The 129,830-nt window shown below is 40.2% G+C and overlaps 4 protein-coding genes across 8 annotated transcripts; 2 read left to right on the top strand and 2 right to left on the bottom strand.

Annotated features, from left to right (window-relative positions):
• Positions 1 to 3,695: 3,695 nt before the first annotated feature.
• jakmip3 (Janus kinase and microtubule interacting protein 3) lies at positions 3,696 to 35,069 on the top strand. Of its 4 annotated transcripts, none has more exons than XM_038274051.1 (24): positions 3,696 to 3,999; positions 5,608 to 5,811; positions 6,343 to 6,585; positions 9,980 to 10,219; positions 11,372 to 11,566; positions 17,177 to 17,290; positions 17,532 to 17,687; positions 17,991 to 18,128; positions 18,245 to 18,280; positions 18,461 to 18,532; positions 20,013 to 20,117; positions 20,951 to 21,079; positions 21,168 to 21,251; positions 21,766 to 21,828; positions 24,905 to 25,003; positions 25,276 to 25,374; positions 25,555 to 25,608; positions 28,816 to 28,881; positions 29,231 to 29,299; positions 31,124 to 31,201; positions 31,967 to 32,200; positions 33,526 to 33,591; positions 33,678 to 33,737; positions 34,537 to 35,069. In XM_038274051.1, exons 2-23 carry the CDS (start codon positions 5,677 to 5,679, stop codon positions 33,726 to 33,728), a joined length of 2,526 nt encoding a protein of 841 aa, XP_038129979.1. In that variant the 5' UTR covers positions 3,696 to 3,999; positions 5,608 to 5,676; the 3' UTR covers positions 33,729 to 33,737; positions 34,537 to 35,069. The 4 variants fall into 4 exon arrangements, with proteins under 4 accessions (XP_038129979.1, XP_038129978.1, XP_038129981.1 ...); XM_038274050.1 differs by having other exon boundaries at positions 25,555 to 25,614; XM_038274053.1 differs by lacking the exon at positions 11,372 to 11,566.
• A 5,098-nt stretch (positions 35,070 to 40,167) lies between these two features.
• On the top strand, positions 40,168 to 61,200 carry dpysl4 (dihydropyrimidinase like 4). Of its 2 annotated transcripts, none has more exons than XM_038274119.1 (15): positions 40,168 to 40,455; positions 44,458 to 44,546; positions 44,632 to 44,816; positions 44,893 to 45,057; positions 46,825 to 46,886; positions 46,964 to 47,044; positions 47,141 to 47,209; positions 49,996 to 50,116; positions 50,528 to 50,684; positions 50,756 to 50,897; positions 54,923 to 55,007; positions 56,377 to 56,462; positions 56,535 to 56,714; positions 59,096 to 59,261; positions 59,366 to 61,200. In XM_038274119.1, the coding sequence occupies exons 1-15, from the start codon at positions 40,183 to 40,185 to the stop codon at positions 59,455 to 59,457; spliced, it is 1,953 nt and encodes a 650-aa protein (XP_038130047.1). In that variant the 5' UTR covers positions 40,168 to 40,182; the 3' UTR covers positions 59,458 to 61,200. The 2 variants fall into 2 exon arrangements, with proteins under 2 accessions (XP_038130047.1, XP_038130048.1); XM_038274120.1 differs by lacking the exon at positions 40,168 to 40,455 and adding an exon at positions 43,390 to 43,521.
• A 7,913-nt stretch (positions 61,201 to 69,113) lies between these two features.
• On the bottom strand, positions 69,114 to 76,856 carry LOC119775984 (protein phosphatase 1 regulatory subunit 3C-B-like). The gene is made up of 3 exons (XM_038274172.1): positions 76,650 to 76,856; positions 72,191 to 72,563; positions 69,114 to 71,448 (listed from the first exon to the last, which is right to left on the bottom strand). The coding sequence occupies exons 2-3, from the start codon at positions 72,552 to 72,554 to the stop codon at positions 70,862 to 70,864; spliced, it is 951 nt and encodes a 316-aa protein (XP_038130100.1). The 5' UTR covers positions 72,555 to 72,563; positions 76,650 to 76,856; the 3' UTR covers positions 69,114 to 70,861.
• A 2,740-nt stretch (positions 76,857 to 79,596) lies between these two features.
• LOC119775986 (rho GTPase-activating protein SYDE1) lies at positions 79,597 to 105,378 on the bottom strand. Its single transcript, XM_038274174.1, has 14 exons — positions 104,979 to 105,378; positions 95,076 to 95,347; positions 92,380 to 92,845; positions 91,976 to 92,311; positions 89,573 to 89,768; positions 87,672 to 87,835; positions 85,872 to 85,985; positions 85,679 to 85,767; positions 85,446 to 85,583; positions 85,237 to 85,363; positions 83,104 to 83,270; positions 81,000 to 81,267; positions 80,646 to 80,921; positions 79,597 to 80,557 (listed from the first exon to the last, which is right to left on the bottom strand). The coding sequence occupies exons 1-14, from the start codon at positions 105,061 to 105,063 to the stop codon at positions 80,370 to 80,372; spliced, it is 2,886 nt and encodes a 961-aa protein (XP_038130102.1). The 5' UTR covers positions 105,064 to 105,378; the 3' UTR covers positions 79,597 to 80,369.
• Positions 105,379 to 129,830: the final 24,452 nt, after the last annotated feature.

The raw sequence follows: 129,830 nt of genomic DNA, 5'->3' as shown, positions 1-129,830 counted from the left end.
ACAATATGAAACCAGGACATCATTAGAGCTGAAATAACATCCCAGCTAAGGTTTTCTTTGGATAGGCCATCATTCCAACTCTCACTCCTGAAACTTCTGACATTTTCCAAAAAAGATGGAAAACATAGCATGACTGTTAACTATCATAGGGGGCTATGAACAGAAGATTTAGGTATATTGAATTAGTAAAATGAAATCTGTTGGTTTGTTCTACAGTGTCTGTATCAGGTATATATTGGTGCTGCAATGCTGCTGCATTGATTTCAGTTATAGCTTAAAGATCATTGTAATGTATTTCCAATCCCTGTCATGACCTGAATATGCCCATATATCTATTAGGAAGAATATAACCTCATTCGCAATGTGAAAAACATTAAATCTTCAACAGAATTTGAAGATGTACAGAAAAAAAGCCTTCCATTGCTCTTGGAACCACCACTAATACCCAAAATAATTATAATTGCCATTAGAGTTTAGAGACTGCCTGTAAGGCATGTTTGCACATCATTGATATGTTACACATATATTAAGCGAAAAGGCTTTCTGTTCAGAGAAGCATTTTCAACTACAGATGCTTCCCTTATAGCAGCATGAGTGCAGCCAAAGCACTGATAACATTTGGAAATTGGCTTCTCCTTGCAAATGAGATCCACTCTTTAGAGGCTTTTTTAAATATATCTGAGCAGCACCCCATGATGCCATTTCACATGAAACATGGCACAGATTAGGGCTGACTGTGACATACCCTGACCCCTCAGTTTGCTGCCTCTGGTTGCAAAATATGCAACACATAGAGAACTTAAACTGGCAAAAGCAAAACCTGCCTACTCATACTTTCCCTCTCCAATGCTGAAACCATCTCCTAAATTATTCCCTGAGTATCTATTAGCCTAAAATAGCTATTAGCCCGTGTCATCATCATCATATACCAGCAGGGTAAAGAAAAAGCTCCCTCCACATTCTTCCATTGGTGATGTCCTCTTGCCATCATTTCACAATCATGCCCACCTTTACTCAGCTACACATGGAGATGCATGATTGTCTCCACCTTGGAAGAAACCACACTTAACTTGTCAGGAATTTATTTGCTGATCCAAGATTTTCCTTCAATAAGAATAAAAGGGATAGGATAATTAAATCCCTTTTATCCTCCCCAGCGCAAAGACTCATGGGTATTTTCAGCTACATTTGTCAAACACAGAAACATTACAGTTTCCATCCGATTAAGGTGGTTTCCATCATTTACTGAGGTGTTTTATGTTATTCTATGTGGTTAAATGTGAATCTGTTTCATTGTTCAGGGTTTTAACAATGGCAGCTACATTCATAAAAAACAAAACAAAAAAAACACTGTTTTTGATGCTCCTTTACGTAAAACAACTGAAATGAATATTTCATCGTGTTTAGGTTATTTTAGGATTTTAAAGTGTGATACATTTGTGAGAAAAGGTTTGCCTATCTGCTAATCTTCACGCTACATTTATTTTCATACATCTCAAGTTGTGCATGAAACATCAGTCGAGTGCCTGCTGAATTTTCTCATTTTGATGAACACAAAGGAGCAACTCTCTGCTGTAATCATCTTCTGAAGATGATAAGCCAAAGCCCCACTAATTTACACAGCTGAATGAGGTTTGTGTTGTGAACGCATTCTGGAGTCTGGTATGTTTATATAAGTACAACTGTTGTTATTAACTATTTTATTTTATTCACTAAACCCTCTTGATGTGATGTTAGATTCTGTCAGCTGTCTGTGTGCTGAGATTATTCTGTTATTCTGTTTTCAATGGATTTTTTCATGCCGATGTGATGTGTCATTGTGCCGTCTGTGCTATATGCTGTTATTGCTCTTGTGTCTGTTTTTTAATTGTAACCTGATGTTGTTCTGTATTAAACTGAGATCCAGAAACTGCCTGAGTTAATCTGCTGATCTCTACCTGTCTTCTTGATCCCTAACAGACTTATTTTAAACTGGTTAAAATGCACACACCTGATGTTCAGTTGGAAATTGTTGCTTTGATCTTTGGTTGTTTTGACTTTTATAAAATCTGGGATATGATGTTATAGATCAGTTGTGCTCTTAGTATGATATATGTGTTTAAAATGGAAATAGATATTAGGTGAGTCCACATCTTTTAGCTCCAGGTGGTTGGAACCTACCAGCGTAGAAACCTCAGACCAGTGACAGTGGGGAAATTTGAAAACTTCAGGAGTTTCACAAATGGGTCTGTGGAAGTGTGGTCTTTACGTAGAAAGAGAAGAGAAGGAAAGCTATGATGTCTTTCAGCAATATACACTGAAAGGATTTCATGACCACAGCCATGAGGGCAAGCCAGGTTTCTGTGAAATAAAAAAATTAGCCTATCTGCTCATTTCTAGATTTGAAAATAAGGGGAATTTTATGACAGCCGCTGCGAGCCGTCGGTCTAGCCCAGTCAAGCTACAGTATCTGTTATATTTTAAGACAGGTGCACAAGAAATCTAAGATAACCACTTATCAACTAATTCCAAACTACAATTAGGTGATCAGTTTTAGGAGGCAGATTCATGTTTTTTTTTATTTTATTGTAACTATAATAAAATAATATTACTGGAGACTGCTAATACTGGGGGACAGTAGGAAAGAGGGTTAAAATACAGTAGTTTCCTGGCAAAATTTTGGGATATTTGACAGCTATGAATCCGACTTATTAATAAAAATAAAGTAATTATCTACCAAAGCATTTGGAAAGTGATTCTACATTTAGGGCTCCTTCATTGCTTTAATTTTCTGTTCAGTTGAGGTAATTTTTTATTTTATTTTGTCCTTTATGGTTTATGCTCCTTTCAGAGTAGTGTTTAATCTGATTTTAGATATAAAAACACTGCATATGAATATTCGTTTATAACTACTCAGTTTATCTTCATCTACATTAAAGCGAGTCTGAAAATGAATTTATTTGAATAACAAAAAAAACGAAGAATATTTAAGCAGGAAACAACTTTTTCACAACACTATATGACATTTTTAACCTTTCCTAGGGTAAAAGCAAACCTTACTAATATATAAAAAACAATTTCAGCTTTTTTTTAAATAAATAAGCTCTAATTCTTCAACCCATACATGTGTCCATGTCTGTTTCTGGCCTTATGAATCTTTAAGACAGGCTGTAACTGTGCCCCGAGGCCTGAAAGGCAGTCAGCAAACTGTTTCGCTCTAATGGAAGTAAAGCTGGCATTGCAGTAGTAGAGTTGGTGGAACCAATAAGTTTTTTTCAAACAGATTTATTAATCTCTGTCTGCTCTAAATCTGCAATATTTTAGCAGAAAGGTTATGTTTTTCATTCAGCTCATGACAACCAACAGCTCTATCAGTTCTGTGGTTTTTACCTGAACCTAAAATCTGGTCCACCAGATTCTTCAGTCTCATTGATGATCTGCATGGAATCTAAACCTTAATTATTCATTAAATATTGCAGCTCACTGACAGCTCTCATCCCAGTCGCTCATTCATTTGCTGCCTGTTATGTAAGTCTAATGTCAGCATCCTTTCTTTGTTGCCATAGAAACTGCCCTCTTAGTATCAACAGCCAACAGGACCTCAAAAATAAGATTAATGATAGTTGATTAATGTTAATAGTCCTGGTCTGTTGGTTGTGATGACAAGTTTTGTCCAGCAGGAGGAGACAAAGGTCAGAATGCTGAGATGAATCCCACTGAGGGGTGCTGGGAGGAGAGGAATAGGAGGAAGAGGAAGAGATGATGTAAGCAAAAGCTGCAGAGATGCTAACAGAGGAGTGACAGATGAACCCAGTGTGACGGAGTCCATCCCATCAGCCACAGACCCAGCATCTACATGCTAGCAGGGAGGCAACTGGAAAGAGGCTGATGCAGCACACACCCTCTGACACACACACACACAGACTGAAAGCTGCAGTGGAGCTAGCTGCTGATAGCATGCTGCACAGGAGGCTGATCAGCAAAAACAACGATGTGGCATCCGATGCATCTTGCTGGACGGTAAGTTCTGCATCTTTCTGCTGCTGATGCTGACAGCTGATCCTGTTCCCATAGAAACAATCAGCCAGTCAGCCTGTTACTGCATCACCTGCCCTTCATCACACAGATGGATCAGGAAGTCTCTGCAGTGTACCAATGAAATGTTGCACAGCTTAGCATAGAAACCCTACAGAGATATAGTTGCAATATGATGAACACCACAAACAGTACTACAGCAAACCTAAATGGATACAGCTGATGTATAAGGGATTGATCTGAGAATATAATCAAACCTATACAGTGATATTAAATAAGTAGATCAGAAACACGGGTATCAGAAAGATTATTGACTCTACACAAGCGTAACATCTATACCTTTACTACAGTCAATCTGATATTGTCGCTGACTTTATACACAAATATGCTACCACAAATATATACAACACATGCTGATCAGATTTTTTTCCACTTTCTACATAAATACTACTGACAGTTCTTGACAGACAGCTAAGATCTCACTAATATTCCTAAACTAAGCTGCTCCACATGATAAACAGAATAATTATTCGCATCCAGCTGATTTTAGAAACAAACATTTTGCTTTATTGGAAAAAATAGTCTATTAGAAAAGATACTCAAAGAGAATAAAATGAAATGCTGGTTATAATACTGATGTTTCTGAAAGTCACTTGTGCTTCATGAAATAATTATTTTATCCACAAGCAAAGATGGCTTAACCATTAGTGCCAAAGCAATAAGGCCAGGATTTTCTTCTAGTTGCTCACCAGATTTTCAAACAGCTCAGCTCTACCCTCTTTACGGAATTCTAAAGATTTTGAAGTTTTTTTCTTGGTGACTTTGCTAGGCCTCTAGAGGACCTTAAATCCACTTTTTTGTGTTGTGTTTTGGGTTATTGCCCTGATAAAACAGCCATCCATAACATATCTTCAGTGTTCTGAGTCAGGGTTTGTGTCCAGGACTTTAAGGCAAACAGCTATGTGCATAGTTATATCCATGTGTGGAAATCTTCCTGCAGCCTGATTTAAGAAACTGCTTTAAATCTTGTTTCCAACTCCACATCTGACAGTAAAGGTGTCTAATGGTTGATATACCTCCTTACCTTGGAGCTAAATTTGATGATCAAGAACTTTTTCTCATCTGTGCAAATTTGTTAAGGTTTCTCTGAGCTGTCCAACTGCTAATATCAAATGCAGGCCTGTAGGTGTAGATGTAATAATGTTTCCCATGGTGACTGTGGTTCCTGCTCTAATTAGATAATTGAAAAGCTAATTGCATGCAATGCTGACCTGATCCCTCGGCTTTAAAGATTCACTATTAGTACACAGGGTGAGATTTTGGATGAGCTGAAGAATAAGATTAGAGAAGATAAGATAAGAGATTCACTACTTTGCTTTTTAAAACATTGCATCAGCAATCATATTTTCCCTCGGTTCTTGACAGTGATCTTTTCCAGGTCTACAACTTTGTCCCTGACCTCCTTTAACAACTCTTGGGTCTTCCTGGAGGTTGTGCAGATGTTCATGAATTGTGTCACAGGTGTCTGAGCAACACAGACACACAATTTACACAACCTCTGAAGCTAAAGTCCCTGGGTTTGTTTGTGCACAGGTGCAGATGTAGTCAGAGTTCAGTTTGATAATTAGCTGGAGGAGGGTGCTGAGCCAGAAGGTGTTCGTTATGTCAAAACGGGGAATAGGAGGGCGAGGAAAAGGAGACCGACAAGACGCTATGGCAACACTTCAAGCAGCCAATGAGGAACTGAGAGCCAAACTGACAGAGATTCAGATCGAACTCCAACAGGAAAAGAACAAGGTAAGATCTACAGATACAAGTGTTCAACAGCGACTCCAGTGCTTTCCTTATATACCACAGCTCCATCAAAGTGATTCTCAAACCATTTGCAGTATTTCTATTGGTACTGTTGTGCTTTCAGAGGCACTAAAACAACAGCTGTACCTGCTATAGTTCCACTATGTCGCTTTAGTAGCTTTATTGATGTCCCTGCACTTAATGGGTCCTGTAGGATTTCAGCCTTTACTTTACTAACTTTAGCAGTACAGCACTTACTAAAGTAACATCATAGGTGTTTATTTCCTTTCAGTGATAATTTTAGGACTACTGGTAGATTTATTATAGTAACTTAATTACGCCATTCAATTTACTTTAACTTTACAACAGATACTGTAAAATGCTCTGTAGTTTCACTGAAGTTGTTTTATTCCCCAATTAGTACTTCTGCAGTTTTTGTATGAGTACCTGCAGTGGTGCTACTACAATGCCTACAGTAACCTTGGTAGTAGGCTACTATATGTGTGATAGTATTGTTATATCCGGTGCCACCAGGTGAGTCGTTTGGAGAGGGAGAAGAGTCAGGAGCTGAAGGCAGAACATAACCGTGCTACAGTCACCCTGACGGAGCTAAGGACCAAACTACATGAAGAGAAGCAGAAAGAGCTGGCGGTTACCAGGGAGACATTGCTACGGCAACATGAGATGGAGCTAATGAGGGTCATCAAAATCAAAGATGGAGAAATACAGCGTCTGAATGGACTGGTCCAAAATCTCAGGGATGGATCCACGGATAAGGTGATCGCTAAATGATAATCAATAAATTGTGTCCATCCATCCAACCATTCATCCATCCATCCATCAAACCATCCAGCAATTCATCCATCCATCATCCATTCTTCCATCCATCCATTCATCCATCCATTCATCAATCCATCCAGCAATCCATCTTCCATCCATCCATCCATCCATCCATCCATCCATCAATCCATCCAGCAATTCATCCAACCACCCATCAAACCATCCATCCATTCATCAATCCATCCAGAAATGTATCCATCCATCCATCCATCCATCCATCCATCCATCCATCCATCCATCCAGCAATTCATCCATTCATCCATCCAACCACCCATCAAACCATCCATCCATCCATCCATCCATTCAGCTATCCATTCATCAATCCATCCAGAAATGTATCCATCCATCCATCCATCCATCCATCCATCCATCCATCCATCCATCCATCCATCCATCCAACCACCCATCAAACTATCCAGCCATTAGTCCATTCATCCATCCATCCATCCATCCATCCATCCATCCACTCATCCATCAGTGGCAGCTGGTGGAGTTTTCTCGAGGGGGGCTGTAAATTAAAAAAAAACCTATACATAAAACAATCAAGCGTATACTAAGAGTATCACACCAGTATATTTATATGAATGCCAACAACAAAAATATTATAAAAATGCTTTATAGAAACAAATCATAATTTCATGTAAAGGTTTACTTTTTGTACATAAATCTTGGACTTCTAAAGGCTTTGTGAAGGCAAATCTTTGTTTTGCATGGTTTAATAATGGAGAAGCTATTAGTCAGCTTTATATATTTTTTATACCGGTATATATAAAAACTATTTTATGAGAATGTGTTTATTTAACAGCAACTATGCAAAACATCCAGAACAAGTATACTATAATATATTTTTTTCCATGTGAATCCCAGATTGTTAATTCTTCTTTGCCTTTTCTAAAAAGTGCTTTAAATCAGTCCTAGCTGTCTTCATCCATGCTGGGTCAGATACTGACCACTGAAAAAGGAGGCAGACAGTCAAGGCAGCAGAATAAAGCATTAGCCTCACTGCATGGAGTTAGCCAAGCCTTGCAGTTAAACCAGGACCTTGAAAAAAACAAGTGTACTGTCTTCATCTGTCTTTTGGACCTTCTGATCAGATCAAAACACTTTCACCTCCAGCTTCTTTTGTTTGCCCCCCCTCCGTGACTCGGCATGTCAACAGCCCGTACTACAACTGTGACGAGAGTTCCTGTCACCTCAGGGCATAGCTTTGGTGCTATGTACATTCGCATCAGATGAGCTGATGTGCATGTATAACTTTTAATGAGAGTTAATGATATGTTTGATATATAAATATTTTTGCACCCTAGCCCGGAAGTACGTCAGCAGTCTGACGAAAGAACAGCTTTATTCATCATTAAAGATAAAATATTTATCTTGCACATCTAAAAAGATATAGCAATATATTTTGAAATATTTAATTTTATAATTTTATTTTTATTAGGGTTTTTTTTATGTTGTTTATGTTCATTCGGTGGGTAGGACAGTGCCCTAGCGCCCTCTTTTGGCCAGCCGCCACTCTTTCCATCCATCCTTCCTTCCATCCATCCATTCCTCTTTCTTGCCTTTCTTATTCTCCAGCAGAACTAGTCTCCAGCTTTAAAAATCCATTCTTCTCAATTAGAACCCATCTGACCAAGCTCTTTATAAGTTCATAAGTCACATAGCTTTTAAGCGAAGTTTGAAACTATATGCTTTCGGTGGTTTTGGAATTGTAGTGGGTTATTTAATAACATTAGATCAAACCTTGTTATTCTATATTATGAATCAGACCGGGCAGTTGGCTGTTGATTAAATATCAGAAGAGTGTCTTTACCATTCTGTTTTGATCGGTGACCGTCAACTTGAAATACAGTTTTTAAGTTTGGCTGACAGCCTTGAAACCAAATGTATTGGTAAATCAAATCTGGTCGATATTGCTGTTTATCTCTCTTTTTCTCAAGAGTCTTTGGGCCGGATCTATCAAAGGTTTGCGTGTATAAAAACGTGAGCTATTTCACTGCGCACGCTAAAAAATGTACAAACTGATCTATCAACAGCGTGCTTAAAGGATTTGGTCTTTAAAACGTGCTAAATAGCGCCTCTTATCCATTTAGTGCTTTTTCTGCAATGAATATGCAATAAGGGGCGTTTACACGCAAAAGTGCGTCTTGTGGGAGGAGAACATGTAAATAAATTTATTTAGCACTCGCAAAGTGATTTATTAAATCTGAAAGCAATTTTGCTAACGGTATCTGACTCTATATTTAACACGTTTCAAAAGAAGGTGCAAATGGTCTGTATGCGTAATTGCGCACACATGGCAGCGGTTATTGTCGCAAGAAGGAGACATCGAAATGAAGCAAGGAGACGCAGAGAACGCATTTTCACTCCGTGTAAATATTTTTGCAATGAAGGAGGAAACGATCATCAAAACATATCGTTTATCCAGCATTGCCATTTTGAAGCTGTTGGGGGAACTCCGAATGGATTTGGAGCCAGCCATTGCACTTTTTTGCATCTGGGTCATTCCAGCGTACGGTTGCAGCGAGAGCTGGGATCTCCCAATCTCGTTTTTTCAGAAGTGCTGTCCGAAGTGCTGTCCGACGGGGTCGGGGTTCTCCCCCTGCGCCTGTGGAGCAACGTGCCAAATGCTGCAGGGATGCGTGCGCGCAGTAATCTCATCCACAGTCACTTCTTGTGAGCCATTTGGTATGTGCATTTTTCTACAGGCCAATACAAAACACCTGTTTTTTTTTTTTTTTTTTTTTTTTCCTGCAGTGAAGTAGAAATTCAGCCACATACCACCTTAGGGAATAAAGGTTGCCAAAGTTTTTTTCTTTATAAATAATAATATAATATAATATATATATATATATATATATATATATATATATATATATATATATATATATATATATATATATATATATTTTTTTTTTTTTTTATTATTATTATTTTATTTTATTTATTTATTTTTTTGGTTGGGGGTCACTGTAAGATTACAATTTCTTAATGCACTACTTTGTACAAACTACAAGCTACTTTGCCGCAAACCACAAAACGCGCAAAACCATCATTTAAATAGGGCGTCTCCAACAGTTTTGCACCTGCCACCAGTTACGCAATCGCTCTTGTTAAATCACCCGCAAACCATGGTTCAGCCCCTCGCGCAAAATTCCAGTTTGCGAGCGCAAATTACTGCACGCAAAATTGGATCTTGATAAATCCGGCCCTTTGTGTTGATACAGGATCTGTTTTTTCTTTAAAAAAAAAATATTAATCAGATAATTTTGTCATGTCCTCCAACCCTACAGTCTGATGTCTGTTGAACTAAATGGTAATCTCTATGTAGGTGAGAAGCACCTTGATAGGGGAGATGGAGGAGGCGAAGAGGAGCTGGGAGATGGAGCGCTGTCGCCTTCAGCAGGAGGTTCAGGAGCTGCGAGGAGCGAAGAAGCATGCAGATGAAACCCTGGCATTGGCTCAGCAGGCCTGCCAGGCCCGTGCAGCAGAGCTTCGATCGGCTCATCACCAGCACCAAGAGGAGCTTCATAGAACTAAAAGAGACTGTGAGAGGGAGATCCGACGACTGGTAGGAGGCAAAAACACAACTTTTTAAACTGACATTGTTAGCTGATTTGAAACTCTAAGAAATACCACAGCCTGTGATATATATATCTGGCATCCCTTAATTTTCTGAGAAACACATTCCCTGCCACCATCCTTTGATTAGGACTTCATTTAAACCGTATTTATCAGCTGGTGTTTCTCCAGGTAATCATCCAACAGTGTTTTGGTTGATAATCTGTACAGCATCCCTTTTGAAAGGCAATCCCATATAAATTTTCTGATCAACTTGATCCCAGTTATGCTCATTTTGTTTTCTATTTTGGAGTGCACAGTTGTTGGATTAACCCAGCATATGACTGGGGGACAGCAGCATACAGACCGTGGAGCTGATTGGTCCAGTGATTCACTGTGACACACTGAGTTGAATGAGCAGAGTCGCACACAGACTGGTACTGCACAGCAACAAAGAGCAACTGTCCCGTTCCACCAACATCACTTTAACTATTCACCAGTATGCGAAAGGAAACCAAAGTCTTTGTGACCTCTGCAGAAGCTCTGATTTTATCTAAGGAGGAGAGGAGATGAACATGATATGAGGAGCCTATTATGGTTCTTTAGGTCATCCGAGTCTTAAGTTCTTCAATTGGATATTTAAGATGTCTTCTGAAGCTGTGGGCTGGGTCCGCTTGGCAATTTCTAATCTTAGTGTACACTTGTGTTCAAGATGACCTTGACTTTAGGTCAAGGTTTTGAAAATAATTTAAAAACACAAAACGGTAATTTCTAGATTTGTGATGTGTTGGAGGTCTCAAAAAGGCCTGTTTTCTAGCTGGACACAGAATTTAAATCATGAAACAGCCCGGTGCAAATTCTTCAAGCTAAAGTCATGTTCTGTACCATTTCAGTTATTTAACAGCATCCAGCAGCCCAGCATGCACTCATCACTGACCAGCGGTAATGTTTCCTCAAGGAATTCTAACTTTATCCAGTAGAATGTAACACCATGACCCCTTCCACCATTTAGTTTCCCTTCTCATTATTTCTGTCTTTATAACCTACCACCTGTAAGTCTTCCCTAACGTATCTCTCTTTTACCTGTGATGATGTGGACGTACGCTACTAACCGACCCTCCCTCCCCACCTGTCTCCCTGTCTGTCTCTCACCCGTGTGCAGATGGATGAGATAAAGCTGAAGGACAGAGCAGTCAGTGTTTTGGATAAAGCTTTGGGGCTGCAGGCTGGACATGCCCACCGGCTCCAGTTGCAGACTCAGGCTGCTGAACAACAAATCGCTGCCCTGAGAGATGCTCAGAGGGTGGGGCTAAACCATCCTGCTTCTAACTCCACCTCTAACAATGCCCCTTTCCTTGTAAGCCCTGCCTCTTCCTGCTTCTTTAAAATGCATGAAAAAAAAAAAAAACGCTCAACAACCCACAGGTATTGATGGGGTACTATTTTTTTTCCTATAATCTTGAAGCCATTAGCAAGTTTGCAGTTGCCATTTTTCTTGTCAATTTAGAACCAGAGTACCATTTTTCTACCTAAATTTAAAAGCGTATGCTCTCTAAACATTTTGAAAAGGCTGTCATAGTGCTCTTCTGTTTTAAACTTTATTAAAATGAAAGTTAAACGAATAGTCATAAAGAGCATCTTAACAAGTTCCATCTCGTTCCATATTGTTGAGAAAATTTTGAGGAAAAATGTCTCAATGTAAAGGTCATTTTCTCCACAACATATATTTCCTGTGCTATTTTCAGTCCAGTCCAATGTCAGTCAAAGAAAAATGTATAAGGAAACTTGAGAGTGCTCAGATCATTAGTACCTTGCTACAATATGTTAATATAAATAGCCTGTACTTGTATAATACTTTTGCATGTCAGAAGACTCCAAAGTGCTTTGCATATTAAGTCATTCACACATTCATGCACTGATAGTGGAAATCTACATTGTAACCACCGCTTTCCTGGGGCACACTGGCAGAGGCAAGGCTGCCGTACCTAAGTGTCACCAGACCTGGCCACCACAGAATTAAGTTATGGTAAAGTGTCTTGTCCAAGCAGTGTTGCCAACTAAGTGACTTTTCAGACCCCTGCAGCGACTCTTTTTCAACAAAGCGACTAGCGACAAATCTAGCGACTTTTCTGGTGTCTACCGTGGGGAGCCTCACCCATCACAACCCTGTTCTCCCGCTTCCACAGGAGTCCCTCTCAGCGCTGCAGTCAGAGGCACAGCATGTTTACCCTCAGCGTAAAGACTGCAAATGAGCCGCGCACATGCACTGGGATTGACGGCGCGGGTTGATCATGCTAGACTCAGCTCCCTCAGTTGCTGAACCTGCCATAGAGAACCTTGACCAACATGACGATGACCCACTCTTTCTGTGAGCAGGCAAGCACAGCCTGTGTGTGTGGAGGGAAATCTTATTAGTTTAAAAAAATAACAATAATTACCATTATTTGCTCACATTGTCATTGATTCTTTGTAGGCTTTTTTTTGTTCCATTTAGATTGTTAATGTTAATGTAATGTAAAAAATTGTATGGTTCAAAATGTTCATGTTTTACCATGCTTTCTAAGCTCCTTAGTGGACCACAAGGGAAAAAAGAAAAAGTTAAAAAAAAGTTGCAAAAAAATAAAACAATTATGCAAATTAGGCAATGACGTCATTCAGCGACTTCTAGCGACTTATAGCACCGCCAATAGCTACTTTCCTTACAGAGGAGTTGGCAACACTGTGTCCAAGGCCAAGACAACCATAACAGACAGGGCTGAGGTTCCAACTGGTGCTGCTCACAGTTGTATGGGAAAAGCCCCACGTAGTGTCCACATTACCTAAAATGTGGATTTTTGTTACGGTTTTCATTTCTTGGATGTATTAAATCTGGCTTTTACTGTTATAGAAGCTAGTTCTAGTAGCAGCAAAGTAGAAGTCCTTTTATTGAACCTATTTGTAGCCATTCTTCCTTACTGCCAATCAATTAAGGGTCTTTATGTACAGGCACAGTGTAATCTCCACATCAGTCTATCCTGTATAAAGACAACTCCTTTCCATAAAGTATCTTGTGAGCGTATTGGACCTTTAGCCATTCTGCTTCTTTCCTTTAAATAACATTTATTTCACCATCCAAACTATGGTAGAACAGTTAATAGAACCAGCCTTTCTACCTTTCCATCTGGTCTTTTGAACATGCATGTCTAGCTTTCTCTTCTGCATCATGTTAGTCAAGCTTGTAGCTTTTCCTACCATAGTCCCTAATCTCACTTCAAGACTCTTGTCTACCAACTTCTGTCCTTGCTTGTAACCACATCTTCACCCTCTTCTTCCTTTTGCTAGCCAACATGATACAATCTGGGTCATTAATTTAATGTTGCAAAAGATAACCCCTCCTAACACAATCCACCACATTTATTTGGAACCGTTGTAAGTAGGACAGAGTACATTGGACCACAACCAATCACGTAAAGTATACATTCAAAGCTCTTTTGGTTGGGGATACTTTTCAGAGGTTCAGTGGACAATAAAAAAAACATAACTCTCACGCTATGTCAACCTGCTCTAGATCATAATCAGTCTTTGATTGTTGCATGCATACTATGGGATGGGGCTTTCATTTTCAAAATAGATGTATAAAATGTAGCTCCTGCAACACTGTTCTTCTCAGTGTCTCAGACAGCAGCACTGTTGTGCTCCTGTGAGAACATTTGCTTTTAAAAAGGTTTTCAGACTTTGCTCTGCTCAGCTAGGGCCAACTATCCAATACATACCTTTAGGACTTGTAAAACAGCATCAGGAGTTTGTTAAAAATGTTCTTATAGCAACATTTTTCTTCTTCTTGAAATAATTGCTGTCCTCAGTTGCAGTAGAGTTAATACGGTGCTTTCAATACAGCCCTTTCAGTACTGTACTTTTTCAGTCTAATGTTATTTCTTCACCATAAGAAATATTAATGTGAAGCAAATGCAATGGCATGCTACTCTGCATTCATTTTTTGTTCCGAATAACAGCTCTAAAGGCCTACATCCGGCCTGTGATGCATAAGCGTATGGTTTTAGAGAATCTAGGAATTTTGAAAGGTTTTTATTATTTCACTTAGTCATTATCAGCTACAGACACAGTCCCTTGATATAGCATAAAGCAAAAATTATTTTTTCTGTCACACAAATAGATTTGGGGCCTCCATAGTGTTACTCTGATCCTGTCGGGGGATAGATATTTTCCTTTGCCGTCTATCAGATGCTCAAATATTAAAGCTACCTTCTACCAAATTTATATCAGGATTTGTTTTTCTCTTTACTGAAAACTGTTATGTTGCCACAGTTATCTCACTGCATTACTGCATTCTGTTTTGAGCAAATCATTTTTGTCTTTCATCGTGGTGTGGTTGATTTTATTTTATTTTTTAATGGAAGTTGTTGAATTTATACACTTATACAACTACTGAACTGTTGAACATGATTTAACCTCTGTGTGTATTGATGATCGGCAGCCTCTTATTCTGTAAGAATTCTGGTCTTTAAATCTTCTGTCCAAGATGATGAATCAGTCCTGTAGCTTCATTCCGATTCAGAGTGAATCTGTAATTCTTACACAAACATATTGATTTGCCGTATTCTACCATTGACGCCACTCGAGCAGCTCATTCACAATATCATGCTTGATTCATTTTCATTTGCCACCCCTCTCCAACCTAGAATTAACTCTAGCTGTCATTGCAAAGGTTAGGAAGCAAAAAATGTATACGTTTTGATATGATGACAACAGTCGGCTGCATGGTGGTGTTGTTTGTAGCACTGCTTCCTTGCAACAAGAAGGACCTGGTTTTAAATCATGTGTTCTCTCTGTACATACGTGGATTTGTTGTGGGTGCTCTGGTTTCCTCCCAGTCTAAAAGCACCAGCTAAGCTAAAAAGCATCTCTAAAATGGTAGTCTAAATAGATATGTGTATGCATGTGTTTGTGTTTCTGTGTTGCCACGTGACTGACTGTTGACCTGTCCAGGCCGGATGGACAATTGGTAGAAGATTAATTGTTGGATGACTTCAGTCTTCTGAAATTACTTCCATGAATTGTTAAGGTCATAGGGAAATCACATTTAAGTGTCAAATAATTCTGGTTTAAACATGTATATAAATGTAATCTTTATCAGATGATGTTGTCCCAAAATTTAGAAAATTTCTATTTTAAAAGAAATTGTGTCTTAAAATCTGTGCTTTTTTCTTTCCATTATGTTATGCAGGCAGGTTAATTACACGTCAGCCTATATACCTATATTCGGCCAATCATATATCAAAGGTCATCTGTCAATCAAATTTTTTTGGTTATAGCATCTTGATTCACATGTTGCAGCTAATATACACAATGGTTGAAATAAGAAATAAGAATAATTTCCTTTCCCATTGAGTTACATCCCAGTGTTCACGGGAATGGACGTCTGTGTCTCCGGCAGGCGTAGAGCTAACAGAACTGGCAGCATTGCGAGGCAAGGCCTCAAACATGTACGGCTGTAAGCCTTCTAAACTAAACCAAGCTTCTGCCGCCCTGGCGTCCTCTTCCACAACATCTTCATCCCCACTTTCCTCCTCTAAATTAAAAATGTATAACAGAGAACACTCATCTACAACCTCTGACTCAAAACTCTCCTCCTCTTGCATGTTTCCTCTGTCCTTAGCGTTCCTTGACAGTGTCGTTTCTAAGTCACCAATATAGTGCTACTTGGTCCCATTGGGAACCTACTAGCACTAAGTTGCTAACTGATTAGCAGCAATGCTTTTGACAAACCAGCGACAACAAAACTTGCTTGCGAACCTTCCGCCACAACAATGCCACCCCCTTGATAAAGGCCCAATCACATTCACTTTATTCACTCCTGTAAAGTCGGTCACCACTCGGGAGAATTCGGAAATGCGACAGTTGGAACAGCCGATTCCCTATGACTTTAAATTGTGCTATGAATCAATTCCCCGAAATGAAAACCTTCCATACATCACTATTATTATACAACTATATGTAACAGAATATGAACTGAACCTATTCGTCTTGTTACTCTACTGCGTAGGTCTTCAACAGGGGGTCCGTGATCCCTAGGGGGTCCACGGAGGTACTGCATGGGGGTCGCGAAAGTTTTGGTTGATAACACTCTTTTTTTAATATTCCCCCCTGCAATTTTTCCACTAATTGAAAAGTCTTTAAATACAAATAAACATCAATTAAACACACTGTATTAAACAGATAAATGGAGGCAGAAGATGTCTTTCAGTCATCAATGCACACATTCAGTGTCACACAGGAGCTGTTTTAAGCTGGGCACCATTTCATTCACACCACCCATTAACCAAGAATCAGAATCAGAAATACTTCAATAATCCCAGGGAGAAATTACTTCCGTTACATGACTCCATCTGTAATAGAGTGACTATAGGACCAATTTTATATAACACAATTTCATACAATATATATAATTAGGGGGTCCCTGCTCCATCTCGCCATCAGTTTGGGGGTCCTTGGCGTGGAAAACATTGAAGACCCCTGCTCTACTGTAGTAAATTAAAACCTTGGCACCAAATTAGTGCTGTTAAGCCCGACCTAACTTAAACTTGTGGGAGTGTGCGGCACTATCAAAGATCAAATACAATTGGAACTATGCACTGTTTAATCCTTTGGATGAAAAAAAACATATGACGGAAAAAATAATACTTACTCCAAAAGGAAATCACTTATTTGTTTAGGCTACTAAAGATCATTTTAGGGAACTTGCACCAAAAGGCATAGCACAATACAATATATCAAAGTTAAAGGTCATATCATCAGATGATCAACCATGAAAACCCCCCTGAACAATTGTTTTCTTAATGGAAAAGACCTTCAATTAGACCTTTAAATATATTAGTTATTTTAATTGCCTTAATGGTTCATCTTACTGTTGTATTTGTTCAAAACAGGCTTCTTGAAGAATATATTGATTCTTCTTTATTGTGTGCAGTCTCAAGATGACCGAGATACTCGTAGGTTTCAGCTGAAGATTGCAGAGCTAAGTGCAGTCGTCAGGAAGCTGGAAGATCGAAACTCTCTGCTGTCTGAAGAACGAAATGAATTGGTAAAGAAACATTACTCTCCAAAGCTTGGTCACTTAAACAGAGTTCTTACCTGACCTTCTGGTCACCTTATGGATGTTAAGGACCCCGATTACCAAAACCATAGTAGACACATGGCTTAAGTTTGCAGCTGTGGTCCAATTTGTTCTGGTCGCATTTTTTTCTCTTGATAACTTTTGGCACTTTTATCGGTTCTCACAATTTCTTTTTTGCATTTATTTAGTACATTTCTGTCATTTTCAGCTGAAACATCTGAGAGAAACAGAGAGTCAGTTTCTTCCTCTTCTTGATAAAAACAAACGTCTGAGCAGGAAAAACGAAGATCTCGCTCTTGCGCTACGTCGCATGGATAACAAACTTCGCTTTGTGACCCAGGAGAACATGGAGATGGCAACTATGGTAACTATGATAGCCAAGCATAAGCACTCATTTTTCCATTTGAACCAGTTAAATAATATCAAAGTAAAAGAAAATGACTCAGTTGCAGAACAAGCATCATTGTTAAATTACTGCATCCCACCAGCAGACGGCAGTGTCCATGTGGATCCACATACAGTAGACAAACATAAACCAATGATTGTCCACAGAGCTCACACTTAACCCTTTAATATATACAATAAACAAACAAATGATTCTTACTTTTGTTTCAGTCAGCCGATAAACAAAGGAACAAATGAAATGGGTGTTTTTGTTTCTCTGCAGAGGAGACCCAGTTCATTAAATGACTTGGACCGAAGCCACTCTACAAGTTACCATGGTTACAACCAGGATGAGAGGGAGATGGAGTTTCTACGCCTACAGGTGGTGGAGCAGCAACATATCATTGATGACCTCTCAAAGGTACAACACATACTATATTACCTCTGGAACTTCTTTGGTACTTTCCTACTGCAGAACGAGCTTTTAAACATCCTCCGCTATCACACCCGTTTTGAATCTCAAATTTGTATTTTCAGGCTCTAGAGACGGCAGGTTATGTAAAGAATGTTATCGTAAGTATTCCACACAACTGTGTCAGTACTATACTACTTGTGAAATGCTTTGTATGTAATCCATGTAAATTCAGAGGCACCAGGACATATTTGTCTACAGTATCTAGTCATCTGATAGGCGTGAGAGCCAGAATGGTGAAGGTCAATCAGCTGAGCAAAGAATTTTGGTTTCTTTCTTAGGAGCGAGACCTTTTACTGAGGTATAGACGGCAGGAACCGGTGAGGAGGAGGAGAGCCTTCAGAGCCTGCAGGGTGAGAATCCTGCAACAACGCCTGTGTTGGGGCTTTGAGAAACAAAATCACTCACCACACTGAGCTTTTTCTGGTACTACCAGAACCACTCAATAGACGACCCATTCAATAAACCATCACCATTAGTAAACCTACAAACACATAGAGTACTTATACTGCAGGGAGTATAAATAACACGGATTACTGCTGTTTATAACTGAACCCAACAATTGATCTGATGGTAATATTTACTGTTAATTGTTATTGTAGGTAGAACCTCAAAGAACATAGAAAAAAGGATTATATTTCAAACCAGCTGGAAGCTTTAGTTTGTTGGTTCTGAACAAAGCTTATAGTAGGCTCTGGTTTCACCTTTAGGCTGGTGCCTAAGCATGGATGTCATTTTGTATTTTCTTTTTTGTATTTTCTTACCCTTATCTTTTATTGTTTTGTTTTTGTTCAGTTGCTCCTATTGCTGTGTTTTCAATTCACTTTTATGAATTTTGAATTGATTTGGTCAATATTTGTAGTTTTTATTTATGCTACATAAAAGCATGACATCAGCATGGGAAATGATAAGAAAAATAAAATAAAATGATGTGCAAAGTATGGTGTTTTACAACAAAGGCTGAATACGTAAAAGGGCAAATTCAAATTAGGTAATCCAGTAGGTAATGTATATATGTTAGCCCAGGTCAGGATTTTCAGTGTCTACCAATTCTTAATAGTTGTAGACAAAAATTTAACTCAAGTAAGACTAAAAAAGTATATTGTTAAATAGGTGACTCAGGTAATAAGTAACTTATAAGATTTGATTTCATATTTAAAATCATGATGTTATCATGGACAAAAAAATAAAAAGGTCTGTGAAAATTCAAGTCAGGTTTTTTCCCCTCCTTCCCTATACCTTCACAATAAAAGCTTTAATTCAGTCTTCACAATAAAAGTTTACATTCAGCCTTCATAATAAAAGCTTACATTCTGGTGGGAAAGGAATTAACTAATTAATTCCACCACAGTATCTTAAAGACAAATATAAGAAGAGTTCCATATATATTTGCTGAAATGCAAATTCAGGCATGAAAAACACTATTCCATAGTAAATGTTTTCATCATGAACCTCATGAAACAATTATCTACAGAAGCCAATGTACATAACTTAGAGTAGAACAACTGCCGTGACAATGTTTACTGTTTATTTAACATTACAGCTCAGCTCAGAAGATACAAAGTAATGTAAAGTGTCTTATTTTAGCAGAAATTGTAACTGTCTTTCTGGGTCTAGGGCATTTTTTTTTTAAACAAATTTTTCAGTAAGTAACATCTCTCTAGGTTTATAAATTAGTCAGAAACCACCTTTTAAGTTCTGTAATAGTAACAATACTTCAAAAAGTGTGTGCAGTAAAACTCTTCCTAAAAATACCTTTTTTCCCAATAAGTTACTGAAGTACATATAACTAGTTACATGAGGTGTCGGCCTCATGTGTGTTTGTGTCTGTAGGTCATAGAGACATTTTATGGTTATGATGAAGAGACTTCAATGGATTCTGATGGATCGTCTTTGTCCTTCCACACCGACAGAACCCCGGATACAGAGCCTGATGAGGTAAATACACAAAACTTAAACACATATCAGATCAGATCTGAGTCAAACTTCTTAATGACCTCAGGAACATCAGCCTGATTAATTCAGTTCCTGATGGTAACTCTCCATATGAGAGATTCAGACCAAGAGCTTGAGGACTTTAAAAAAGAGATAAGCAGCGGCGGTTCAAGAAAAAATGTACCAGGGGGCCAGGAGGGGGCCAGTGTGTTTTCATAAGGGCAACAGAAAGGCATGAAATGCAAAACAGGCAAGGGATTCAAATATATTAAGATAGCTGCATGAAGTAAAATTTCTATTTAATTAGGTTTAATTAAATTCCCTTGTCTTATTAGGTCAATATACATTCATAATTTAGGAGTTTTACATATGTCTGACTTAATTTAAGTTAAAACAACTGTTTTCTATTAAATCTGAATTAGAAATCAAGAAAAACGGATAAATTCAGCTGTAAAAATTAGAGTAGTTTTTTCTTATTTGTTTTGAAAAAAAACATTAAGCAGATGAAACCTGGGGTCATACCTCAGTGGCACTGAAGCTATCACCTTATTGTTTTTAAATAATTATTAAAATAGAATTTGTAAAACAAAACAAAAAAAGAAATAGATCCAAAGGATCTATCAGTAACCATGTCTGTTCCATCATTACAACTTCGTTGAGTATTATGTCTTCAGTAAAGGGGCCATAACAGGGGCCAAGATATGATCTTACTGGTGTACTGGCCCCTGTTTGCCCCTGTCTAGAACCACCCATGGAGATAAGGACACTGATACCTTATTATACACAGTGAACAAACATTAAACTGATTTTTTCCTGCTTAACGATGCTGGTTTCAGGCTTGTGTCCGGGAGGAGGCAGAGCTTCGTTACCGTCAGCTTACTCAGGAGTATCAGGCTCTGCAGAGAGCGTATGCTTTGCTTGCTGAGACGTGTGGAGGAAACTATGACGCTGAAAAGGAGATCAAGGTGGGGTGACCTTTGAGCAAGGCAGCAGTGTAGTGCTCAACTGACTCTAATCACACACAGGGTGATGGTTTTATTCTTTGTGTTTCAGACCAGAGAGCAGCTGCTGAATGAAATCAGTCTATATCAGAGCAGAGTGGCAGATCTGGAATCAGCGCTGAAACATCAAGGATTGGTAATTGCAGTAAATCAGATAGAAATGAAGGTCATGATAGACGCACAGATTAGTCAGAGAGTCGGGGGGTTCAGCCGTTAGTATCGGGATAGGGGCCGGAGGTCCTTACATTCATTTCTCATCTAAAATGTGTTTTATACTATTTTAAAATTGGACCCCTCAGAAAGTCTTTATATTTTTTAAATGAATAATAAAACACTGGTTTTAAACCATAAAAACAATGATATAATGATAAGTAGGTCCATCCTTAAACTCTAAACCTTTACTCTCCTTTAAAAATAGGAAGAAATGATGTTGGTTGTTTTTACAGGAAGTGTTCATGTCATGTTTAGATCATTATAGTAGGTGAAATAAATCAAATTTTGAAATATTCTACTTTTATTAATGTAGAAAATGTTATTTATATTATCAGCAGATCCTGGGATTAGACTAATGGAACCTGCTGGAAAGAGTCTGTTGATCTATGCTGTGCTTTTCTTCAATCTATCTCTCCATGTATGTTTGCTGCTCTCAGGACGTGAAGTGGGTGGAGGAGAAGCAGGCGCTGTACCAGAGGAACCAGGAGCTGGTGGAGAAGGTGAAGCACTGCTTTGCCTTCTAAGAGATGATGTGCTAACAAACTTTGCCATAAAAGTTGGTTCAGATTGTCTACTGAACCAAGACGGTGTTTAATAGAGGAGAGTTAACAACTGTAGTATGAAAGTAAGCATTTTGTTGTGCTGAGTCATGAATGATGCCAATTATCTGGGCTTGAAGAGCAGGACAAAGGCTTTGTTATTTCTGTAAGCAGATTATTATATTTTTTAATAGTTATTTTTCAAGGAGAGCTTGGTTTGGCTTGGAAGTTAAGAAAAAATCACAGAGATGGACTATAGCTATATAATATAACACAAGGATGGAGCAAGGAGGAAGTTTTGGGACTAACTAATGACCAATGAATCCAGGTTATTTATATACCACCATTTCACAAACCTTGTCATTATCAGGGGACTTTAGAAAATATAGTTTAATATCTTTGCAGAGCATGCAGTTGGATTGGTAAAAAATGTTTTCTATCAAAAGCAAACCAGGTGATTGCAACGAGTCTTTGGCTTTGCAAGATTATCTCCTCCTGGGTGGCATGTAGAAATTAATTTGCATTGTATTGTTGGCTCTACAGCAATCTCTCACACCGAGCATGCATGCAGCAATGATGGAGAGGAAAATCTTCCTTTTAACAGGAAGAAGCCTCCAACAGAAAGAGGCTCAATGTGAGCAGCCTTCAGCCTAATCCACCTGGTTCAATGAAATGGAAGAAGATAAACAAGGGAAACATAGAAGCACTGATCCATAAATACTTTCTATGTTAGAAGTGATAACAGTAAGCTAGCTCCATAGGTGGTCTGTCTAGAAAAAGTTGAGCAGACAAGGGAAGAAAGAGAGTACATACACTGAAAAAAGTGTAACATGTAACTGTTCATTCAAACTAATGCCTTTCACTCTAAACTAGATAAAATTATTGATTTGATTGTGTAACTCATTCTTTTTGGATTTTGTGACATCAAGTTTGATTTAACCTTAATTAAATACATGTAGAAAGGACCCAAAACAAAGTTTTTGATTTCTCTTAATATTCATATATTTATCCATGGCCTGCAAGTTATTTTTTTTTGTTTGAGTCAAATGTGAAGTGGTGCAGTGGCTAGCTCTGCTGCTTTGCAGCAAGAAGGTTGTGGGTTTGAATTCCGGCCCAGAATCTTTCTGCATTGAGTTTGCATGTTCTCCCTGTGCATGTGTTGGTTGTGTAAATTATCCTTAGGTGTGAATGGTTGTATTGTGCTGTGATGGACTGGCAAATGTTCAGGATGAATAGAGTTTGTAAGATGGGAAATGGAAATTACTTTTGAAGTAAATTCAAATTATATGTGAAAAATCTAATTTTGTTATATTTAAATTTCTATACAAACATTAATTATTGTTAATTTAGTTAAAAGTAAGTATATTAGATTGGTCCAGTGTCAATATATTAGTGTGGTTCATCAACTGAAATGTTCAGAAAATCATTGGAACAGAGCAAAGATTTTAAGTTGTGTCAAGTGCAGTATTATTGTTTACATCAGCATAATATAATCAGGTCATAACAAGCAATTAAATTCAGATTTTGTAAAGTCAAATATTTTAGATGTGATATCATGACATCATTTTTTTTAGTTTTAGCAAGGTTATACTTTTTCCAGTGTAAAGTTAAGTCACATTTAAAGCTGAGCCCATAACTATACACTGGATAAACGATCTAGAAATCAGTAAAAATTTGTATTTACCCTTAATTTGAGTAGGTAAATGTAATAGTTTGCCAATGGAATGAGGATTTTTAATCTGAAAATAAGATAATTAGATAAAATGCACTGGAAATAAGACAATGCAATTGTATTTTCTTATTTTAAATGTAAATTGTCTTGTTCTATTAGAAAAAATGTCTGTTTAACATCCTTAATTCAAAAACAAATGCAGTTATTTTAAGAAAACATAGATTAATCTATCATATACTGTATAGAAGGGGGACAGAACTAAGCATTGAAAAACAGGCTAAACTCCAATATCTCAAATCAAAGGTGTGAGTAACCGCAGCAAAGCTGGTATTTTGACGCAGGGTTGTGTCACAGCCCCACAGGAAGAGAACAAAGTCAGCTACTATGACAAGAAACAACAGACAGAACACAAAGTTAGGGTCGAACTAACAGGGACTACATTATAGGAGAAAAGAGAAAGAATGAAGCAGAATGACGGAACCTGATAGGGTTATAGTTAAGAAGGTTTCTTAACTAAAGATTTCCTCATAGCTGCCTTAAAACACTGTAGTTCATATTCCTGTAATAGAGATAAATAAATCGTATATAAAATGGAGGTGGAAATCAGAGGGAATGCTTTCAGTATTTAACACTAAATCAGATTGGAATGGAGAAGGCTAAGCTAAAAATTTAAATCAACAACCTTGTGTGCGATAAAAGGTTACATGCAAAAATATAAATTTATATCAATTATTTCCTAAAAATTTGAGTGTGGGAATTTAAAGGTTAGATGTATAAAAGAAGTGTCACTAGTAAATGGCTTTAGACGTATCAATAAATCAGACTGAAAGATTGTTTCTACTCCTCACCCAGGATTTCTGGGTATGTAAAAATTAGACCATCTGGGGGGAGTTGCCTCTTAATATAACCATCTTGCTGCATCCAGCTTTCTTTAAGAAAACATAAATCTATTTGATTATCACATCTTAAGTCATCACTAACATGCTCTTTGAAGACAGAGATCTTATGTATAATGAACCACATTTAAAAGTTTTTATTTCTCAGCTATATTCATGTTAATTTTAGTTAGATTATCATTATTTATCCTTTGGAATTTTTTTCTAATTTATTAATAAAAAAATATATATTTTTTTGTCATCACTGGTTAGATTAGAGTGGGGGACAGATAAAATTACAACAAAATTTAGATTTAGATAATTAAAAACATTTCCCTTGTGTCTTCGTAGCTTAAGGTATATTGACTGTGTTGGACTGATATTTTACTATTTCAAATCAATTTTGTGGAGGTAAGAGGTTGTGGGACATGTGGACTGAAGCCAGAACAACAATTTAAATGTTTTGTGCTGATTTGATGGTACCTCTCAGGTAAAACAGATGGAATTTGAAGAACTGCGTCTGAGAAACGACATTCAGGATATCAGAGACCAAAATGAGCTGCTGGAGTTCAGGATGTTGGAGCTGGAGGTAAAAATTTCAACTTCCTTCATTATCAACATATACATTTATTATTGTGTGTCTGAAGGTGTGTGGGTACATGAATTCCTGTTTGGCCATGTGAGTGAAAACCATTTTTATGATATTGCAATCAAAGTGAGGTCCAGTTGTTGCAAAGTGTGAACATTTTTCTTGTCCTCACAAACTATTTAGCAATGGGTTTGGTTTGTGGCTAAGGTGGGGGTAGGGGGTGTCCGATTAGTAAAAATCTTTCAATCATTGTCTCCTTTTCCATGAAACAGGAGAGGGAGCGCCGCTCACCTGGTTTAAACTTCAAACATCTAATCTTCCCAGAAGGTCTCAGCCCCCTTCAGATCTATTGTGAGGCCGAGGGGGTGACGGTGAGTAACCGCACATCCAAAACCCGGACTCAGCAAACATCCCAAATAGACTATCTACCGGAACCTTCCTGTTTTCTATGAAATCTACATCTATCCTCTTATGTGCATGAATCTGGTCCTGTTCCTGGACAGTCCTGTCAGCTCATGAACTTACCTGTGGAATAACTTCTGTTCCAACAGGACATTGTCATCAGTGAGTTGTTAAAGAAGTTGGACATTCTGGGGGATAACGCCGTAAGTGTATGTTGAATTTATCTTGTACATGTATGTGTATCCATTCCCCCCTGTGTGTGCTAAGGAATATGTGCCCAACCTTGAAACTTTCCTTTTGAAATGTTTTACACGTTTAATCCATCCATCAATTTTCTTCCGCTTATCCTGGGGCCGGGTGGCGGAGGCAGCAGTCGAAGCAAGGATGCTCAGACTTCCTGATTCGAACACCCTTCCTCCAGCTGTTCTGGGGGGACCCCGAGCTGACACCAGGCCAGCTCAGAGACATAGTCCCTCTAGCGTGTCCTGGGCCTTTCACGAGGCCTCCTCCCAATGGGACATGCCTGAAAAACCTCATGAGGGAGGCAACCAGGAGGCATCCGAAACAGACGCCAGAGCCACCTCAGCTGGCTCCTTTCGACTTGGAGAAGCAACAACTCTGAGCTCCTCCCGGGTAACTGAGCTCCTCACCCGATGTCGAAGCGTGCACCCCGCCGCCCTGAGAAGGAAACTCATTGCGGCCCCTTGTATCAGTGACCTTGTCCTTTTGATCATTACCCAGATCCCGTGACCATAGGTGAGGGTGGGAACGTAGCTTGATCGGTAAATTGAGAGCTTTACCCCATTACTCAGCTCCCTCTTCGCCCCGACAGTCCTATACAGCGATCGCATTACTTCCGATGCTGCACCGATCCATCTGTTAATCTCCCACTCCATCCATCCTTCACTCATGAACAAGACACCCTGAGATACTTGAACTCCTCCACCTGAAACAAGGACTCTCCACCGACCTAAAGAGGGGAGTCCACCTTTCACCCGTGGAGAACCATGGCCTCAGATTTGAAGGTGCTGATCCTCATCCAAACCGCTTCACACTCGGCTGCAAACCACCCCAGTGCACATCGGAGGACCTGGTTTGATGAGGCCAACAGGACAACATCATCTGCAAACAGCAGAGATGATATCCTTAGGTTTCCAAACCGGACACCCTCCCGTCCCTGACTGCGCCTAGAAATTCTGTCCATAAATGTAATGAACAGAACCGGTGAAAAAGGGCAGCCCTGGCGAAAACCAACATGCACAGGGAACAGGTCTGACTTACTGCTGGCAATGCGAACCCAGCTCCTGCTGCAGTCATTCAGAGAGCGGACAGTCCTTAACAGAGGGCCCTGGCACCCCCCACAGGGCACCACGAGGGACACAGTCGAAAGCCTTCTCCAGATCCACAAAGCACATGTGGCCTGGTTGGGTGAACTCCCACGAACCCTGGAGAACCCGATTAAGGGTAAAGAGCTGGTCTGGGTTGCCGCAACCGGGAGAAAAACACGTTTAATGCTTAAAATAAAATTGTATTTTTACTTAATTATCACCAGGCCTGATATTAATCTCCTCAGCTTCATAAATCTTCAATCAGCTCCCATTATGTGACTTTGCCTAGCTTTGGATAGTATTCCAATCTCTGGATATATATCCTTAAATCAGACCCATATGTGTTTATACTTGAAACTAGGGCTGAAACAATTCATCAGATTAATCGTGATTAATTGATTATTGAAATAATTGTCAACTGATTTAGTTATTGATTAATCTTTATATTGGAGTGTAGAGACTGTAAAACATGCCTTTAAGTGACAGAGCAACCCACTTAGAGCAGTAGTTATATCAAAATTGTAAAGAAATATATAAGCATTTTGCATTTAAGATCAAAAAACATTTTCTTCTGTCAATATACTCTATTCAGAACTCCTCAAGTGGAAAAGCTTCACCTTGTTTAATTTCTGAAAAATCATCTTTAAGGAACATTTAGCAATCCAATTATTAATCGATTGATTGAAAAAATTATCGACAGATTAATCTATTTGCATAATCGTAAGTTGCAGCCCTGCATGAAATAAATTATCTACACCAATTCCATAAATTCTGACTGCATGTGGAACAGTTTGTGTTTTTAATATGAGTAAAGCAGAAAAGGGAGAACCAGTTTTTGAAAACAATAACACAAAATTTAATCCTACAAAGTTTTTCTCAGTCCGTAGCCCAGGCTACTAACAATAAGAAAATTGTTAAAAAGTTGGTATTTGGTTAATTTCAGAAACAAAGGTTATAGGCCGAAGTTTGAATTATCATTATGTGTATTATTCTTATATTTAATTTCTTAAAATGATTTATCCTTGTATGATAACTAACCTAATAGTAGGCTGGACTTCACCCTAAATATTTCAGGATCATAGCGACTCTCATGGTGAAATTATAAGCAATAAAGACTGGTTCAAGGTGCCAGAATTTGGGTCCTTGTTGCTCACTAAAAGATGAAATGATTGTAAAATTTAAATAAACATTCAAGCCTGCCTAAACCTAATTCTGTAGGCTTAGACAGTTCACACTTGTTAATCTTTTTCTTTATTCTTTTCATAGACCCGTTTTTCTACACTGCCTTCTTAAGACCAACATGTTATTACTGACCTTCACAAAGACAACAAACTCACACTGGTACTAGTTGTCTTGCTAATTCGGGGCTGGTTTGGGGGCGGCAGCAGTCTCAGCAAAGACTCCCAGACTTCGATCTTTCCAGACACCTCATCCGGCTTCTCTGGAGGAATTCCAGGGCCAGCTGACAGACCTACTCCCTCCAGTGTGTCCTGGGCCTTCCTCTGGGCCTCCATTTTGGTGGGACATGCCTGGAACACCTCCATGCCTGGAAAACCTCATCCATCCATTTTTATCTGGGATTATAATTCAGCTAAACCAAAGAATGATCAGGAGGTCTCACTGCGTTCAGGAACCACTACCCTTAAGGGCTGTAGAAGATACTTTGAAGAACAAGGGTTCTGTTTAAAAGTACTTGTTGGAAGGACTGATGTCCATCCTTGACATAAACTGATCCGACTGAGGCTGAAGGGCATTTCAGACGAGTCCACCACCTTCTTCTAGTTAAGCTCCTAGTCCATGGGTGGGCAATTCCAGTTCCTGAGGGCCGGTATCCTGCAACTTTTAGATATGCCTTTCATTCGACACACCTGTATCAAGTTATTAGATGATTGAGAGGACTCTACATGAACTAACTGCATGCTGAGGAGATAACTCAGCCATTTGATTCAGGCGTGTTGGACCAAGGATGGATATAAAAGTTGCAGGATACCGGCCCTCAGGATATGGAATTGCCCACCCCTGTCCTAGTCTTAAGTGAAACATGGTGATCTTGCCTGCTTTTGACATGTTTTCTCCCTGCAGAATCTGACCAATGAGGAGCAGGTGGTGGTGATCCATGCCAGGACGGTGCTCACTCTGGCTGAAAAGGTATGAACCAACTGATTCAATAGGCTCTAAATTCATTCAGTTGTTTGGTCTTCTCAAATCAGACAATAGATTCACATTCAGCCTCACAACTATACCTTATAATGGACATAAAATGAAAACATTAAATGGATTATTGAGTCTTAAAAATTGTTTTTTTTTTCTGCCTAAGATACCAATGCTACCTGTTAGTTGAAATTCATCTATAGGTTTCATCTTGAAACAGGAATGGGAAGAAGCTTGCTTGAATGTTGCAGATCTTATCTTGTCCTGCAGATGGAGCCAGCGGTAACTCCACAGTCCTGCAGTGCAAATCAATCTCACAAACACATCTCACTTTCTAATCTTCCAGTGGTTGGAGTCCATTGAAGTGTCAAAGTCGGCTCTGCAGCAGAAGATGCTGGACATCGAGAATGAGAAGGTAAAAAGAAACTCAAAAACACTAAGAACCTGTCACCAGACCTTTCTATTGCCACCATCATATGTTCACATGTTTGGATTTCTGTATGTGTGGGACAGAACAGCTCTGTAATCACATTGGACAAGTAGGCTCCATCTCAAGCACTTTCGTGGACTTAAAGGAACCTTTGAGTGAACAGATTCACGTTTTTTAAAGGCTCTACTGATGTGGATGAGACAACTGAGGCGATATCATCTGATATATTTAAATTTAATAATAAGAATAAACAAAATGAGGATGCTCTGCACAGGAAACATACAGTTTGGAGGACAAAGAGAATGCCAGATATAAAATTAAGAAGGCAAAATATTAAAGAGAAGTTTCACAGTAATGATCTGAGGGCTGCATGGGATGGGATGAAGATTTAGCCTACCTGGGACAGGGAGAACGTTCAGGCATTTAACAATGGTGGTTTTGTCTTAAATTTGAAACCTGGAAATCCACTGAGAACTAAATTATTTATTTAATCTACTCAGCAGAAAAGCCAGTGTTTCCTTTATGCAATGCCAGGAACAGGCCAGGCAATCTCGGCTAAATGTTTAGAATGAGTAAGCTTCTTGATCAGCGGGTCAAATTTACCCTAATGGAGAAGGTACAAAGCAAATTGATTGAATGCAATTTACATGTAGGTTAAGAAAACAGGTAGAAGGTGCTACTGTCACTGTTCCTGCTTACAGGAAAATATGTGCTAGGCTTTTTATTTGTAGACTTCTCCTCATACTTTTAACACAATCCAGTCACATGATGTCAGATGGTGCCCTCTCCAAGAAAGGTTTTCTCTCCATTCTTTATACAAACAACTGCTACAAACAAATCTGTTCTAGGATGGAGGGGTCCATGATGGTGCATCAGACATAATGAACTAGATGACTAGATAGTGAAGTCCTTTAACAATTACATTCTGACATTGGATGTTCCTCCTCTAACCTCCATATTATCATTAAACATTTGCAGTTTGAACCAATATGGAGCTCCAATTACCCTTGGTGACATAGGCTAACCAAGATTTTAGTTTGTGCAATGCCTAACAATGAGAATCTGATCGTTATAGCTGACAGGTTTTCAATCAATGCAGCCGTTGAAATAAGCAGCTCCTCTGCCTGACATCCATCATGGTTGTTATGTTATTGCTTATAGCATACATGTGTAATTCATGGTTATGATTGTCGTGATTGGTGATTGTTTTCTGATGCCCTCCACTGACGTATTGTCTCTGCTAGGCTGTGATACAGTGACTGTGATGTCACCCCTGATGTGCTGCAGATAACAGCTTTAATCTGAACTTCTTATGACAGTTAAAACTTTAATATTGTAGAAGCAGTTGGATTTATTTAACTGTAGCTTATGTGAAACAAGTCTTCATGACATAAAGCTTTACATCTATCGAACTGTGATCTGATCATTAGAGCCAGAATAAAAGGATAGATACATGGTTTAATGTAAATGGGGGTGCTTGGACACCAGTTTTCTAATAATTTCTTACTAATGTTTGTAGTAAAAACCTAACAAAGGTATAAATAAACAAGTTTTGTCACGTTAGATCTGACCACAACATCAGTAACAAGGACCCTTTATTTACGTTGATCAAAAACAGAATCATTTATGACATGTTTCTTCATCAGGTTTTACAGAAACGTTTGTAGCATGAAAATTTAAGTTCTTTCCTCACTTACTTGAACTTTAAGGCCATTAATAAATAAATCATTGCAGCCGACATTGTGAATTGAAACCAACACAGATTCTCCAGAACTCAGCTCCAACTTAGTTTATCTGACTTCTCCGCAGGATCTCTTCAGAAAACAAAAAGGTTACCTGGATGAAGAGCTAGACTTCAGAAAGCAGTCGATGGATCAAGCCCACAAGGTCAGTCTGAACACATTTTGTGATGCTCTTAGATACAACACAAAGACATTTACCCTGAAAAACAATCTACTTTATGATCTTCTGATCGAGAATCTTTATCCTGACTTTGAAATTAAATTTACAAATGTAACTACGGTTCTATGAATCCCAGATGACCACCAGAGGCTGGTGCTGAAATCAACCAATGTTCTTTTTGCGAATGCACAGTTCGAGTGATTATACCAACAAAGCCATACCTGTGACACTCTGGATGACCACACAGAAGCTATATATGCTGGCGCATACAGCATACATAGCATATATAACAAAAAGACATAGTTTAGTGTACACACATAGTAGAGCGTTTATTATCGTACGTAGGATCTGCAATTCAGCAACAAAGGCGTATAAGGTTGGAATCTCTGTAGAGGGAAAACTCAGGTTTGTAAATCTAACGAAGGGCGATTAAGAGCGTGTGAGTCCCTAAACTGGTTGTAGAGTTCAGTCTGTGCCCAGAAGAAGAAGTAGAGGGCAGAACTGGTAATGTACTAATCTATTTATTGCTCTTAACATTACCAGAATGTATCTACTGATTCACGAAAATCTTCTAACGATACATTTGAATGTATATAATTAAAACAGTTTTAATTTTGACAATAAATCTAATCTAAACCAATTTTCTTTTAAATATATTTCAGTACATCCTATTTGTGTGTTGATGTATGTGTGTGAACCTCTGCGACCCAAGCTATCTGAAAGAATTTTCATGGTCTTTGTATGATTCAGAGGATCTTGGAGCTTGAGGCCATGTTGTTCGAGGCTCTGCAGCAGGAGGATGCTTCCAGGACTCCGGGACTAATGAAAGGAGGGAGTCGGTTGTCTGACATTTTGACAGAAGACGAGAAAGACGAGTTGAGGAAAGCCATGGATCAGTGGAAACGATGTGTGATGTGTGAGCTAAGAGAAAGAGATGCGCAGATCCTCAGAGAAAGGATGGAACTACTTCAGCTCACACAACAGGTGAACATCTAGCTTAATAACAGTTATATTTGAAAATGTCACAGTCTGGTTAATAATCCTTAACAAATCCAGTTTAATCCAGTTGGAATGATCTATCTATGCGAAGAAGTAAAAAGCTGCCTCTGGAAACCAAAAGATTTAATGAAATCTCCATTTTACTGTAAAACATCCTTTAGACAAAGCTGGGTAACATCTGAAAACCAACTTTAAGTAAATTCCCAACATTAACATGGACAACTGTGTGCAGTTTTTTTACCCAAACCTTTTGGGCATAAAAACTGCTGAGAAGCTTTAATTTTCTAGCATCCATGATATAATATACAGATGTCAGCATTTAGTCCTTAAGGACCACTGTCCTGCACATTTTAGACAAAAAGCAATGAAGCAAAAATGATGAAAAGTGGTCCCCATGTCCTCCAGCAGTCTAAGCCTATAGCAACTTAACTATAGAGATAGTTCAGGATAATCTGAGCACTCTAACTATAAGCTTTATCAAAAAAGAAAATGTTTTAAGCCTTGTCCTAAAAGTAGACAGTGTGTTTGCCTCATGGAAAAAAAATGGTAGTTGGTTCAATAGGAGAGCAGCCTAATAATAGATCTGCCTCCTATTCTACTTTTAAAAATTCTAGGAACCACTAGTAAACCTGCAGATTGAGAACAAAGTGCTCAGTTAGGAACATAAAGAGCAATCAGGTCCCTGATATAAGATTGAGCTTGGCCATTTAAGGCTTTACATGTTAGAAGGAGGATCTAAAATTATGATAAAATTTTTAAACTTTGGAGAGAAGATAGAATAAGAGAAATATGTTCCCTTTTTTCTTTTTTTCATCAGAACTCTGGCTGCAGGATTTTGGATCAGCTGAACGCGTTTAATTCCAGTAGACCCACCTTGAAGTAACAAATGCATGGACTAGTTTCTCAGCATTCATTACCCCTGAATAAGATATCTCTAATTTTTTTTGCAATATTGTGCAGATGAAAGAATGATGCTCTGTTTAGCTTGAAGCCAAAAAGTTAGCTATATATTCCTAATTTCAAAACAGGGTAGGACACAGTAGATGAATAAAATATGCAGCCAAGCAGTGGTGGGTAGCCAACTTTATACTCAAGAGCTAAAAGTAGGCTGCAAAAAAACTACTCCTAAAAATATATTCTTTTTATCAAAAATTTCTCATGCAACTAGTCACTACCAAACTCTGAAACTCAGCACCTGTGTGTTCTGTGAGGATGTTTATAAACGGCTTTGGAACGAAGCTACAACACAGGGAACATGAAAAGAATGATGATGAAGGAGATGATGACAATAATATGTTTGTATTAAACAGAGGAACAAGGAGCTGGAGGAATGTATAGAAGCACAGAAACGACAGATCAAAGAACTCGAGGAGAAGGTAAAAAGCATTTATGTGTAATATAACCCCATACAGGACCAACTCCTTCCCACTATCAGCTCTACTGATTCTTTCCTTTTTTCCAGTTTCTGTTTCTATTTCTATTCTTCTCTTTGGCCTTCATCCTCTGGTCTTGAATGCAGCAGGTGAGTCGCATATTAGGCATGTGCAGTTTAAGGTAATCTGGAGATGTTCCAGGAGTTAATGTGATTGCAGGGATTATAGGGAACATCTAATCTGGTATCCAGAGTTTACCCAAACTGGGGCTGACTAATTTTTATTTCTCAGATTTCACCCCCAATTGTGTGTTAGAGGAAAGTCTCAGCACATAAATCTGATAGCTGGTGGGGGGAACCATTTTACCCTTGTTGAATCCAGACAGCCAGGATTCCATTCTTTGAGTTGAATCTGGACCCAGCAGGTTAGGTTGAACAGATCACTGACCCAACTGTACCAGCTATTAATGACAACTAATTAAAAAAAAGGACTGAGGCATAAAGTCAACTTGGAGACAACCTTTCAATAAAGGATATACCTAACTTAAAATCACTGTGATCAAAGACAACTGATCAATATTTTGATCAATATTTTTATAAAAAAATATAAATAAATAAATTATATAAAAATATAAATAATTCAATATGAAGATATTGATAAGTTTCTGAATGCAATATTTTCCTCTCAAAATAAACCTGTTTATTTCAGTTTCTAGAAATAAATACTAACATTAAAAATCCCATAAACAGAACCCTCAATAAAGATTTCAACAGGAATAGAACAAAGGACAAAGCCATCATCCTAATCATATTTCATTGTAGGATAAATTCAAGAAAATTGAGAAAGTCGTTTAGCTTTTGGTATCAATGGTTAGTTGTTTTGTCTTGCTGTATTACCTTTTCATAGCAAATATTTTGACCTTTTTGGGTTTTTTGTCTCTTTGTCCAGTCCACCAGAGACCACCAGGTGAACACTCAGCAGCGTGGGGTCGGTCTGAAATGGAACCACAGCAGCACCGCAGGATTTTGCAGGCCTGAAACCAGCGGCAACAAAGCACAACTCTACTCTTCCTGCCGTCAGCTGACCGCTGCTTTGTTACGGTCAGTTTCGGTACTGCCTCAGAGATGAAGAGTGGTTTCTGAGGTGATAAAGGAAACCTGAGCTTAGACCGGTGATACTTGGAATGACAGGAAGATGGCCAGGGTTTAGCTTAAACTGTTCCGTTTAAGAGATTTGAAAAGCAAAGCTGTGATGATGTGAGTCCTGATTGGTCCAGTGACACCCGTGGACTACAGAGAACCTTGTATTACTAAGGGAGAATTGAAACCAATAGGGGTTTGTCTAAGTTCACTAAACTGCCGTTAGGTGTGAGCGTGTGTGCACGCATCGTTGCGTCTCCCTGTGTTGCCCTTTTATTAACTGGTGACCCCTCTGGGGTGTATCCTGTCTTTTACCCAAAGACTGCTGAAGCCAGGCAACACCCCCCAGCGCGTCCACCCCCACCCCCCACCCCAACTCCTTAACCCTGATTGACAAGTGGTAGAGAGGATGGAGTGGTTCGTCTCAGAACTACACACTGACATCGGAATCGTCTTCACCACATTCACAGAGGTCTGCTGAAGAAAGAAAATTCAAATAGAAGGAATCTTTAAGTCTATTTGGAACCTGATTCCTTGACTTGTCCCAGCTTTGTCCATTAGGGGAGAAGACAAGACACCTATATCCCCTCAGTACACTATATGCAGACATAAGAGAGAGTTTGTGATGTCATATCTGATCCCTTGAATCTTTGCAGAAATGCGTGCATGTACGTGACATGCATGTGTATCCCAACATGGATAGAAATGTGGCCATATGGAAGCAAAAACTCATTGCCAGAGAAGAAAGTTACAGTTCAGCTTCTTCGCCAGGTGCTGGAGGTGGATCCAACCTCCTCTGTGATTACAAGCAGAACTTTAAATGGGAACTTTTAAAATCCAAACAGTGTTTACCTCGTGGGAAAAAAGCGTATTTTGGTTTCACTCCCAAAATTGATGGTGGATGATACCTTTACAGTTAGACGGATTTATTAAGAAATAAAGTTTTTATTCTGCTACTGGAGATAATCACGCAAATCTGAGACATAGACATTTAAATACAGAAATCACTGAATATTTTGTACTTTTAAGTCACTTTTTTTATTTTTTCTAATTAAAGTCATCCTTCAGATCAGCTTTAGTTTGAAGCTTGTTGTCATCATCAGTTTAAGAGCAGAAAGAGCACAACCTCTGTGTAGATCATTATCATCTTCAGCCCCAGCGTCAGGATCCTGATTCCAGACTTTTATTACCCCAGATTCTATTTTTCTACCCTTTCCTGTGAGTCTGTAAAAGTCTGAAGTCATCACTGAGAATAAAATGTTGGACATGAAATCTTAAGTGTTTGTGTTCTGTTATTGAAAGTGAAAAACAGACAGAAAGAGTTCAGATTTCATTCATCTATAACTGTAAAATATCTACATGAAGGTTGGTGTGTACTTATTGTTTGGCCAACAATTTAAACAGAACCTCGGAGCAGAGTTGGTCAGGCCCGGTTCTGGCCCATCCTAATAAATCCATACAACAATTTATTTAACTAAAACAAGATATCATAGACTCAATGTGTATTACCAACACCTTACTAGTAATACACATTTGATCTTTTGGGAGCAGTGATTCTTAAAAGTAATGGCAGTATGGATGAAAGGATATAGCTCAGCTTCATGTGTGATGTAGAAGATATTGTCCATCAGTGATTTATTTTTTTCTTAGTCCTTAGTCCTTATCTCTCTTACCAATTTCACTCTGTCCAGGGTGCATCTTAGAATAGAGCTGGTTCTCCAAATAATTTGCTGCTCCAATATACCACACCACAGAAGATGGCTGATCACATCACAAACTAAAACATTTATAGAAGTATCCCTTCTGTAAAGCAGGTATTTGTCTCTTCAACAGGTGAGTCTGCTATTACTGTGCCTGTTAATTTACTCCAGTCCAGTTTATAGTTCCAGTGAACACGCATATACTTAAAAAGAGTCCATTCTTCTTTAAATCAGTCCCTTGGATTTTCACCACTGTAAATGAGGTGGGTGTGTACTGCCGAAATCCACGATCGGATGCTTTGTTTTTCTCCAGTTGATAAGATGGGTCTGCAGGCACCAGTCTAAAGTGTGGTGGTAAATTTGCAGGGGGATTTACTCAACATTTTCCACATCATCGTGCCTCCAAAAACACAACCATCGCTAGCCCCACATGCAACTGTCCTGTAGCTCCAATGCCAGTCTACATGATGTGCTTCAAATGGATCATCTTGTTAGTGTAACAAATTTAGAAAAGAGGACCCAGTATTCAAGGTGAGACGGACAGTGGGATTATTCAAAAATGCTGATGAAGGTTCTCAGTCATCCAGGAGTCCGCAGTACACCTACCTGTACACCTTGTGGACAAAGGACATTCTTTTGAGGACCAGAATGTTCACATTCTGGATAAAGAAAATAGGTGGTTTGAGAGGGGCGTGAAGGAAGCCATCTATGTGAAGAGAGAAAAAACAACTTTAAACAGAGGTGGTGGACTCAGATTCCAGCTGCCATAAACATACAATTCAATCATAGACATGATCCCTTCCAGATATCAACAAACCCCCCACCCCATCACAGAGGAACGAGGGACCTACCCGCTCCAGCCGGTGAACAATACCTCCTTAACGACTGACTCTTAAGGTATTACAGGAGACAATCCCCGCCTTAACGGCAATCCCCCCCCTTTAACGACCGACCCTCAGAATCATAGACAGGTTTCAGATATTACAGGCTAACGACGGAACCAAACAACCCATTCATTGGTTACCATTTGCATGTTTCCAAGCCATACAACGCTTTGTCTATATAAGACTCAAACTCACTGCGGATCCAGACATTTGAATTGAGAAAGCTTCCTGGAGAGGTGGCGAAACGTCTTCAAATCTTGGAAACCAAGTCCAGTGGATATTTTTTGAATTTTTACGGAATGATTATTCAAAAAGCATTTATATAAAACCAGCTAATTGGAGAAGCAGTTGCTACGGCGTCTATCGTAGGAAAATCTGGTTTAACAGATCATATCGTGCCCAGAGAACGAGGTAGGATCCAGCCTGTGGGCTGCCAACAAAATGTAGCGGGTGGCGCACAGAGTGTCCCAGATGCGGAGAACATGCAGAAGTCCGGAGCCTCAGAGGTCCAGGTGTCCAGCACCCTTATGATACAGGAGGTCTTCCACAACTGTTGCACTGATCTTAGCATCAGGATGATGTTGAACATAAATCCCAAGATGTCACACAGCTGATCTGCACAGCTCCTTAGGACCCTGGCGCCAATGCCTTTTGGACCCAAAGCAAACCTCTACTTTCAGCCTTTGTTGCTATTCGTAACCTGAAGTGTTATGATAAACAGGGCATGGTCCATGGTCTCTTTAAACAGTAGGCATGAGGGATTACTGAGAGACAAGAGGTATGCAGTTCTGGGATGAGAAGCAGGCAGTTGTAAAAGACTATGCTGCCTGCATCATAGGATGCCCTATATTAACAGGCTGAAAGAGATCCAGGTTTTGATCCTGGAGGGAGGAAGGACTGAATTTTAGACCTCTTTGTAATTGGCATACAACAAGACCAGTATTTTATTGTCTGCAATGTTCATGCAATGCTGGTAACATTGGGGATTACGTCACAGGAGTGTTTGCTGATTTGGGGAAATACTTTGTTTTCAAAAGGTTGTTTATATTCCCATTGAAGACAATAAAGTCTCATACTAACAACAATTTAATTCCTTCACAGCGCCTCTGAGATTCTTGCACGTTGAGATCTGCACTATCACAGCCATTGTTGGCTCTGAGTAGAAGAAAGCTACGCATGTTAGTCTGGTGTTGCAGCAGGTAACCAAATCTTGGTTAGCATGTTTCCTGCTTGGCTGCACCCTGGTAAGGACTGCTAATTTGTCCACTTGGTTAGGATTGAATCTCGAATTTCCCATTATGACGGAATGATGGGTCTGTACCTTTTCCATGAGTTGTGACAGCTTCTCTTGATTTGTATCATGAACCTTCTTCTCATTATCTAAGAGGGTATTGCATGGTCACACTTGCTGTCTCCAAACACAAATGTCGAATATAAAGATAAAATAAACAGAGTTGTCCACAACAAGGTTCTCTCCATGAAGGGAGAAGCAAGGTGGGAAAAAAAAAACAACTTAAAACATGGAATCCATTGATACAGTAAGCCAGCAGTGTGTTGGGCTCTGAGAAAAAAACAACAACTAATCACTTAAAATTCAAGGTTCTGTAGGGAGATGCTGCTCCAAACAATTTCAGTTCAAACTATTTTTTGTGGGGCTTCTCCAAAATCAAGCCACAGTACTCACGATACAATAAACACCACTTTCATTAGTGGTTTCAGTGATTATACCAGGGGTAACTTAACAATTGTTTATTAAAGGACACAAAGATTAATCATGTTCTGCTTGTGCAGAGATAGTGGGTCCTGTCTTCTAGATAGATAACTTCTAAAGACCCGCCCAGAGAACTAACTGCAGAAGGATCCTAAAATCATCACAACCATTAACAGCCAAAGTGAGCAGGCTACAGTGATCCGGGAAGGTCGTTTTAAACGTGCAGCAGTTAGAACTTGCTCATTGTGTGTGATTTAATGAGTGCTGACAGAAGAAGAGCTCCAGTTCAGGCTATAGAAACATCTCCGCATCAGAAGGAATAAGCACTGACCCTCTTTCTGGCTCTGTTTTTCTGCCTCTGTGAGGTCAGTAGCTGTTTTCTGTGTTTCTGAGGTCTGGCAGCTTCACGAGAGCCTGCCACTATGTATTATGAGCACTGTGTTTTACAGTGTCTCACATCAGTAAGTCAACAACTGGTTTCCTTGACACGCAAGTGTGTTTTTCTGTGCAGTAAATTAGGGTGTGGCTAAGTATTTGTTATCTGTGGGGACAGTAAGGTGGATTTGCTACTTAGTGGGGACTTAAAGGTTCTTATGGGGACCAGTCAAATGGTCCCTTTAAGAAAAAAATCTCTACTTGGGTTGGTGGATAGGTTTAGGATTAAAATGTGAATAGAGTTTAGGTTACAAATGAATGAGAAATTAATGGAAGTCAGTGGAAAGTCACTATGGAGATAGCAGGACACAATGTGTGTGTCTGGGTGAGTGTGTGTTTTTAATCTTCCTGCTTACTGAAGCCGAAACAGTAGAGGTCACATGATCTCAGTCAACCTTTTTCTACCAATAAATAATCATCATTTATAATCTTCTTTTTTCAGAAAAGTTCTGGAGTCAAGGTGGTTGTTTAGAAAAAGAAAAACACAATTAGAAACTCAGAACTTCAGCTGGTTCTTCAAACAGAACCAGAAATGTGTTTTCTCCCAGGCTTTAATTAGTGTTTCCCTCTCCTTATATTCCATTGTTCTTTTCTTCTCTGGATTCCTTTTGGGTCAAGGCTCCCTCTCTTCTTCCCCCTCTCAGTTTATGCCAGTGTCATAAGCCTTAGCTCCTCATCCTCCTCTACTCCTCCTGCTCTCTTCTGAGTAACTCACTTATTCCAGCATGTCTGAGAAGAGGTTTTGTCAGGAAGATGACTGCTCTTCAATCCTTTCTCGGCTCGGTTCCGACTCTCCGCGTCCTCGAATGAAGTTCGGAGGGATGTTCTGTAGCGTGGAAGGAGCTTTTGAGAACAAAACTCTGAACTTTGAGTCGTTCAGTCCTCAAATGCAGCGACGTGGAGGTGCTCGGACCCAAACGGAAGGCCAACGAGGAGCTGCAGCAGGAGGAGGGCAGACTGTAGTCTTTCAATCTGGACACACCTACGGCAAGAAAGAGGTTCATATTTCTTGTTTTTACCTGTTTTTATTTATAGAAAATAGAAAAAATACACTCCACCAACAGATCCCCACATAGACAGTACTAGGAGTTTATTGCCAAATCCAGCTGATTTATAAAGATTTATAATTTAGACTATTGGATCTTTGGAACCTAGTTAATGATTTGTCCTACTTTAGCTCTGTGTGCAGAAAGCTTTTAGTCATGCTGCATTATGAAAAATTATTTACCCTCTGAGAGATCTTTGTTGGTTTTACTTTTCTTTCACATATATAATTGTCTCCCATTATTCAACAAGTTTAATATCAAATATGACAGGGTTGTCAAAAATGCCTACTGAAGGTCATCCTAGAGTATCCTAAATCCGGACTTTGACTAGACCACTTAAGAGGTTGGTAAAACCGCTGTTTTGCTTTGGACCATTGGCCTGCTGTAGATGAACTCCAACCAAAGAGGAAATGTAAGTTAAAACAGCCTAAACAATGTGTTATTTTAGAATATTCTCCCCTTTATCAGATTATCAAGCCCTTCAGTAGAACTGGATAAATGTCCCATCATAAGGAGTAGATGTTTCTATCGTCGTCTTAGTTGTGAACATCATAAAAACCTTGAGTTTCAGGGCAGATTGGTCACCTTAAAAATCACAACGGTAGAGATTAAAAAAGTCAAAGGATGAAATCCCATCAGGCAGCTGGAATGTGATTTCCTATTTTATGTCTTAACATCAGCCCACTCAGGAGCTCATCAAGTTCCCAACATCTGTTACCATGGAAACAGGAGGCATTTGGGAAGTGAAGTCAGCAAGCTGAAATAGGTAGTTCCCAAAAGGACGGAAATGGAAATGACCCAGAAATTCTCCATGTTGTTAGGATAGCAGCAGATAGCATTACATAGAATCAACTTTACAAGCTGCATTAGCGAGGTTTTTATTCATTATTAATTTATTTTTTACTTGAGCCATGGCTTTGTCAAGCACTGGAGTGCATTACAAAGACACAACAGACTATGCCTGTTTAAAAAGATAAGAAGTGAAGGCAGCTAATATTAGAATAGATTCATTCCAAGTGGACAAAATCAAAGTTCAGGATAAGTAAACAGGGTTGCTTTTCTCTTAAAATGACTACTGGTTGTTTATATCAGTGTTATATGCACGTGTGGTCTTTATTTGTCATCTCAAAATTAAAATGATTATAAATATACCATGTTTTGAAGATGATTCTGTTAAATGCACGTATTTAAAAGAGATTTGTACATTTAGAAATAATAATTAGGCTCTTTTGATCTATTTTCCATATTTTACATTGATGTTTCTTTACATTTTTTAAGCTGAATCACCTTTTTTGAACATTTAAAAATGTCCTCACTGCTAATAAAGTGATTAAAGCAAGTCTGTGCTGTATTAGATGACTTGTATTTCCTCTGTAATTTGGCCAGCCACACTCTCCAGTGCTTGATGCTTAGTTGAAAATTTTACTCAAATTCACTCTTCTGATTTTTGATTCCATGTAAAGCTTTTTCTGAAATTAAACCAGAGACCAGCAGAAGGGTATAGAAAGTCACTTATCCAAATTTACAACACTCTTTTCATCATGGAAACTGTAAAGCAAAGCATTACAATTATCCAGTACCACACAACTATCTTGCTGACTACCTTCTGCTCATCCCTCACAGTCTGGTTAAAACTACAACTAAAAATGACAAAGTCAAGAATGAAGATCTAATCTTTGCCAAGCTGTCCTTCATTAAGAATTTATACCATTCCACAGCCTGGAAACATTTTTATAAACCCATCTCACCAAGGTAACAACCCGTTCCACTGTCTCTCTTGAGCACCAACAGGTTCAGGAACAGATTCTAGCTCAAAAGCTATCACCCTAATAAACAGCTGACTCTGATTCAAAGTGTTAGGATCAACCCCTGTGTAATAACCCAATAATTCTAACTTTATTCAGCTTCTCTTTACTGGGTACCACTTATTTATTTAATATTTAATAAGTTAATTATACATCATTTGCTCTCTACTTATCGCAATACTGTTCTATTGATTTAGTCTGCCCATTTTGGTCAGAATATACACTTTTGACAAAATGGGCAGGCTAAAACAATAGAGCAGTAGAACATGAGAAAAGTCAATAAAAAGTGGTATTGTAACTAGTAAATAGGACCTGACAGCAGAGTAGAGCAGCGTGCACAGATAAAAAAGAAAGCGCACATATAGCGTGTCCACATCACTGTCAAAGCATCTTAGCACCTGTTCTCTCCGTGCATGTTTGGATTCTCTTCCTCCCACTTTCCAAAAACATGACATTTTGGGTTAACTAGCAACTCCTAATTGGCCTCAGTTGTAAATATATATATATATATATATATATATATATATATATATATATATATATATATATATATATATATATATATATATATATATATATATATATATATATATATATATATATATATATATACCTTTCCCCCTTTTTCCTCCAAGTTTTGGGTCCTGGCAGCTTAAGGGTTCTGCACAGTATTTTTGCTGTTCCTAGAACGGCACTTTTCTGGACCGAGATGTATTTTCAGGAAATTGTTGTAACCACTCCTCCAGTTTGGGGGTCACCATCCTGAGGGCCCCAGTGACCACGGGCACCACTGATGCCTTGACCTTCCAGCTCTTCCCTGAGCCCCTGGTATTTCTCTAGTTTCCCATGTTCCTTTCTCCTGATGTTGCAGTCACTAGGTATTGCTATGTCAACCACAACGTCTTTTCTATGGAAGCAAATCGTTACCATATTTCAAATAAATGCTTTTTAAATATATATATATATATATATATATATATATATATATATATATATATATATATATATATATATATTTTTTTTTTTTTTTTTTTTTTTCAACAGTACAAAAATATGATGCCTTTACTTTGAAGTACCTCAGCGGAAGCGTGTTCCGTCATAAGCGGCTAGAACAACAATAGCTGTGTGTTTGCGTGAGTGCAGCAATTGATCAGCTGATCAGGACCGATCCAGATCCCTCAGGATGTCCTTTCAGGCCAAGAAGAGACCCGCGGTAGGTTCTAATAGAACCGACCTGAGCACCGGTCTTAGCGGGAGCTCCGGCCGGCCGGGCCGGTGATGCTGAAGCTCCGCCTGTCTGGCAGGGAGCTGCAGGGAGGAGACAGCCAGGCTGCAAAGCAGGAGAACCGCACCGAGTCAAACCTAACCGAACCGTTTAATGAGGGCGTCTACAGCTGCTGAGCCCATTAGCTCACTCTGTCTCTGCTTTGCTCAGTTCGGTTCTGAAAGCATTGTGAGAGGTCTCTGCTGTCTGCAGCGCGCTGCGTTCAGGGGGAGTGGGATGTTGTACCATCCTGCACTGAAAGCTGCTTTTTCTTACAACTGTCTGGTTGCAGAAATGTCATGTTTGTCTTTATTTTTTTAGCTTCTTATAACCTGCCTGGAAAGGTAAAATCAGCATCTGACATGTTAAAGAACTAAAACAAAGCCTCTTTGTGATTCCCTGCATGATAGAAAGGGGAGCACATTCCAGGTGGGTTTTCCCATAGACACCATGGAAATCAGGTTCTCATCTGATGAGGCATCTGAGCTTGGAAATAAAGTCACATGAAGCTTAGTGGCCAAGATGCTGCAGAGTCCCCAGGTTCTCTTGATCTGAGGAGAACTCCAGATTACATTGTTTGGTCCTGGATTGAATCCTGGACATCTGACCCAGTCTTTGGATACAATATTAAAGAAATATGACCAGTAACCAGTTCCTTGCGTCACCCCAATATGCTGGAAACTATGAGCTTGTTTTAGAGGAAAGCAGAACTCCAGACCTAAACCTGTCTTCAGGATTCGTTGTTGTCCTTTTTTAGTTGAATGGGGTCAACTGTTGCACTGTTCATGAGTTGTCCTGTTACTGACAACTTAAAGTAGGTCCAAATTTGGTGGAACCACCTCCTATTCTTAATTTACCCATCAGCCTTTCTCTCTTTGTTTCCAGGGCGACCGTCTCATCATCAAAGGAGGAAAGATTGTCAATGATGACCAGTCTTTCTATGCCGATGTCTACATCGAGGATGGTACCATCAGGTAAGTATTCACTCCCTCCATCAGCCGACCACTAGGTGTAATCGTGATCACCTCTAAAATGATGTAATTTCCTGTTTGCTGACAGACAGATTGGCGAGAACCTGATTGTCCCACCTGGTGTGAAGACACTGGATGCATACGGTCAGCTGGTAATCCCTGGAGGAATCGACGCAAACACTAACCTGCATACTCCGCAGAAAGGCCTGAACCCATGTGATGACGTCTACCAGGGAACCAGAGCTGCCCTGGCTGGAGGAACCACCACCATCAGTCAGAGAACACCAACAATCTATGAATACTACTAATTATTTTGAATTGTTGGCCTCATTAATGTCTTTGTCTGCAGTCGACCATGTGCTGGTGGAACCGGGCGCTGGCTTAATGTCAGCATTTGATCAGTGGAAGGAGGTGGCAGAGCAGAGGGCGTGCTGCGACTTCTCCTTCCACCTGGACGTTGCACGATGGCATGAAGGCCTGTATGAGGAGCTGGAGACACTTGTCAAGGATAAAGGTGATTATCAAAGATTAAATAGGTAGTATAGAATATAGAATCAATCCATCCATTTTCAACACTCTTATCCCTACTGGGGTCGCAAGAGATGTCAGTGGGTGGGGACAATATAGAATAGAATAGAAAAATTCTATCCATGACAGTGGCTAAAACAGATATTAAGAAGATATTAGACATAGCAGAAAGAAATGTATTAATAAAAAGGGAATAAAATAATAAGCTTTAAAGCTGAAGAGAAAACATATCAGCAAGGGAAAAATGCTGCAATTAATAACATGTTACAAAACATATTTAGGTAGAAATGCAATGTTCATTTGAATAGAAGAAAGATAGCAGCCTATTTAGAGAATGATGTGAAGAAAATGAGCAATTTGCATCACCACAAACAAACACTTTCAGAAAAGCTTCAAAGTCTACTAATTGATTTTGGCATCTAAGAGACATTGTTAATGATTGTTGATCAGATCAAAAAACAATGGCACCAGCAGCTGTTTGTAGACACCTATTGAGTTGATTGGAGTTGCAGAATATTGTCACTCAAGTCAAACATACTAAATTGATCGTGAAGAGGAGGTAAATAATCAATCATCACCCTTGTAGCATAAAATCGATGACTAGGAACGAGACTGATAAAACAAGACAAACTGGTTTTCCTAAAATGCTATTGGATGGAAGAGGGGCGGTTAACAAGTCACTCTAGATGGCTGTTTATAATTTTTTGTGGAACACTCTTGTGGAACACTCTTGGGGGCTATGTGGGGAGTGTTGGCCTCGTTGGTTAGAGCAGTGTGCTTGTGCCCTAAGAAGCAACAGGTTCGATCCCCACAGACCGCCACTCCGGGTCACTGAGCAAAACCCTTAACCACACACTGCTCTCCGGGCGCCGCACAATGGCAGCCCACTGCTCCCCAATAGGATGGGTTAGATGCAGAGGTACATTTCTCCAATGTGAGATCAATAAAGTTCGATTATTATTTATTATTATGAGTACTAATTTTATTAAATAAATGTGTTTAGGCACATGTGACTGTGTATATTGTCATATGTACATAAACATATTTATTTGCTCACTTAAACATTTGGAGTGGTATTGAATCAGAAGATAAACTGGAATCTGGAAGATTGTTAATTCTTGTTGACTATAGGAAGAAAGAGAATGATTAAATGTGTTTTACTTCGTACCCAATTACAGCCATAACCACTAAATATACATCAAACAATTACATTAATCTATTAAATTAAGTCATAAATTCTAATATCTGAATGGTAAATGTGTATTGACCATAGTACTGATTGTAGTACTGGTTATAATAACTGTAGCACATGCTTGTGTACTTCCAGTAGTATTGTTTCAATGCAGTGCTGACTTTAGTATTGACTATAGTACTAATTGTATTATTGATTACATTGAATAGTGCAGTACATACTGTTATACTTCCAGTATCAGTAGTAAGAAAAGTAGTTAAAAAAAAAGTTGTTCTTCTTTTACTGACTGTATTACTGTCTGTAGTGTTGATTGTAGCTTTGATTATATTGAGTGTAGTACTCATTATAGTACTTACTTTAGTACTGAATTTTGTTCAGACTGTAGTAGTGTTTCATTTTAATATTGAATGTAGTACTGACTATAGTACTGATTATATTCTTGACTATTAGGCTGCAGAATTTAGTTATAATGAATGTAGTATTGATTATAGTACTGATTGAAATTCTGACTGTAGTAGTGGTTATGATGAGAGTTATACTGAATGTAGTACTATATTTCAGGTGTGAACTCGTTCCTTTTCTTCATGGCCTACAAAGACCGGTACCAGAGCTCCGACTCTCAGGTGAAACTCATCCTGTATTTATCTGTTTATTGGTTTTGTCGGCTTGCTGTTTGTTAAAACCTGTCTTTGGATTCCAGCTTTATGAGGCGTTCGGGGTCCTCCGGGATCTCGGAGCTATTGCTCAGGTCCATGCTGAGAATGGTGACATCATCGATGAGGTATAACACCCAGAGCTCTCAGTGTGATCATTTGAATAGTAACATAAAATCAAAGAGTACTTCTGTCAAACCATTTGAACTTGGTGTGTGTTTCAGGAGCAGAAAAAACTTCTCAGTGTGGGTGTTACTGGACCTGAAGGCCATGTTTTATCCCACCCTGATGAGGTACATGTATCTAAACCCTATCCTGAGGTCTCACTTTGTGTTTCCTATTTTATCTTGTAATGTAATCCTTTTTAAACTTTCTTTTTACCTGCTTTGGGTGTATTTCTGTTGATTGTAGACATGCACCGGGCAGGATTTTGGGAGCTGTGCTGCCAATCACTGTTCACAAAAATCAATATCTATCGATCACCGATCACAGCATCAAATCCAAAAGTTCTTAAACTGCTTTCTAATGTACATTTACATTTTATTGTCAGGTATCAATATTATAGGAGATGAGAATGTATCATTAATTGGCAACTGTTTTAGTGCAGAAGGCAGTGGAGACATGCTTTTTTAAGGAAAATTGAAGATAGAGAAAATATAATGTTGACAAACGATAATGCGGGAATGCTTTTAAAAGGTTTGTAGGTGGCTTTTAAGAAAGCTGTTGTATTTAAGCACTAGACCAACCGTCTAATCATCGTACCTCCTGCATAGACACAGATCAGCAGTCGCCTTCTCTGTCTGCAGGCTCCTCTGATCCCCTGCTGTCATTCTTCTACCTCCAGCTAGCCGTATCCTCTTGCTGCTCATTCTCCCTAGCTGGCTTCTCCAAAGTACTGCTGTTCTACTCCTGCTCAGCAGTAACCTCTGCCCCATGCTCAGTGTGCCATTTCTGTGGCTGACTTATTAAAACTGCTGCTGTGCTCCTTCGATCCTCTCTGCTCTCCTCTTGAGCCACCTTGTCCCCCTATTGTGGTGAACTCTCTGTCCCACGGGTTCCTCTGGTCTACCGCTCTGGTTCCTTGGCTCCAGAGGGGGGCACAGCTGGCCGCTGGTTACATTGCTCTCTTAGTCTCTGTTAACACACCGATTCCCTACCACTACTCTTCCGTCTGTTGTCCGGGTGATTTGTCCCCCTCTTTTTGGCACTTTGACTATGACAAACATAAGCCAAACGCAGGAGAAAGATGCGTGTCTGCTCAGAAAAAAAAAAACAAAAAAAAAAAACAACAACAACACAACAAGCAGTGCTTAAAATTGGTCTTCTTAATACCGTATTGTTTGGACTATATGTCGCTCCTGAGTTTAAGTCGCATCAGCTAAAAAAATGCATTATGAACAGTGGTGTCAAAGGTACACACATTTGTTACTTAAGTAGAAGTATACTGCAGTTTAAAACACACTCTGGTAAAAGTTGAAGTATCAACTTGACCTTTTTACTCAAGTAAAAGTGAAAAAGTATGTGCTCCAAAAACTATTTAAAGTATAGAAGTATAAAGTAACCTTTAAAAAAACAGCCAGATGCTACTATATGAAGTGAAAGCTCAATTTTTCGACTATTTCGAAAAATTCTTTGAGATAGGGCCAAGGATGAGGGAGGTCTTGTTGGTCTCCGTCTCCCAATACGCTCTCGCCTGTGTCCGTCCTTTCAGACATTTCAACATCTTTTTCTGAATCCGACATTGTAGCATGGCATAGACAATTCATGTTTGCAGTTTGAAGAACACCTGCTTGCTTCTGATGATTTCCTTTAGCTGACCAATGAGTGTTTGCGTTATATGACTCATCCAATTACACTAGTTTTCACTAGATGTGGATGGCACCAATGATCTATATTGAATGGCGCACATGACGTGAAATAAATATTTATAAACATTAAACTGAAGCCAAGAGTAATGAGTGATGTTTGTTTTAAAAATGTAAGAAATAGAAAGTACAGATACTTTGTGAAAATGTAATCAGTAGAAATCAGAAGTAGGAAGAAAAATAAGTAATGGAGTAAAGTATAGATACCAAAAAAGTGTACTTAAGTACAGTAATGAAGTATTTGTACTTACCTGACACCTCTGGTTATGAATACGAAAAAAACAAATATATGTCGCATCGGACTAAAAGTCTCATCCCATTTTATAAGGTTATTCTATCCATGGAATCCATGTTCTGATAACTGGCCACTGTTCAAAGACCACATTGTTTTATTTCATGAACAAGCATCTGAGAACCAGTGATCTCAGGGTTCGAGGTTCCAATTGTACATCTCTTCCTCTAGACATGGCCATCTAGCCTTTAGCACTCGGTTATCTTTTTTTGTTTTTTCATAACCTTCAACTTTTCCTCTACTTTTCTCCAGTCCCTAACCGGTTTTTAACTGCATCCAAACTGTCGTTCAGCTGCCCTATTGCCATATTCGACTGCATATTTAATTATATTCAGCTTGAATGCAGCAGTATTCATTTGTTTCATTTGGGTGGCATATTTCTATTCCGTCTTCTTTGTTTTAATGCTAATTTGTTTTGTTAGTGTAAGTTGTAACGTTTTTTTCTTTCAGTGGTATTAATAGAACATATGTTGCTGCGTGCAAAGCTACATAGCGCCCTCTCGTGGTGAATTTTTTTTTATATATGTTGCACCAGAGTATAAGTCGCATGGCCAGCTAAACCATGAAAAAAAGTGCGACTTATAGTCCGAAAAACACGATAACCGGCCTGTTGCAGATCATGACGGATCACGTGACAATCGTCCTATTTCCGAACATTGCCAATAGACCGGTGCAAGTCTAGTTTAGTATGATGTTGGGGAAAGAAAACTGATGTCAAGTTCTTTCTTGTGCCTCACAGATGTAGCCATTAAAGTTGATTATGATTATTTTGGACTGATGTAATAACAATAACCTGATGGCTCTCATAAATGTTTCTGTAAGCCTGCTTATAGCTCAGGATGATTCTTCTGTGAAGAATAATCTACATGATGAGTGGTTCATGAACAGGTAACCTCACCTGGTAACTTGTGTCTGACTGCAGGTGGAGACTGAGGCGGTCTACCGGGCTATCACCATCGCCAAACAGGCCAACTGCCCGCTGTATGTTACCAAGGTCATGAGCAAGTCCGCTGCTGATGTCATCGCTAAAGCCAGGAAGAAAGGTGACCATTCAAGCATAAGTTAACCAACTTCCTGCAGGTTATTTTTAGATCGACTCATCAGTGTGGAGTTACAGCCAAAGCTCAGGTGTGAAGGAAAAGGACCTTTGATGTGTTTAGACTTGTAAAAGGTTATCATTCAACGTCACATATGACATAAGTTTCTGTAGGTCCTGACCGTGCTGTGGTTTGGTGGGCGTAGAAGAACCATATCATGATCTCACTGTCCAGTTGGTCTAGTTGGTGCTGCATCTTTTGTTAAGTCACTGATGCCCCTTTAAGAGTTGGCTTCATCAACATTCAGTCAGTTTCTGACCATCAGCAGGATTCAAGTCCCAAGTTCCCCAAACCAAAACTGCTCTACCTCAGAAAGGAAATCCAGCAGCTGTCACCTGTTCCTCCCTCTGTCCTCAGGTGTGGTTGTGTACGGGGAACCAATTACAGCCTGCCTGGCCACTGATGGCTCACACTACTGGTCCAAAGACTGGGCCACTGCGGCTGCCTTTGTCATGAGCCCTCCGCTGAACCCAGACCCTTCCACGCCGCAGTACCTGACCTCCCTGTTAGCATGGTGAGTGTTCCTCTCTCTCCTCCACCTGCCATAAGTAAAAAGTAAACCTTAAAGGTGTTTTTTTTTTTCAGCGGCGATCTCCAGGTGACTTCCAGCGCACAGGCAAGCTTTTCCACAGCTCAGAAGGCTGTGGGTAAAGACGACTTCACGCTGATCCCAGAGGGAACCAACGGCATCGAGGAAAGGCTGTCAGTGGTCTGGGACAGAGCTGTGGTAAGATTCCCCCACCTACTGCTACTCTGAAACAGCAAAATCCAGTGATATTGCTGTTTCGTTTGCTCCTCAGCTGTGTTACCTCAATCTGGTTTGGTTATCCAGGTGGCTCGGTTGTTAAAAGATAAAGTTTGATGCTGATTTACTAGTTATTCTGATTTTTTTTTTATAAAATTGTAAGATTTATTTTTTTAACTGAAGCAATTAGGGCTGAAACAATTAATCGTGATAATTCGATTATTGAAATAATCATCAACTAATTTCATAATCGATTAATCGTTAACTGAAGTATAGAGACTCTAAAATATGCCTTTAGCTGACAGGGCGACCCATTTGGAGCAGTAATTATACTGAAATTTTAAAAATCTATATAGGAATTTAGCATTTATGGGAAAAAAATGCTTTTTTATATGATAATATGCTATATCCAGAACTCCTCAACTCCATTCATAAAAAATCTTCTTTAAGACATCTTTTCCTATCTGAGTATTAATCAGAAAAAAATAATCGACCAATTAATCAATTTGCAAAATAATCTTTACTTGCAGCCCTAGAAGCAACACTATGTAATGTAACCTCTAGGCATACTACTGTACGCCTGTAACTTCCAGGTTCAACCCAGCAAGGTCACATAGTTAAACAGTCTCCCTCCTTGTTTTGGAATCTGATAGCAGATCACTTTGGACCAGCAGATTAAGAACTCGTGGAGTTATTTGTTGAGAAAAGGCCATATTCATTACTCAAGATTAAATCCCACATCAAAGAACCAGAAATATGTCTGATCAGGTAAACCAAAAACATCTGTTTTGTTGCTTAACAGCAGCTTATAGCTTAGTTAGCTTTTGTGTTTAAAGGTAGCTTATACCGCACTAAAGAGGCACTGTGGGTTGCATGACTTATTCATTGACAGATCCGACCCTGTCAACTTACAGATGTGTGTTTTTTTTTTTTATGTCACCCAATTGTCCTGAGCAGTGCACAAAACACACAGGGTTATAGCTTTAAATTCTTGGCACACAAAAAAAAATCTATGCAGCGCCTAAAATAAAATCCAACATAAACTGTAAATCAATTAGATGAATGGCTTTCTTTCTGTATCATTTAAAATCCGTGTATCATTCATTTTTCAACTTAAAACCAACAATGAAAATGCAAGAAACAATTGTTTTGTCGCCCCCCAATTTTTATTAAAAATATAGAGACATTTAGCGCAGTTTTTTTTTCTTGCCATATTTAATTAAATATATTTAAAAAAAACAAATGAATAAGGAATAAATTGATCATATTTTTGTTTCGTTTTGGGATCTTATAGCATCCTGGCTTCATGGCTGCTGTCACAAATGACCTCGGCCTGTTGGACGCTGGATGAGCCGTTATTGAATAAACAAAATTTTCCGCAATCCATTTTAAAAAATCACAATCTAATCCATTTTATAATAAAAAGTAACACATTTAAAAGTTGTATTTGGATGAATATGTTTAATAAAACGTCAGTGTCCGTAAAGTTCAGCAAATGTTCTTATTCAGCACAGTGCTACAGGTGCATAAATGGATATAACTAATTATTTATCACTCTCTCTGCTATCCAACATGCACACAGCTTTAGTGGCACCTGTTTACCACACAGAGCGATGCTCCATGTGACTTTTTCCTTTTCGCTAAATTCAAGTACACTTTGAAGAAAAACTTAAACAGGTCAATCAGCACATTCTCAAATAAGGCAGCTGCAGCACTTAGATATGAGGAGCTAAAAGAGATCTCACATGTTGTGGATATTTATACTACATTTCAAGCATCCAGTGCTGACTGTGAAAGAAGAATTAGTTTAATTAATCATTTACAGACAGCATCCGGAAAGCTATTGAAGATGCATATTTTGACCATTAGAGAAGTGAGAAGGAAAGACCTGAAAAAAAGATCAAATTTAAGTCAGATTTGTGTATATTCGAGTGACATTTATTAAGACTTTTATTTATAGATATTAATCATGACATGCTTTTATATTATTTATGTTAGTAGAAAGGCTAAAACACTGGAATTGGTACTCAGGAAGCTTGTAATTATGCTCAGACACATTGAAAATTAAAGGGAATTTTGATTGTACCCCACATGGAGCATACAATACCCACTAAGAGATGTATATCTACCTGGAAAATCCTTTAATATATCTAAGATTAAGCTAATACTTGGGTCAAAGGTTACACAGTGTTGCTTTAATATGCAACCAAAAAAACAAACCAAAAACACCCAGAAGTGTATATGTTCGACCCCTCCTGGTAGTCCCTTGAAACAACAGATGCATTCAACTCAAAGGCTGTTGCTAGCTCCTAAGGAATGACTGGATGCATCTGCTGCTTGAACAAACAGCTCAAATGTAACCTAAAACTATATGCCTCAAGCTTGAATAGCTCAGGCTGCAAAATCAGGGATTGCTTTAGTGGTTATAGTCATGCTGGACAGACAACGCATAATGTATGGCGGGGTATTCTGATAACCTGGGTCACAGACTATTTTTTTACCTGAACTGTTTCTGCCTAGATTAAAAAAATAATGCAAAGCTGTGAAATCAAAGCATGGATAGAAACACTAATTGAGCTCCCTGGAGGAGGGTGGGACACACTTTCCATAAATGATGTTGCTTATTTTCCAGTACTTGTTATTCTCTCACTGGCTGCATTGTCCCCAGCAGATATCCTATGGCTGAATCCCAAACCATCCTCTAAGCACTAACCCTTAACTATCAAGTGTCACTCCCAATGAAGTGTCACTCGCAGCTGTGGAAGGCTCCTCGATTGAAGGTGGGGGGTTATAAATGAGAATGGGATGGCTTCTTCCCTCCAACAGAGAAGGAAAGCAACTGTTTCTATGGCAACACAGTGATGCCCCATATGTGTGGCTGTAGCTCTGTGGCACGGGTGAACATAACGGTAAACATTTGCCTCTTTCTGCTGATGAAGATTCTTAGTCATCCAGGTCATAGTCATTCCGTAAAATATCCACTGGACTTGGTTTCCAAGATTTGAAGACCTACCCGCTCCAGCCGGTGAACAATACCTCCTTAACGACCGACCCTTAACAATCATAGACAGGTTTCAGGTATTACAGGAGACAATACCCCCTTAACGGCAATCCCCACCATTTAATGACCGACCTTCAGGATCATAGACAGGTTTCAGATATTACAGGCTAACAATGGAACCAAACGACCCACTCATTGGCTAACATTTGCAATTATTTCCAAGCAATACAAGGCCTTGTCTATATAAGACTCAAACTCACTGCGGATCCAGACATTTGAATTGAGAAAGCTTCCTGGAGAGGTGGCGAAACGTCTTCAAATCTTGGAAACCAAGTCCAGTGGATATTTTTTTGAACTTTTACATAATTTGCCCCTTTCTTAAAACAAATGTATACGGTCAAATATAACTATTTCAAAGAGGACCTTCCATTTTGGAATTGATAATGTTTTTTTTTTAATAAACTATCATGTGATTTTCTATCAGTTTGACAAAGATGCAGCAAACCACCGGAATTTACTTCTGGTGGAACATCTTTCCTCCGCCACCAGGCCGCTGTTATACCTGCTGCCAAGTTCCAACAAGTCTGCAACTGATGCAGACTTGCTATTTGAGGGCTGGAAAGGCCACTGGCCCTACCCACTACGTGGTTTGGGATGGCACTTAATCCTCGTTCCCTTCCGAGGAAACAGAGGGTTAGCACTCAGGGTTAGTGCTTAGTGTTTGGAGTTTCTTAACTCGGAATAAAAAAAAAATCTATTTCATATTTAAAAAATAAACAACTGGTTATCTTTACTTTAGACATCATTTTATTTTACTGCTGCAAGTAGCGGTAATGCAGGATAACTAAATTAATTTTCTATGTATTGGTAAAACGAGCCAAAGGTGACAAAACTGGTTGACACCAAAGTCATGATTTGGATCATTATGGGCTGGACCAAATCAGGAGCATAACCCGTTTCTTCCAGGTTTTCTGATTTCCATCTTGTGTTTAAATTTTGTCTGCAGTCTACAGGGAAGATGGACGAGAATGAGTTTGTTGCTGTCACAAGCACCAACGCTGCTAAACTCTTCAACATGTATCCACGCAAAGGTATTTCCTTCAGTTTATATTACTACATTTGACAGTGAAAGTTTTCCAATTTCCTATGAGCTTGGCTAAAGCCCCTGGTCTAGGGTCAGTTTATAAACCCATATGACCCTGTTTGTGGCAGAAAATCTCTGAAAGCCAGGAATCTCTGGCAGAACAAGTGGTAATATTTTAAACATTTTCTGTGTCACGATCGAAGCCCCGGTAGCTGATCTAATTATTCACCTGCTTCCTCTGCTAAATATACTGTTCAACCCAGCTATCTGGGCCAGATCGTTATTCGTCTATTCTTTGTTTATTCGTACTATGTTTTTGTGTCAGTTATTTATGTTTATCACATGAGAGTTAGGTTCCTTGTTCATGTCCTGAGTCTTGGAGGCCAGTGGATTGAGATGGTTTGGTGTTTGTCACCTGTCTCCTGGTCGTGTCTTCCCCGCTGAGCCCTCAGGGTTTTGGCTGGGAACACGGGGAAGGTCCGTTTTAATTCCAGTAAGCCTGGCTCCAAGGTGGAGACCAGTTTAAAGTTTGGCATTCACTTAGTACCAAGTCTTGTCTATGTTCCTCTCTACCAATGAGGCTGCCTGTCTTCCTCTGCACATGTCTGTCTGAGCACGATGCTGGACTCAAGAACTCCGATTCTGCCTGAACGCTCTAAGGGTTCTTGGAACCTTGGATCTGTCTGTTCCTGTTCGGCACAGAACCCCTGGTTGGGCTACGTACGGCTGGATCTCGGAACTGTTTCTCTGACCTGGATTGGTCTCCAGCCTGCTCACTGGGGTTGCTGCATCGTGGAAACTTTTGAGGGCTCTGAGCCGCATCTTGTTTGGCAGTCCATCAGCTGGAAATTGCCTTCCTCAGAGAGGATGGACTAAACTGTTAAACCAGAGTGCCAGTGATGGGTTGCACTCCACCCCACCTGCAGCCGCTGGAGTCCGCTTATCCTCAGCAGCCCATGTTTCTGTTCTGTTTTATTATTTTTCTGTTGTTCAACGTTTTTAAATGTCCCATTGTCAGACTCGCCTTGAATACTGGGTCCATCTGTCCCGTTTTATGATATTATGGTAATTATCCAACTGCTTCTGACAATACAAACTATTTTGAACTAAAAGCAGAAGTACAACCTGTTTAGTATTAAATATTGATTATATCTGTATCCTTACATTGCTGCATTGCATTTAGCTTGGGGAAAAAAAGCCAACAATATTATAGATACAAGCAAATACTAAAATCCAGGTTTGGCTGTAAGATTGATGCCAAACAGTAATAGTTACTTCTACTGCAGCTGTGGTGTTTCTGGATGTTTTACAAGAGGATATTGTTCAGATTTGAATAACCAGTATTATAATAACTGTGTGTTTCTGCATGTTTTCAGGACGTATTGCTGTTGGATCCGATGCTGACATTGTCATATGGAACCCAAAGGAGACCAGGACCGTTTCTGCAAAGGCTCACAACCTGGTAACTACTTGTTCAGTTGGTCAATAATTCATTGGTAACTGATCAATAATTACAACACATCTCTGTGTCCAGACACTTGAGGTAAACATCCTGGAGGGTTTGGAATTCCGAGGCGTTCCAACGGTGGTGATCAGTGGTGGTCGAATTGTTATGGAGGATGGGCAGCTCAGCGTGACTGAAGGTTCTGGACGATTTATTCCAAGAAAGGCTTATCCTGACACCGTCTACAAGAGGATCAGAGCCCGCAGCAAGGTAGCCACCAGGTTAACTAGTGATTATAACTAGTGTCTGCAGGTTAACCAGGTTAACTTTAACCATGGTAACCAAATCCAACCACCGAAATGAGGACTATTTTTATGCTTGTAACAGTGCAGGTTTCCCATGGATCCTTAAGAAGTTAAAAGTCATAGGATTCTTCAATGTAAAACTAAGGCCTTAATTAGTAAAATGTCTTAAATCAGTCTTTCATAAGTCTTAAAAATGTTACCACATCATAGATAAGATTTTTTTTTTTTTTATCCATATGAAATTTTTTTTTTTTTTTACATTTACCAAACGACTTCTTGTAACAATTATTAGTTCCGTCCCGATAGCGGACGGAACAAACCCTTTTGGTGATATGCCACTAACCTTTTATCTGGACAGCATGGGCAAGTGTAAAATTAATGGAAAATGCCTATAAAGCCAAGAGATTTCTACATGGCTAAAACCAGTACCAGGGAATGTATATGAGGCATGGTGTATTTTTTCAAACAAGTCATTCAAGTTCAGCAAAATGGAAATCAAAGCAGTGGAGTCACACATGCGAGGCCTGAAACTCAAAGCGTTAAAATCAAGATACCAAGAAGCAGCAGGTATTTCTCAGTTCTGTTCCACCCTTGTCTCTGCATGCCTCCACTGCCATTTCCGATATCAACAACAGCACCGGTAGCACCAAATCTCCGCAAGTAGGAATCAAAACAAAGTTGCTGAATTCAGTTCAGCAGTTGTTAAAATATATCTGTTATTTGTGTGTTTTTAACTTTCTTCCTATATGGAAAGTTTTTCAAAATTTGGGTAATTTTTATTAAAAAAGTGGTCTTCACTTTTTTATTTCAAGTGGCATTAAAAAGTCTTAAAAAGTCTTACTTGAACTTGCCTCATGCAGTAGGAACCCTGCTGTGCAAACCACAGTTGGTTAAACAGTTAACCAGTAATAAGTTGCAAGTTAAGTTAAGCAGGCAATCCGATTTAAATCATTAAACCCATGAACCTTGTATAACCTGCAAAAAAACAAATTTAAAGATTAAATATCTATTTAAATGAAGACATTGGCAGCATCAGAATGACAAGTCGATTTGTTCAGATGGACAGTTGGATCGGTCATGTTGTGGTTATTGTGATTTAGAAAGAACTAAAGTAGAAATGTGAACAGAACAATCTCTGCTGTAGAAAATACAGTTACTGCCGAGTTACAGTTACTGCTACATGTTTATTTTGTTGTCCCCTGTAATGATCCACTTTATCTCCCTTAGCCTTCTGGCAATGGTTTCTCCTGCTGTGGCGAAAATAGCATCCTCCTGTTCAGGTGTGAGAAGGGCCCTCTGTCACCCTTGTGCACACGTATAATAATGCAAAATAGAATATTCTGTAAGATTATAAAGTAAACTGAGTATATCTCGTAAACCAGCCTTTTCAACTGGAGTACTGTGATTGAAAACATGGTCTACAACAGACATCCCCAAAGTCGGGCCTTGAGGGCCGCTGTCCTGCAGGTTTTAGAGGTTTCCCTGCTTTAGCACAGCTGATTATGATGATTGCAGTTGAGCAAAAGCCCGTTAATCAGCGTTCAATTAAAATCAGCTGTGCTGGAGCAAGGAAACTTCTTAAACATGCAAGACAGCAGGCCTCGAGGACCGACTTTGGGGATGCCTTTCTACAAGTATGGCTGCCATCTAATTTCTTCTCCCTCTTCCTCTGTTTTGTTTTCAAACTCCTCCAGCCCAGCCTTGCTCCTCTACCTCTTTCGGCTGCTTTGTTGCGTTTCTGCTTTTTATTTACCTGCCTCTCGTATGTGATATACCTTTGAGTTATTTTAGACAGCTGGTTAATCATCGGCTGATCAGATTCTAAGATTTACCATGGAAGTAATTTATGAATCCAAATGGTTAGAAATGTAATTGATACATTTGGAAAACTTCTTCAATCATATTAAATGTAAATACTGATGGGAAGATTGAGCAAGTAGAGGAAGTCGGATTTTAAAAATGAGGCTGACTGAAAGAGAAAAACTGTGATCACTATAGGGTGAGGATTACGGCTGAAACAATTATTTGTGGGATTAAGTGTGATTACTCAATTATTGAAATAATCATCAACTAATATAGTAATCAATGAATCGTTAACTAGATTAGAGACTTTAAAACATGCCTTTAGCTGACAGGGTGACCCACTTAGAGCAGTGATTATACCAAGATTGTAAGAAAATATATAAACATTTTGCATTTAAGACAAAAAAAGAAATAATTTTCGCCTTTCTATATATTCCACCCAAAACTCCTCAAGTGGTAATGTTTTAGTTTCACCTGGGTTAACTCCCAGCTCTGTTCGTAAGTTAACTCACAGATCAGTAAATGGATCCTCTTGTGTTGCAGATGGCAGAGGCTCGCGGCGTTCCCCGTGGCAACTATGACGGGCCAGTCCATGACGTCAGCAGTATGATCAAATCAGTTCCACCAACTCCAACCACTAGGGGGCCTACAGGTGCAAAAATACCAACTGGCCCCCGGAATCTTCACCAGTCGGGATTCACTCTGGCAGGTACGTCTGTAGTTTGGAGCTTGTTCTTGGCGAGGTGTGTTGCATTGTGGGTAAACACTGCCACGTGATGATAAAATTAATCTGATTAACCCTTCATCTTTCAGGGGCTCAGGTTGACGATCACATACCACGTCGCTCTGCTCAGAGGATTGTGGCGCCGCCTGGTGGACGTTCCAACATTACATCATTATCTTAACCATTTGTATGTTTTTCCAAGTTTGGAGGAACACCTGTTTAGGTGATACAGCTTCATTTAGTGAACCTTGGAGGTGTTTCCACCCTGGAACCGTCTGGCCCGTGTAAGCCTGATCTGTAGCTCTGTAGTTTGATTCTTCATCTGAAACACTCATACCGCATCTCCTTAATCCATATCAAACTCTTATTGCAACATAACCAACCTGAGAACTCTTGTATTGAATGTAGCAGTCTGTCTTTATACCCTACAGTAGTTCCTAGTCTTTTAACAACCCCCTTTAGCCCAGTTTGGCTCCACCATCATGACTTACGAAGCATCCTTAAACCAAACTTGGAGTGTTGCCTAGATTAGGGATAATCTTGTTTCTAAAGCCTGACAAACATTTAATCCATAGCCCCCTTCCAACACCATTCCCACAGGAAGGGTATACTAAAACCTTTCTGCTCCTCATGTGAACAGCAGCTCATGGTTTCTGTCAGTGCAGCCAGAAGAATCTCTCATAGCAGAATGACTTGTATCACTAAAAACCATAGTCATTTATTATATCTACATGTTTCCAGCTGTTTGTGCCATAAAACCACTTCACAAACTGGTTCTGCTAATCAGAGGAAGCTGTTGGTTTTCCACTTCTCTAACTGCTGGTGGTGCTAACTAACACAGCATAGCCATTGAATAATAACCCTGTTGAAACCAGGAACTCCGTAATAAACCACTTGAGGGCTTTTAATTTGAAAGGTCTTGTCTCTGAGGGACGGCGTTCACAGCCTTATCCTGCATTTAGAGATTCATTGACATCATGTGACTCTGTAGCCTGTGATGTCACATTTTTAATGTGGTGTTTTATACGATTTTGTCATAATTTTGTATTTTACTGTTTTTGTATCTCGGCTGTACTTGGTTCATTGTTCCCTTTTATGGGTTATATTTATGTTCACAGGTAGTCCAGTTGTTGACCTCATTTTGAATAAGATTTGTTTCTGGTACCAATAACAGAATCTGATCACGTCTTCCAAAGTAAACTAATTGGAGCGATAAGACAGTGGCTCACCTTAGGTTCTGGTAGGCCCGGCTTTATCATAACCTGATCCGTCTCTGGGGTCTTATGATCCAGTCAGTTTGGTCAGAACTGGTCAAATTTTATTCAGACTGAGGTCGTCAACAGAGTTCTCTAAAGCAGGGCAACCATTGGCTGGTCATTAAGGTGGGCGGAGCCACCTGGTCTATTAGGTGGGGCCAGCATTAGCTCCACCTTGCTTGTTAAATATAGTACCTTCCTGATCCAACTGGACCAGAGACTTTACAGTGGCTTTGTCCACCTTGTACTTTCTTGCCGATAAGTGTTAGCTTCGCTGCTCTCATGTTGGGAGTCCGGCTGTCGCTAGGGAAACATGTCAGGGTGTTGGCATGTTTACAGAAAGATCCTTAAACTGAAAATTCAAGTTTTAATAAACAGGCTTTTCTATAGGACAGTAAGTCCACAGTTCACCTGATCAGCAGGTGCCAGGTTTAAATTAATCTAATCCAGGTTAATCTGAACTCGGACTAACCTGGACAAGATTAGCAGACTGCTGGGTGGCTTCTGGTCGTCTTTCCGACAGTGATCACCAACGCTACTGGCTGTCCATGAGGAGGGTTACCATAGCAACCACATCTGTGATGTAATTGGTCTTGTGAAGGTTGTAATTTGTACTTGTAATGACAGTTGCATGATTAAAATGTGAAATAAAAACCACTGGATATGCCCATTATTAACATCTTCTTTAGATAAACTGCAGAGTGGCTTCAGACAGACCTGCTATTATATATGGGGAAATAAGACAATAGGAACCCTATCAAGGCAGGAAGTATGCTGAGGCAACATAGCCTCACTGCCAAAAAGTCAAATATCGAAGCCTGTTCAAGTCCTCTGCGCGGGCTCACCGACAGGAGGGGAAAACCAGTTGTCACAGGCCCAGGGTAGAAGGGGGGGCCTGAATGAGCCCCATATATCTTCCACAAATATTTTTTTTTAAATATGTTTGCAAGGAAATTGGAGCTTTATTTTTTAAGTTTCATGAAATATTTCCCTGTCATTACTTTCTTTCCATTATGCACAGCAGTATTGGTAAGTACCCCCACCAGACATTTCTTCAAACTGGTTATGCTGCTGACGTAGTTTCTCTGAAGGTTGGCTGCTCTGAAGGGGGGAGGGGGGTTTAGAAGAATGCAGAACCTGAACCTTCCCCTGCATACAGGGCAGCTTTAGAACTTTAGACCGACCTCACCTGCAAAAGTCTGAGAAGGCGGTCATAGCCTAAGCGCTCTGATGGAGCAAATATCCCAGCAGTTTCTGTCAAAGGTTTGTTCCCTATCTTTACTAGATTAAGTTATAATTAAGACCAGACCAACTTGAGAAGTTTTGAATTTGACATTTGACTTACGTGGCGTGTCCACGGCTGCAACAATGTAGTGGTTGAAGTGAATGAATAGAAAATCCTACAATTCAGCCTTTACTGCTTCAGAAAGATTTTAGACTAGAACATTTTGCGGTCCGATTCAAACATATCACACAAGTAGAAATCACACAAGAAAAAATTTATAAATGAGGTCAAATGTGACCAGAGCAGGTATGGAAAGTCGAATGTGCTGTATATTTCATAAAATAAAAATTGGAAAGATCTCTATTTTTAAATGTAAACATTTAAATGTCACTTGAGATGCATGCATTAAGTAAATACATTTATTTACCCTTAATAAATAAATACATAAACATTTTCCACTTATTTAATTAACTATGAAATATGTTTCTCTTGCTACCAGAAAAGGATACTTCTAACATGTAACCTTTAGGCAGCACCTCATTCGAAGGTCAGTCAGTACTATACAAAGGATGAATTTATGGGCCCCCACTCATCGATTCTTTAGATTCTGTCCAAGGTCCAGCCACGGCTGTCAGCTGGCACATCAGATACTAACGTGACAGGGTACCCCTCTCATCATTTATTGATGCGCAGGGTGTATGACCTACTACTAACCCATTCCTTACCCTAACCCCTAAACCTAAAGAAACTAAAGTATATATGTTACCATACACTCCTAAAGCTACATACGCTACACTATGTAGGCTAAAATTAAACATTTTGTTGCGGATAACGTGCATGTCACAACACACAATATCAGCAACCTGTCATTTACCCTGTGCACCAATATATGACGAGAGGGGTAACCCCATTGTGTGAGTATATTACATGGATGGGGCATGACTAAGCATCAGTATTTGACCAGTTTGGAGTTAAAATTTGTTGGTGGAGGAAGGCGTGACGCAGAACGTAATACACTCTGGTAAACTGCCATTGACTCCGGCCAGATCTTACTGGACCAATCCCAGTTCAGGAGGCAGTACTTTACAATGTGTCACTGTCAGCACCAGAATTACCCATAATGCATCAAGATAAGGAGATTTTGTTGCTAGGCTTTGGAAAATTAAGAATGTACTTGAGAACACATCTTGTATCCTCAGATTTTTTAAACAAAACCAGCAGAAATCGTTCACTGGAGAGTGACATGACTTGACATGTTTCATAGGCTACAAAATCACAATAACAGAGTGCATTGCTTGGAGTTTTGGCATCACATCTGTAGTTACTTGATTGGTTCTGACCTGATGACACTGACCCTCTTAGTCCCACCTTTAAAAATTGAGCTCTACTAGCTCTGTACCAGACTGATACACCATGTATATGTCATATCAGTCTGTCTGGCTAGTGATGGGCACAAACCAAGCTTGCTTTCATCACTTTGGCAGCTGATGGAGGTGCTTCCAGAGTTTTATCATAGTCCATCAACTTAAGGTGGTTTTCTAAACACTCAATATCTCTTTACGTATTGCCGAATCCTTCATGGGAGTATTTCTAGTGTTCTGCAGAATGCTAGAAATTTTCAAATCCATTGGTCGTAACACGTAAACAAAAACTAATATGAAAGATCTTTTCAGTCTGTACAGAGGTTGGTCGAACGGAACCCATGAGGCGCAAAGGACAACTTTATATTCTATAACCACTTTTATTTCATTTTTATCATTTATCACAACAGTACTCTCATTTCCGAAGATAAAAAAGTTACCTTCTTTCTCCTTCAAAGCTGAGCTAAATTATGCAAACCTGAAGTTCTCCATGCCCATAGGAGTTGATTTCCTATGCGATTTTAACCATCTTCAGGAGGTTAAAAGAAATAGTAGAGGGTCATTATTTAGCTTCTCGCCACATTTTATAGTAAGGCCATTGCATAACAGTGTTCACTGATGTTCCCTCTATGTATTGGTAAACTAGCCCCAATAGGTGACATTGTCTAGAAATGACAGAGTTAAGCAGACGAGCTGTGAGTCAATGTTCATGTAAAAACAGGAAATAAAGCACAAGTAGTTGTTAGTTGAACTTATTAAACATAGAGAATTTGAGTAGAATAAAAAATATTCAAAAATGGTCCAATGACTTCTAGCAGCCTAAGCCTAAATAGCAGACAGGGTGTCTGCCTCCCATTTACCTTTCAGAAAAATCTAAGAACAACTATTAAACCTGCAGATTCATAGTGAAGCGCTCTGCTATGTACATAAGGAACAATTAGATCTCTGATATAAGATGAGGCTTGGTTACTAAGGGCTTTATATGTGAGGAGTGTTCAATTCTATTATAGATTTAACAGGAAGCAAATGAAGGGAAGCTGAAATATCTTTTTCAATTTTCATATACAAAGAATAATCTGTTAAAATTCTCAGCTATCATAAACATTTGAAAAAAGACAAATATGAACTAGAAAACATATAATAAACAATAAAATAAATATGTAATATTATATTTAATATCCCGCATTTTTCTTTGCAGAGTTTGCATGCTCTCCCTGTGCATGTGTGGGTTCTCTCTGGGTACTCCGGCTTCCTCCCACAGTCCAAAAAACTGACTTAAGTTAATTGCCTTCTCTAAATTGTCCTTAAGTGTGAATGTGTATGGTTGTATGCCTGTGTGTTGCCCTGTGACAGACAGGCGACCTTTCCTCAGTATACCCCGCCTCTCTCCCATAGACTGCCAAGGATAGGCACTGGCCCCACTGTGAGCCTTACAGAATAAGTCTTAGATCGATAGATGGACTGAAAACTATTTATCGACAAAATACAAACTTTCATATTTCAAAACCGATTCTTGTTCCTACTCTATTGAATAAACATTTGAGGTTTTTAATCAGTAGATTGGTTGAATGTTATAATCTTTTAGCTTTTTTAGAAACCTAATATTTAAGCATTTACTTCTATAGAAATGTGGACACTACATGAACATCAAGAAAATTTGTTTTTTTTCTTATCTAATTTGGTAAAAACTACATTGTTCAAAAAGTTTGTTTTTCTTTTTCAAACTTGCATTTTTTATTTTTAGATTTGCAGATTTTTCTTTGAGCTTCAAATTTATGCCCTGTTTTGGTGTGGGGGGGCGGGGCCTGAGACAACAGCGTTCTGTTCAACACAGTGGCTGAACAATCCAGCGTCCACTGGAACTGGAAATTACCTATCATTAATATTTTATGTATAAATAACATGTTTTACTGATTGAATAAGCTTACATGAACACACAACGCAAATTTCAGATAATAAAACACGATCTTGACAAATTTACAGAGCATTTAAACCATTCCCAAGGCTCCCATGCAATGTAAATGAAACAGAATATGTACAATAAATATCACGAGTTTTAAGGAAATTCATACTTTCATAATTAAGACCCAGATCTGTTGGAGAAGAACATTATATCAGACCAGGTTCTTTTAACTGCTTCAACTAAAACATAAGAATTGGGCAATGATTCTTGTCCCGATTGGTCCACAGAGCTGTCAATCAGGATGACATCCATAACCAGGAGGGTCATGGGACATGTGAGTCTTCCAGTTAAATCTCAGCGTCAAATGAACCTGCAGCAGCTATTGTGGAGAGAAATTGATCTTAGTGATTGATCGAGGTCACATGAGCAGGCTGCTCAGTCTGCTGCCTCTCTGAAGTTACAAAACATCCAGATCAATTTTGAGAACACTTTATGGTTCTCCATATGGAGAATGATACTGTCAGTATCCAAACTTTGGATCAGAATTAGCTGTTGCCTCTAATTCATGAGGAAGAGTGGAGTCTTTCCCACCTAATCATCACATGCTGCTGTTGGGTCACTCGACCGCTTACGTAACTGGGATCTGAAAAAGGAGACAGGATTAGAAGTGAAAGGTCAGAATGCTGCAGGATTAAAAAGTTAATCTGCTGGAGAGGAAATCCGTCGCTGCTGTTTTGCTGCAGCTCAGACCAACTCTAACCAGAGTTCTGATGTTTTTCAATAAAGTTCTGGTTCTGATGCTCAAAATGACCTGCTTCAGAATTGCTATGAAAAGGTCAATTTAAACCCATAACCTATGGCATCAGGATTCTGCCAAAAGTCAACATTATCAATAAGTACTCCTACGAGCAGCTTTATTTCATACAGACGTTCGGAAACGACACCTAACGTGTATGTTGAACATGTTACATGTGCAAATAGGGTACCAGGGGACCCCAATATACAACACACAAGTGCTTGTTCCGACTCTTTGCTAAGGTGCCCATTGCAAACTGCCTTCCTGTTTCTAGCTGAAGTTAGAGCTAGCAGAAACCTGCCTAGTGGTTAGCGCAGTGTGCTTGTGCTTTGAGGAGGTTGCAGGTACCCAGTTCAATCCCCACAGCCTTCCCTCTGGCTCTCTGAGCAAGACCCTTAACCCCACACTGCTCACCATGGGGATGGGTTAAATGCAGAGGTAAATTTCTCGAGTGTGAGATCAATAAAGTTCAATTATTATTATTAACCAAAGGGCTATTTGACCTGAACTTTTTTTCTAGATGTCCTATAACCCTGTTTAAAGTCGTAGTGAAACGGCCGCTCCAACCGTTGCATTTCTGAATTCTCCCGAGTGGTGCACGACTTTCCACGAGTGAATGTGATTGGTCGTTTATAAAGAGGGCAGGATTGTTGTGGCAGAAGGTTCACAAGCATGTTTGATTGTGGCCAGTTTGTCGGAAGCATCATGCTAACCAGTTAGCATGATGCAACTTAGTGCTAGTAGGTTCCCAATGGTAAAATACATTGGGACCAAGTAGCACTAAATCTGTGATTTAGACGCTGCCAGTTCGGTTAGGTCTACGCCTGCCGAAGACACAGACGTCCATCCCCGTGAACTCTGGGATGTAACTCAATGGTAAAGTAAATGATTCTTATTTCAACTGTTGCGTATATTAGCTGCGACATATGAATCAAGATGCTATGAATGAAAAAAAATGGATTGACAAGATGACCGTTGATATATGATTGGCCGAATTTTAGTGTACAAGCTGACGTATAAGTAACTGGCCTGCATAAGATAATGAAAAAACCCCACAGATTTTAAGACGGGATTAATTTTTTTAAATATAAATTTTTTAAGTATTGGGACAACATTGTCTGATAAAGAGAACATTTATATACACGTTTAAAGCTACAGTGTGTAATAATTATAGGGATATAAAGTCAAAAATTTAATATATTATACATAACTATGTTATTTATCATCACCTATGAGCTCAGCCTTTTAACCATAATATTTGCGTTGCCTTAGAATTCGTTATTTATAATTACATAGGAGCGGGTCTCGCAGCCATGGAGGCAGACATCTTTGCGCTACGGCAAGCGCAGAGGCAACAAACTAGCGATTGCGAGATCTCCCATTACGCTCGAAAATAACTACGGCAAGTTGAGAGAGATGAACTGAGACGGTACTGAACAGTAGATGGCAGTATTATGCCTGAGAAGCGTTTAGTCTGCCTGAAACCAAAGAAGAAGAAGAAGCAGGTATACTGCGCCTCAGTAACAAGAAAGGTGAACAAGGCAGCAGGCGTGAGTGACTTTGCAAACTGTTTGGCACTGTGTGGCCAAACATCAGACGAATGGAGGATCATGCCTACTCTGTATCACAACGAAAAGCGGCGGACACCGAACCCCCGTCATCTAAGAAGCGGAAACACGATGAGAATAAACGCAAGCGTGACAAGAAACGACAAAAAACACGGATCAACATTGGCACGGCATTTACACGATGGAAGTCACTGATGGAGGAAAAAGGTTTTCAAAGTGACGCTCAAGTTGCCAGTTTTCTCTTGGACAGGTAATTAATCCTACACACACAATTGTCTAATATCACTGCAGTTTTTGGAGTACAGGATGCTCAGACCTGTCTAAAACAATAACATGCTGCGTGATGATGCTGTTACTCTCCAGTATACTTATTCAGCAACGTCCCTGACGTTTCACAGATAATGATTCAGTAATTTTCTGTAAAATAATTTTCTGGATATATACCTCGGTTACTTCTCTCCGGCTCCTTTGGAGATCTTCAAGCCTTTCCTCCTCTGCTCTAGTCCCCCCCGCTGGCTCCCCTCCCTCGCCTGGCCCTGGCTGCACGCCAACCCCGGCCTCTCTGCCCTCTTCCTCTCCCTCTTCCTCGCCTTGTAACCCCCGTGCCACAAACATGACTTGGACTCTGTAAACGGGGAATATATATTCTTCCAGCGAACACAATCTCGCTGTTAAACTAATGACTACAATTACTTCGTCTGTTTATATCACCATGCAAAGCAGCTCACCAAAACGTCACAACGACGTAGAAAAAATAACGGGTATATTTATTATATAAAGTCTACATGAAATCTATACCCTACACAGACTAATGAAATACTATCTGTAAAATTATCTATGTAAACAAACCTCATCACTTGAGAAGGTAGGTGATGCGGACGTCGTGGAAGACATTTTGTCCCGTAACGCTCGCCGTACTGTTGGGGGGGAGAAGCGGTGGGGGGGAGACGTTCATGTTGCGGCAGTCTGCAGTCTGACCGCTAGATGTCGCTGAAAATTACACACTGTAGCTTTAAGGCAGAATGATTTGATGTTTAAATATGACTTCCCTACGACTTCAAAGGACGCCCTACAGTCAATCTAAATCCAGTACTCATCCAAACCTCGTTATATCAAATGAAGACTGCTTAACAACTTCCAACTCTTTATGAAAAGCGGTTAGCCTGAAGTTGCTGTGGTAGTAGTAAAAAGAGTACAGCCTCAAGATGTAGGATTCTTGAAAAGTAGCCAATTACAGGCAGCCTGCTTTTTCTGTTGGGTAAAGCCTTCAAAGTGACAAAAGTTGACAGGACTGCACAGAGACAGGTCCACAAGCGAGGAGGAAGTAGGTTGCACGAGTGAGGATATCCAATCAGTAACAAGCAGTACTGCAGTACTCTATTTACGCATGTAACATGTTAAACATGAGGAAGAATTAATGAGCATCTGTATGAAGTAAAGCTGCTCATAGTATTTATTGCATCTCTGGATGACACCATAGTAACTGGTTAACTGATTGTTAAATGAGCAGCGCATTGTTTAACTGGTTGTTAAACAGTTGGTGACTGATTTGAACTTTGACTGATTAACTAATATGATTAACTATATTAATTGACCGATATTTAAGTGATATTAATGATAATTAACTGACTGGTTAATAGATTAGCTAAGCAACTGGTGAGTTCAAGAGTAGAATTTATTTTCTGATATCAACACTTCCATAGAGGAAATAAAAAAGCGACATAGGTGTGACCTTTATTGAACTTTATTAAACTTTATTATACTCTGAAAGGATAAACACAAAAGGATAAATTAGCCCTCATGGAAACATCACTTCCTGTTAGAGCAGGGAGCTACATTATATCATCATACTCAGTCTGTTACAGTGACATCCAAAGCAAAGTTAAACATCATCAATGTGCTACATTCTGTGACAATACCCACCCTGAAGCTGCAACAGCTGGTACCTGAACGCAGCACAAGGCCTTCAGTGCCCGCCTGAATATCTCAGCATCTGCAGGCTAACAATAACACTGACATTCACCTAAACACATTTCCCCTCATACATCATGTCTCTCTCTCACACACATACACACATACCAACAGGTTAGAGCACTGCAGTGTTTTCAGGTATTAAAGGCTTCAGGAAGGTGAGTTACAGTAGATATCGTGACAACAAGAAATGGCGATTCGACAAATAACTAAAGCTAAAACTTTGTAGAGAAACACCTAAACCACCTGTTCCACCTGGGCTGGATCTCCTAGTTATCAATTTAGTAGCTCTGCCTTGTTCTAAATGACTGGTTCTGACCATAAAGTGGTTGATTATTCGAATACATTAAAAGCTTCTCACTGGTTCCTCTTAGTTCAAGTACAGTCTGATCAGAATCTCAGTCTGTGTTCCCAGAAATGGTCCTATCATAAAGTTTCTTAAAGTCTAAACAGACCTGCTGGTTGCTGTGGAAACCAGACGCCGCATCAGCACACAAACAAAGTTTTAAGGATTGGCTAAATTCCAAAATGTGAAACCGCTACATACTCATGATACAATACAACAAGCACAGACCATAATCATTTTTTCTTTAGTTCCAATCTTGGTTCTGGGGCAAGTTTGGTACAAGACCAGAGTTCTGAAGACGTGGTAACACTCCTGACCTGTTAGCTTAGGGTTGGGACATCCTCTCAACAGAGCCAGTCTAAAGCCCAACTGTAAAACTGGTTTTAATCATGGCTTCAAATGAGAACATAATGTACCTCTGAAAGGTGGATGTAGGAAAAAATGTATTCTCCAAGAACCTTGAACCCATTATGACTGTTTTGATCAACAACCTTTACGTGGCTCTGGTTCCAGAGGATCAGAAACCGTTTGACACGACGGCATGAAGAGAACTAAGCATGGCTCTTTGGAGTCTTCCTTCCGTGACTTGCAATGAAGCAGAAGTTAGACTTAGATGAAGTCCTGAGGATCTGAGGTCAGTTTTAGAAATTAACCTGAACAGTATTGGAAGTTAGGAGTTTTAGAACTTACTATGAGGCTTTGTAGGTCATATCAGACTTCTCCTAAATATCCACCAAATGTCCCTTTAAATTTTCTACCTACATATTTTTAAAGTTTGGAGACTTGTTTCACAAAGGGACCTCTATTTTTTAACCCCCTTCAAGCATTGGTTAGTTTTCTAGTACTGTCAGGTCCAAATGTATGATGGCTCTGAAACCGGACTCATCCTGGGGATTTTATATTCAGATATTTTCTGCCATTTGATTGTTTTGTTTTTTGCAGCAGAGTTCTGTGTTTCTTTTATTCCATTTGAGGTTCTGGTGCCACTTCGGTTCTGGCTCTGTGACCTAGACGGTAGCAGGTGAGCGGTTTTCTAGAACAGTTTCAGAACTGCAGGAGGTGAAGGGAATGAAGGAAGGACGTGCTTTGGTCTAAAGGAGAACGTGCCAGCTCTGGTGAATCTCTGCAGGATAAAAACCAGTCCAATTAAAATCTTCTCTCACCAGTAGGGAGCACTGGTTTCCACTCGACCCCAGCTTTGCCACTCAGGGAAGATACCTGCTGATGTCCTGGGACTTCCAAATGGATCAAACTCCATCTTGTCTGTCTTATGTGTGCTGCCGTGCCTCTGAATCTCCTGCCCAACGCTCCTTTTTGAAATCCAGTTTTGACAGCCAGTTGGATCCGCCGTCATCAACCGGTAGTTGTTCCCAAGGTTGTTATCCCAGTAGGTATGATCACTGGTCTGGTACTTGATGCAGAACTCCACTCCAGTGGAGGACACCATGTCCTGTGGTACAGAGACCGAGAAGCTAAAGGTGTCCGTGTCAGGGCAGCCGTAGACATTGTTCAGGTACTGGCACTTGATATCCTGGAAGGAGCTCCAGGAATCAAACGTGATTCGGATCAAAACAGACTTCTCATAGCAAATGTTCCGGACCTGGATGGTACCAGAAAGGAAATGGTCCTTTACTGCACAGGTTTCCAGACACACCTGCTGTGCTTTAAGTCGGTTTCTCAGATCCAGGTAGTCTGTAGATGGAGGGGTAAAATCCAGAACCAAGCCAGAACCACTTTCTTCGGAGTCTGGAAGCAGAACAAACCAGAACACAAATTGTGAATTTCAATATATTGCAAATCTAGTTTAAGTGCTTGACGGTACATCTGAGATGGCCCGATTTCAATACATTTTGCTCTAATATTTGATTCAAATTTAGCCCCAAACAAAAATTTTTAGACAAAACCACAAAGATTTTGCCAATTTTTGTGCATTAGTAATTCTGTAAGAACATTAAGATGAACATGTTTCGGGGATGTTTCAGCTGGACTATCTCATTCTATCAATCATGTGAAATAGGATACAACACAGACAGGTGACTATGACCTCGGTCTGGTGATAAAGCAACATCTAGGTCCGAATCTCAGAGATTTTTAAAGGATCTCTAAGCTTATAAAAATCTCTGAACTGAGATCCTCAGAAAAAGACCGGTAGAGGTTTACATGTTTTTCCCTCTGAAGATTGGATTATCCTGCACAGGTACACATGCAAGGTACATAAGGCAAGTTCTGGGATCAAACTAAACTGGACAAACCAATCTCAGAGGGTGTTTTTGGATAAGTAATGGGGACATTGTTGAGTGTAAAAATGACCCTCTCCGAAACATGTTTTCTGGAATGTGTTAGAGCCTACAGCGCAGGAGTTGGTGGACAGTACCAAGAGGAACACCCTATGAAACATTATTGAACTCAAAATGTTAGGAATGAAAGGCCTGCAGCCTGGTGCATAACACAGCATTCAATCAGACTGATGCCTATTTCTTTTCTCTACCTTTGACGTCTTCCAGGCACAGTGCTTCAGTAGCATCCTCCAACTCTGTCAGGTGAAACTGCAGCTCAGCTTGAAAGTCGTCCTCTTCCTCGTTGTAGACATGAACAGTGGTCAGTGCCAGTCCCTGAGAGTCCGCGAACACCACGCTCTTCCTCAGGATCTTCTTCTGTGGCACGTTTTCTGCAGGGGCTGGGGTTTCCAGGGAGACAGGGCTACAGCATCCAGAGGACAGGCATGAACGCAGTGGCTGACAACTTGGGGACACAGTAGCTGACGTGTATCTGTGTTTGTCATGGTTACTGAGGAAAGAATAAGGCGGAGGAGAGCTGGCAAGGCAGATCCTGAAGGCCATGTCGACAGGCATGATGGAAAACTGAGAGTTGAGGAAAGAGAAACTGCATGTTACACATTAGATAGACATGGGAGCTAATAATGCTACTGTGATATGCAATAATTTTAATGTGTCTGTTTTATTATGTATTATTAAGAAATTGTTGATTATTTTTATTTTTGTGTGCTTAGTTTATTTTCATTTTATTCCTGATGCGCTGCACTTTTTCTCAGCTGTGGCTGCAGTTAAGGAGCTCTATACAAATTTGATGATGATTAATTCATTTTCAAGAAGATTGGAATTAAAAGTGCTTGTCTTCCACAGAGAGGAGTGGATATGCATTGCATCTGTCTTTATGGTAAAGTGCATTTTATCAGTCAGATAAACAGCTTTTCCCTTCATATGGCTCTCTAGACGCTGCTCAATTCAGTGTTACTGGAAAAGAGAATTGAGCAATTCTTGCCTGTGAAATGATTCATTGTAAAAATATGAAATATGTTAAGTTTAAGAAAAAACAAATAACAAGTGAGCCTTTTAAGGACCAGAATGAGTCCAGATTGACACAAAGAAAAAAGTTTTTTTTTTATTACTTAAAGACCAGAAGCTTCAAATAAGGACGAAATCTTTAAAAAGAAAAAAGTAAATAGTTCAAATGAGCAGATAACTACCCCCTTCTAACTGGGTCTGGTAAACCTTGGATGATGGTTCTGATGGAGCTATGGAGGTGAGATATGGAAATGGATAGGGCTGGGTACCGAACATCGGTTCTATTATGGTACCGACCGAAATGCTTCGGTTCTACAGAGTATCGAAACATGCCTCGTCTTTCGGTGCCAAGTTTTGGTGATTGGCTGTAACAATGTGATTGCGTCACCCAGGAAAAATACACAGGTGGTCCCGCCTACAGCCAGGGTTCATGTGTATCTGTTGTGAAATGGTTGCAAGCGTCATGGAACCCCTTTAAAATGCCCCCCAGGTCAAAAGTGTGGCTTCACTTTATTAAGACTGATGCCAATAGTGCGCAATGCAATACATCGTGCACGGAAACAATTTAAGAGCAGAAAGTTGCTCGGTGTTTGACTGCAAGAAGAGCGGACCGCAGCCGGCGCGACCATCCTCCTCTCAGCAGCCCGTGGGCAGAGCAAAGCCAGAGCGAAGTGAATCATGCTGCTTTCACACCGGGCACAGCAAGAGCAGCAAAATCGCGTCTGCTGCTTCATTTTTGCTGTTGTACAAGTTTAGTTCTGACGCGCGGCTGAAGCAGCTTTGCTGCTCTGGCTGCGCGGTCGAAAAGTGGCTCTGACGCGCGTTGGGCGGAGCTACTCTATCCTTTATTTGCCTTGCAGCTACACTATATTGCCAAAAGTATTTGCTCACCTGCCTTGACTCACATATGAGCTTAAGTGACATCCCGTTCCTAATCCATAGGGTTCAATATGACGTCGGTCCACCCTTTGCAGCTAGAACAGCTTCAACTCTTCTGGGAAGGCTGTCCACAAGGTTTAGGAGTGTGTTTATGGGAATTTTTGACCATTCTTCCAGAAGCGCATTTGTGAGGTCGCACACTGATGTTGGACGAGAAGGCCTGGCTCTCAGTCTCCGCTCTAATTCATCCCAAAGGTGTTCTATCGGGTTGAGGTCAGGACTCTGTGCAGGCCAGTCAAGTTCATCCACACCAGACTCTGTCATCCATGTCTTTATGGACCTTGCTTTGTGCACTGGTGCACAGTCATGTTGGAAGAGGAAGGGGCCAGCTCCAAACTGTTCCCACAAAGTTGGGAGCATGGAATTGTCCAAAATGTCTTGGTATGCTGAAGCATTCAGAGTTCCTTTCACTGGAACTAAGGGGCCAAGCCCAGCTCCTGAAAAACAACCCCACACCATAGTCCCCCCCTCCACCAAACTTTACACTTGGCACAATGCAGTCAGACAAGTACCGTTCTCCTGGCAACCGCCAAACCCAGACCCGTCCATCAGATTGCCAGATGGAGAAGCGCGATTCGTCACTCCAGAGAACGCGTCTCCACTGCTCTAGAGTCCAGTGGCGGCGTGCTTTACACCACCGCATCCGACGCTTTGCATTGCACTTGGTGATGTATGGCTTGGATGCAGCTGCTCGACCATGGAAACCCATTCCATGAAGCTCTCTGCGCACTGTTCTTGAGCTAATCTGAAGGCCACATGAAGTTTGGAGGTCTGTAGTGATTGACTCTGCAGAAAGTTGGCGACCTCTTCGCACTATGCGCGTCAGCATCCGCTGACCCCGCTCCGTCAGTTTACGTGGCCTACCACTTCGTGGCTGAGTTGCTGTCGTTCCCAAACACTTCCATTTTCTTATAATACAGCTGACAGTCGACTGTGGAATATTTAGGAGCGAGGAAATTTCACGACTGGATTTGTTGCACAGGTGGCATCCTATCACAGTTCCACGCTGGAATTCACTGAGCTCCTGAGAGCGACCCATTCTTTCACAAATGTTTGTAAAAACAGTCTGCATGCCTAGGTGCTTGAATTTATACACCTGTGGCCATGGAAGTGATTGGAACACCTGATTCCAATAATTTGGATGGGTGAGCAAATACTTTTGGCAATATAGTGTATATTTGCTGTGATCAGTGGGAATAAAGTAGTTTTATTATGTTTTTAAGTGAGAAAGTCCACCTGAAAACTTAATCGGTGCAGTCAGTTCATCCTGATTACCATCCTGCCTTTCAATATTATTTCTGTCGGAGCCGCTCAGACCCCCACATACCAGCAGTGCGCTGTCAGTAGGATTCCCATTCAACGGGCTTTTTTGTCTCCTGAGAAAGCAGACATGTTAATTTTTCTAAAGAAAAACTGCTAAGTAAAAAGGTCCTCACAATGTAACAGTGAATATTAGACACTGACTTGTTTGCAACTGTTCTTCTTCGCTGAAAAAAAAAAATGTATGTAAGAGGAAAAATGTAAATGGAAAATTCAGAGTTTAAAATAAAACTCAAGTATTGTACTTTATTATGTTGTGTAATTTTCTTTTTCTTCGAACTGATATTATAAAACTGGTATCGAAAAAAGTATCGTTCAGGAACCGGTATCGAAGTCAAGGTATCGCAATTGGTACCGGCACCGAAAATTTTTGAACGATACCCAGCCCTAGCAATGGATAAACTTGCGAAAAAAAAGTAAAGGTAACATTATTCCTGATTATTGATACTTCCTGCCTGCAGCCGTCAACACCTACAACACCAACACCTACAACACCTGTTTAAAAAATAACTTCCATACAGAAAGCCCATACTCTTATCTTCAGCTACCGCAGTATACATGTCAGATTAAATAATACGACTTATACTTCAGCGATGGTATCAATTGTATCTCTTATACGATATCCGTTGGCTGTGCTGTTCTTTTTATATCTCTTTGCAGGTGATGAAGCAGACTGAAGATATTTTATCATTGTCTCCCTTTTATCTCCTCTTTCTTTCATCTTTTCTCCTTTTTCCTGTTTTTCCTTTCCTGTTCTACTGAAATTGCAGTCTCCATATAATCAGTAAATAATCCCTGCATTAATTATAATAAAGCTATTTATATGCATAAATCAAGCAGAATACTATGGCGAAAGCTGCACTGCTCCACTTGTGAAAGCAAAATCTGTTAGGCTCTTGACTTAGAAAAGAAAGAAAGAAAAATAACGTATGAGTTACCGGAAAGTTTCATTTCACTTTGGGATTAATAAATTAATTTTCACTGAATGAATTCAACCAATGGATCATGTTTTTTTTTTATGGGATGGTAAAATTCCTCAGGAGCCCATCGCTGGTCAGAACCAATGAGACAGATCAACTTTAACGTTAATTTAATAATTTATTTAAGCTTTCTTATTTGTAAAATATGTTCAATGTCATCTCAAATTTTTCATTTTTTTTAAGTTAATCATTTGAGTTGAAATTTTAATCATTAGGTTTTTAACCATTTATCTATCAAGCGTTCCAGTTAATTTATTGTAATGAATAATATGAGGTTTTGGATGTCAGGATGAGCTGGCTCTGATCTGAGCTCCTGCTGCTGGGGGGTTTATGTTGTTGTTGTTTTGACGCTCGCGCTGCAGTTTGAGTCCTTCTGTTGTTACGCAGATAGATTTAGTCTCACCTGCTGCGTTTCATGGAGAAGTTCCGCTGGGAAATAACCGGTGGTTTTCGGGGCAATTTGGGCCGCAGCAGCTCCAGGAACGGTCCTCCTCCTCACTTCTCTGGCATTGTGGTAGATTTAGTACTTTATTTACTCCTTTTCCTCTTTCTGGTTTTCAGCCATCTTCTGTCTGTGCGCGCCTCGACACGCCCCCCCGTCAGCTGCTCAGAAAGATACAGAGAACAAAGCAACCAATCAGGATTCAGAAACGTCAGCACGTTGGGCTTTCCTCCAATAGGAAATGTGGAAGGGAGGAGCCTGTCAGGACTGGGTCACATCCTTCTCTTAGCCACGGGAGCAGAAACAAAAGGCGAGGACGGGGCTTAAAATTCCTTACATGTCCTTTAGTGAGGCGAGAAACCTGTAAGTTGGTTCTGAAAACTAACCTAAAGGGTTCAGAGGTAACTCTGACGCTACTTTGTCAATAGAGGAACTTTTTTTTCTACCTCAAATTTTTTTGCAGTAGAAAAATGCAGATGATATCAGTAAGACCAAACTTTAGTCTTAACCTTTATAGTTTTTGTTTTCAACTAGTTGTGGTAGATGCTGTAGCCAGGAAGGATCATCTGTCTTGCATTAGATGTTTGTTTGCTTTAAAAGTATAGTGTATGATTTTTGTCTTTTTTTTTTTAAAGACTTGCCCTCTCCACTGTAAAATAAAAAAAAAAATTCATATGCACATCCCTATACCAGGGAAAACCTATTAAGCGTGTGCAAGAGCATGCACAAGCCCATTTCTCCTTGTGCACGCTCGGTTTAAAAGTTGCTGTTCTCATAGCTCATACAAGCTTACTGTACTGTGCCTGCATGTCCACCCTAAACCCCCAAACCCCTCAATCACTATGTAGAGCAGGGACTATATAGTGGACTTTATATGAACTCAGTTACCGTAAATCTTCTAATATTGGCCGCTATTCCACTAGCGGCCGGGTCTCTAACAATGGCCTGTCTGGCTGTCGGTGGAGGTAAATAATGGCCGGACTCGTATACAGGCCGGAGCTATATTTAGAACCAACAATGTTCCTGGGCATTCCTCAACAACTTGTTATAGTCACATACAAGTACCACAGGGAGGCAATGTTTGCTAACGAATCCAAACCATTAGCATGGGAAGTCCCATCCTCACACAGAGATCGTAGTGGCCTTACACAATAGTTCTTATCTGAAAGACACGTGATTACCAGTAAGTCTGGTGGTAACCAGGCAGCGTTAAAATTACAGAATTTCGTTGGCTTTTGTTGTTCTGAATTTCCCTTGAAATATATGATACTGGTAGCCTACTTCCACTTAGCCCGCCTCAAATAAAATTTCGCTGTGATGGCAGAACAGTTTCCATTAACTTTTTTAAAACTTTGTTTCGCAAGTCAGTTTGGCCAAGATTCCATTCTGTTTTTTTGTATTGCCATGCAGAAAAATTGCAGCTGCTGGAAGATGTCTGAATAATGTTCTGTATACCGTTATGGTAAATGTACTTTTTCAATAAATTAACCTAGTATTTTATAGGTTCAAAGAGACACAAAATCTTGTTTTTATTCATTCCACTGGTAGTATGTTTTGATCAAATAGAAATAGAGGCCTGCGTCTAATTCTGGCCTCCTTGACATTAAGGAGGTCCACTTATTTAGATGATCCACCCGGAAAAAGAAAATCCACTCCTCCAATCCAATCCTCCACTACACCTCTAACAGTCCTATGAAGAGGATGCTCTGGGATGTCCAGATTGTTCCTTTCCTCTGTGAAATCGTCTGCAGAGTTTCTAGAGAACAGAGCCGACCTTTGTCATTAGCTGGTTGAGCTATTTCAAGTAATTTGCTCTGATGCTTTTACCAGCAGATGATGGAGTAAGAGATCACACTCTCCATAACAGACATAAGGAAGATATGTAACAACTTGCCGCAAATGCTGAAGAACCTTAGCTTCCATAAAAGGTACTTCTTTGTCCCTTCTTGTAGATGGTTTTACAGTTGTGTCTCAATTGGAGTTTGTTGTCCAGGTGAATACTAAGGTCTTCACCCATGATGTTAATAGGATGCAACTTCTTCCTGTTTCTTCTGAAATCTACAATCATCTCCCTTGTTTTGTTGACATTCAGGATATGATTATTGTTTCCACACCATGCCAAAATAGCTTCACCAGTTAGAGTATTTCTGCGGATGAAAGGACAGCCTGGTACTGCAAGTAAAAGGTGTGCAGAATAAAAAGGAAGACTCCTATATCCACTTTCTGCTTACTTTGTTACTTTGTTTTTGAAAACCACACTTTGATTCCTTGGGGTGCGTCATTTTTCAACCACGGACGTTTTATCCACACTGCTGCTTACTTACAAATTTTGTTGTTCATTTGATTTCTTCTTCATTGTCACTGTGTCAATATACTCATGAGGGGGTCACTGTATTATATTTGAATCATATAGCGGAACATATCTTTTGGGGCCCTCCTCAGACATTGGCATTTTCCTAACTCCCCCCCATACGGCCCCTCTCTACTGTACTTCCTACCCTCATTTATGGTCATGACAGAAAGGACGAGATCTCGGATACAGGCGTCTGAAGTTAGTTTTACGCGGAGGGTGTCCGGGCTCTCCCGCAAAGAAGCTCAGTCATCGGAAGGGGGCTCGGAGTAGAGCTGCTGCTTCTCCACATCGAGAGGAGCCAGACAAGGTGGCTTGGGTATCTGGTTCTGATGCCTCCTGGATTCGTCAGGTTTTCTTAGCGTGTCCCACCGGGAGAACCAGAGGAAGACCCAGGACACACTGGAGGAGCTTTTTTTTCTGGCCTGCCTGGGAATACCTTGGGCGGTGGACCTGGTGGACCTGGCCGACCCCAGCCAAGCGGAACAAAAAAGCTGGATGGATGATCAAGATGCTGTACCATAGTAATATCCTAGGGTGAAGTCATGAACATCTCAATAATATTAATAATAATAATGTTTATTATTTGTTTTTGGAATAAAAACAGGCAGCTGTGGTTGCTCTAACATGAGCTGTGCTTTAAATCTTTGGTTACATCATTTGTATAAAAACATAATTATAAAAAAAACAAGTGCTCACTGAGTGCGTGCAAAACAAAACAAAATAATACTGCCATAAACATCAAGTACAAACAAAAAACAAACTCACAGTGACAAAAACTGTACCGGCAAAACCCTGAAATCCCCTACATTTTCCCCTCTGCCTTCAGGAACTCCTGGCTGCAGATGCTGTCCTCAAGATGGTGGAAACACTTCAGAAACATTCAAGACTAAAACCCACTTCCCCCTCTGTGTGTTGCATGGAGTGGCAGGAAAAAAACATGTATAAAATGGTGACTTTATGCATCAGTGTGATCTGTGTTAAGAGTTGGGGTTAGGGTTCTGTTGTAACCCCAAATATTGCTTTGCTTTCTTGGGACCTGGGTTTAGTGAAAATGAGAAACACTTGGCGACGTCTGCAGCCAGAGCTTTCTCAGAGCAGGACTCTAGACTGCAAGCATCAGAGCGATGGCGTCTGGAATCTGCTCTCTTCATCTATGAAAAATGATGGCTTCAAAGGTGCAAAATAAAAGTTTAAAGCTGAAAAGGTCCTCCAACACTTTTGGAAAAACAACCAAATTTTAGAATCTGAATTTTAGCTGATTGAAAATCAGATCAATCCTGGACTCTTCCCTTTGGTTTTCCTCATCTTTCTGTTCCTTCCCACCACATCTACAAACAGATGTTGATCTGCTTTGCAAGCTCTCGGTCCAAATCATGAATCAGGGTGTCAAAGTCCTTTAAGCTGAGTCGACAGTTAAACGGAGCATCAAAATCTATGAACTCATCCACAAAAAGACCTCCTCCTGCTCCTGATGACCAGGCTTTCTTGTGCTCCTCCTCCTCTTCTTCTTTGCTGCCTGAAACAAGAAGAGCAGAAAGAACCTGTGGGATTTCGTTCCATTTGAATCCTTCGAGTCTAAACCTTACTACTTGTAAAGACTTTACCTCCTTCACTCTCACTTCCTGCCACCTCATCGTAGTCGGCTTCATACTCGGACAGAAGGTCTTGCCCGCAGACAGTCCAGTCCCCAGCATATCTGTTGATGGATGGTGGACTCTCCAGCCGGGGCAATCCGCCGCGCCCTCGCCGTGAAACCACCACTTCCTCCCCAGCATTGGGGAGGAGACCCAATCCATAGCTTGGTTGGACCTGGAGAGGCTGGCTGAGGGTGGGATAGCATGGAGGAAGGGGGTCGTCTGCTGGAACTCGTTTTGTCGGCACTGAGGAGTAACATAAGGATGGTAAAATATAAAAGTTTTAATTGAAACAGCAATGAGTGAGAGACTGCAGGGCGTCACCTGGCCAAAGCTGGAGCAGGTAGTGCAAGGCCTCAATATGGCGTTTGAAGTCAACCGCGTTTGTGATGTCTTCAACAGGACCAAAAGCCTTCCCTGCTCCTTTTCCCGACCTACTTGCTCCTCTTTCTGCTCCTCCGCTATAAGCCTCCTGAGTCGGTGTCAAGAGTACCGGACCAAAGCAAACTGCCAGGTTCTGGTGTGTCATTCTATTAAAAGAGCTGAAGGATGCTACCAGGCTGAGGTGGTCGAGCAGGAGAGAGAGTGTGGCCTGAGGGAGGAAAGTTTTAATGAGAGAATTATTCAGTAATTGATATCAAATAATTATTTTTCAGACTTAGAAGCTAAATCCCCTGAACTCCTGACTGTCAGACTGAAGACACGGCTAAAGTTCCTGACCAGTTTTTTAATCCAAGTAAAGTCCAAACTTCCCAATCCTGTGAGCAGGTTTAGAATGTCATCTTTGGCTTTGATTTTTACCGCCGCCAAGGAAGTTACGTTTTTAGTTGAGTTTGCGTGTCTGTCTGTCTGTGTAGAGTATAACTTTTAAAGCTATGAACAGATTTTAATAATATTTTTTACCAAAGGTGCACCTCAGTCCAAGGACCAATCCATTAAATTTTTGTGATCATCCAACTCGTAATCTGGATACAGGAATTTTTTTAAGGATTCTTTAACATTAATTGACAGAACAAACAGTTCCCCCGTAAACCATAGAGTGGCAGCAGTGAGCATTGACAGCTTCAGCCTCAGACTCAAAAAAGTCCAGAAGTATTATACTGAAGAAAGGAAAGGTGAGCCGTGTCATTACCCGATCCGTACCGGAAGCACGATCCGTACCATCAGCTCATTTGCGCGTGCGCAAACAGAATAACTTCCGGTGGCAATATTTCCTTTTTCTTACTTATTTATTCTTTTGTATTTTTTAGAAGCATGGGTTTCTTTTTGTATATCTTTGTATTTTCGTCAATATTGCATTTTCTAAAAATAAAAAACAGAAATACATAAAAAAGTTCAATCGCCTTGTGATAGTTACTTTGACTGTTCTGAGCATGCACAAATATACGTCACACAACGTATATATTTAAATTTGTTTAAATATTTGATTTACTCCGTTCTTAACTATGCACTCCAGCAGTACTGATCCCACAATGGATTCATTTGCTACATTTCGTGACCTGCAGTTTTTCATTGATAAGGGAACATTTCCCGAAAATTTGGATTTTTATTCCAGAAAAATGACGTCAAGCAATACAATGGATTGAATTTAAAAAGCATCCATTTCTTCCAGAAAAGTCTTCAATATTGTCTTTACAATGTAGTTTAGTATTCTTTAATTATTTAAGGATATAAATAAAGTTTTTTCAGTACCGTAATTACGTTATTTTTTGGCGACCCGGAAGTTATTCTGTTCGCGCAGGCGCAAATGAGCTGATGGTACGGATCGTGCTACCGGTACGGATCGGGTAGCGACAAGCCATGCCTTGCTCCAAGTCTGGATCTGCTGATCAAAGAGGAAAGCAAAGTGAATGAAGGTGAGAGCAGAACAGACACCAGAGGTTGCAACTCAAAGTATTTCAGTTTGTTTTAAACACCTGAATGGAAATTCCCCTTTTCTGCTCTCATCCAGGCTTTAATATCACAACATTTACATAAAAATGTACTAAAACCTTAAAAAATTGAGTTACCTTTCATTTCTCTACTTCTGCGGGTTATAGGGCCTATACCACAGCTCTTAACAATATCTCAAATGCAGTAAGTCACAATGTAAAGTCTTGTTTCCTGACATTCTTTTCAGAAATGATTCTTTAATCTTGTTTACACCTTCTACACTTTCTTTGTTAAATAAATAATGACATGTGGATTCTATATTTGCACACAAGGTCATTTTAGGACCAATACATTTTAGAACAGATAGAGGGTGTACAGTGATTTAGACACAGTGATACGTAGACGAAAGCCGGGCATCCATCAGCCTAATCATCAGAGATAGATGAACTTATTAATATTGGTGAATCTTTATCACCATTAAGATTCACACTCAGACTGATCACCCTGAATAGGTGTTCTTTAGAACAAGAGTAATAGTTGTACTACTCAGTGTTACCTTCTCAGGTTCTGGTAGACATGATAGAAGTTTAACAGTGCACTGGGCCACTTCGGGGTCAGGGGTCTCAGGTGGGGGTCGTAGCATCATGGCCTCTCGGACCACCTGGTACAAAGTCCTCGTGATTAGAGGAGATGGGAGCTCCCGCAGGTAGTCCTTCAAAATACCTAGACAAAAACAACCGGTTACATTCAGTGTGGCTTAACTTAGTTTATTTATATTGCCCCAATTCAAAGCTAATATTGTCCTAAAGCACTTCAAAATAAAAGTAAAATAGTCATTTAGAAAACAGGATAATAAAGTCAAGTTAAAGTCTTGATCACTTAAGTCAAGTGTTAACTAAATCTTCTTTCACTGACCAGTGAACGGTCAGATTACCAAGTACAGCAATCAGTGATCAGGTTCCAGTCCTGTTCACTCTTATTAGATTAAACATGAACTTAGATAACATTTGGGTGTCACAAGTTATACCATGACAGTGTTTCAATGAAACTACATGAAATCATTAGTCTATGAGTCCATCAGTTATGGAGAAAATTTTCTAAATAGATTTGTGTCTGTAATGCTTGATTTGATATTTTGTCATTTGTAAATAACATTTTGTGCATAAATTCAGGTGTTCAAAAACAATTAGAAATATAATGAGATTATGAATTCAAAATAAAAGCATATACACAAATCTGATGTTTACTAACTCAAAAAGATTCCTGCATATAAAAACAGAGGTGGGTAGTAATTACTTACCGGTATATATACTCAGTTACATTTATGTGGAAAAAATATATATATTTTTAATTACTTTTAGGAGTAGGTTTACTGTGCCATACTGCTAACTTTTACTTTCTTGTAAAGTACTGTACTGCCAATCTAGCTGCTTTGTCCTCTTTAGGTAAATTGAACTATTCCAAAATCAGGTAAACATAGAGTAAACATCAGATATTTACAGTGGAAGTTTGTTACCCTGTTCTAACAAGGATTGGTTTTCTACATTTTATTTTCAAAATAAATTAGGTAAAAGTATTTCTTCTGCACAAATTTGTTCTTTTATATTGATGACATTTATTTGTATTCTTTATGCATTGAATCTTTAAAATGCCAAAACTTGCACATAAGGTCTGTTTGCCAGCATCATTTCTAAACATTAAATCTGATGTTATTATCCAACAGTTACTCAAGTAGTCTTTCTATTGAGTACTTTTTTACTTTTACTTGAATAATTCCTGGATGACTACTTTTTACTTTTACTTGAGTAAAAACATGTTTAAGTAGTGCTACTCTTACTTGAGTACAATTTTTGGGTACTCTACCCACCTCTGTATACAAACCATTAAATTCATGTACGCAAATCACATAAAATACACAGACAGAATGACAGTTACACACAATTCAGGTTACGACTGCAGAAATTTTTTGAGAGACATTACACACTAGCAGAAAGCTTCCAGAGTCTTGTGTACATGGTGCGTTTAAATGCTGGTAAAAAGCTCGATCATCTGAGTTTTGTTCAAAGTCCAACATTATTTTTCTGCTGAACTTATTTCACTCTATACTTGTGCCAAACTGGCAAAGATGTTTTTCTGTGGAAAATGGAATACATCAGCACCACTTAGTTAGAAGAAATGCAACAACATGTACTTTTTGTTATTCTATGTTTATTCTGAGCTGTACAGATATACAAGGAGTACGTGGGGTGGATTAGAGAGCAGGTTTTTTTGCCTTTTGTATACTATATTATGTAACCTGATTTGTGTCGAACTGTCGTTTTATCTGAGTGTTTAATGAGATTTGTTTACATTAATTTAATGGTTTGTATATGTAGGAGCCTTTTTGAATTTGTAAATAGATGTGGTGTGTGTTTTTTTATTTTGTATTCATAATTTATCGCATAACTTCAGGAACCTGAAGTTATGTAATAAAATGTTATTTACAAATTACAAAAAAATACATATCTAGCATTACAGACACAAATCTAATTTGAAAAATGATTCTCTCAATAACTATTCATCTAGTCTTGTTCAATTCTACTTCAGATGCAGTACTCAGGCCTGTATCAGTTTATGTCTCCTGGACGAGAAGTTCTAGAAGGTTCAGTACTCCAGAACCGGGCTATGATCCTTGGCTCTGCTCACTGACCTGTGATTACATTGATGTCAGGATAGAGGTCCTCTGATAGACACACAGCTGAACTGTTCTTTTCGAACCCGTCTCTGAGTTCCTTCTTCACGGCGGCAGAACCGCACAATCGGTACAGACCCACCACCTAAAAGAAACCCAGAATTCATTACCTCTTGAGGTGGTGTCCTGTGTCCAGGAAATTTCTCAGATAGTAATGGGAGTGTCACCTTCAGTCCACGTCTCTCTATCTCTGCCACTGTTTTCTGGATCAGCAGAGGAACTGGAGATGCAGATCCTTCTTTCTCCACCAGGTGGTGGAGCTCAACCCCAAACACATTAGAAGGTGTTGATGGATCCCTTCCATGCTGCTGACACAAAGGTTCACCAGTGACTCCTAGGTGGTCACACGACTCTGTAATAGCAGTATTTGTGCATTTCTATATATCTCTATCTAATTTACCTGTGTCTCCCATTTTTCCTGCAGAGAAAGTTTTACATAGAGAAGACCTCTGGGCTCCAGCTTTAAGCAGAGCTGCTGACAACGACTCCCTGAAACAGAAATGCACATTAACATTTCTGGCTCAACTGAACCATAATTTTGTCTCAGCAATTTATAAAGCAGATTAATCATCAGGCAGAAGGTTGTCGCGCACCTTTAAAAAGTGGTGGAATGGAGACCCCCCCCAAGCAACACACTCGGTTCCTGGTTGGACCACTCTGAAGAGTAAGAATGTCTGTTTTGACCCCGCTAAATGCCGGAAGAGGAGCTGCAGAAAAAAAAAACAGTCATGAAACAAACAGTTCCTAATAAGAGCTACATGTTTGTTTTGTTTTTTTATTTATTTAAGAATAAATTAAGGTTAAATTAGTTAAAGATAAAAGGGAGAAACAAGAACAATTGGATAACTTTAATAAGCATGATTGTAGAAACAAGAACTTACAGAGCAGGTAAAAAATTTGTACATTTTATGAAAATCTGTGAGACACAAAACTGATTCAAACAGTGCAAATAATTCTGGAGCAGATCAAGGACCTATGCAACCAGTAGTGTGTATGTGAACAATTACTCACTTGACCTTTTGGGAGCAGCAAAGATTAATCTAAGTACAACAGCAACTGGAAGAGAGCATCTGTGGTAGCACTGTAGCACTTCTGTATTTATGATGCAGCAATCTATCATTGAATTAAAACTCATGTCATTTCAAAAATACTTTACTAATCCCAAAGGGAAATTATATATTGCAGTAAGGTTTTAATAAGGTTTGTTTTTTGTCCTATTTTAAACAGATGTTGTAGGTGTTGATAGCTGTACGCAGGAAGGATCTTCTGTAGTGGTTGTCCATAATTTACTTCACTTTATGAAGAATTCTTCTTGGTGAAATAATCTGCAGATTTTCTAGAACATAGCTGGCCTTGTTGAGCTTTTCTAAGTCATTAGCTCTAATACTGTTACCCCAGCAGATGACAGCAGAAGAGATTGCACTCTACACAACAGTTTTGTGGAAGGTCCTGCTCTGTCCCTTCTTGTACACAGCTTCACAGTTATGTCTCCAGTCTAGTTTGTTGTTCAGCAACACCAAGGTATTTATACTACTCAACCACCTTCACTTCTTCTCCCTTGATGTTAATAGGATTTAACTTCAATGAGCTCTGAGACAACTTCAGGCACAGGGGTAGAAGACATTATGTTTCGTGCAATACTTCTTTCTCCTATCACCTGCACTGTCCAGGGGACATCCTTGGGCAGAGCTGGTCCCCCAATAAGCTTATCCAACAGCTTTCTGCACATACTTTAAGCTGCTATCTCGTCTTGACTTGTTGTGCCTAACTTGAGTCACAAGAGGGAGTCCAAGTCTGGCTTTTCCGATTGATTTATACCCTCTGGTTTTCAAACCATATTGTAAAATTAAAATAAAGTTAGAAGCAAAGTTTTCCACAATACAGTTATCTCCTACATATAATACAAATATGGCAAAGAACCACAGACACACCACACACAATGATAAAGGTAGAATGTTACACAGAAACCAACTTTCCACAGCACTATGGATGATCACCAGCGTGTGGCAGTGCTACTTCCACTGCTCTCACACTGTGAAATATTTTGGAATAAATGTGAGTGCAGAAGGATTGTCCATTGAGGATTGTCTGGGTGTTTGATTTATTCTTTTTATTTTCCTTTTTTCACAGGAAGCAAATGCTAGTGAACATTGGTGTTATTTAAATTTAGCTTGACTGCTGGTGAAAGGCTCTTATACTCTACCTGTTGGACCTAGTGTCTTCTTTTTGGGTTATCGAGGTTAATATTTCACCCCAACCTGTTTGTAATTGTCTCTCCAGCTAAAATTCTCAAGCTAGCATAGCTTGTGTTTAAAACACACAATCTCCCAGACATGTCCAACCTGTGATCTGGTACTTCTGCTGTCAGCCAAAATTAAATCGGGTCTCCTTACCTGGTGTTAAAACTACAATGCGGAGCTGCCGGGCCCTCTCCAAGTCCAGGTGAAAGGTGTGATTTAATGGCAGGTTGGGGCCTTTCAGGGTCAAGAGGGCAGTCCTGGCTCTTGTCACCCCATCAACCTGGATGGCTAAGAAGATCTCTTTACTGTCCTCTGATCTAGGGCCAAAAATAACAGACAGTGAGGACTACCTGTACTAAAAACTCTGAACTCCTGAGGCAGAATAACATGTCTACTAAGTGATGAGAGATGTTTGGGTATAGAAACACCCAAACCTAAACCTTCCTAACAGCAATTCTGGACGTTTCCTACTTCATAGGGGGCACAGTTGAGTCAAAGTTCTATGTCATTAGAGAAACCTTCTTATATCTTACATTCTTTTCCTATTTTTATCAATTTTAAACAAGCATATTAATTGGTTAAGTTAAATTGCTCCCTAGAAGTGATATTCTGTGCTTCCTTGTCTGTATTGTGTTTCTTGACCAATGACGATGCTAGAGATAACCCCCCCCCCCCATTACTGTCCTTTGCTCAGTAAACCTTAAAGTCGTAGGGAAACGGCTGTTCCAACCGTTGCATTTCCGAATTCTCCCAAGTGGTGCCCGACTTGTTTGAGCCCATGGCTTTTTCTCAATTCACTAGAACGCGAGTACAGACTTGTGTTCTTGCCAAGTATGTTCTTGAGAAGAACACAGGAAAGTCTGCACTCTGAAAGAACGGGAGCACATAGCACAAATCTGGGTCAATTGGAATAGAGGCGTACTCGTGACATTACCACACACTTAGCTCATCTAGAGCTGCATTTCACCTCCTGTTATTAATAGTCTCTAGATAATAATAAATTATTTCTTTTTTCATTTAGAGGGGGAATAACAATGAACACAGTCAGATAAATCAAATGAAGATTTTGCCAAATAAAACAAAAAAGAAAATTGCCATCAGAGTCAGTGGTCCTTCACACTAAGCTATGCCGAGAGAGGGCTGCTGCAGACAGGCTGCGGTTAACATTGGAGCTAAGGTGGTTGCCACGGTGCTCTCAACTTCACAAATCTTTTTTTTTATTACGCATTAAATCGGTAAATGGACCATATAGTGTCTCTTTAAAGTATAATATTCTCGCCTCAAATTATCTTAAAACGTACTTTTATTGAACAACAGAAAAGAGAACTTTTAACTTTCAATGGAGCGCTCTATTGAAAGCTGCTGCTGCCGCAGTGCATGCTGGGACAGCTGTCAATCTCAAGAACGGAGAAGTTTTCTCTGATGCATACTCGATAAAGAGGGCAAGAACAACATCCGGGGATTTGGTGCGTTCTCGGTCTGGCGTTCTCGGCAATTGGAACAGTGCTCGGGCTGAGGCTGATGACATGTCACGAGCACACGAGAATGCTCAAGAGCGCATATTGAAAAACAGCCCTTGTCTTGCAACGCTGCCAGTTCTGTTAGCTCTACGCCTGCCGAAGACATAGACATCCATCACCGTGAACACTGGGACGTAACTCAATGGTCAAGTAAATTATTCTTATTTCCTATTTCAGCCGTTGCGTATATTAGCTGCGACATATGAATCAAGATGCTATGATCGAAAAAAAATTTGATTGACAGGTGACCGTTATACGATTGTCCGAATTTAGGTGTACAAGCTGACGTATAACTAACTGGCCTGCATAAAAATACGGTGAAACACAGATTTTAAGACAGGATTTTTTTTGTGAAATTGTCAAACTTTTGGGACAATATCATATGATAAAGAGTTAATTTATATACAGGTTTAAGCCAGAATGATTTGACATTTAAATATGAATTCCATATGACTTTAAGAAGGTCTATGGACACATACTTGAATTGAATGAATACATTGACCAGTATGATATCTTTTTCAGCTCTAGTTTTACCTGCTATTCTTCATGTCTTCAAGGCCCAGCAGATGGACAGTCAGTAATCCCGTCACACGCTGACTGCATCGTGGTGGATCTGAACCAACATACAGGCGAAACGAACTAAGATCACATGGAACTTCTTGGAGCCTTGTGAGGTCAGCACCCTGTTGCCGGGGTAGCAACTCTGGTGAATCGCCATCACTAAGATAACCTGGTTGAAAAAAAAGAAGATTTTATTTTTCGCAGAGTTCTTGATGGAGAATTTATATTAGCAGGTTGATCAATTAATTCATGGATATGGTATTTAAATTCTGCAATTTGCTGTTTTTTTTTCTTGTACATGTAGGAGCATCTGGTTCATCCATACTAGCTCTTTAGGTTCCAACTATTTAGTAAAGAATTAAGATTTTGACTTGATATAATATTCGGAAGAAAAAAAAAACATTTTAAATGATCTCCTACATTGACCATTATAGGATTTTTTTTAAAATAGTTTCAAAAAATCCCAAGAATATAGTTAGTAGCAAAACTCTACAAATTGAAATTCCTATTAAAAACAAGCTGCGCCTGTCAACAGCAGATTGTGTAATTTAAAATGTTCCGATTGTGCGGTTCTGCCAAATCATCTCTAGAGCTCAGATAATAAACTGTTTGCCAGAAGAAGTTTCCAGTCAAATTATTAACCATATCAGCTTAACCTTGTTACTCTACCTTAATTGCTTAATACAATTTACCATTTTAGAGTTCTGACAGTAAATGCGAAGTCATTTGCTCAGTTGTTGCTAAACTAAAGACTCACCACCGAAAAAACTTTTGAGATGTCTGGAGATTTAAACCAAGTGTCTCTGTCCTCTACACTTCAAGTGATTTAACAGCTAGTTAAATGTCCCAACAGGGAAAATACAGATATGGTTTGTTTAACATCAGGGATTAATTCACCTACTTTGAGGCCTGCTTTTGGCATGGTGGTCTTTTTCTTTTTGCATGAGCCCCTTCTTCAGAGAAAACATTTGATTACAGGAACCTAAGCATGTGTTCCAAAAAAAAAAAACTTAAGAAAAAGCCACAGGAATGTTTTGAATTTACAGATTAAAATAAACACTGTGTGCCCCATACAGACATAAATATACCAATATGTTTTTGTTTTTATAGGGGAGGTTTTGTCCACATTGAAGTTTAAATAATCCATGTGACACTGAACAGAGATTTAGAAGAAAAGGCAAAGATACCTCCTTTTAGAGGAAGCAAGAATTCAAAATGTAGTCATTTGTTCTGATTCTCTAACTTTGCTGATGCCTTTAAAGGTGTAGAATGCAGGACAAGAGCAGATGTAGTTGGTGACATTTCAATGATGCTTTTTAAACTCAGAGGGACTGGGTATCTTGTGGGTTTTCTGTGGGTCACCACTCATGTGAGAATGAATGGGAATTAAATGGCTGATGCTGCTGCCAAGGCCAGCTCAGAGGTATAGTGGAGGATTTTCGTGAATGTTTGAAAAGACCTGCCCTCTCCACTGAAAAAAAATTAAGCACAAGTACAACCCTGTACCCACTCCCGAGAGGGAACGCCTATTAACCGCATGCGAGAGCATGAACAAGCCCATTTGTCCTCCTGCACGCTCTGTTTAAAAGTTCCTTTAACATAGTTGATTCACGCTTACTTTCCAAAAGAAGATTTGCAATTTCTCCACTATGTCAGACTCACCCCCGGTAAGGGAATATGGGGAAGAGCATGTAGGACAGCCTTATGTAAGCATCTCATTAGAATGATTGACAATTAGGAAGACCACTTATTTTGATGATCCACCCGGAAAAAGAACTATCCTCCACTATACCTTTATGGAAAGACACACTTATGTGAGGTGTTCCTTTTGGTGAAATGGAATGCTTTAGTTTTGTTAATGCTATAATAAAAAAACGTTGGCAGCATGTTTTGAAAACAAAAAGTAGAGGAATACACCTTTACTCTATTGTTTCAACAACAGAGCAGAAGAATATTTTATTAGTTGTCTCACGGCAAGATGATGTCAAGTTGTCAAAGACATAGGCTGGGACACTGTGGGTTAAACAGTGGATCTAAGGTGATTGGGAAAGAGTTGGGAATGTTTTCAGTTTTATGGCGTCCCTGAAACATTTTTTGTGAAATGTTACAGTGTCCTTTCTAGGGTAGATAGAGAGGACATGTTTACTGAATTGACTTCTTTTTGGTACAATTCTTTTTCATTAAAACAATAATAGGACAGGGAGTCTCGCAAAAGAAAAAATGTGGTTTGTTTGAGTTTGTTTAAAAAAAAAGGAATATATTGGAAAATATAAGAGTTTTATCTCTATCCCGATATAGTTTTAATAGTAATGTAATGAGGGGGCAGCATAGTGCTTAATGTGCCTAGACTGCTGGAAATCAAGAAGAGGAATAGACCTCCTTTGCTGGCAGAGCGTTGTCTGGATGACCGTCTTAGTGGACGACGTGGCGGTGTGGAGCTGTCCAGATGATATCTGCTGATGACATTCTGGTTTGCTAGCACTGGGGATGCATTCTTATCGGCTGGCTCATCCACACCTTCTCTGCTGTTGTTGGCCTGGCGATGGGTACGGGAATGTGAACGTAGGCTGAGTTTCCGCCGCAGTTCAGGAAGCTTCTTCATCTTTAAAGAAAGCTTTCTAACGGTACCGGGGGACCTCAATCTTTCCATCACGCTACCAGTGCCTCCCCCTTTCTTCAAGGAGGTGGGACTTGAGTCTAAAGGAAGGGAGTCTGAAAGAGACAGATAATCAATGAGCAATCCACTGTAACCATGCAACTGGTGGAAAACAACATTTTACCTGGGATTTCTTCCTTTATTTCGTCATTCTTGTGACTGACACTTGGATTGGCATCCTGTGGACTGTCACTGCTACAACTTTCTCCTTTGAGAACAACCGCCATCTTCTCATCCCTTCTTTTCCATACCTCCTCCTCTCTAGGGGGACCTTCTCCATCTTCCTCCTCAGGGATAGGATTGTACCAGATATTGCTGCTGTCATTTTCCCGAGGACTGCAGACATCATCTGCAGCCTGCGACTTTCCTGAGGACAACACCCATGCTCGGCTACTCCGATCCAGGCTCTGCAGATAGGATCGCTGGCCTGAAAGTTTGGTACTAACACCAGGGTTGGAAATATCAGTGGGGGCCCCTGCAGACTGGGAGACTTCATGCATTGTGGTGGTAACTAGAAAGCATGGCGTGTTGATCGTATCTCTAGTTGATGTTGTTTCAGCAAATGAAGACATCGACACAGGTTGAAATCTCTAAGGGGAAAAAGGTGCAACGAAAGAAGACAATCAATTACCAGGTCAGAACAAGACTTAATCACACTGCGAAGAGAAATACCATATTAAAAGGCTTAAATTGAAAGAAGGGATGACTTAAAGTCCTAGGAAAACGGCTGTTCCAACCGTTGCATTTCCAAATTCTTGAAAGTCGAAAGGTGCCCGAGTGAAAAAAGTGAATGTGATTAGTCGTTTATCAAGGGGGTTCGCAGGCTAACCAGTTGGTAACTTAGTGCTAGTAGGTTCCCAGTGGGAAATTATATTGGGACCAAGTAGCACTAAATTGGTTACTATGGACAGCGGAAACATTAAAGAGGAGGAGAGTTTTGTGTCGGAGGTCATGAATGAGTCTCCTCTGTCATACATTTTTTATTTAGAGGAGTAAAGCGGGGCCAAAGTTGTTGTGGAAGAGGACACCATGGCGGCAGAAGCTTCGTTTGGTGTAGAAGGCTTACAGCCGTACATGTTTGAGCCCTTGCCTCGCAACGCTGCCAGTTGTGTTAGCTCTACGCCTGCAGAAGACAGAGACGTCCATCCCTGTGAACACTGGAACGTACACTATATTGCCAAAAGTATTTGCTCACCTGCCTTGACTCACATATGAGCTTAAGTGACATCCCGTTCCTAATCCATAGGGTTCAATATGACGTCGGTCCACCCTTTGCAGCTAGAACAGCTTCAACTCTTCTGGGAAGGCTGTCCACAAGGTTTAGGAGTGTGTTTATGGGAATTTTTGACCATTCTTCCAGAAGCGCATTTGTGAGGTCGCACACTGATGTTGGACGAGAAGGCCTGGCTCTCAGTCTCCGCTCTAATTCATCCCAAAGGTGTTCTATCGGGTTGAGGTCAGGACTCTGTGCAGGCCAGTCAAGTTCATCCACACCAGACTCTGTCATCCATGTCTTTATGGACCTTGCTTTGTGCACTGGTGCACAGTCATGTTGGAAGAGGAAGGGGCCAGCTCCAAACTGTTCCCACAAAGTTGGGAGCATGGAATTGTCCAAAATGTCTTGGTATGCTGAAGCATTCAGAGTTCCTTTCACTGGAACTAAGGGGCCAAGCCCAGCTCCTGAAAAACAACCCCACACCATAATCCCCCCTCCACCAAACTTTACACTTGGCACAATGCAGTCAGACAAGTACCGTTCTCCTGGCAACCGCCAAACCCAGACCCGTCCATCAGATTGCCAGATGGAGAAGCGCGATTCGTCACTCCAGAGAACGCGTCTCCACTGCTCTAGAGTCCAGTGGCGGCGTGCTTTACACCACCGCATCCGACGCTTTGCATTGCACTTGGTGATGTATGGCTTGGATGCAGCTGCTCGACCATGGAAACCCATTCCATGAAGCTCTCTGCGCACTGTTCTTGAGCTAATATGAAGGCCACATGAAGTTTGGAGGTCTGTAGTGATTGACTCTGCAGAAAGTTGGCGACCTCTTCGCACTATGCGCTTCAGCATCCGCTGACCCCGCTCCGTCAGTTTACGTGGCCTACCACTTCGTGGCTGAGTTGCTGTCGTTCCCAAACACTTCCATTTTCTTATAATACAGCTGACAGTTGACTGTGGAATATTTAGGAGCGAGGAAATTTCACGACTGGATTTGTTGCACAGGTGGCATCCTATCACAGTTCCACGCTGGAATTCACTGAGCTCCTGAGAGCGACCCATTCTTTCACAAATGTTTGTAAAAACAGTCTGCATGCCTAGGTGCTTGAATTTATACACCTGTGGCCATGGAAGTGATTGGAACACCTGATTCCAATAATTTGGATGGGTGAGCAAATACTTTTGGCAATATAGTGTAACTCAATGGTAAAGTAAATTATTCTTATTTTTTATTTAAACTATTGCATATATTAGCTGCAACATATGAATCAAGACGCTATGACCGAAAACACTTTATTGACAGATGACCATTGATATATGATTGGCCGAATTTAGGTGTACAGACCAACATATAACTAAAACAGATTTTAAGACAGGATTTTTTTTTTTAAATACTAATTTTATAAATTTTGGGACAATATAGTCAGATAAAGAGTACATTTATATACATGTTTAAGCCAGAATGATTTGACATTTTAATATGACTTCCCTGACTTTAAACTCTCGGAATGTGCTTTTTTTTTATATTCAGGAGGAACCAGAACTATGTTCTGTGTATTCATGATAGAGTCTAAATGAAAAAAATATTTTTTTCAGAATACCTTGTCGTGCACAGCGCTGTCGTTCCAGGTCTGTCTGGGACAATCAGGCAACGATGACCACTGGTCAGATGTTGGGAGGCTAGAGCTCATAGAGGAAGGGGAAGCTGAGGCTCCCTGCCTCGCCCATTGTTGTTTCTTAGCAACTGTGATATGATTTCTGGAAGGTGAGGTTGGTTCAGGTTGGGATGCATTTATAGAGTTGGAAGGGGTCATCAGTGATGGTGATGATGGCGATGAAGATAACTGGATGGTGGCAGAGCTGACTGGAGTCTCTAAAGCAAACACACATTAATTAAATGTATCCTTCATTGGCGGTTCACCATTATTAGCACCCAAAAATCGTAAACACACTTTTTCTCTTCAAATATTTTAAATTGAAAGGATTCAGTGCAATAATACAAAAATAGACATAGGTATAATCTATTCCCCTCTAACCAACCTCTCAAAGTGTTTCTTACTGTTCACTTAACAAGATCTGATTGTACTTTTCTTCTATAAGTGAAATCCCTAGGCTCCATGTTATTTCAAACTCTTCCGTATCATCAATGAGAATGTACTGAATCCTCTCCAGATGTAGGGTATCAGTCATCGAAGAGATCCAGGCCTTTAAAGTTGTGACCTCTTTCTTTTTCCAGACTAACAATATGAGCTGCTTTGTACAGAGGAGTTCCATGGATAGAAGAGGTTGCTTTAAGTTTTGCTATCTGACAAACTCTTCTGATGCACCCAGAATAACGGAAAGTACATCCAATACATTTTTGATTTTACCATTTTGAATTTTACTCCTAAATTACTGCAGCCTGGAACAAACTATAGAACTATGAGAACGATCTGTGTCTGCCTGATTACACATCCCACCAATTGTTGGTATATTTGGGAAGGTTTTGTGTATTTTTAACCATGAGTAGTGCTGTATGAGGCAATGTCCAATATTCAGGGAGCACAGATTTAAAGCCTTTCCCATGTATCATCTGTTATTTTCCTTCCAATATCATGTTACCACTCTCTTTTAAATCTATCTGACTTTGTTTGTCTTTATACTTCTAATATCTCAAAATTAATTAGAATGTACAATCCATTGCTTTGGACTGTACATTCTCTGAGACACTGATCTAATTTATCCAGTGTGGCACTTTTCAATTTATGAAAAAGTGTTCTAACAAAGTTCCTAGCCTGCAGGTATCTGAAGAAATCTGAGTTAATCAATCCCCATTTCTTCTGCAGCTCATGAAAAAAAGCTAAAAAAAACACCATGCAAGTCCGTGACACACCGTAATCCCAGTTCTTGCCAGCAATCAAAAGCACCATCTACACACTTTATTTTTATTAGCTTTGATTAGCTTCAGCTCTTGTAACAGAATGGCTTGTCTGTTTCTTCGGATAATGGCACTGACCTTTTTGGAGCTTTGAGGCTTTGCTATCAGAATTGCAGACACACAGGGTTGCAATCCTCCAGCACAGCTCTAGCAGTGAATACTTCAGGCCAGCTTTGTGATCATAAGGACAGTTAGTCCAAGATCCAAGCCTATGGGTCACCATCAGCCTCTGCAGGTTTCTAACATATTTGTGAGTGACATGGCACCTGGCATGCCAGTTTAGGTGTATGGTATATGCCATTTTGGAACCAGCTTATGCCAGTTGAGATTTCACTAGCTCAGTAATACATTCGCTGACAAGACCCCAGCATTTAATGGGAGGTAGACTGTAAGATCGCTCCACCTATGCAGAAGTGTACCACAGGCAGAAGTAACCCGCACAATAAAATTGAAGATGTAATGACAGGGATAGTGAAGATCCCAGTATTACCAGAGGCTTTTGGTAAGGTATTTTTGTTCAGAAAGTATTTTTGTTTTGTTTATTTTGACTTGATGTAATGACACCTAAGTATGCTAATCAGAGGTTTTGAAAACAAAAAAAGATGTCAGCTTTTATTACCAATAAACTGTACATGCTAGTACCACTAAATTAGACATCAGGATGCACCGATTCTGGTATTGGGCCATAGATAGTAGTGAAGTACTCATAAAAACAATTTGATCATCCATCCATCCATTATCTGACACGCTTGTCCCAAGTGGGTTCACGAGGGGTGCTGGTGCCCATCTCCAGCTGTCTATGGGCGAGAGGCGGGGTACACTCTGGACAGGTCACCAGTCCATCGCAGACAATTTGATCAAGAAATTGTTGTTTTTTTTATAATCATGGAATTAAAACTGATTTAGCCAATGCTGAGATGTGAGTACTTGTACCCCTAAACGGCTTAAAGGTTACTGCTGTCGGTGCATCTCTGTTAGACATGTTTCACACCTTTGGAGTTGGGCACCTTTAAACTAGTGTCATGCAAGGTTATGATTCTACCTGCTTCAACGCCTGATACAAAATTACATTTCTTAGGGTTGTCAGCAAGGTGCACGGGAGCCTTTTAATTAAGCAATTAAGTTTCAAGTACATTTAATTAGGTTTATTTATATAACACCAATGCCATCTGAAGGTACAGAGTCGGCTCATTTTAATAATTTATATTGATAATATTTTTTTCTAAGGAAACCAAGAGGATTTTATTCCAGGCTCTTGCATGCATCAAATAGGAACACCTGCAAAATGCACGCCTCCTGGATGAACCTATAATGACAGTAGAGAGTTCCTTGCATAGTTTTATTGACAGTGTAATTTACCCAGTATGTATGCAGGGACAGTGAAGAGGAAATTTCCCATGAATATGAAGAAGAAAAAAAAATCCAGCAGAAGCAGAACCAGACACAGTGTGAACGGCCCTCTGCCACAACTGACGGAGGGTTTCAGCAAACAGAGCAGAGATAAACAATCATTTAATTTAGGCCCCATCCAGATGAAGCTGGGTTTGATTGTATATGACAAGCTTCTTGGTTATAAATCTCATCAAGACCATGTGGCGAAGAAACCAACTAGATCTGAAAGCAGCTTCCAAAGTTTCCATCCAACCAAAATAGTGAAAATAGTGGACTAACCATGATTTGGTTTTCCACCCTTCAGTGCACATTTTTCTCTGCCTGGCCACCCTAATGAAAATGTCAGATGCCCCCACTAGTTTTAAAACTAGGCAAACTAGGCTCAAAGCTGTCCTTGCTCAACTCTTTCTCCTACAGCTGTCTAATTTAGCACTTTGACACAAGCAGCAAAATGCTGTGAAGGTTAACTATACTTTGAAAGCATCTAATTTCTCTCCTGACAAATGACTTGGCTTTTTGCAGACTTGAAAAGACACAGAAATTAACCAAACTGTATTCCAATGGAATTAAAAGGGAATGCTGCTACAACCGAGTCTTTATACTGGGGATGTCCTTTGGTCCACCTGTTTGGTTTAGACCAAACACTGTTTGCTTTCTTAGTAAACTTTTTCAAGAGAACTATAACTTATAACAAACCCACACATGCAACAGTCATTGCTCCCAATGGACAGAAATAAGTAGGAGTACAGACCTGGAAATCAAGCAAAACCACTGGGGTAGTCTTGCTCTGCAGCACCTCTGTTGTGCATATCTGTGCTGTTATTACAGCTGGAAAATCATAGTGTAGAGTGTCACTACAGCTCATTAAAATTTTTTTTTTTTTTTAGAAGTTTTATTTCTGATTTTGGAACCGAGTTGGAGAATGCTTTCTGCATGCCAGAGACCTGCAGCATGGCAGCAGATCTGCTTAGCAACAGACTGTGGATCAAACAGTTTCAGTACTTTGTTTGCTGCTACGCTGACTTTTTAAGTCCAAAGAGACGAATAATTTTGGACAATGACTCAAATCAAGCTAATTTTGTATTCACATCAGAACTTAACCAGTGGATAGAAGTGCCATCCAAGTAGAAACTTAAACAAAAACATCAATTGGGGGTATGTCCAAGAAGAACCAACCATCTGGAAGTCGGCCAATTTAAGTCAAGAGTCGTTTTGGAGGCTTTTATATATTTTGAACTGAAACAATCTCCTCCTAGGACTGTCGAGCTATTGGCTTGAAATTAAGGTGACCAGGCTTGCTTATCTAGTGCTGTGAAGGATTAAGAAAATTACTGTCCAGAGGCATGTGTAGATGCCCAATAAGCCAGAGCAGCTCGGAATTGTGAAGAGTGGAAAACACTGTTTGCAGATTTAAAGGGGGGAAAAGTATTTTCCATGAGCTACGAATTTTTAAACCAGTAGCTCACCCTGGTTACATGCAAAGGTCTACAGATTAAAATGTTTATTTATTTTTTCTCTGTTAATAAACTAACTTTGAACGACCATGTGAACACATGACCGCAGGTACAATATTTTGCATTAAACCTATTTCATGTCTATGGGGGAAGCAATGAAGTTGAGCAAGTCATTAAAACTCACAAAGAAAAATAAAAAGCCCAAGATTAAGAGTAAAAAATGCAAAACATGATTTTTCAGGAGGGATAAGAGACGAGTCCGGGGAAACAAAATCTGAATGTTGTTGAATGACCTAAAGCTTCAGAGGATTTCTGATTTCTCTGTCCTGTCAATGGAGGTATGTAATGGGTGCAAAATATTCACCATAGTTCAAGTTTCCAATTCCATGATATAAACTGTCTGCAAATGATGCACAAAAATATGTGTGTATGCTGTAGCGCCCGGTGCAAAAACCTTCTAGGATCTAAAAGGAGTGATTGATCACTATCAGGAGGAACACTTGGCATGGTTGTTTTTAAGATGAATAGATGGTTTTCGGTGTTATTTCTAGCCACGTAAGTGACTAGGCCAATTAATTTCACTGTAATTTCTGCCACTCCACGTTATCATCTCTTGTTTTCTCTTAGTTCTCTTTTTTCCTCCTCATACAAGTAGCACCTTACCCTGAATTTCTGCTTATACGTGTTCCTGTCCTGGGTAAATTCACTAAAGAAGCTACTGCTGCTCTCAGCCCTTATTTTAAACAGAAACTACTCCTGGGTCAGTGCTTTTTGTTTTCTCAAACCCTCAGTTAGTTGATATTCAGCCTGGTTCTGGCTCTCAGTTCTGAAAAACACTGTGCATCTCTGTAGAAGTGTGATCCTCGTGACAGGCAGTGCGCACACTGTCTCACTGAGCTACATGAATAAACTTAGTTGTTCTGTTGAATGGGATTTATCCATGATTCTTGGTGTCTCTAATGTATTTATCTGTTTGGGATCTCACTGTGTGAAACGTGAACACCATCTTCCTGTGTTCTGATTATTTTATTGGTTACAGTTGAGACTAAATAAAGAGTTAAACATTTCTAACCAATAGAAAGACCTGGAACTATTCCACTCTTGGTCAAATTAAACTGTGCCAGTGTAGAAATGGAACACCAGCAGGTTTAATTTCCCTTTTATGAAGGACCTCCTTTTATGTTGGCACCTCCAATCTCTGCAGAGAGTCACTCAGGTTTTATGTTTTAACCCAATCTAGGCTGAGACAAGTGGACTGTTAGATAAACAGCTGAAGATGATCCCTAACACATGTCTCCGCTTCATCTTACAATCCAACAGGCCATCATCTCTGTCTCTGCTGGGTTTCACGTAAGACGAGTTAAATGTCTATGATCCAGCAATGGAAGAGTTTAGCTTAGTTAGTTTGGCTTCTTTGACCCACTGACTCAAGTGTTAGCCTCTTTGGATATTGGTTACAGATTTGAGAATCATTTTCAAAGTTATTTTATTTGTTCTTAATGAACTTGTGCCATTATATCTGTCAAACCTACCACACCACCAGTGCTCCTACTCAGCTCAGCAGACCAGAAGCTGCTGGTTGTTCCAAAATCAGAGGAAACTATGAGGTGACTGAGTATTTCTGTTGTTGCTCTGTAACAAGTTACCTCTGCATATGAGGCAGGCTATTTAGTAGATCTCAAAAATGTTGTTTGAAAACAAACTTGCACTCCATCCATCCATCCTCTTACGCTTATCAGTGTTCGGGTCTTGGAGGTCAGCAGATTCAGTAGAGAGGCCAAGACGTCACTCTCCCTAGCCACTTGAGCCAGCTTCACCGTTGGTGTTCCCAGGCCAGCCGAGAAATATAGTCTCTCCAGCTTGTCCTGGGTCATCCTCTGAGTCTCCTCCCAGTGGGACGTGCCCAGAACATCTCACCAGGAATGCGGGCAGGAGGCATCCTAACCAAATGCCCGAGCCACCTCAACTGGCTCCTCAGGACATGGAGGAGCAGTAGCTCTAATCTGAGTCTTCCCCTGATGACTGAGCTCCTCACCCTATCTCTAAAGGAGAGCACAGATACACTACGGAGAAAACTCATTTTAGCCCCTTGTATCCAAGATCTCGTTCTTTCAGCCATGACCCAAAGCTCATGACCATAGATGAAGGTAGGAACGTAGATCAACTGGTAAACCAAGAGCTTTGTCTTTTAACTCAGTCCCTCTTCACTACAACGGACCGGTACAGCGCAGGCTTCACAGCAGATGCCGCACCACTCCGCCTGTTGATCTCCTGCTCCATCTTCCCTCCATTCGTAAACATTAATTGTAAAAAGTTAGTCAGATTTGGATTTGCTGCTTCCGGCTAGACAGGAAGCGACACATTTAAGCTGGGAAAACTATGTCTGATTCCAGGAGCAGCAGCACCAGGTTCCTCAAGTCCTCTGCTCCTTTCCCCCTGTACCACAATAACTCCACCTCCAGTCAAGAGTCCATCAAGCTCCTGAAGTTTGTTGATGACATCACCCTCATTAGATCTGTCTACAATGTGCTGGTGCAGTCCTCCTTCTTCATCCTGACCTCCATCACTCAGGATGTCAGAGAGCTGAATGTGAAGATGAACTAGTAACTAGAAAAGTGCAGCCTGCCTGTCAGTGATTGTGCACTTTTACTCTGCCATCATTGGCCCTGTCCCAAAACTCCCACAACACCCTCTAGAAAGTTTGTACTTGGCCTAAGTGCACATAAAGTTTCAAATGTGAAGGTTACAAGATTGCAAATATTAGAGAATTGGGACAGCAAGAGTTAGTCTGTACTTGTGCTTCTGCATCGTAACTGAGACAAAAAAAAAAAAAATACAATAAACAATGGGACCAATAATTTTTTTTACAATCCTACAGCCAAAAACATGATTTGAAAACTACAAAAAGTTTAACTTTGTATTAACATGTGTAGAGTACAGTAAAATATGGATTGTTATAATAAATAAACCATGAAAAAGATTTTCCGTGACACAAAAAAAAACATTATCTTAAACACATAAAAAGAAAAACATTTTCTGGTCTGGCATTTAGAGGCCACTTCTTCCTTAAGGCGGTCTTCCACTGACCTACTCCTGCATTTACTCCTTTATTTATTTATTTACTTGGGATATTCCTGAGCCAGTGCTTAAGTGTTTTGTTGTGTATCTTTTTTGTGTTTGCATACTCCCATCTGGTCAGCGCAAATTACCCAACATAGCTTTGTCATCTTGTTTTTTTGTTCTATTTAAAATACAATCAGATTGATTTAATCAGAATCATCAACACAAACATTTACTCTACCACATATTATGAATAACCAACCATTAGTAACTCCAATGCCTGTACAAACTGTTCATCATCCATTGCATTTATCAGAAAATTTTTACAAATGTCCTGTGGCGAATAAAATAGCACTGCTCTTGCAGTCAGTGAACTGCCTGACGGTTCTGATGGTTCTGTACGACTGTTTCCTGAAGCTAGATCCGGGACCAAACAGGAAGTGACACTCTCCGGAGGCTGGCTTCGCTTCCTGTCATCTGAGGGAGCCCGAGATCCAAAAATGGTCCATCTGTTCCTGATTTTAAACTGTGCAAGGGGGGAGGGCTAAATAAACAGCTGCACAGATGTGAAAGAAGCTTCTGTGTTCAACACACACTGCTGAGTATTCACTATTCATAACACCCCCCCCCACCCAACACACACACACACTAATTAGAGTCACAACGACACAGAAACTGAATTTCAGAGCAAAATCCTATTGGACTGTGTTAGAATGTTGGTACTGTCAGGTTCTGGGTTGCATCTCATTGGGTTCTATTTCTGACTAGTGCATTTGTTTATACAAGTCAGAAGTGAAAGATCTTTGCAACAAGTTCCACTTTGTCTCCATCGAAGTCTCCAAAGGGTAAATCTAAAACTCTGCTGAGAAAATGAGATGATTTAACCAAATGTTGCTCCTAAAGCTGTTAAAAATGTGAGAACCCAGTCCCACTTTAAACGCAGTAAATCCTGGTTTAATGTGAACAGAAGCAACCAGTGATCATACAAGATGGAACAACAGATTTCTGCAATCAGTCCAGCTAACTGCAGCATCCCAGACACAAACAGGAAGTCCCAGCACACACATTCAGCTAATGACAGGAAACGCTAAGTTGATCCAGTCCATTTTTGAAGGAGGTCCTACTTCACTAAATGACCCAAGTACAGTTTTAAAGTTGCTCTGGAGTCTGTACTCCTAGGATCCAATAGCTTAAATGTGAGACTGTGGTTCTTGTTCGCATAATCAGAACCTGCTATTGATTTCTAACCAGGATCACCTTCACTGCCCACAATAATTCAAATAAAATCCTTCCAGGATTCCAGAATCTGAAGGAGCATGCGCTTTTTCTCCGGTTATTTCTCCACTGGCTGATTGAATCCCTTTCCAGATCCTGCTTGCAGAGTTTGTAGTAACTATGTTAACTCAGCCATCCATGCAAAAGTTTCCTCTATGAAAACACGATCAGAAACCGGATCAATAAGTCCTTTAAAAAAAAAAAAAACAACATTCAGGTCAGATTACAACAGGTATACTGGTTACATAAGGTTTAGGGATGAACCATGCAGAGATTATGCCATCAGTCTGTTGGTACAACATCTTGAGCTGTTTTCCTCCTAAACACTATGGATAGCCATATCTCCATGGAAACATAAACCTGTGACATCAAGAAAAGGGATTTATTTCATTTGGACTCCATATCTACAGAAGGAGTCCATCAATCTGAGAATCCTGTTTTTGGTTTGGGTCTGAAAGAGGTGGTTCTCAAGCAGTCTAGTTTTTTTTTTTTTTTTTTTTTTTTAAAGGATCTTAAATAGTTTAAGACAACTATCATAATACATTCACTGATTCTAACAAAACTTATAAACAAACATGATGCATTCACTGACTAACTAGTTTTACTAAAAAACATGATGCAATAACTACTTTGAATAAAGTTACTAATCAACATGATGCATTCACACACTCAGGTAAGTTATTCAAATAAACATGATGCATTCAATGACTGAATAAAGTTCCAAAAAACATGATGCATTCACTGACTCAGGAAAGTTATTCAAATAAATATGATGCATTCAATGACTGGCTAAAGTTACTTATTAAAAAAACAACAACAAATGACAAAAAACATGATCAATTTACTGACCATGAGCAAACTTTATACTCAACATGATCACGTTTAGTATACATGAGTGTATACTAAACGTGATGGATTCACTGACTGAGAAAAATTACCACAAAAAAACAGGATGCATTCCATGACTAAGTAAAGTCACAAAAAATATGATGAATTAACTGACTTCAACTAAAGTAACTACCAGTAATTGACATGATGCATTCACTGACTGACTACGTTACAAAAATAAAACATGATGCATTCAATGACTGAGGAAAGTTCCAATAAAACATGATGCATTCAATGTCTGACTAAGGTTAAACACAAACATGATACATTCACTGACAATGAGCAAACTTTATACTCAACATGATCCCTTCACTGACTGAGGAAAATTGCTTCAAGTAATCAAGATGTTGCATTCACTGTATGACTTTATTATTTATTATTGATTGCATTTATTTATCCGGGTAAAAGCTGGAGATGGTGAATGTGACATCATGGTAGCTTCCGTACCAACTCTGACTTAAGCTGACCATCATGACACATTCAGTGACCCACTGAGAGTTGGAAAGAAGAATCCTCACCGTTAAGTTTGGGGTCTGTCTTTCTCCGGCTCCTGTCTTTACCCCTCAGTCTGGAGAAGGTTCTTCTGAGCAGTGGTTCAGCCATGCTGCGCCTCCTCCTCCTGCAGGAGTACAGAATTTAGCAGGAGAAGCAGGAGTCAGTCATGTGCCTCTCCCTAAGGCAGAAGTCATGGATTCAGCATTCCTGCAAGAGAAGCAGGAGCCAGTCCTGTTTCTTCTCCTGGGGCTTGAAGTTAATATTCCAGCAGGAATAGTTAAAGTCCCCACTGAGTCATCTCCTCTTGAAGCAGGAGTTCTGGAATTAGTCCTCCAGTAGAAGAAGCAGCAGTGTGTGCTGCGTCTCCTCCTGGAGTCAGGTCAGGGTTTCAGTTGAAGAAGCAGCAGTGTGTGCTGCGTCTCCTCCTGGAGTCAGGTCAGGGTTTCAGTTGAAGAAGCAGCAGTGTGTGCTGCGTCTCCTCCTGGAGTCAGGTCAGGGTTTCAGTTGAAGAAGCAGCAGTCTGTGCTGCGTCTCCTTCTGGAGCAGGAGTCCTGGATTCAGTATTCCAGCAGAGGAAGCAGGCGTCTGTGCTGCGTCTTCCCCATGCTCTGGAGGAAAGCTTCAAACTTGGCCATGACTCCTTGTCTCCTCCTCACTGTGAGAGCTGCTCGACAGGAAATGAATTCCAAACATTCTTTCCCAAACTCCCCCTCTGCTCCACCTCCCACTCTCCACCCTCTACTGGTGGAGGAAGGACACAGCACGGATGGCTCACAGGACCTGTAGTTTGAAAGGTTCTGATCCACTTTTGCCACCTTTTGTGGCACAGTGTAATGACATTATTCCAGAGTGACAGAACAATCTAGATCAGACCCAAACCACCTCTGGATCTGGTCTGTCAGCATCTCTTTAGTTTCAGTCTGCTTGAACATTTGAACATTTTCAAATAGGTTTTAGACTTCACCATAGCACACAAACAGAACTGATTAAATTCTCAAATATTTTTATTCCTATTCCATCAAAATCCTCTCCTAGAAAGACTTGAACTTGCTGTTGGAATTAAGGGAACTGCACTATGTTGGTTTACATCTTATTTTGTCCAACAGATTCCAGTTAAGTCAGGCTTACTTTTGGAGTACCACATGGTTTACTGCTTGGGCCAATTCTCTGTACTATAAACGGAGTATACAGAAAGTATCCAGAGCGACATTTATTTCTGTTACAGCCTTATCTTAAATCACCCATTAACATAGTTTAAAAAGTTGCTTTGAGATTGCTACCAATGTATTAAAATGTAAGCAGATTACATCTATGTAATTCTTTAAAAAAGTTTATAATGTTTTTTTTTATATACATATTTTGTGCAGTCTCATTTTCCTGTTTGTACAGTGTGATTAGTGTAGACCGGTCCTGAACTGGTTTTTGGTATCGGTTTTCCCTCTTGAGTGCAGATTAGTTCCCGCCAGGCCATCCCAATGAAAATGTCCTTGCTCTGCCACTGCCTTAAGGATGGAATTGACCTGGCGATGAGTGTTGCATCATCCAATCAAAGTGCTTGGTGATAATGCCAAACAGTTCAATCATTGTCTCATACGAGCAGAACATTTTGTTTCTCATGGTGTTTTTCAGATGCCTTTTGGTTAAACACAGATCTGCTACCATATGCTTTTAATTAAGGAGTGGCTTTCTGCTGGCCACCCTGCCATGCAAGATTGATTGGTGAATTGCTGTAGAGCTGGTTGTCCACTGGAAGATTCACCTCGCTAAATAGAGGGACGTTGAGAGCTCTGGCAGAATGACCCTTGGGTTTCTGGTCAGGACCTTCTCTTTCAGTTTAGAACCATTTCTACAAACAGTCCTGATGGGTGGTAGTTCCAACAATCCTGTCTCGGAGGTCAACATAAAATTCATTTTACGTCATGCTCTGTGCTTGCTCTATGACATGTCTGTCACCTGTAGGACCTTATATAGACAGGTGTGTGCCTTTTCTAATAGTTCTCAAATTATACTTATGTAAACCTGGTTAAGGTCTAGTATTTAATAGGTAAGCATTTATTAAATCAAATACAAACTTGCTTACAAACACAGAGCAGCTTCAGCAGGCAGCGCATACAAACTTTTATTTTGCCTTTATAAATGTGCAAAATATATTCTTTTTTTTTTTGCAAAATATATTCTAATGAACAAACTGTATAAGTTTATGGGTGGGGAATGTCCGAATCTAAATACCACGCAACATACAGTTAAAAGTCTGGTGCAAACTTAAATATAAAATAAGTAAGATGTTATTAGTGGGGGAAATTTATGTCTGAGCTGGCCAGCTGCATATACACAATGTTTATAAAGAAAAAGCTTATTTTAATACCAGGGTTTATACATGAATGAGTAACTCTTATTTAATGCTTTTTTAATACTCTTGTAATGCTCTTAGAAATAATCTTAATGCCATCAACAAATACCCATGACTTATATATATATATATATGTATATATACGGCAAAATCCTTTACCATCTTCACCATGGACAGGCTGCAGCCATGTCCCGAGTTCCTCGTTTTCCCGCCACTTTGGTTCAAATTTGCATTTTCCCCATTCTCTAGCCTTTTCTCCGCCTCAAGCTTCTTTTCCGAAGCATTTTAATGCCACGATTATCAAATTTAATGATTTTTAATAACCTGCAGAAACCCTGAATACAGTTTGAAATATATTAGTAACTAATGTGGAAATTGTGCTGCACTGTTAATACTTTATCTAAGTATTGTGCAAGCTTTGAATAGGTATAAAAATCAGAGAGCATACATTTCTTACCTTGTCTGGAAAGTACATTTCCACAGTATTAGTGTGTTCACAAACCCACAAGAAACCACTTCGTCCCACTCCTACCTCAAGCATTCGAGAACTGAAGATAGAGGCAACCAGGTGCATTGCAGTGTTATGTGTTTAAGGAACGGCATACAGCTTTGAAGAAAAGCAAGAGCTGTGGACCCCAAAGCCTAATCTAAACAAAGACAGCAGCTGAGGAGGACGCACGCGCAGCTGCTGCTATCTGTTTAATCAGAATACACAGGTTGTGTTTCGATTTCAGAGGCTGCATCCTCCAAGGATCCGGTCTACCTGGACTGGGTCCTTCATGGTCCGTGAAAATAAGGAGGCCGGAAGAATTTTGGTTATGGATTCAAACAGGTCCATCCTTCTCTGGCTTTCACGGCTCGTGCGCTATGTTGCCTAGCAACCATGACATTTCTCTCATTACCGTTCTGGGTACTAATTACATTGTCAAGGAGTTTCAGCAGCAAATATCAGATTTATAATCTGCACACCGCAGATATATTGGAATCAGGGACAGATAAAACCTTTCAACAAACCCAACATATCTGACTCAATAACAATTTAAAACAACTATATTCATTCATTTCAGACAGAACTAGTCACATGCTTGTTACTGCACTTCCAATTTTCACCGCTGTTCAGCGCCATTTACCTTTTTCATATGAGCACGGAGCAGCCGCTTGCTTGTACTCGCAATGAATCATGGGATACTCAAGGCTACGTAGGATACAACAGATCTGTCCTTCAAAACGGGCAAAAAGAAGGCTGCATTTGTCTGTCGCATAACGAGGAGTCTTGCAATCCGAACAGGGCTCGCCGCCGCGCTGTGATGTAATTGGCCGACGAATTTGGTCTCCGGAGGACGCGGCCCCTGAATTCAAACTCGGCAATGATTTCATGTTTGAAAGAGGAACAGCAACAAGTGCTTTTTGGGTGACAAATATATTGTTTGGGTTTTTACTTACTGTTTGACTGACACCAAACTTTAGCAGGCGGTACCTGGTGTCACTACGTGAGCTCTAAGGAATCCCATAATCCTTTGGTGACATTACGTAAAGGTTCAGATCACCTCCTGGAAGTTAATACTTATTTGCCCCAAGCACCCTGTGTAACCATCTTTATATGTTTGTTTGTAGTAGAGAGCCTCAGACATTCACTAAATTGGTATAGCATGCATTTTTTTGTTAATTCTTTACAGTTGACCTAAACAATGCTAAACAAAGAGTACTCCCTTTTATTTTCCTATCGTTTTTCAATTACATTTTTGAACTCCTAAGTTCCTGCTAAGGAAATACAGCGTACATTCATGTTTTACCATGGCTTCATGATCGACCTTCATTTAGATGAACCTGTCTGAATGAAACCTAGTAATTAAAACTAGGCATGTTGTGCCTATGTTGAGACTAAATTTGGCATCTAAATCTGACTTTTTTAAGCAAATTTTATGAAATACTCCTATTGTGTCAGGTCCAAACCCTAAAATCATGTGCTGACCAACAAGCAAGGCCTTTTCTGGATATCTGTACCCTCTCCCTGTTGCATGGTCCCTGCCTTCCCTACATCCTCAATTTTGGCACATGTGCTGAACGAAAAAATAAAATAAAAAATTGTCTGCCTCAGGATTTACTGTCCTGTTTCTCTGACCCCTGTCATCATAAAATGCTTCAAGACGATCCTCTTGAACTACAAGGACACTGTCTCTAAACATGCTGGCTGTAAAGATCCAGAACCTGGGTTTATCTGTATGTCTTTGCTCCTGGATCAGTTGCTTCCCCACCAACAGTCCCCAGGTAGAGAGGACAGGAAAGCTCCCATTAACTCAACTGACCCTCAACAGTGAGTGTGCTATTATTGACAATCAAATTGTGCAAATTCTAATAATAAAACAAAGATATCTTTATAAAAACATGATTTAGAAAAAAACTCAATGACAAGTTTTAACACTAGGATCAACAATTGCAAGGAGTTAGTAGAAGGACGATGGTGCGACATATTTCTTTAAGAGGTATTTTTTGTATGGAAAGACTGCAATACAATTTTTTTTTTACATTAGCAGAATATTAATGTTTTTTTTTTAATGCCCGTTTGTAACAAGGACGCAGGCAGTGGCACATGGCAGGGTTTTGTTCGCAGCCATTTTCTACACCGACTGCTCGGATAACCACAAAACAAACACGGTTGTAAAGTAATGAGACCCTGCCTGAGGTTTATTACATAACATAATTCATTTTTAGAAGTGACAATCACTCAGACATCAAAGACACTTTCAGACGTTTTATTTTAAAATCATTCTACAGTACAAACGCTGCCTTCTGATTGGTCAGCCTGGAGCAGTAAATGATGTCAGCAGGAAGCTGGTTTACATTCAGTCAGGTTTTATTCAAAAATATAAAAACTTTCATAATAACAGAACCTATGAACAGGAAGACATCTTTTAATTTATCTTTAGTTTTTTTTTTTTAAACACTTTTTTTTACAGACTGGAGCTCTTTCACACCACAGAATAGGGAACATTCTGTGGCTCTTATAGTAAACTGTGTAATAGCCCTTTACTGAGTGATAAGAGAGGCGCTTAACGCCTCACCAGGTCACTAATGAATGATCAGCTGATGCAGAGCTGATCAGAGGTCAGAGTCGGTCAGACATCAGATGTTCAGGGACAACCGTTTGCTTAGAGTGTCCCTGAACCAGTGATGGTCACATTCTGTAACGAGAACTGACCGTCTCCATGGTGATGCATTAGTATTGCTTTCAGATTGAGCCGAGAGGGAACGTAATCCAATCCTTCAGAGTTTCCAGATGTTAGGAAAACTTCTGCTCTGGGTCAGTAGCTACAAACCTCCATAGAAAAAGACAGAAAGGCACCTGGTTGGCCCTTCCATTGGAAGGGCAGACATATTACTGGACGACTACTGGACTCCTCTTCCTCCTCCTTCTTCATTTACTGACCCATAATGTGACTGATGTGACCCTGGAATGATTTACAAAAAAAATTCAAACAAATGCATATAACCAACTAGCAGTTATTCACAAACAAAGTCCAACTAGGAAATCAACACAATGAAAATCACAGGAAGAGATGCTCTGGGATTTTCTGCTAATATGACTGGTTTTTACTTTCCTCTATAGCCATCAGTTTAGAAGTGAGAAGACATGATTGAAGAACTTATACAAAGTACAGTATGGATTGGAGTACCCTGACTGTTTACTGTGTTCATTAGAGACAGACAGGAAAAGAAACGGCCTCTTTGGTGGCTGGTTTTAGTAAAAAGGTTTGTAGTGGCGACCTGAAGGTAAAACTGTTTATATACAGGATGTTTGGGGTCTACAGAGATGTAAGCTGTCCTTCTCCTGACCCTAGACCAGGGGTAAAAACTGTTGGTCCTCAAGTGCCACTGGATCGCATGCATTCCTGCTTCAACACACCTGAAGCACACCAAAGTACATCCTTGGCATATCTGTAAATTTAGCAGAGGTCTGGCGATTAACCATTCATTTGTTTCAGGTGTTTTGAAGAAGGGTTGCATGCAAAAGCTGCAGGACAGTGGCCCTTAAAGACTGACGTCACCTACCTATAAAATCCTGGATGAATAGAAAATCTGCAGACCTTATTGTGGGTTATACTTTGGGCTTGTTCTGTTTTGTAGATGAGCAAAATCCCCACAAAGACGGACAAAAAAGAGACAGACTAAACGATGGTGTAGATCTGTAAATCCAGCCCTCAGGTTTGTTTGTCTCTAATTTGATTCCATCTCTTATATCATCATCATTATTTCCCTGGGTCCTTCACATCATCCATCTGTTGATGCTTACAGTAACTATCAACAAGCAACACTCAGCCTTGTTCCATCAGAAGCACTTTTTTGTGTTTGTCTCATCTAAAGGTAATCATGTTGCATTTGTTGCATATAAACTGCTTTAAAAATAACAACAGAATGGTTGTGTTTCAGGAAGAGTCTCTGTTTCTTACCGGTTCTCCTCCGAGACAGCGGGGGCAGCAGAGCTGAGGAGGTCTGGGCCGGGTCGAACCAACCTGTTTAGGAATCAAACACAATAACACATTAATTACAAGCAGCCCCAGGTGGTGTCTGGCATCCAGCATCCGTTACCATGGTAACAGATCCAAGTTTACTGAATGCGGATCTTATTGCTTAAGTGGTTGTTGCCATGACAACTGGCACTGACCTGCACTTCCTGCTGCTGACTGGTCACAGACATATTCTGGGAAATTTCCATTGGACACTCAGTTATCTGAAGCTCCGCCTCCAAACACATCCGCTTCTGAAATCAAACACAATCATCATCACACTCTGTGTTCATTCTGACATCATCTTAAACTGTCTGGTTAGGTTGGGGCTCTAACCAGTTTCTGTAGTTCAGCTTATTCTGCAAACAGTCTCCATCAGAAAGTAGAGAGTGGAGAAAAATCTTCTCCTTGATCAGAACCAGGCAGCAAGCTGAGCTTCAAAATGAAAAAACTACCTCCTTTTTTTTGTTATTAAGATCATCTTTCACTAACTTAGACGTATCATACACATGGTACAGGACTGTACGCAAAATAACATCATTGTTGGACTCCTCCCACCTCATACATGAAAATGTTTAACTTGAAAAGCTAAGAAACAACTGCACCCTAGGTGCAATAAAAAGCCTTATCGCATATCCTTCGTCCCAGCTGCAGTTAGACTTTAGAACCATCACTCCTCCCAACTAGCCCAATAGATATTTATATCTTTGCTGTTAACTCATTTTCAATCTTTCCATGTTTCTGCTGCTATTTTGAGGATGAGTAATACACGTGCACATTTGTAATTTTTTTAATTTATCCTTTCCAGATGAATATTTTAATGAATATTCACATGTTCTTTCTAAACAATGTATTTTTTTGTGCACTTTTTCCTTAATTGTGGCTAATTATTTAGGATTTCCACACTGTAGTAGAATGAAAGCATAATCTATTCTCTCAGGTATGTCTTACCTGTTGGCAGCTAAGGGGCTCTGCCCCCTTTCTCTTCAGCAGATTAGCTACCTGCATGCTAACGTTAGCCTATTAGCTAAATAACTGTTTGCCCGAATGGAACTGAATGAGAGACCGACTGAGCAGCTTTCGGTTCAGCTTCTAATCAATTAACAAGTTACCCAAAATAGTTTCCCCAGTTAACAGAGGCCAGAGCAAAACACGTTGCTGCTACTGCTGTTGTTGTTGTCTAACCTTTTGATGACCGGTGATGTCTAGCTCTCACCAAGCACACACTTCCGGTAATGGGAGTAGGTCCAACTTCACAATAAAACTACCGGTAGGTTCGGGAACCATTGAACATTCTTCTTCTTGAAATTTTCTTTGGCGGTTGACAAAAACGTTAAGTGAGCATTAAGGCCACCAAGCGGTAAGGAGTGTGGACCACATGGCAAAAAAAAAAAAAAAAATCCCCTAATAATAAAAAAATAAAACAATAAATAAATAAATAAATTCTGTTACACATTTTAATCTGTTTCAAAAACTCAAATATAACCTGATATCCTCTTCTTCATAATTCCCTTTGCAATGCAATGTCAAGTTTCAATATCATATTACTAAGTTTCCTAATCAACTTTTTTCTCTGTATCCAATATTTCCTACGACTCAAAATAACATGTTTCACTGTCTCATCTTCCCCACAGTCAGATTTGCCTGTCTGATGTTTCCCTATTAAAACCATTGAACATTTATTATCCGGTTCTGTATTAGAACCTTCTTCATTTATTGGTGGCTGCCAACAAACATTTAGTAGCATTACTGCCACTTTCTGGTATGGAGTGTGGTTCGTGATGGACTATCTACTAATAAACATATAAATTTGTATTCTACCCGTCTATATCATACACTCATTCATCTTTCGTTTTCTTTAAAAATCAAATTATGACAGAGGCCATGTCTTGCAGGAATTAGCAGTAAACATCTGCTTAATCGGTCCAAAGCATTAATGAAGCAGACTGTCCTATCACGCTGCTTGATATTATACAATTCTGCTCTCCAAACCAAACTATCCACATTTAAGATTTATCTGATTTTAGGAGCTATTTTTTCTCCTTTTCCAGTTAAAACTTTGATTAAAGAATTTAGATTATTTATTTATTTATTTATTTATTTATATATTTATTTATTTATTTTTTGCTTATCTTCTAGGTGATTTATAAATAGAATTTTTGTTAACTTTTTTAGTTAGAATGGTTTTTTGGTTAGTGATTAACTTAATTAGTTGATTAATTTTAGTTTGGGATGTGGGTGTTTCACAGTATAAATAAGTGGGTTTTAGGTAGCTCATTATGCATGTTGGTGGTCATATGTTTTTTACCAGTCCCAGTCCCAGTCTGGGTCAGCCAGTTTGTCATCAGTTGTCAGTCTGCCAGTCAAAGAACAGTTGCAGGAATCAGCATAAGAGCAGTAGCAAAATCCTGTGAGGCCTGCAACCTTTTTTGTCTGAACAGTGCAATAAAACAAGCAAAGAACTGCATTTTGACTTTTTTTTTATCTTTAGGACTGCTTAAGCCAGAATCCATGGTGTATCAGCTGACAATTTTAGTTAAATTCACCTTTAGCTTTGATTTTTGAATTTGAGTTTTGTACAAAGTGTCATATTTCCATTTTCCTAAAGAGCAACAGAGATCGAATTTAAACATTGTGGGAGAAAAAACATGGTGCAAAAAAATGCATTGATTTGGTCAGTTTGATGCAGAGTGTGAGACATGATTTAGAAGTTTTTTTTTCAACATTGAGCTGTCTGATGGCGGTGAGGAAGAAGCTGTTTCGGACAAGCAAGAAGTCACTTAAATGATTGGATATGGGAGAATTATCCTGCCATAATGCAAGAGCACATATCTGTGCAAGAAGCATTCAATCTGAGAGAAGAAACAAAGATTTGAGAGAGAAGAGAAAATATTTGAGAGAGAGCGCATGTTTTGAGTGTGAGCATTATAAGTTTTGAGTGCAAGAAGATGAAATTCTTTTCTCAAATGGAAATTATGTGCTCTTGCATTATGGCAGGATAATTCTCCCATAGAAGGAGCTAACTTTAGAGGTTATAGAACTTCCTTTTGTCTAATTAAAGTTCTGACAAATAAAGGCTGTTCAGGGTTTTTCAAATTAGAATCCTCCTATGTTTTCTCCTGGGGCCTCTTTTCTTTTGAGGTTATATATCTTTCATTGCTTGTGTTTTAATTGTATGTAGTCAACCTTTGTGTCTTGAATAATCAATAAAAATATCAGTTAAAAATATCAGCGTAATTGTTTTACAATTTAACAACATTTTCTGTGGTTAGCTTTATTATTCTCTTCATCTTGCTCCAAACTTTTTTCACAGAGCAGGTCTATGGAACTAATGCTTTTATTCTCAAAGGTATCTAACAGCACCGGAATAACAGTGTCTGCCAGCTTGATGCGTGACGCTGCTGAGACGCATTTATAACTTTTTCCACAACTGCTCGGATTTCAAATACTGTGACGTCAACGTTAAACGAGCCAATTAAAGCGAAGTCAACCTCTCGCGAGGTCTAGAGACTCCCTAAGTACGGAGCCCATATATGAAAATAACTTGAAATCTGATTTAAATCGGCCTTATTTCTGTCAATTACTAGAAAACTTTCATAATGATCATATTTTGTGCTGAGTGAATAACTTTGTTGAACGATCCCCAAATTACACTAATTGTATCATTCACAGAATTAAATATAAACAGTGTTTAACGGTAAATAAAATATTTTAATTTACTGGGGGAATTTTAGGAGCTAAATTTAAAAGATTAAATAATCTTAATGGAAGTACAGAAAGATTGTCAATATTCCAGATTATAATAATGTTTATTTCTTATCTATTGAAACCTGTGTTTTGTTTTGTTTTTACCTTAAGAAATATCCAGAGCTTTAAGTTAAAAAAAGTCCGGATCAGAACAACTACTGGACCAAAGACCAGATTCTACTGAGAGGGCCAACCATCCAAGGACCTAAAGGGGGCAAGGACTGATATGACCACTAGGTGGCAGCAGCGTCTCCCAAATGGGCTTTAAACCCTTCATAGTTAATAATAGCAAGGTGTTTCTTAAAAAGTATATACCGGTATATTACAAGACTGTTCCAGCCTCTCTGCTGTGTATCATTTGATTCAGCCACAATGTTTCTGCTACTAAAGTTATGTTTCCATTATAAACATCTGTTTTGTTTCTAAAAATAAAGAAATTAGGAAGCTGAGACACTCGTGATTTTGTAGTCAGGGATTCTTACATACGGAAGAGGATTAGGGCCACTAGAAAAAAAAAAAAACAAAAAGAAAAAAACAACAAAAAAAAAACAAAACAAAACAATTTTAATTATTATTTCAGTTTAATATGCGAAAAAGTCAGAATTCTGATTTTAATCTCAGAATTCTGATTTTTTTCCCCCTCAGAATTCTGTCTTTAATTGTACAATTCTTACTTTTTTCTCAGAATTCTGACTTTAATCTCAGAGTTCTGACTTTAATCTCAGAATTTTGGATCTTAATGTAGATGGGAATCATGAAGGAAGATATGTGGGAGCACTCAGCTTTAGGTTTTGTACAAAATCAGAATTCTGAGATTAAAGTCAGAACTCTGAGAAAAAATTCAGAATTCTACAATTAAAGTGAGAATTAAAAAAAAAAAAAAAAATCAGAATTCTGAGATTAAAGTTAGAATTCTGACTTTTTTTCTCATATGATACTGAAATAAAATAAAAAATATTTGTAAACTTTTTTATATATTTTCAGTGGCCCTAATCTTTAGGTTACTTTCGTAACCCCGGTTCTCTTTCATAGCATTCGTTTCGTGTCTCACATTGGGAACGCCTCCAGCGTGACCTCATCAGAAGCTCCTTTTACATTACGCCAGCCAGGATTGGCTGGAAAATAAGCCTGTCAGTGTCAGAGAGGGCAAGGTCCCTCCCCCTATAAATAGGGCTGACACTGTGCTGCTTGTTATTCAAAAGAATGACCACCTCTTCCTCGCAATGTTAGAGCAAGGAGGGTGGTTTGGTGAGACACTCACTCATGCTACTCAGAGAACCGGGGTTACGAAAGTAACCTAAAGTTCTCTTTCATAGCATTCGTTTCGTGTCTCACATTGGGAAGGAAAGATATTCTGACTCCCGTATTGCTCAGCAGATCCCACATTATGCGCCTGCTGTCATCATCATCATTTATTTATATGAATTTAAATATATATATATATATTTATATATATATTATTTTTGCTCCGTGCTTGGTGTTACGCTTAGAACTGAATGCGCCAGTGATGGAGCTGTGACATCCAGTTTGTAAAACCGAGTAAACGTGTGAGATGATGCCCAGCTTGCTGCCGCACATATCTCTTGCAGGGATACTCCTCTGAGTAGAGCCCATGAAGAGCTTAAGCCCCTAGTAGAGTGGGCCCGCAGGCCCTCCGGAGGCTGATGTCCCTTTGAACTATAAGCCAAAGAAATTGCATCAGTTATCCAATGTGCAAGCCGCTGTTTGGAAACAGCTTTTCCATTATGATTTTTAGCCCAGGAGACAAACAACTGGTCACTCTTCCTGACCTGAATTGTCCTCCTCACATAAATCCGTAAAGCGCGCACAGGACAGAGACTGTGTAGTCTTTCCTGTTCCTGTGATGAAAAAGGGGGAGGATGGAAGGCCATCAACTCAATGGGAGAATATGACCCCAACACTTTAGGCTCAAAAGCTGGGTTGGGAAGCAAAACCACTCTGGTCCCATCTAAAGAAAATTTCATGCAAGATGGATGCACTGATAAAGCGTGAATTTCACCCACACGCTTTGCAGAAACCAGTGCCAATAGGAGCGCTGTTTTTAGAGCTACTACCTTTAATTCCACCTGATCCAGAGGTTCAAAGGGTGTGGTAGTAAGAGCATCCAACACCAGGGGTAGATCCCAGGATGGAGCAATTGGTCTTGAAACAGGGAGCTTCCTTCGAGCTCCCCGCATGAAGCGGCACACCAAGGGATGCTGGCCCACAGTTTTCCCCTCAAAGCCTATGTGGCAGGCAGAAATTGCAGCCAAGTAGACCTTAATAGTGGAAAAAACTTTCCCTTTATCAATCAGGCTCTGTAGGAAAGCTAAAATTACCCCCAGAGAACACTGAAAAGGAACATCTTTCATCTCTGAGCACCATTTTTCAAAAACGGACCATTTATACCCATACAGAGATCGTGTTGCAGGAGCCCTAGCATCCTGTATCGTCTCAATAATATTTTGTGGAAGCCCTACCGACTGTAGGTTAAACCACTCACGGGCCAGGCCCATAGAGCCAGTCTTTCTGGGTGGGGGTGAAAAATCTGTCCTCGTGCCTGAGACAGCAGATCCCTGCGTACAGGGAGTGACCATGGTTCCTGCCAGAGGAGCTGTGTTATCTCTGCTAACCAATGCTTCGCTGGCCAATTGGGTGCGATGAGGATCATTGTATGACCCTCTGCTCGTACCCTGGCTAGTGTAGGTGAAATGAGAGCTATTGGGGGAAACGCATAAAGCAGAGTGTGAGGCCAGTGGTGGGCTAGCGCATCTACCCCCAAAGGTGGGTTCCGATCGTGCAGGGAGAAGAACAGGGGACACTGATTGTTCTCTTGAGAAGCAAAAAGGTCCACGGATGGTTGACCGAACCGCTGCCAGACCATCCTCACCACATCTGGGTGGAGTTTCCACTCTGCATACATGGGATTCCCCCTGGAGAGAAGATCTGCTCCACAGTTCAACACTCCCTGTGGCCCTCAAAGACAGGAAGTGTCTGCTGCTCCAAATGATTAGTTTGTGAGCAAGCGTGTGGAGCCTCTGCGATCTCACCCCCCCCTGCCTGTTGATATAAGCCACCACTGTTGTGTTGTCTGTTCTGATCAGCACATGGTGAGCTCTCAGGATGGGAAGGAAATGCTTTAATGCTAGGTGAACAGCCTTCAGCTCCAAGTAATTTATGTGCTTGGACTGCATTTCTAGACCCCAGGTTCTGTTCACCATTTTCCGTTCGCATATAGCCCCCCAGCCTGACAGAGAGGCATCTGTTGTGACAACCTTTCTGCTCTGCACCACTCCCATTGGGACACCCTGTGCTCCGCCATGGGCGCAGCGCAGCCATGCAGGCTGCCGTGACTCTTAGCATATGATGGGGGGTATGTGACTTTAACCTGTGAGAGGCTACCCATCGTTGGATTCCTCTCATGTGGAGACGTCCCAGAGGGATCACCACTAATGCTGCGGCCATCAGCCCCAGCAGCCTCCTGCAGAGGCTGAATGATACCAGGTTCCCTCTTTGAAACCTGGACAAACAATTGAGCATTGTTTTCACTCTGTCCTCCGTTAGGCTCACTCTGGCATGGATTGAGTCCAGAGAGAGACCTATGAAAGCTATTCTCTGAGAGGGAAACAGGGAACTCTTTTCCAGGTTTATTTTGAAACCCAGATCCATCAGGTGCTCTTTTATCATAGCTGTGTGAAGTGAGGCTTCCTGGTGGGAGGACGAGGCGATCAGCCAATCGTCTATATACGTTGCCACACGTATTCCCCGCCTCCTGAGCGGACCCACCGCTGCCTCTGTGCATTTCACAAACACCCTCGAGCTCAGAGAGAGTCCGAAAGGGAGGACAAGGTATTCGTAACAGTTCCAGTGAAAAGAGAATCTGAGGTATTTTCTGTGTGGGGGGTAAATTGGGATGTGAAAATAAGCATCCTTGAGGTCGATTGATGTAAACCAATCGCCTGGACGCAGGAAGCGCAGCAGGGACGCGTTTGTCAGCATCTTGAATCTGTATTTTCTTAGATGCCTGTTCAGCGCTCTGAGGTCTAGAATTGCACGCATTCCTCGGCCGCCTTTCTTTGGCACCAGGAAATAACGTGAATAAAAACCCTCGCTGCTGTGCTCTGGTTGAATCAGCCGTATCGCTTTCTTTTCCAGCAAAGAGGAAATCTCTTCCTTTAGGAAGAGAGCGGCTTGTCCCTCCGCGTGTGACTGGATTATTCCTCTGAAGCTTGGAGGAACTGCAGTGAACTGCAGTCTGTATCCCCTCCTGATCGTTCTTAACACCCACTCTGAGTCTGTGCATTTTTCCCAAAGGTGGATGTTCACTGTCAGCTGGCTGCCTGGCCAGTCTGACAGCGAGCTGCGAGCGCCCTCTATGGGTGGAGGGACGTAAACAGCTCCGTGCTGCATTGCGCATGCGCGTAGCGTCTGGTGCGCTACAGAGCTGCTCATGTTGGGGAGAGGTCTCACTTCTTTTGAAAAAGAAGGTACCGGCTCCCCGAGTGAAATGTTTATGTTTTTCAACATTTTTGACTGCGCCCTTGGTTCTCGACCTGGATGCGTCAGTCTGGAAGCATTTATTACAGTTGAACACAAGGAAGTGCTTATGAAACATGTTCGGGGTTCGCTCTGGATATCCCCGCATTGAACAGAGTCTTTCGACTTTCTGGCGTGGTGAGCAGGCCGGAACATCCTGTCGGTCACACGCTGTGTTTGGCTGAACTCTCTGAACAGGCTCAGGAACGGAGCCACGGAGGAGGGCAATCCCAGCTCGCTTCCTCCTCTCTGGAACGGTGTTAGGCCAACCGCTTCCTTCTCCTCACCGCCGGTGTGGAGGTGGGGGGTGGTTGGTCCATGCGAGGGCCTTCAGGCTTTTTCTGCCAGTTAGCTTTGGGGGCAGATGTTTTCTGCGCACCTTGCGGTGCTGCTTGGGTCTTCGGCAGTTTTGGGATCCTGAAGGCAGGAGGGAAGCGGGCTGCTGCCTGGGCGAAGGTTTGGCGCTGGGGTGCTGGGGTCGCAGACGCAGCGGCAAACGTACGTCTGGGAAGGCACAGCTTTAGGGCTTCATCATCCCTTTTCTTCTCCTCCCATCTCTTTTGCATGGAGGTCACTGCTTCCCCAAACAGCCCTTGAGCTGATATGGGTGTGTCCAGGAGGTCCTCCTTCTCCTTAGTTGCCAGGGTAGTGAGATTCAGCCACCTGGCTCTCTCCTGCAAAACCATTAGTCCCATAGATCTGCCCATCGCTTGGATCGCCACCTTATGGAGGTGCAGGCAATGGTCGGTAATGACGCACACCTCCTCCCAGAGCGCAGCATCTGGTGCGGCAGTCATTTGCTCTTCCAGCTCTGCTTGATAGGCCATCAGCATAGAGGAGGCATTTAGAGCGCGGACTGAGAGCGCGGCTGCTCTGTAGCACTTATCAGTCAGGCTTGACTAAAAGCGGTCCACTCTCGATGGAAGGGCGGGACCTCCCGCTGACATGGAAGTCTTCGGGTGCAGGTGTGTTGCAACGGCCGGCTCGACAGGTGGCATTTGGCGAAGGCCGTAATTTTCCATCCCATCACAATCCAGTACCGAACTGCCGGCTACTGGGTGCTTCTCCTTAAACGGCTTGTTGCGCCAGGAGACGGCCAATTCTTCCAGCAGCTCCGGGAAAATTGGTAGGAGCTGTCTGGACGTCTTGCGGGTCTTAGGCAGCCTTTTTCCGTCAAAGCGGGAGCTGGCAGCTTCTGCCTGGACCTCTGGCCACTGAATCTCGAGCTTTGCAGCAGCGCGTTTACACACGTCGTGCAAGTCAAAATCCAGCTCCGACGGGGAACCTTCCTGACCGGATTGCTCCGAGCCCGGGGGTGCGGGTTTTGCAATCCGTACCGAGGGCGCCGGGGCCGGGTCATAGTCCTCATCGTTGTCTGAGAAGGGTAGCTCCGACTCCAAGTCAGAGAGCTCCTCGTCCCCTCAAACAGCAAATCGAGCTGGCTCGAAGCGATACCTAGCTCGGGCATTTCCCGTGGCAATGGGTCCACGGAATCGAGGATTTCTCCCCAGCTCGGTCCGGCCTCTGTATCGGTGGGTAAAGAGACAGCCTGGTCGGCTGGTTCTTGTGTCGGTGCCGTGGAGGCCATCACCGGGTCATTACCGGACATAGTCGATTGACGAGCCAGGCGGCGGCGAAGCACCTTCAGGGAGAACCGGCTACAGTGTGAGCACTCCTCCGTAGATTGGAGGGCTGCCTGGGTGTGTTTCAGACCGAGACATACCACACAGGATGGGTGGGTGTCCCAGCTTGAAATTTTATTGCCACACGGACAGGTTCGTCCCTTGGGGCTCCCCTCTGCTTTCGCAGAGGATTTAGCAGTCTCCATTATTTTATTTTTATTTTGGAGATTGGCTTTGGGGCTACATGGGAATTAGGTTGTGAAAGCTAAGCTAACCAGGTGTGGCTAGGTTGGGGACGGCGTTTCGGCCACCCGGAGTGTAGCTACGGAGTATTGCTACTCAGTGTCGACCAACGTACAGCCGTGAGGCGGTGCGTTGACTCGAGTATTACTACTCGTTTTATGGTATTTCTACCAGGAAAACGTCTCCGCTTGATACCGAACCAGTTCGGAGCAAAGCGCCCAGCGACCGAGCTTGCGCGCGAGTCTTTGGACTGTTAAGCTAGGCTCCAAGAGAGACGGTATCCAAGAGGAAGCTAATTGGGAACTTCTGCTCGTTGCGAGAAGAGGTTTTTGAATAACAAGCAGCACAGTGTCAGCCCTATTTATAGGGGGAGGGACCTTGCCCTCTCTGACACTGACAGGCTTATTTTCCAGCCAATCCTGGCTGGCGTAATGTAAAAGGAGCTTCTGATGAGGTCACGCTGGAGGCGTTCCCAATGTGAGACACGAAACGAATGCTATGAAAGAGAACCTCTTCCATGCTTACACTACTCAGAAAGAGAAATTATCTTCACATTCATTATTATTTTAATTTTTATAATTAAAATCCAGTCTTCGGCACCTAAATATACGTAAGGGTTAGACATCAAATGAGACTAGATGCAAATAGATATATATTTATTTTTAAGGCTTCTTTTCTGCTTATTGCAATGATTCTCTGATTTAATGTGTTTAATGATTTAATTAACATTTTGTCAGACCAGTAGAAATATTGTTTTGGAGAAATGTGGGTTTGATAACATGGGAGTTAATTGCCTGCTTAAAGGTTGTTATTTTCTAAAGATCATTGTAATCTGGGCAAGGGCGTAGGTTTGATTTGAACTTTGGTAGGGACACTATTGGTCGGGTGTCATTGGTGCTATGCAATTTGCACGCCATTTTTTTATGCTCGAACTGAGCATCTGTACTGATAAGTGGAATTTATTGTTAAAAGAGAAAAGCATCATTTTGCAACATAAATAAAAAAAAAATTAAGCACTACACTCATTAGATGCTGTTTATCAATGTTTAAAGTATCACTGGCTCTGATCAATGTGGGATTAGGACTTTTTTCCACTTTGAAAATGGTTTCATTTGAACCACTAAGAGAGAAGGTAAATACAGTATTTTCTTTTGAAGATGTAGAATTGTGCAGAGTTAAACCCCACTCTTATATTTTACCTACTATGCTCTCTCTGTATCAAGTAAAATAATACATTCATTAAGATATTAACTTCACTATAAAAGTTAAACATCTGGGCTGTAGTTACTCTGTGTCGCCCATTTCATGTATTTCATCTGGGGCTGAAAAAATTAATCGTATTAATTGATTATTTCAATAATCGTCTCTTAATTTAGTATGTAATTTATTTAATTAACTGGAGAATAGAGACTCTAAAACATACAGTAATATGAATGTAAAATGTGCCTTTCCCCGACAGAGCAACCGACTTAGATCAGTAATTATACCAAAATTGTAAAAATACAATATACACTATATTGCCAAAAGTATTTGCTCACCTGCCTTGACTCACATATGAGCTTAAGTGACATCCCGTTCCTAATCCATAGGGTTCAATATGACGTCGGTCCACCCTTTGCAGCTAGAACAGCTTCAACTCTTCTGGGAAGGCTGTCCACAAGGTTTAGGAGTGTGTTTATGGGAATTTTTGACCATTCTTCCAGAAGCGCATTTGTGAGGTCGCACACTGATGTTGGACGAGAAGGCCTGGCTCTCAGTCTCCGCTCTAATTCATCCCAAAGGTGTTCTATCGGGTTGAGGTCAGGACTCTGTGCAGGCCAGTCAAGTTCATCCACACCAGACTCTGTCATCCATGTCTTTATGGACCTTGCTTTGTGCACTGGTGCACAGTCATGTTGGAAGAGGAAGGGGCCAGCTCCAAACTGTTCCCACAAAGTTGGGAGCATGGAATTGTCCAAAATGTCTTGGTATGCTGAAGCATTCAGAGTTCCTTTCCTTGGAACTAAGGGGCCAAGCCCAGCTCCTGAAAAACAACCCCACACCATAATCCCCCCTTCACCAAACTTTACACTTGGCACAATGCAGTCAGACAAGTACTGTTCTCCTGGCAACCGCCAAACCCAGACCCGTCCATCAGATTGCCAGATGGAGAAGCGCGATTCGTCACTCCAGAGAACGCGTCTCCACTGCTCTAGAGTCCAGTGGCGGCGTGCTTTACACCACCGCATCCGACGCTTTGCATTGCACTTGGTGATGTATGGCTTGGATGCAGCTGCTCGACCATGGAAACCCATTCCATGAAGCTCTCTGCGCACTGTTCTTGAGCTAATCTGAAGGCCACATGAAGTTTGGAGGTCTGTAGTGATTGACTCTGCAGAAAGTTGGCGACCTCTTCGCACTATGCGCTTCAGCATCCGCTGACCCCGCTCCGTCAGTTTACGTGGCCTACCTCTTCGTGGCTGAGTTGCTGTCGTTCCCAAACACTTCCATTTTCTTATAATACAGCTGACAGTTGACTGTGGAATATTTAGGAGCGAGGAAATTTCACGACTGGATTTGTTGCACAGGTGGCATCCTATCACAGTTCCACGCTGGAATTCACTGAGCTCCTGAGAGCGACCCATTCTTTCACAAATGTTTGTAAAAACAGTCTGCATGCCTAGGTGCTTGAATTTATACACCTGTGGCCATGGAAGTGATTGGAACACCTGATTCCAATAATTTGGATGGGTGAGCAAATACTTTTGGCAATATAGTGTATATATATATAATATATATAAGATTAAAAAAATTTTTTGTCTGTCAATATTCTCCACCCAGAACTCCTCAAGTGGAAATATTTTAGTTTCACCTGGTTTATTTAGACATCACCTGAAGCACTGAAGGGCCAGCTGCTTCACCTACAAGCTGCCCTGCATCATTATTACTGGATATCTGTGTTTCCTATAATCATATAATGTATAAGTGCATTTTTAATAGTAAAGGATTAAATGTAACACAACCTTTTACCTTTGTCCTATATTGCTACTGTCTGACTGTTTAAATAGCTCCTTATATCTATTTAATTTTTTTAGTGGCATCATCTACAAACACAACACTGAGAATGAGCCTAAGTGTATTAAAATATAAAATCACTTTTAACAATTATAAAAGACAATATAACACTATCTTATCTGTAATTTAATAATATCCAAAATAAACAGCCAGATTCAAGCATTTTTACCAGACATTAATGTTTGTACTAATTTACTTATAGACTGTGTGGAAATCTATGTAAGATAAAATCAATGTTTATATTCTTCCTCTGTTTGTTCTTGCCTTATCCTATTTCTAGAAGTATAAATAGTCAATTAAATTACTATTATTATGTGGAACCCTAATTATGCTGAAAAATAACAGATGTTTAGATGCCATTTCTTGTTGTATACTTTATAAGAAAAATAACACCTGCTAATAATTATGCCTGAACTTCCTCAAAGAGTCATCAAAAAATGAAAACAGTAATAGGCTGATGAAGGTTCTCAGTCATCCAGGTCATAGTCATTCCGTAAAAATTCAAAAAATCCACTGGACTTGGTTTTCCACTGGACTTGAAAACCAAGTCCAGTGGATTTTTTGAATTTTTACGGAAAAACAGTAATAGCAACTAAATATCGATAAAAAGGAAACCCTCACATTTTCTTTTTTAGGTGGCTGTGGCTAAGAATCAGAAATGTTGATGGCTTACTGCCTTTATTTGCCCATTTTTCCAGCAGTCTTCAGAGCTCCTGGCTGACTCAGAATATTTCGTTTTATAAAAGAAATTAAAAAGTTTTTTGTTTTTTAGTGTACATGATATTCATTTCTTTCTTTTCTTTTTTTTTTTTTTATTGGGACTAGTTTTGTAGCCTAATATTTATTGTAGTAACCGCAGCATTCTAGTGTGAATACATTTTTAATTTTGTGCTCCAAGCACAGGCGGACTAGAAAACAGCCAATCAGAGAGAGAGAAGGCGGAACCTAAGGCAGAACAACCAATGAGAGTGGAGTTAAACCGCGCAGCACAGTTCCATGCGCTGCTACGTGAAAGGAAGAGGAGAGAGCAGGCAGAGGAGCTGCGAGAGGAAAAGAAGCCACTGCTGCAACAACTACTGCTGTAAATTATAAACATGTTGCTCACATCCAATTATTGGTAGGGACAATTAGGTCGGTACAAAACTTTGGTAGGGACATGTCCCTATGGTCCCTATGCAAACCTACGCCCATGAATCTGGGGACACACTTCATAGCACTTTGATTTCTTCGCACGATGTGAAATAAACAAAAATACAAAGATAAAGCTGGGAAACGTCAGAGGAACGCTGCAGGTACAGGGATTCTGCAGCAGAGGGCAGAAATGATCTGTTGAAGCTCACAAAGGTTCTCATCTATAATTCTGTACTGAAACAAATTTTTAGTCTTGTCTTATGTCTTATTAATTTTTATTAACTACACGTTAATAGACCATTGAAAGATTTTATAATGTTTCATATTTTACATTTCAAGAGATATTCTGTTTTTAATTTAAGTGTAAATTTAATAAAGAAATAAATGTTTCAATATTCAGAGCATTTCTTCTTTTTTCTTCCCCCTGATATTATTACATACTCTCACATAATTTGCAAGAGATTATGTTGAGAAACATGTATAACAGAGGTTTGTGTTAATTTAATGGCCAATATTGTTGTTTAATTAAAAAGTCGATTCTCACTAAAGAAAAATACATTAAAAAAAAAGAGTGTAAAAGGCTAAAGATAAAACAAAGCAACCTTCAAAGGGATATAGATACAGAGCTGCAGGTTGAAGAAAACTGAAGGGTCCGATACTAAGACATAACCACATGGTTTAAAGAAGCCGATGTTAAAGTGCTGGAGACGGTGAAAGAGGTCGAGGTCAGAAGGTCAATGGTCCTGCAGCTCCGGTTTTACTCTCCATTTCTAAAAAAAAGTTGTTTCTGTTCTGTAGTTCTGCTGATGCAGCGAGACAAAGTATAGATTCAGACATTATAAGTAGTTCAGGATTAGATCTTCGTGACACTTATTGGTTTTGCTAAACTCTGATTGGACCAAATCCTTCGATTCTCAAGGAAGCATGAGCTCCAGGGTTTATTGTAGGAAGAAGTGATTTAACATGGTGGAGATGACGGACAGAGGAATGGAGAGATTGAGAGGCTCTCTGGTGGTTGAAAGGGTGGACTGATGGAGGTATGGACAAACGGATGGTCAGACGTGGACAGATGCAGACAACGGGACGAAGAGACAGATGCAGACTGTCTCTGGAGATGCAGTTAAAAGAGTCGAAGCTGTTTGAACAAACAGAGCGAAAGAACAAGGAGAAACGCAGGAGGAGGAGGAAGATGAAGGTCAGCGGAGTGCTAAATGCTGTTTTAGGTACTGCTTTGGTCCCTCAGGCCCAACAGCACCGCAGCCCCCGCCATCGGTCCAACTTGTCCCTCATCATCTTCATGTTAAAGGATTCTGAGCGGAAAATCTTTGTCCCAGAACACCTTCCTTCCCGACTTCACTTTGTAACATGTTTACCTGAACAAACAGCCTCTGCTGCAGAAGCTGAACCAGTCCTGACCAACAACCAGAACCAGGCCCGTCTTGGTGCTTAGACTTGGACTTAGACACACTTTATTATCATTTTGTATAAACAGATTGTATACGAAACAAAGTTTCCTGCATACAGCTTACAACAGTGTTATGATTTTTGCTTTTGGAGTAAGATAAACATTAGCAATATAAAGTACAGCAGTGATCAGAAAGCATACAATGTAGGAGAAAAAAAAACAGTTTAAATAATGGTGCAAAAGTGCATTAATATGAAAAAGTGCAGTGCAGTGCAAAATAAATATGGTGCAAAATGAAGTAGAGTATTTGAGTTGTGTTAAATTTAAAAGGATTATTAGTTCCGGAAAGTTGGTAGTGCAAAATAATGATGCTAGTGTGATGCAGAGTCGAGTCTGGAATTCAACAATTTAACTGTCTGATGGTGGCGGGGAAAACAAGCTGTTGCAGAACCTGCTGGTCCTGCATGGAATCCCGCAAAGCATCTTCCCAGATGGCAGCAGGGAGAACAGTCCATGGTGGGGGTGGGAGGGGTTATTAATGATGTTACAGGCTTAATGTCTTTCCCTTATCTAACAAAAATAATAATGTTTTCCAATGCTGTAAACATTTGTATAATAAACAAATTTAAACAATAATTTGCATCATAGCCATAGAGATCAGTGGTTAAAACTTGCAACCAGCGCGGCGTGGTGCCAGGCAAACAAAGCGGTGGGCGTGACTCAGACCATGGAAAAAAAAGGAATATAGCTGATGAAAAAAGAGGATTCAAAGAAGAATGGACAGAATTGTTTGCTTTCATTATCAATGTGGCATGGTTGCCTGCATTTTTGCTTTGTAATGAGAGGTTGTCAAAAAATAAAAAGAACAATTTGGAAAGGCATTTCCAGAGAAGGCAGGCCAAAAAGTTGGGAGTGAGAAAAAAGTGTGATTGCAGAACTTCTGAATAAATTAGAGGAGAGCAAAGATAGATTTAAGAAGTGGATTGCATCTTCAATACTGCTGCTGGTTTTGTTGCAAGGATGGAAAAGCGTTCACAGATCAAACAGGTAAGCTGATTTTTTCCTCATATGCTAAAAGTATAAATCACACCAAGGAACGCTGCTGACGGAGGATGTGGGATTTCGGGGTTAGAGAGCGTAGCTCTGATTGATGTCAGTACCTGCTTGGTTCCTCATGACTCAATCACCTCCTCCCAACAGAAACATGTCCACCATAGAATGATTCCCTCATTGTGTTTCTATAATTTCATCACTGCAACAAAACTTAAACCGTGCAGTGAAGGGTGGTGAAGGGCGGTTAAGCGGCGCGGGGTGAGAGCGTTCACTGCTCCTCCCTCATCTCATGCTACTTTGTGACATTTGCTCCAGGATAAACATTTAATCATGAATGCTTATTATATATTTAAGCCCTCTCTGCTCTTTGAGCAGCTTGGGTTGCCGACTCCTGCCTCATCTGGATATTGTCTAAAAGATGTGTTTGTTGTCTGTTAGATATTTAGCAAATGTACATCAGATGTCAAGAAGTCAATCATATTAGTGTCTGCCAAATGTCCATCTGAAGTCCATCAGAGTCGTGTCAGTTGTTTGGTAAATGTCTGTCAGATGCCCATCAGATTTCTCTCAGACCTTAATCAGATCTGTGTCTGTTTGAAGCTCTATCATACTCTATACACAATGCAGATTGTCAAACATGACATGTAAGGATATAGAAATCTGAGTTCTGTACTGATCTATTTGTAGGAATGCAAATAGATCAGTACAGAACTCAACTCAATACAGAACTTTCTTATGCAGGTGCTGCAGTTCACTAAACTGGTGTTTTCTTCTTGTTCTGGAAACATAAAAAGATATGGCTGATATAAAACCTACGTCAAAGAATGAGCTGAAACTTTTCTCCAACTGGAGTGCTCAAGAAAGAGCAAAAAAGTGTTTTTAGCTCATTGACGTCACAGGGTCATCAAATGTTTTCAGCTCCTCTGAGGACCAAACCTGCATACCCACCTCTTTTTCCCCATGCAGGCCTATAAATGGCTGTAATATATCCAAGAAGTCCACACATACCCACACTCCCCCACACACACAGGCTGTCAGCTGTCAGTAATTCAGAGATCAATAAAAGGTTGGTAAAGTCAGTACTCCATCTGAACGGTTGCCGCAGGAACCAATTAATGGGAGCAGAGTGGAAAGATGTTTTTTTATTCTTTCGATGGCTACCGTCTGTGTGTGTGTGTGTGTGTGTGTGTGTGTGTGTGTCTGAGTGAGGATAGGAATAATTGTCTGCA

Source organism: Cyprinodon tularosa, unplaced genomic scaffold (genome assembly GCF_016077235.1).
Source record: "Cyprinodon tularosa strain WSP-4 unplaced genomic scaffold, ASM1607723v1 ctg90, whole genome shotgun sequence".
Taxonomy (NCBI): domain Eukaryota; kingdom Metazoa; phylum Chordata; class Actinopteri; order Cyprinodontiformes; family Cyprinodontidae; genus Cyprinodon; species Cyprinodon tularosa.
The sequence above is the reverse complement of the archived record's forward strand: the minus strand, read 5'-3'. Positions and strand labels throughout refer to the sequence as shown.

Excerpts from the sequence above, each read along its gene's own strand:
- jakmip3 (XM_038274050.1), top strand. The coding sequence starts at position 5,677 with ATGTCAAAACGGGGAATAGGAGGGCGAGGAAAAGGAGACCGACAAGAC. Across the intron at positions 18,281-18,460 it reads GTTATGTAAAGAATGTTATC|GAGCGAGACCTTTTACTGAG; the intron begins GTAAGTATTCCA and ends TTTCTTTCTTAG. Across the intron at positions 25,615-28,815 it reads TGGGGGATAACGCCGTAAGT|AATCTGACCAATGAGGAGCA; the intron begins GTATGTTGAATT and ends TTCTCCCTGCAG.
- LOC119775984 (XM_038274172.1), bottom strand. The coding sequence starts at position 72,554 with ATGCCTGTCGACATGGCCTTCAGGATCTGCCTTGCCAGCTCTCCTCCG. Across the intron at positions 71,449-72,190 it reads GTGCCTGGAAGACGTCAAAG|ACTCCGAAGAAAGTGGTTCT; the intron begins GTAGAGAAAAGA and ends TTCTGCTTCCAG.
- dpysl4 (XM_038274119.1), top strand. The coding sequence starts at position 40,183 with ATGTCTGAGAAGAGGTTTTGTCAGGAAGATGACTGCTCTTCAATCCTT. Across the intron at positions 56,715-59,095 it reads GGATCAGAGCCCGCAGCAAG|ATGGCAGAGGCTCGCGGCGT; the intron begins GTAGCCACCAGG and ends CTTGTGTTGCAG. Across the intron at positions 59,262-59,365 it reads GTCGGGATTCACTCTGGCAG|GGGCTCAGGTTGACGATCAC; the intron begins GTACGTCTGTAG and ends TTCATCTTTCAG.
- LOC119775986 (XM_038274174.1), bottom strand. The coding sequence starts at position 105,063 with ATGGCTGAACCACTGCTCAGAAGAACCTTCTCCAGACTGAGGGGTAAA. Across the intron at positions 92,846-95,075 it reads ACAGCGCTGTGCACGACAAG|AGATTTCAACCTGTGTCGAT; the intron begins GTATTCTGAAAA and ends TTTTCCCCTTAG. Across the intron at positions 80,922-80,999 it reads CCTGCTCCAGCTTTGGCCAG|TGCCGACAAAACGAGTTCCA; the intron begins GTGACGCCCTGC and ends GTTACTCCTCAG.